This window comes from Prionailurus bengalensis, chromosome X (assembly GCF_016509475.1).
Source record: "Prionailurus bengalensis isolate Pbe53 chromosome X, Fcat_Pben_1.1_paternal_pri, whole genome shotgun sequence".
NCBI classification, from domain to species: Eukaryota; Metazoa; Chordata; class Mammalia; order Carnivora; family Felidae; genus Prionailurus; species Prionailurus bengalensis.
The window spans coordinates 112,751,324-112,895,119 of record NC_057361.1 but is presented as its reverse complement, the minus strand read 5'-3'; the positions used below and the strand labels follow the sequence as shown (position 1 = coordinate 112,895,119).

Sequence of the window (143,796 nt, the reverse complement as noted above, 5' to 3'; positions counted from 1 at the left end):
GCCTGTCAGACTCTGGAGACTGCACACCCAAACACTGTTCCATAGGACCTTCTGTGAATTCAGTAAACAATTTCTTGGGGAGGAGGGGCCAACGCAGCGGAGTAGGGGGAGCCGTACCTCCCGCATCTCTCAAACAAAGAAGGGCTGAAGCCAAAGGACTTTGAACCCCAAGAGTTGGGGAGGAAAAGAGACTGAGTCTACTGGGGAGAAACTGGGACAACCTGACATGCTATAGGTGGGTGATTGAGAGTGGGGGAGATAAAATAGCCCGCGTAGGCACGGAGGGGAGGGATCTCCTTCTGCGGGGAGACAAAGGGAAGAGAAAGAGGAGCTGGGAGGCGCAGGACTGTATCCGGACAAGAGAAAAACCTTGGATTGGGATGGAGTGGGATCCCATCTCTAACTGCCGGGCTTTCTCCCGACTGGGGTCGGCTGCCCTGTTTGTGCACCTGGGGAGGAGGGGAGCCACCTCCGGCTCTGGTGGTAGGTCAGGGGCGCAGTCTGCAGCAGGAGAAACGGGTCCCCTCCCCTTTAGTGCTGCTGCATGGGACAAAACCAGCATGGACCACATATCAGGCTGGCATCGAGAGGCACCCCCCCCCCCCCCAGTACTGGGGCGCACGGAGCGGGAATTTAAATCCCAGCCAAGCCCCCGGGGCACAGGAATCGGCGGAGCCAGACAGCATCGTCTGCTCCCACGGCACAGTGAGGACAGCTCCAAAGGAGTGATTTGGGACACCAGGTCGTGGAGAGAAGACTTGGGGGTCGCCATCTGTCTCCCCACCGCCAACGCCAAGCAGGGCCTCAGGGATGGGTCCCTGGGGCCCACAGTGGAGGCGGGACCAGCCTACACCAAGCCACGCCCCTCCATGCACTGGGTAACTGCGAGTCTCCTGGAGTGGCATAGACGCTGTGGAACCAGACGGACCCCTCCTCCAGATCAGCACCCTTGCATTGCCTGGATTAATTCTATATTATTCTCATACAGATATATTCTCGCTTCTATTTCTGCTTCTTATCTCTTCCCTCCTCTAGGCTGGTTACTCTGGTTATTGGTTTGTTTAAACAGGCATGTTTAATTCATTCTCTTGCTACATGTTCTACACCTCCTTCTGTACTTTCTTTTCTCTCTCTCTGGAATAATCAAGCAGTAGAGTTTCTTTGTCTGGGTAACTTTATCTTAGTTTCTTCTCCCCGCCCCCCCCCCCCCCCCCCCCCCCCCCCCCCCCCCACCTCCTTCTTTATTTTCCTTTCTCTCTCTTCTGGATTAAGCCTTTTAGTCTCTCTGCCTGGTCAATGTTTATCTTTTCTTCCCCCCCACCCCCCCCCACCCCCGCCCCTATCGTTTCTCTCTTTGTATGTGCTCTTCCATCGGCACCACCTCCACCCTGTTCTTTACTTACAGCTGGTGCTTCTGGTTTTTTGCTTTTGGATCGTTTTTTGCTTTTGTTTTTGTTTGTTTGCTTGTTTTATTTGTTTGCGTGTTTGTATGCTTTTGTTTCCTGTTTGTCCGTCTGTTTGTTTTCCTGTCCAGGGCTGCTTCAAAGAACGAATCAAGGCACACCTGGTGGAGGGTCCAAAACATCACTACAAGTAGGGAAATAAAATAACCAAAGTCTCAACAACGGAGAGCAAAAAACTCTGTCCAAAAAAGACCTCCTGAAGGGCCAGGCCCGGGACAGTGTATGACCCTCCCCCCTTAATATAGCAGTGCTCACAGGTGCAGAGCACGTAACAAGCTTTTACAACTCATAAGGGACATAAAACTAGCCAAAATGATGAAAAAGAAGAATTCCCCTGAAAAGAAATTCCAGAAAGAAGTGACAACTAAAGAATTGATCAAAACTGATACAAGCAACATAACTAAACAAGGTTTTAGAACGATAGTCATAAAATTAATTGCTGGGCTTGAAAAAAGCATAGAGGACAGCAGAGAATCTATTGATGCAGAGAACAAGGGACTAAGAAATAGTCATAAAGAGCTAAAAAAATGCTATAAATGAGGTGCGAAATAAAATGGAGGCAGCCACAGCATGGATTGAAGAGGCAGAGGGGAGAATAGGTGAATTAGAAGATAAAATTATGGAAAAAAGAGTAAGCCGAGAAAAAGAGAGATAAAAAAAATCCAGGATTACAAGGAGAGAATTAGAGAACTGAGTGATTCAATTAAATGGAACAATATCCTTATCATAGAAATTCCAGAAGAAGAAGAAGAGAGAGAAAGAGGCTGAAGGTGTACTTGAACAAATCATAGCTGAGAACTTCCCCAATCTGGGGAAGGAAACGCATTGAAATCCAAGAGGCACAGAGGACTCCCTTCAGACATAACTTGAATCGATCTTCTGCACGACATATCAGAGTGAAACTGGCAAAATACAAGGATAAAGAGAGAATTCTGAAAGCAGCTAGGGATAAATGGGCCTCAACATACAAAGGTAGACACATAAGGGTAGTAGCAGACTTATCTACTGAAACTTGGCAGACCAGAAAGGAATGGCTGAAATCTTCAATGTGATGAACAGGAAAAATATGCAGCCAAGAATCCTTTATCCAGCAAGCCTGTCATTTAGAATAGAAGGAGAGATCGAGGTTTTCCCAAACAAACGAAAACTGAGGGAATTCATCACCACTAAACCAGGCCTACAAGAAATCGTAGGGGGATTCTGTGAGTGAAATGTTGCAAGGACCACAAAGGACCAGAGACATCACTACAAGCATGAAGCCTACAGACATCACAATGACTCTAAACCCATATCTTTCTATAATAACACTGAATGTAAATGGACTAAATGCTCCAATCAAAAGACATAGGGTATCAGAATGGATAAGAACACAAGACCCATCTATTAGCTGTCTACAAGAGACTCATTTTAGACCTGAGGACACCTTCAGATTGAAAGTGAGGGGATGGAGAACTATCTATCATGCTACTGGAAGTCAAAAGAAAGCTGGAGTAGCCATACTTATATCAGACAAGCTGGACTTTAAATTAAAGGCTGTCACAAGAGATGAAGAAGGGCATTATATAATAATTACAGGGTCTATCCATCAGGAAGAGCTAACAATTATAAATGTCTGTGCACCGAAAACAGGAGCCCCCTAATATATAAAACAATTAATCACAAACATAACCAATCTTATTGATAAGAATGTGGTAATTGCAGGGGACTTTAATACTCCACTTACAACAATGGGTAGATCATCTAGACACATGGTCAATAAAGAAACAAGGGCCCTGAATGATACATTGGATCAGATGGACTTGACAGATATATTTAGAACTCTGCATCCCAAAGCAACAGAATATACTTTCTTCTCGAGTGCACATGGAACATTCTCCAAGACAGATCACATACTGGGTCACAAAACAGCTCTCAATAAATATAAAAGAACTGAGATCATACCATGCACACTTTCAGATCACAATGCTACAAAACTTGAAATCAACCACAGGAAAAAGTCTGGAAAACCTCCGAAAGCATGGAGGTTAAAGAACATCCTACTAAAGAATGAATGTGTCAACCAGGTAATTAGAGAAGAAATTAAAATATGTATGGGAACAAATTAAAATGAAAATACAACAATCCAAACCCTTTGGGATGCAGCAAAGGCAGGCCTAAGAGGAAAATACATTGCAATCCAGGCCTATCTCCAGAAACAAGAAAAATCCCCAATACAAAATCTAACGGCACACCTAAAGGAACTAGAAGCAAAAGAGCAAAGACACCCCAAACCCAGCAGATGAAGAGAAATAATAAATATCAGAGCAGAAATATACAATATAGAATCCAAAAAAACGGTAGAACAGATCAATGAAACTAAGAGCTGGTTTTTTGAAAAAATAAACAAAATTAATAAACCTCTAGCCAGGCTTCTCAAAAAGAAAAGGGAGATGACCCAAATAGATAAAATCATGAATGAAAATGGATTTATTACAACCTATCCCTCAGAAATACAAGCAACTATCAGGGAATACTATGAAAAATTATATGCCAACAAACTGGACAACCTGGAAGAAATGGACAAATTCCTAGACACCCACACACTACCAAAACTCAAATGGGAAGAAACAGAAAATTTGAACACACCCATAGATAGTGAAGAAATTGAATCAGTTATCAAAAGTCTCCCAACAAATAAGAGTCCTGGACCAGATGGCTTCCCTGGGGAATTCTACCAGAATTTAAAGCAGAGTTAATACCTATCCTTCTCAAGCTGTTCCAAAAAATAGAAAGGGAAGGAAAACTTCCGGACTCATTCTATGAGGCCAGCATTACTTTGATTCCCAAACCAGACAGAGACCCAGCAAAAAAAGCGAACTACAGCCCAATATCTCTGATGAATGTGGATGCAAAAATTCTCAACAAGATAATAGCAAATTGAATTTAACAGCACACAAAAAGAATTATTCACGATGACCAAGTGGGATTCATTCCTGGGCTCCACGGCTGGTTCAATATTCGTAAATCAATCAATGTGATACATCACATTAATAAAAGATAAGAACCATATGATCCTGTCAATAGATGCAGAAAAAGCATTTGACAAAATAGAGCATCCTTTCTTAATAAAAACCCTCGACAAGGTCGGGATAGAAGGAACATACTTAAACATCATAAAAGCCATTTATTAAAAGGCCACAGCTAATATCATCTTCAATGGGGAAAAACTTAGAGCTTTCTCCCTTATCAGGAACATGACAGGGTTGTCCACTCTCACCACTGTTGTTTAACATAGTGTTGGAAGTCCTAGCATCAGCAATCGGACAACAAAATGAAATAAAAGACATCAAAATTGGCCAAAATGAAGTCAAACTTTCATTTTTTGCAGACAACATAATACTCTACATAGAAAACCCAACAGACTCCACCAAAAGTCTTCTAGAACTGATGCATGAATTCAGCCAAGTTGTGGGGTACAAAATCAATGTACAGAAATCGGTTGCATTTTTATACACCAATAATGAAGCAACAGAAAGAGAAATAAAAAGACTGATCCCATTCATAATTGCACCAAGAACGATAAAATACCTAGGAATAAACCTAACCAACGATGTAAAAGATTGGTATGCTGAAAACTATAGAAAGCTTATGAAGGAAACTGAAGAAGACACAAAGAAATGGGAAAACATTCCACGCTCATGGACTGGAAGAATAAATATTGTTAAAATGTCAATACTACCCAAAGCAGTGTACACATTCAATGCAATCCCAATCAAAATTGCACAAGCATTCTTCTCAAAGCCAGAACAAACAATCCTAAAATTTGTATGGAACCACAAAAGACCCCGAGTAGCCTAAGTAATATTGAAGAAGAAAACCAAAGCAGAGGCATCACAATCCCAGACTTTAGCCTCTACTACAAAGCTGCAATCATCAAGACAGTATGGTATTGGCACAAAAACAGACACATAGACCAATGGAATAGAATAGAGACCCAGAATGGGACCCACAAATGTATGGCCAACTAGTCTTTGACAAAGCAGGAAAGAACATCCAATGGAAAAAAGACAATCTCTTTAACAAATGGTGCTGGGAGAAGTGGACAGCAACAGGCAGAAGAATAAAACTAGACCACTTTCTCACACCATTCACAAAAATAAACTCAAAATGGATAAAGGACCTGAATGTGAGACAGGAAACCATCACAACCCTATAGGAGAAAGCAGGGAAAAACCTCTTTGACCTTAGCCACAACAATTTCTTACCTGACACATCTCCAAAGGCAAGGGAATTAAAAGCAAAAATGAACTATTGGGACCTCATCAAAATAAAAACCTTCTGCCTTGCAAAGGAAACAATCAACAAAACTAAAAGGCAACGGACAGAATGGGAAAAGACATTTGCAAATGACAGATTGGACAAAGGGCCAGAATCCAAAGTATATAAAGAACTCACCAAACTCCACACCGGAAAAACAAATAATTCAGTGAGGAAACGGACAGAAGACATGAATAGACACTTTTCCAAAGAAGACATCCAGATGGCCAATAGACACATGAAAACATGCTCAACATCACTCATCATCAGGGAAATACAAATCAAAACTACAATGAGATATCACCTCACAATGGTCAGAGTGGCTAAAATGAACAAATCAGGAGACTATAGATGCTGGCGAGGATGTGGAGAAACGGGAACCCTCTTGCACTGTTGGTGGGAATGCAAACTGGTGCAGCCGCTCTGGAAAGCAGTGTGGAGGTTCCTCAAAAAATTAAAAATAGACCTACCGTATGACCCAGCAATAGCACTGCTAGGAATTTACCCAAGGGATACAGGAGTGCTGAGGCATAGGGGCACATGCACCCCAATGTTTATAGCAGCACTTTCAACAATAGCCAAATTATGGAAAGAGCCTAAATGTCCATCAACAGACGAATGGATAAAGAAATTGTGGTTTATATATACAATGGAATACTACTTGGCAATGAGAAAGAATGAAATCCTGCCATTTGCAGCAACATGGATGGAACTGGAGGGTATTATTCTAAGTGAAATAAGTGAATTAGGGAAAGACAGATATCATATGTTTTCACTCATATCTTGAGAAACTCAACAAAAGACCATGGGGGAGGGGAAAGGGAAAAAAGTTACAGAGAGGGAAGGAGGCAAACTATAAGAGTCACTTAAATACTGAGAACAGGGGCGCCTGGGTGGCGCAGTCGGTTAAGCATCCGACTTCAGCCAGGTCACGATCTCGCGGTCTGTGAGTTCGAGCCCCACGTCGGGCTCTGGGCTGATGGCTCAGAGCCTGGAGCCTGTTTCCGATTCTGTGTCTCCCTCTCTCTCTCTGCCCCTCCCCCGTTCATGCTCTGTCTCTCTCTGTCCCAAAAATAAATAAACGTTGAAAAAAAAATTAAAAAAAAAATACTGAGAACAAACTGAGGATTGATGGGGGTGGGAGAGAGGGGAAAGTGGGTGATGGGAATTGAGGAGGGCACTTGTTGGGATGAACACTGGATGTTGTATGGAAACCAACTTGACAATCAATTATATTTAAAACAAAAATAATTTTTAGTTTACAAATAGTGAAACTGATAGTACCCAGGATAACTTGCGTCTGCTTTAAATGTGCCTCCACTCATTCTGTTCTCTTGATTTTAAGTGGCCTCACCTGTCCACTAAAAATGAGCAAATCTAAGCCAGGACAGCCCCCACCCCCACCCCCCCAAAATTGTATACCAAGTGTCATGTATAAGGGTACTTTTCTGTGAGAAGAGTCAGTAGATACAGTTAAATTCTCAATGAGGTTAAAGTTCTCTGCATGATAAGAGGCCACCATAGAGCCTAGGTTCTTCCAAATGCAGAATAAGTCAGTTTGGGCGGTTGTTTTCTTTTTCTTTTCTCTTTTTTCTTTTTTTGAGTTGAGATTATTATACGAGGAAGGTCGGCCTATTCACAATCCTGGGTAGGAGGGCATAGGAATTGTTTTAGCCTTAGTAATTTGAGCCTGTAGCAATAAATGAGATAAAGAACGGCTATTCTAGATCCTAGAACATAGTGATGCAAGATACAAAATTTCAGATCATATCTCGTGAAGAGAAGCACATTTCCATGATCACTGTCCAAAGGACCATCCACTTCAGCTGAAATTGGTACAGAGTAAACTCCCTGCCACCTGGTAGCTGGCTGATCACTCTGGAGACTGGTGCCATATCAGGGGCTCCATGTTGGCCCTGCTTCTGGCCCTCAGAAGATGGGGCACTCAGCAGTGGCTGTGGTGAGGTCAGCCCTGGTGAGTGGAGGCCCATGGTGCTGAGCACAGCCTCCATCCCTGCCACTTGGCCACTTAGTTCTTGACCCCCCTGGGTTCTGACATGGCTGCTGGGGAAGAGCCTGATGGATATTTACCAAATGGGTATGCTAGCCATCAGAATATTAAACTTCTGCTCTGCTAAGGTTCTTCTTTACTGACCAATCTCCTGAGACACATTTATCTTTACATTCTATGCTCATCTGGACACATCTATCCCCCCCCCACCCCTTCCTCACACCCCTTTGTCACCATTCTCTCATTGTGTTCCTTCAAAGTTTCTGACCATGCAGCCAATCAACTGGGCATAAAATACACATCAATATAGACATATCTTTGGCCATCTCTCCCTTCAATAAAAATGAATGACCAGGAGGCCAGCTCGGCTTTCTGCCTTCTGGAAGGATTTCCTTGAACAAATTTCCTATAAAGTTGTCCCCTCTTGGCCTGTGTGGTAGGTGGGATTCTAAGTACGGCCCTTCAAGATTCCAGTCTTCTGGTTATTCAGTCTAACACTGATATGAGCACTGCTGTGGTGGGTTTTGCAGACATACAGAGGCAAAGTGTTGGAGCAAGCCAGGCAGTCTGGAAGTTAAAAGACCCTTATCAGACTGACAAGGGATACACTGTAAGAAAAACATGACATTGTGAAGTTTTCTTTTAATGTTTATGAAAAGGTTGACATTTCCTCAACTAGTCACGTTTTTACTAATTTACAAAGATTTAGCGTACACAAAGGTGATGACGTCGCATACACACATGTATGAATTTTTTATTTTCACAAGTTCATCAATGCTGGAGAACGTTCCAGTTATGACTTTCTTGTGATTTATTTAGTCCTTCCAGGACAAAAATTGTACCTTTTTCTTTCAAAATACTATCAAAGACTGGGGCACATGGGTGGCTCAGTTGGTTGGGTGTCCGACTTCCGTTCAGGTCATGATCTTACAGTCTGTGAGTTCAAGCCCCACATCGAGCTCTGCACTGACAGCGTAGAGCCTGGAGCCTACTTCAGATTCTGTCTCCCTCTCTCTCTGCCCCTCCCCTGCTTGCACTCTGGCTCTCTCTCAAAAATAAAATAAAAACACAAAAAAGTTTTTTGAATAAAAGAAGAAATACAATCGAAGATGAGAATGTAAGGATTTAAATCTGAAACATCCCTCAGCAACAAGGGTATTTGTTCATGTTTGGTTATGCAATTTAACAGCAAGGAAATTTCACATATGAAATTCCAAATAATCCCTACGTGCAAGCTATCCACACACGGGGGAAATCTAACTAACTCTAGTAGCAGGTGCTATAATGAGGCTTAATGAAAATAGGGGATAGATAGATAGATAGATAGATAGATTTCTTAAAGTCCTCATCATGGGTGGTTGTGCACAATCACATAGGCACCACGCATTAGTTTTCTTCCAGAGGAAAAGGACGTTGTGAATAATATAGTTTCATTTCTTGGGTTTATACTTAGATTGAAATGGAGTACGTAGGAAGAAGCACTTACAAAGTGGTAGAATAAAAACTTCTGAAAACCCACTGATGCAAAATGGCAATGAGAACACTGGTAAATGTTGTCAAGGTTTCAGCACTCTGGAATTAACCAACGGGGCTGCAAAACTCGGAACGATGTTTATGCAAGAAAACTGGCTAAATCGCGATACTGACAGCAGACTTTGTGGTGTTTTAAACTGCCCTCTTCCTGACCTCCTCTCTTCAGCTCCCCAGTAGCCTTGAAAATTGATTCCCAGCTCCCTTTGCTCTGCGAGGCGGCAACCTAGCAGCCGCACTGAAGGGGAAGAAAGAGATTTGGAGCTTCGCGGAAGCTATGAGAGGGAGAGAGAGAGAGAGAGAAAGGGCAGAGATAGAAAGAGAGAGAATTCCCAAACAGGTTCCACACCGTCAGCACTGAGCCCGACTCGGGGCTGGAACTCAGGAACCGCAAGATCATGACCTGAGCTAAACTCGGCCCTTAACAGACTGAGCCTCCCAGGCGCCCCAATGAGCCACATTTCTAACTCTCCCCCAAGAGTAATGTGCAAAGCAGATTGGTGCTGGCACTTTTATAGCAAGGGCTTTTAACTTTTTCTCACGAATATTTGCTGCATTTTATCACATGTGGTCTTCATCTATTAGGATGATCACATCATCCTCCTCTTTTACTGTTAATACGGTGTGCCAGCTTTTGATTTATTCCCTCTCCGCTCCAAATTCACACTGCTAGCCTGCTGGATTGAAAAATGTTCTGGTTCCTTTAAGTTTTCCTGTGGCGTCAGTGACCGAGGTCTGTCTGTAGGGGGCGCCTGACACATGCTGCGGGGGGGGGGGGGGCGTGGGGGGGTGGAAAGACGAGCTTCGTGGCGCTGGGGGGCTGGCACAGCAGGCTCCTGGGGACCCGAGGCTTCTCCAGGGCAGCGGGCCTGCAGCATCCGGGGTCTGCAGCTTGGCTTACACCCCCCGGGAAAGTAATAATGTATCAGTCCTCCTGCCACACACGTGCCTGTGCACACCGCTCCCAGAACCCTTAGAGGGCGCATTTCCAGCGACTCCCAGAGGGCACATTTCTAGAAAGTTCCACGTGAGAGGCACCACAGCCTCACTGCCATTTTGCAGGTTACTGCCAGGCTCCGGGAACAAGGTCAGGATTTTAACACTCGGAGCACGGATTCTTTTCCCTGGGAGCTCTCCCTGAACTCGGGAGGCGTGTCTCCCTTAGGTGCAGTATCTTGCTGGGTGATCGACCTCAGCTCCGTGGAAACCGTTCCTTGGCTTCTGGTCTCAGCCCGGGGGTGGGCGGCGTTTCCCTGGGCAGCGGGTGTCGGCCATTTTGATGGTCAGAGAGACAGAGTTCCGCGAGGGGCTTTCCTCGTGGAACCGTCTCAGTGCTGGGGAGGGGACTCTTGTCCGGGGGCTTAGGTCAGTCGAGAGTGGGGGTGGGGGTGTTTCCTGGCAGTGCACCCGAGCCGTGCGAGGGCAGCGTTTCCTCGGGCGCGTGGCCTCAGCCCCCAGATTCCTGCCCACGAGGGCCACTGCCTCAGCCTGTGGGAGCCTCTCCTCGGGGCTTGGCTCAGCCTGAGGGGGCACTTTGCCCTGGGTGCTCTGTCTCAGCCACGGTGGCGGTGGGCTCTGCTCGCGTCGGGCTGGTCCCCGGGCGGGGGGCACGCTCAGTGCTGGGGAGGCTTTCATGGGTGCTGTGTCACAGCCAGTGGGGGTGCTGTTCCTCGGGTGTTTGAGACTGGAGTGAAAGTCGCCCTCGGGGGCTCTGTGTGAGCCGTCGGGGAGACAGCTTGACGTTGGGTCCCTTCTCGGCGCTGGCGGCTCGGGCTCTTTCTTGGGGCTCCCTCTGCCGCCCTCTGGGGAGCCGAGACTGTTGTTGGAAAGGTCCGTCTGTGCACAGAAGGGGGATTCCGCCTTGAGCGCTCCGCCTCAGCCCTGGCTGAGGAGGTGTCCCTTCTGCAGTGGGGGGACTAGGCCCCGGCTGCTGTCTCAGCCGTGGCTGCGGAGCAGTGTGGGGCTCTGTCTCAGCCTTTGGGGGGAGGTCTTCGTTGGGTGCGCAAAGGCACTCTGCGGGGAGTTGTTCTTCCATGGATGCTGTGTTGCAGCCTTGGGCACGTAATTTTCCTTGAATTCTGGATCTAGTCTTGGGGGAGTTTCATCTCGCTTTTTAACTATCACCTGGGGCATCAAGCTGGGGACCTGGGTCCACAGTGTATGAGAGTTGGTTACGTTCCATACTCACAAACACTTGGTGTGCAGGCAGTCTTGAATCTCAGCCACCCTGCTGGGTGTGCAGGGGCCTCTCCTTAAGTCTAAATGTGCATTTTGTGCCGATTAGAGGTTGATTGGCCATCCGCGTGTGTGTTTTACGAGGTGCCTTTCCAGGTCTTTTAGCCACATTTCATTGAAATATTTGTATTTTGCTAAATTGATTTGTAGCCCTACATATATTTCTATTTCTGTGTATATTTAAATGTATCATTCTGAGTATCTTCTGCAGATCTGTTTTGCTTTGTCACCATCTCAATAGTGTCATTTTGATGAACAGATATTCTCAGTTCAATTAAGTATAATTGAACAATCTCTTCTTTCTGGTCAGTGCTCTTATTTTTTCAAAACCTTTCCTACCCTAAAGCCATGAAGGTAACGTCCTAGGTTTTAGTCCAGATGTCCTCTTCACCTGATATCAATGTGGTGTGGATGGGACTGAGGTCAGAGAGGAGGCCCATTTCCCCGCAGGGACCGGGTGGACTTACCGAAGGGACCACAGTGGTTCGCGGGCCCCAGTGTCAGCCGTCTAGCAGCTGTTATTTCCGGACTGATTTCTAGACTCTCTAGGGTCTTGCACGGGTGTATCCGCCCACCCTTGCTCCAATCCCACGTGCTTGCCATGCGCCTCCTTTCCAGGAAGTCCGCTAGCTGGCGTCTTACCTCTTCCAACCTTGTTCTTTCTCTGAAAGATTGTCTCAGCCCTTCCACTCTTTACTATCAGCTCACTAATTTCCCCAAAAGGAACAAGATGGAGTTTTGAAATTTGAAATAGAAAGTTATTTACATTTTAAATATGATTACAATAGTTCCTCCTGGCAGAAATGACAATAATGACTTAATGAGTCTTGCAATCCGTAAAAAAAAATGTATTTCTCTCCGTTGCCTTGAGGCCTGAAACATCTCTCAGTGGGGTTTTTGTGTTACGCATAGTTCTCTGGGACACCTGTCATTAGGTGTACTCCCTGGGTTTTGATGTTGTTGACATTGTTTGCGATGGTATTTTCATTTTCTTTTTCTAAATATTTTGGTTATTACAGAGAAGTAGATGTGGTTTTTTTTTTAAATTTTTTTTCAACGTTTATTTATTTTTGGGACAGAGAGATACAGAGCATGAACGGGGGAGGGGCAGAGAGAGAGGGAGACACAGAATCGGAAACAGGCTCCAGGCTCTGAGCCATCAGCCCAGAGCCTGACGCGGGGCTCGAACTCACGGACCGCGAGATCGTGACCTGGATGAAGTTGGACGCTCAACCAACTGCGCCACCCAGGCGCCCCAGATGTGGTTTTTGATTCTTCCTCCTGAATACAATAAATTGGCTGTTGTTCACATATCAACTCTAATTGTTTGTATCCTTTTGGATATTCCATGTACAGAAAAATGTCATCTGTGAATGACAGTTTTGCTTTTACCTTCGCACAATTTATACTTGTAATATTTTCTTGGCACTGTTGCAGTTTTTATGACCTCCATATATTTTTGAATAGATAGTAGACGTCCTTGTCTGGTTTACAAACTTAGGTAGAAAATGTTTGGTATATCGTCATTAAGTATTGTGTTTGCTATAGGATCTTGGGGGGTGAATACTCTCTATTAAGTTAAGGAAACTACCTTCTATTCTCAGTTGCTGATAATTTTTAAGCATCAGTAGCTTTTGAACTTGGAACCATCTATAAAATTAATAATGGAAACTTTCCTTGTTTGTTTTTCTAAATACAATTGGACTGATCACATTTTAAACCAATGTTGCCTTCATGAAATACACTACATCATAACATGATGCATATCTTTTATTTTTGTTTGCTAATCTTTTGTTTAGAATTTGTATATGTGTTTTCAGGAAAGGAATCTTGGCCAGTGGTTTTCCTTTCTTCTATGTCCTTGTTAGATGTTGGTGTCAGGTTTATACTTGCATCATAAAATGAGGTGGGAACTGGTCCAAGAGTTTATGTAACACTGATATTATTTCCCCCTAAATTCTTGGAGTACTCATCAGGGAAGCCTTCTGGATAGGAAGTTTTTGTTTATTTTTAGTTTTTTAATTTTTTTTAATTGGATAGGAGGTTTTTAAATTTTTTGTTAATAACTTTTACCAGATACAGGAGTTCTAAGATTTTGTCTTTCTTCTTTAGTAAAATTTTGGTAATCTTTATTTTTCCCTAAGTGTCTCTATTTTATCTCAGCTAATACAATGGAAGGTGCCAGGCAGGAGCCTTGAGAAAGCAAAGGACGGGTGGCCCCTGGGTTGGCTTGGAATCTGTGCTGCTCAACCCTCATATGGTCACTTTACTCCAGGCCCTGACTGTGAACATTTTGAGTTCAAATGCAATCAAAGGTTTATATTCAAAGTTAAATGCAGTTAACATCTTGCAGTTCGAATGGTACTAAAGTAGTTTTCAGGGGATGACAGTTCTCAGGGAAAGGGATTCACACTCACCGGCATCACAAGAGATCTGCTGATAAACAAGCATGTCAATGGCAGGGTGACAGATGTAGTCGGGGTGATGGAAGTCGTGCTCAGCAGACTGACACGCTCTTCCCTAGTCACTCCTGTTCCTGGATTTCTTGACTGTGCTCCAATGCAGCGCGTGAGGCCTCACAGCAGGGATTTCGGTGACCTTCAGTTCTTGTTCTGGCCACTCTTGATGTGGCCACCCCCCCCCCATCTCAACACGTTATTCTTTTTTAATTTTTTAATGTTTTTATTTATTTTTTAGACAGAGAGAGACAGAGCAGGAGCAGGGGAGGGGCAGAGAGAGAGAGAGAGAGAGAGGGAGACGCAGAATCCGAAGCAGGCTCCAGGCTCGGAGCTGTCGGCACGGAGCCTGATGCGGGGCTTGAACCCACCAACTGCGAGATCATGACCTGAGCCGAAGTCGGATGCTCAAACGACTGAGCCACCCAGGCGCCCCTCAACACTTTTATAAGATGGTCTGTGCCCAGCAAAGGGATTTTCATGACCAGACGAAACTGAAGGCTGCATGCTAGCAACCCCTGGAGAAGGCATCAGTACTACCAAACCCTCCCACTGCTCCTGGGACTCTCTGGGCTCCAGATCCCTTCTGACTCCCTCCACATCTTCTCTTCCTTACCTTGGCCCTGAGTTTTTGCCACAATTATAGCTCTGTGAAATACTGAATAAATTAGTACGAGTAGAGCATTTAGCAGAGTAGAGCATTTAGCTGGCTGGTATGAAATGCTCCATGAAAATAATTCTCCCCTTTTGTACTTCTCCTTAATGGGAACTGTCAATGATTCAGAAAAGGAATTTGTCCCCAGTTCGTTCCAATATGATGGGGCAAATTTGGGGGTTACCCTTAAATGAGAAGACCTTTCAGCTAGTCTGTCATACCAATACGTGCCAATTGATCTGTGAACAATATTGAGAAGTGCCCATCACAGGGCTCCTAGATGGACACATTGGACTCTGTGCCATTGGACACGCGTGGATTAAAGATTTCCACCTCCTGTCCCCTCACCCTCGACGAGGGGCATTCTGTAAAGACTCGGCCAATATCGATAATGTTGTATTTAAATCAAATATGGAAAGGAAACTGAATTATTTCCCCTGAAAGGGTTGACACAGAATGTTATTTACTTTGTCAGCGAGGTAATCATGTATTTATTTAATTCTGGCTGAGGGGTTCGCATCCTGCACGTGAGCTGATTCATCGTCTACAATGTTTGCCTTTGGACTACGCTTGTAGGATAGCTTCCTCCCAAGCTTCCTCCATTTTCTCCCTAGAGGAATGGAAAAGAGGCTGGGGCTCCTGAGAACGGAGTGTTTGTGGGGGCATGATAAACCTTGGCCCTTGAGAAAACTCACATTAACGATGGAGAGGCATGTTGTATACACATATGTACAATGCAGCGTCAGCATGTTTGCATTTTTTTAAGTTTATTTGTTTATTTTGAGAGAGAGAGAGAGAGAGAGAGAGAGAGAGAGAGAGAGAGAGAACCAGCAGGGGAGGGGCAGAGAGAATGAGAGGGAGAAACCCGAGCAGCCCTGTCTCAGGGCTCTGTCCCACGAACCGTGAGATCATGACCTGAGCTGATATCAAGGGTCTGAGCCACCCATGCACCCTAGTTTGGTTGCATTTTTGTCATTAATGGGCTATGTTTCTTGACGCTTCTCAGGAAATGATGACCGATAAAGCAGAGGAGTCTGCTGTTGGGCCCGAGAACCAAATGAAACGTCATGGAGAACCCATGACTTCTCCTCTGTGTAAGAGAAGACTGACCATGGCAATGCTGTCAGTGATGCCGGAAGGAGAGGGAGCATCCGAGGCCGGGGGCTCAGCCGTGTGTTTGGAAGATGGTGAGGATGCCTGTCCCCCACCCCCTTCCTGACCTGCCCCAGTGCAGCCTGGCCTCTGGCTCCTCCCTGCCAGGGAGCAGTTCCCTCAAGGTCACCGGCTTTGGGTGACGCTGCCCTTAATTTCTCATCCACATTAGGCACAGGTGTTCCCGCTCTCCTTCATGGAAACCTTCCTGGATTCCCAAGCTCCACGCTCAACTGCTTTCCTTCTCCTTATTGAATATTGCTTTTCTTTCATTCTTTTTTGAGTCTTCTGGCTCTCCTCTTAATATTGTACTCCTTCCTGGATGCCACCATCGGGATGTCCCTCTACCCACCGCCGCCTCACTCAGCAGGTCGCTGCACTAGCTTCTGACCTTACAGCCTGCTCTCCCACTTGACCCTCCTGACCCATCACCGCCCTGCAGCCCGGCTGACTCCGTGAGCACGGAAATCCGATCCTGCCACGTCCATCCCGAAACCCGCCACCAACTCCCCCGAGCACTCAGAACAGAATCGGAGCTCCCGACGCTGGTCTACACGCTCTGCAGGACCCGGGCCTGCCCTCCTCTCCTGCACGCGTCCTCTGGGTGTCCTCCTTGCTCTCTCTGCCTCTGTCCTTTGCTCCACGGCCCCGGCTCGTCCCCTCCTAGGGCCCTGCACTGGCCCTCAGGGCAGCCAGAAGTCCTCCTCACGTGCACAGGCCGCCCTGTCTCCTGCTCCACGGGTCACCTCCTCAGAGGGCCCTGCCCCACCGTGGATCCTGGAGGCACCCCCTCCTGCTCTCTGTCACATCCCTGATGTCTTCCTTCCTAACACGAGTTCAAACTGTATAACTCCCTTTACCCATTTTGCACATACCGTCTGACTTCCCCATGAGGATGTAAGTTCCACAAGGGTAGGGATTGTTTCTGTCTGTCTCGTTCACTGCCGATCTCCCAGCATTTGGCTCAGTGCCTGGCACAGAGGAGGCTGAGTAAATGAAGGAGAGGTGTCAACATGATGTAGAAAATAATTCATCTTCCGAGACAGAAAAGACAGATGAGGAAGATCATTAACTGACTGGGAGTGTTAGTGATGGAGTGCCAATGTCAGGCATGCTGACATCAAGTGGCACGATCAGCTTTTTACCTTGTAAACGGCATCAAAGGGGCATTAAACCATGAGTGCCAGGGCCCCGTGAATGTTTGTTTACTGGTTGTACTGTCCAACTACATTTCTGTATGCACGCAGAGTGCCAAGAATGTAAGAGGCTTCTTTGTTCTGTTATTTTTCCCGAAGTCCAATTTTCAGGTCTGATACATAGATCCGGTGTATCCTCCTGCTATGACCTAAGAACTTGAGAGACTGTGGAGCACGTGGATGTCCATGCGGGGTCGTTGAAATGCCTGCCATTGCAGCTCCGCACTACACTTGGTTTCCAGATGCACCTGTCGTTCACAATATCCACAGCAGGCGAGGGAAAAGTGGTCGATCCCTACTGATAGCTTCTTGTCAAAATCCGTTCACCCAGAGCCTGTGAATATGGCAGGAGATGGTATTCTACACCGACCAACTGGACTCTCTGCCTCGTGACTTAACCCGTCTCAGCAAAGGTGGGCCGAGTCACAAACCTGGTAGTAATGCACTGGCGGGAGGAATCATCACCATCCGTCTCTCTACAGATGATCCCAAGGTCACCGCAGTATCTGTGCTGGAAGAAGGGCCAGGGAAACTGCCAAAAACGATGGAAATCACTGCGGAAATGAAACATCAGTTGAAGAAGGAAATTCAAAGATTTGGACAACGTAAGTAGAATAGGAATTTTCCTAAGTGAAACCACAGGAAGTCTTTCTCATTCTATGAGCTCAAAGTTTTTTTAAGTTTACTTATTTTGAGAAGGGGGGGCAGAGAGAGGGAGAGAGAGAATCCCGCAGCCTCTGCACTGACAGTGCCTGGTTGGATCTCATGAACTGTGGGGATATGACCTGAGCTGAAATCAAGAGTTGGATGCTTAAGCGACTAAGCCACCTAGGCGCCCCTCTCATTCTGTGATTTAGACTGGATTCCACAGAGCTCTTACGGCTTATCCTTTCCCAGAATTGGGTTTTCACATAATTTAAGACAGTTCCCCTTTATTGTGACTAAAATGTCTCAGTACTTTGTTCTTTTTTGATCTCTTAATTGTTTATTATTCATAAGGGTTCCATGGGTAGCTATGGTTCGGTGTCCGGATAGAAGCGTGTAAAGCACAAGCACTATGTAACATTCTAGCCCTTGAACGATTGCTGAGGCAGCAGATACACCAAGATTGAGTTCTGCCTCTTCTTTCTACTTTAGAAATGGTGACAGTTTTTTTTTTCTAAATATATCCAGAATATGATAGAGTCTTCAAACTGCTTGAAAGAGTGCAAGAACCTCTGGAATTGCGGCAAAAATTTTGTTGCATTTTGCAGGAGGAAGGCAACAAGGTGGGTACAGAGAGAAACTCCAGTATGTTTCACAGCAGGGCCCAGGTTGGTGCTGGGCAAAGGGTGGGGACAGGACTGCCTGGCTTTCTTAAACCCTGGCCCTCATTCAGAGTTCATGCTGTCTCTGCAGTTATTTCGATTGATATTATCTGATCTGCCTCATTCTTCCAAGCTCAATAAGACTTCTATTCACAACAGAATTCCAGGTGGGTGTGGACCATCAACCGACCCTCTTTGTATTTCCTGCATTGTCTCTTACCATGAGGGTCCATTTTCTATTCCCATGTAGATTGGAAGCTTCTCTTTCTATTCTTCACAGAGTCTCCATAATTATGGGTTCTTGGATATCTTTTGGCTAGTGACTTGTTTCTTTGTTTTCAGATTTAAAAGACAAGACTTAATAAGCCACCTTGAGACAGTACTAGAAAAGTTGGAATCAGACCAAATTCTCAACGAAGATAATCCCCCCGCAAATTTATAATCCTACTAGTGAAATGATCAATAACAAACAAGAACAAGATGGCTGCCTTAGAATGGAACACGATATTGTTGATGCCTCCTCACGTGTATTAGTTAAGACAATTGTCTTCTTGAGGCTAAGAAAAAGAGTTGGAACGTAAATGTTATAAATTTCTGTTATTAAAAGCTGGGCATTTTCCCTAAGTATTTGGTTTGAACAGACGATTTATTGTGTGTGTGTGTGTGTGTGTGTGTCTGTGTTTGCCTTCCCCCTGAAATGGGGGACCCCGTGAAGTCATCAGGTTGCACTGAATCCTACTCCTCCGCGGGTCCCAGGCCTGTAGCTGGCGTTCATAACTGTCTTGTCCACTAGCCGTTTCTTCTTCGTTTTGCCTGAGAGCTGTCTCAGCCTGAGGGGTCAGTGGGCTCCTCCTGAGGGGATGACTCACACCTTAATTACAGATGGACCTGACCAGTGGATGTCCTCACTGAAGTGAGTTGTTGTAACTTCCTTTGACTGGAGTCAGCACCGTGAGAGCGCCGGGAGACACCCAAACCTCGCCGACATAGTCCTCCTCGGTGTCTTGGGTCGTTGCGAGCCAGTGTCCTTAACACTCGGGTTCCGTCTCCCCACCCTGTGCAGGCGCCCCGTGTTTGCCTGACGGTGGGGAGAGACGAGCATCCAGACTGACCGCCGGGCAGCGTCTGTTCCCATTTCAGTGGAGTCAGTGTAGGGGCTCTGGTGGAAAACAGTCCTCCTTTGGGAAAAGACCTCCGGTACGGGGACGCCTGAAGCTGTGGGGACAGGAAGCAAAATTTCGCTACTGGATGCGTGGGAGTGAGAGTGAGCGGAGCCCCTCACATTGCCATCCCTTCAGTAAGGAAGACGTGATCACGCCTCCGGGAGGGACAGCTCGCTCTCTTGGCAAATGAGGGAGAGCGTGACAGCCTCTAAACTATATTGTCCCAGCCCCTCTAAACTATATTGTCCCAGCCCCTCAAGGTACCGTCTCCAAGTTAGAACCAAAACTGAGGCTTTGAAAGATCATTCTACGATTTTTTTTTGAAACTTCTGCTTGGGGATGATGAGGCAGGTCATAACCCTAGTGAATTCCGTGAGCATGTGCCCCGAGAAGCAATATCCTTGTTTCTAAGTGATGCTGCCTGGAAATCCATGACAGGAGATGAGGCATTTTCTAAGTCCGCGAATGTTGGGTTTCTCAAAAATCGATGGGTGGGAAGGAAGATCCATCGGCAGAACAGAGGTGCAGCTACCTTTCCCTGAGGAAAGAGACCAAAAGAATCAACCTGCCACCTGGTAGCTGACGGACCATGTGGGGGAATGGCGTCATATCGGGAAAAAGTGAATACATTGTAGTAGAGTAAAATAAAATGATGGAAGTAAATAGAATTTGAAAAAAAAATACATAAAAGCAAAAAATATACTAAAAAATTTAAAGAAAAATATTTTAATAGAAATTGAAAGTAAAAATGAAGTTTTTCTCTTTCTGCATTCAAGAAAAAGAAAAGAAATGAAAAAGCATAAAAAGAAAGAGAAGGAAAAAAGGGGAAATCGTTTGAAAATTTGAAAAGGTGAATACACTGAAGTAGACTAAAATAAAATGATGGAAGTAAAATAGAATTTGAAAAAATTTACACAAAAGTAAAAAATATAGTAATAAAAATTAAAGAAAAACATTTTTATTTTTTTATATATATGAAATTTATTGACAAATTGGTTTCCATACAACACCCAGTGCTCATCCCAAAAGGTGCCCTCCTCAATACCCATCACCCACCCTCCCCTCCCTCCCACCCCCCATCAACCCTCAGTTTGTTCTCAGTTTTTAACAGGCTCTTATGCTTTGGCTCTCTCCCACTCTAACCTCTTTTTTTTTTTTCCTTCCCCTCTCCCATGGGTTCCTGTTAAGTTTCTCAGGATCCACATAAGAGTGAAACCATATGGTATCTGTCTTTCTCTGTATGGCTTATTTCACTTAGCATCACACTCTCCAGTTCCATCCACGTTGCTACAAAAGGCCATATTTCATTCTTTCTCATTGCCACGTAGAATTCCATTGTGTATATAAACCACAATTTCTTTATCCATTCATCAGTTGATGGACATTTAGGCTCTTTCCATCATTTGGCTATTGTTGAGAGTGCTGCTATGAACATTGGGGTACAAGTGCCCCTATGCATCAGTACTCTTGTATCCCTTGGGTAAATTCCTAGCAGTGCTATTGCTGGGTCATAGGGTAGGTCTATTTTTAATTTTCTGAGGAACCTCCACACTGCTTTCCAGAGCGGCTGCACCAATTTGCATTCCCACCAACAGTGCAAGAGGGTTCCCGTTTCTCCACATCCTCTCCAGCATCTATAGTCTCCTGATTTGTTCATTTTGGCCACTCTGACTGGCGTGAGGTGATACCTGAGTGTGGTTTTGATTTGTATTTCCCTGATAAGGAGCGACGCTGAACATCTTTTCATGTGCCTGTTGGCCATCCGGATGTCTTTTTTTTTTTTTTTTAATTTTTTTTCCAACGTTTATTTATTTTTGGGACAGAGAGAGACAGAGCATGAACGGGGGAGGGGCAGCGAGAGAGGGAGACACAGAATCGGAAACAGGCTCCAGGCTCTGAGCCATCAGCCCAGAGCCCGACGCGGGGCTCGAACTCCCGGACCGCGAGATCGTGACCTGGCTGAAGTCGGACGCTTAACCGACTGCGCCACCCAGGCGCCCCCGGATGTCTTCTTTAGAGAAGTGTCTATTCATGTTTTCTGCCCATTTCTTCACTGGGTTATTTGTTTTTCGGGTGTGGAGTTTGGTGAGCTCTTTATAGATTTTAGATACTAGCCCTTTGTTCGATATGTCATTTGCGAATATCTTTTCCCATTCCGTTGGTTGCCTTTTAGTTTTGTTGGTTGTTTCCTTTGCTGTGCAGAAGCTTTTTATCTTCATAAGGTCCCAGTAATTCACTTTTGCTTTTAATTCCCTTGCCTTTGGGGATGTGTCGAGTAAGAGATTGCTACGGCTGAGGTCAGAGACGTCTTTTCCTGCTTTCTCCTCTAAGGTTTTGATGGTTTCCTGTCTCACATTCAGGTCCTTTATCCATTTTGAGTTTATTTTTGTGAATGGTGTGAGAAAGTGGTCTAGTTTCAACCTTCTGCATGTTGCTGTCCAGTTCTCCCAGCACCATTTGTTAAAGAGGCTGTCTTTTTTCCATTGGATGTTCTTTCCTGCTTTGTCAAAGATGAGTTGGCCATACGTTTGTGGGTCTAGTTCTGGGGTTTCTATTCTATTCCATTGGTCTGTGTGTCTGTTTTGGTGCCAATACCATGCTGTCTTGATGATGACAGCTTTGTAGTAGAGGCTAAAGTCTGGGATTGTGATGCCTCCTGCTTTGGTCTTCTTCTTCAAAATTCCTTTGGCTATTCGGGGCCTTTTGTGGTTCCATATGAATTTTAGGATTGCTTGTTCTAGTTTCGAGAAGAATGCTGGTGCAATTTTGATTGGGATTGCATTGAATGTGTAGATAGCTTTGGGTAGTATTGACATTTTGACAATATTTATTTTTCCAATCCATGAGCAGGGAATGTCTTTCCATTTCTTTAAATCTTCAATTACCTTCATAAGCTTTCTATAGTTTTCAGCATACAGATCCTTTACATCTTTGGTTAGATTTATTCCTAGGTATTTTATGCTTCTTGGTGCAATTGTGAATGGGATCAGTTTCTTTATTTGTCTTTCTGTTGCTTCATTGTTAGTGTATAAGAATGCAACTGATTTCTGTACATTGATTTTGTATCCTGCAACTTTGCTGAATTCACGTATCAGTTCTAGCAGACTTTTGGTGGAGTCTATCGGATTTTCCATGTATAATATCATGTCATCTGCAAAAAGCGAAAGCTTGACTTCATCTTTGCCAATTTTGATGCCTTTGATTTCCTTTTGTTGTCTGATTGCTGATGCTAGAACTTCCAGCACTATGTTAAACAGCAGCGGTGAGAGTGGGCATCCCTGTCGTGTTCCTGATCGCAGGGAAAAAGCTCTCAGTTTTTCCCCGTTGAGGATGATGTTAGCTGTGGGCTTTTCATAAATGGCTTTTATGATCTTTAAGTATGTTCCTTCTATCCCGACTTTCTCAAGGGTTTTTATTAAGAAAGGGTGCTAAATTTTGTCAAAGGCCTTTTCTGCATCGATTGACAGGATCATATGGTTCTTCTCTTTTTTTTTGTTAATGTGATGTATCACGTTGATTGATTTGCGAATGTTGAACCAGCCCTGCATCCCAGGAATGAATCCCACTTTATCATGGTGAATAATTCTTTTTATATGCTGTTGAATTCGATTTGCTAGTATCTTATTGAGAATTTTTGCATCCATATTCATCAGGGATATTGGCCTGTAGTTCTCTTTTTTTACTGGGTCTCTGTCTGGTTTAGGAATCAAAGTAATACTGGCTTCATAGAATGAGTCTGGAAGTTTTCCTTCCCTTTCTATTTCTTGGAATAGCTTGAGAAGGATAGGTATTATCTCTGCTTTAAACGTCTGGTAGAACTCCCCTGGGAAGCCATCGGGTCCTGGACTCTTATTTGTTGGGAGATTTTTGATAACCGATTCACTTTCTTTGCTGGTTATGGGCCTGTTCAAGCTTTCTCTTTCCTCCTGATGAGTTTTGGAAGAGTGTGGGTGTTCAGGAATTTGTACATTTCTTCCAGGTTGTCCAATTTGTTGGCATATAATTTTTCATAGTATTCCCTGATAATTGTTTGTATCTCTGAGGGATTGGTTGTAATAATTCCATTTTCATTCATGATTTTATCTATTTGGGTCATCTCCCTTTTCTTTTTGAGAAGCCTGGCTAGAGGTTTGTCAATTTTGTTTATTTTTTCAAAAAACCAACTCTTGGTTTCGTTGATCTGCTCTACAGTTTTTTTAGATTCTATATTGTTTATTTCTGCTTTGATCTTTATTATTTCTCTTCTTCTGCTGGGTTTAGGCTGCCTTTGCTGTTCTGCTTCTATTTCCTTTAGGTGTGCTGTTAGATTTTGTATTTGCGATTTTTCTTGTTTCTTGAGATAGGCCTGGATGGCAATGTATTTTCCTCTCAGGACTGCCTTCGCTGCGTCCCAAAGCGTTTGGATTGTTGTATTTTCATTTTCATTTGTTTCCATATATTTTTTAATTTCTTCTCTAATTGCCCGGTTGACCCACTCATTCGTTAGTAGGGTGTTCTTTTACCTCCGTGCTTTTGGAGGTTTTCCAGACTTTTTTCTGTGGTTGATTTCAAGCTTCATAGCATTGTGGTCTGAAAGTATGCATGGTATAATTTCAATTCTTGTAAACTTATGAAGGGCTGTTTTGTGACCCAGTATATGATCTATCTTGGAGAATGTTCCATGTGCACTCGAGAAGAAAGTATATTCTGTTGCTTTGGGATGCAGAGTTCTAAATCTATCTGTCAAGTCCATCTGATCCAATGTGTCATTCAGGGCCCTTGTTTCTTTATTGACCGTGTGTCTAGATGATCTATCCATTTCTGTAAGTGGGGTGTTAAAGTCCCCTGCAATTACCACATTCTTATCAATAAGGTTGCTTATGTTTATGAGTAATTGTTTTATATATTTGGAGGCTCCGGTGTTCGGCGCATAGACATTTATAATTGTTAGCTCTTCCTGAGTGGATAGACCCTGTAACTATTATATAATGTCCTTCTTCATCTCTTGTTACAGCCTTTAATTTAAAGTCTAGTTTGTCTGATATAAGTATGGCTACTCCAGCTTTCTTTTGGCTTCCAGTAGCATGATAGATAGTTCTCCATCCCCTCACTCTCAATATAAAGGTGTCCTCAGGTCTAAAATGAGTCTCTTGTAGACAGCAAATAGATGGGTCTTGTTTTTTTATCCATTCTGATACCCTATGTCTTTTGGTTGGCGCATTTAATCCATTTACATTCAGTGTTATTATAGAAAGATACGGGTTTAGAGTCATTGTGATGTCTGTATGTTTTATGCTTGTAGTGATGTCTCTGGGACTTTGTCTCACAGGGTCCCCCTTAGGATCTCTTGTAGGGCTGGTTTAGTGGTGACAAATTCCTTCAGTTTTTGTTTGTTTGGGAAGACCTTTATCTCTCCTTCTATTCTAAATGACAGACTTGCTGGATAAAGGATTCTCGGCTGCATATTTTTTCTGTCTAGCACCCTGAAAATCTCGTGCCAATTCTTTCTGGCCTGCCAAGTTTCAAAAGAGAGATCAGTCACGAGTCTTATAGGTCTCCCTTTATATGTGAGGGCATGTTTACCCCTTGCTGCTTTCAGAATTTTCTCTTTATCCTTGTATTTTGCCAGTTTCACTATGATATGTCGTGCAGAAGATCGATTCAAGTTACGTCTGAAGGGGGTTCTCTGTGCCTCTTGGATTTCAATGCTTTTTTCCTTCCCCAGTTCAGGGAAGTTCTCAGCTATTATTTCTTCAAGTACCCCTTCAGCACCTTTCCCTCTCTCTTCCTCCTCTGGGATACCAATTATCCGTATATTATTTCTTTTTAGTGTATCCCTTAGTTCTCTAATTTTCCCCTCATACTCCTGGATTTTTTTATCTCTCTTTTTCTCAGCTTCCTCTTTTTCCATAACTTTATCTTCTAGTTCACCTATTCTCTCCTCTGCCTCTTCCATCCGAGCCGTGGTGGTTTCCATTTTGTTTTGCATTTCATTTAAAGCGTTTTTCAGCTCCTCGTGACTGTTCCTTAGTCCCTTGATCTCTGGAGCAAGAGATTCTCTGCTGTCCTGTATACTGTTTTCAAGCCCAGCAATTAATTTTATGACTATTATTCTAAATTCACTTTCTGTTATATTATTTAAGTCCTTTTTGATCAGCTCATTAGCTGTTGTTATTTCCTGGAGATTCTTCTGAGGGGAATTCTTCCGCTTGGTCATTTTGGATAGTCCCTGGCGTGGTGAGGACCTGCAGGGCACTTCCCCTGTGCTGTGGTGTATAACTGGAGTTGGTGGGCGGGGCCGCAGTCCGACCTGATGTCTGCCCCCAGCCCACCGCTGGGGCCACAGTCAGACTGGTGTGTGCCTTCTCTTCCCCTCTCCTAGGGGCGGGATTCACTGTGGGGTGGCGTGGCCAGTCTGGGCTACTTGCACCCTGCCAGGCCTGTGGTGCTGGGGATCTGGCGTATTAGCTGGGGTGGGTAGGCAAGGTGCACGGGGGCAGGAGGGGCAGGCTTAGCTCGCTTCTCCTTAGGTGATCCACTTCAGGAGGGGCCCTGTGGCAGTGGGAGGGAGTCAGATCCGCTGCCGGAGGTTTGGCTCCGCAGAAGCGCAGAGTTGGGTGTTTGCACGGAGCGAGCAGTTTCCCTGGCAGGAACCGGTTCCCTTTGGGATTTTGGCTGGGGGATGGGCGGGGGAGATGGCGCTGGCGAGCGCCTTTGTTCCCCACCAAACTGAGCTCTGTTGTCAGGGGGCTCAGCAGCTCTCCCTCCCTTTGTCCTCCAGCCTTCCCGCTTTCCGAGCAGAGCTGTTAACTTATGACCTCCCAGACGCTAAGACGCGCTTGTTGTGGGAACACAGTCCGTCAGGCCCCTCCGCTTTTGCAAGCCAGACTCGGGGGCTCTGCTTGGCCGGCGAGCCGCCCCTCCGCCCCGTCTCCCTCCCGCCAGTCCGTGGAGCGCGCACCGCCTCGCCGCCCTTCCTACCCTCTTCCGTGGGCCTCTCGTCTGCGCTTGGCTCCGGCGACTCCGTTCTGCTAATCCTCTGGCGGTTTTCTGGGTTATTTAGGCAGGTGTAGGTGGAATCTAAGTGATCAGCAGGACGCGCGGTGAGCCCAGCGTCCTCCTAAGCCGCCATCTTCCCTCCAATCAAGAAAAACATTTTTAATAAAAATTGAAAATAAAAATGAGTTCTTTCTCTTTCTGTATTCAAGAAAAAGAAGTGTAAAAGAGAAAAAAGAAAGAAAGAAAATTGAATAGATGGGCCTAGATGGACCTGCTAACAGATTGAAGTAGGAATGAAATTGCTTCGTTTTCCCCTAGAAGTTGGTCTACGTAGCACTTTATAGTCCATAAACAAAGCCGGCAGTGAGACTTGTGTTCTTGAAGAGCCAGGTTGGCCCAGGTGGGCGGGTCTCAGTGTAACGGCTCCGCTCTCCACTGGATGGCGCTGCTAGGCTACTGGGGTGGAGCATTGCCACGCTCGTAGGTGTGTATGCACATGCGCAGGAGCGGTGAAAATGGCGCCACCCAGATACCCAGTCTGTTCTCCCGGTTCAGCAATCACGCACCCGTCCTCTATCTTCAGCTCTCGTCGACTCCCTGCTTTTTCACTCTCCGTGACCAGGCCCCAGGCAGTGCCTCTCTCTGAAGTTTTGTCTCAGAAGCAGCTGTGTTCCCCGGCCCCTTACTTCCGAAGGACTTCGGCATTGACCCGTTCCACCCCTCTGCGGGAGGGTCTCACAGAGCAAAGGCCGAATGAGCAATGGCCGAATGTCGACTGCACCCAGGAACGCGGGCGGGACCCCGAGACTGCGGCCAGGTGCCAGCCCGCCCCAGAAAAAGTTCACGAGACAGTGTAGCAGCAGCGTTTCAGGGATTAAGGAAAATCACAACACACATCTGGCACCAGGCTTCACCCTTAATGACCTTGTTCCAGCACCAGCGAATGTGGCTGTTTTGCGGTGTCTGCTGGGACCGGGTGGCTTCAACAGTCTCTACCAAATGTCCTTCCAGCAGTGGACCGCTTCTCCCCGTGTGGCCCGAGAACCTCCTGGACCCACTCTGTTCCCGGGGATTCGCCCTTCCCACCAGAGCACCGCCAGGTAGGGAGCTGCAGAGTTGCAGCCTTTGCGCTCCCCTTGTTTACAGTCTTAATGGAATTTAAACCCTCTCCTTTCTCCCTTTTTAATTTAGTCCCTGGGGCAGTTTCCAATTTTCTGCTTTCTCTCCAGCTGCTTTGGGGAAGGGTGCTTTTCCCATATTCTCCCTCCCCCCCCCCAGTCTCCGTCCTCTCTTCGCTCACAAAAGCACCTCCCTTCCTGCACCTTCTCGCTCCCCAAGTTCACTTCTCCACGCCATGTACCTGCTGAATTCTGGGGTTCAGGTTGTGCAGGTGGTTGTGTTAATCCTGCAGTCCGTTTTCTAGATGTGTAGGATGGCTTAGTGTCGGTCTGGCTGTATTTCGTGGACACGAGACGCACAAAGAACTTCCATGCTATTCTGCTATCTTGGCTCCTCCTCCTCATTGATGGAATTTTACCTCAGTCCTGTCTCTCAGTGGTGTCAGGGCTTCCCCAAATCCATCCAGTGGTGATAGTGGCCCCATCAAGAATTTGAAAGCTTCATGGTGATGACTCTGAGCATGTCCCTTTCATCTCATCTATTTGGCCCGTGCAGAATTTTTACATCTTGGACAACGACAGCAAAATATCAAAAACTTGGCTGTTTATTCAATTATAGCTGCTATTTTCCTAGAAGCTCCATTCTTTAGCAATTAACACATTCCTGGGCATCTGGTAAGTGCATTTGAATGAGCAAATGCTTTCTTCTCTTTTAGAAAACCTAGCCAGAAAGAGTTTGCCTTCAGTTGGAAAGGGCACCCTCCCTTCCTGCCTCAGGCTTGTATCAACCCTCTGAGCTTATGGCATAAACGACTCCTCACAGGCCTTCACCACCTGTCCCTTACATCGGGCACTGCACTATTCCTTTACCTCCATGACGTTATTGTCATTGAGAAGGAAGGAGAAACTAATATAGACACATTGGCAACACACGTGAAAGACAGAACGTAGGAAAGAATTCTCACAAAACCAGAGGCTTTGCAATTTAGTGAAATGCTTAGCGATACAGTAGTCTGGGGGCATGTCACAATTATGCTTGTATGGCGAACAGCAAGTTGGTAAATCTGAACTTCTTACCATTCAAAAAGAGACATATAGCAAAGAGTTGGCCTATCAGATGCTGGTGATAACATGGTTTACGGTTTTGTGATTTTGTGGTTCTATGACCCACTGACATGTTACCTTAAAACGTGCTAGCTTGGAGTAGGGCCCAGAAGAAAGATGTTCTCTGAGGATCCACCATGGCCACATACATGGGAGGTCCCTGTGACCACTTGACGGGAAAAGAAACACATCATGTCTGATTTGCGGTTGTTACTTCCCAATATACAAGCATTTTGTACATATTATTTTTCTTTTATTTTTTAAATACAATTTATTGTCATTGGCTAACATACAGTGTATACAGTGTGCTCTTGGTTTTTGGGGTAGAATCCCATGGTTCATCACTTACATACAACTCCCAGTGATTATCTCAACAAGTGCCCTCCTCAGTGCCCATCACCCATTTTCCCCTCTTCCCCACTCCCCATAAACCCTGAAATGGTTCTCTGTATTTAAGAGTCCCTTATGGTTTGGCAAACTATAAGAGACCCATATTACTATTATAATTCTGCATAATAAATTTGTCCATATTTAGCGGTGTGAAATGACACGAATGTATTCTCAAGCAGTTTCATAGCTCAGAATTCCAGGCAGGTACTATGAGTTTCTCTGCTCAGGGGCTCATGGAGTTAAAGTCAAGTTGTTGACCATGCTGAGTCATTAACTGGAAACTCAAGAGAGAAAACCTGCTTCCAAGCCCTGTCAGGTCATTGTCAGGTCTAGTTTCTTCAGGTTGTAGGAGTGAGGTCCCCAATTCCTTTATGTCTCTCAGTTGAGGCCACTCTGAGCTCCCAGGACCACACCCATAGCTCCTTACAGGCACCCCTCTTCCTCCAAGTAGTAATGGGGCACCACGCATCAGGACTGATGTTGTTGTGTAGACACTGCTGACTTCTTTGTGCGCCAGTCACACAGACCCACACCGAGAACCCAATATGGCGCCATTCCCCCACATGGTCCGTCAGCTACCAGGTGGCAGGTTGATTCTTTTGGTCTCTTTCCTCAGGGAAAGGTAGCTGCACCTCTGTTCTGCCGATGGATCTTCCTTCCCACCCATCGATTTTTGAGAAACCCAACATTCGCGGACTTAGAAAATGCCTCATCTCCTGTCATGGATTTCCAGGCAGCATCACTTAGAAACAAGGATATTGCTTCTCGGGGCACATGCTCACGGAATTCACTAGGGTTATGACCTGCCTCATCATCCCCAAGCAGAAGTTTCAAAAAAAAAAAATCGTAGAATGATCTTTCAAAGCCTCAGTTTTGGTTCTAACTTGGAGACGGTACCTTGAGGGGCTGGGACAATATAGTTTAGAGGGGCTGGGACAATATAGTTTAGAGGCTGTCACGCTCTCCCTCATTTGCCAAGAGAGCGAGCTGTCCCTCCCGGAGGCGTGATCACGTCTTCCTTACTGAAGGGATGGCAATGTGAGGGGCTCCGCTCACTCTCACTCCCACGCATCCAGTAGCAAAATTTTGCTTCCTGTCCCCACAGCTTCAGGCGTCCCCGTACCGGAGGTCTTTTCCCAAAGGAGGACTGTTTTCCACCAGAGCCCCTACACTGACTCCACTGAAATGGGAACAGACGCTGCCCGGCGGTCAGTCTGGATGCTCGTCTCTCCCCACCGTCAGGCAAACACGGGGCGCCTGCACAGGGTGGGGAGACGGAACCCGAGTGTTAAGGACACTGGCTCGCAACGACCCAAGACACCGAGGAGGACTATGTCGGCGAGGTTTGGGTGTCTCCCGGCGCTCTCACGGTGCTGACTCCAGTCAAAGGAAGTTACAACAACTCACTTCAGGGAGGACATCCACTGGTCAGGTCCATCTGTAATTAAGGTGTGAGTCCTCCCCTCAGGAGGAGCCCACTGACCCCTCAGGCTGAGACGGCTCTCAGGCAAAACGAAGAAGAAACGGCTAGTGGACAAGACAGTTATGAACGCCAGCTACAGGCCTGGGACCCGCGGAGGAGTAGAATGGGGTGTATCCCGATGGCTTAAGGGGATTCCCTCAGTTTATTAAAAAAAAACTTTTTAATGTTTATTCATTTTTGAGAGACACACACACACACACACGCGCGCACACACACACACACACACACACACACAGAGTGCAAGTGGGGGAGGGGCATAGAGAGGGAGACACAGGAACCGAAACAGGCTCCTGGTTCTGAACTGTCAGTACAGAGCCGGATGTGGGGCTTGAACTCATGAACTGTGAGATCATGACCTGAGCCGAAGATGGTCCCTTAACCAACTGAGCCACTTGGATGCCCCATGGGGGTTCTTCCACTTTAGAGGGAAGACAAACACACACAAAAAATTTCCATTCAAACAAAACACTTAGGGCAAATGCCCAGCATTTACTAACAGAAACTTATTTATTAAAGTTCTAATGATTTTTCTTAGCCTCAAGAAAACAATTTTCATAACTGACACATATGAAGAGGCATCAACAATACCGGGATCCACTCTGCGGCAGAGAACTGCTTCTGGTTTCTCATGGATCATTTATCAATAGGATTATAAATTTGGGTTGGGATTGTCTTCGTTGAGGTGGTCAGATTCTAGTTTTTCCAGTATGTTCTTAAGGTGGCTTATTAAGTCTTGTTTTTTGTAGCTGAAAATAAAGAGATCATTCACCAAAAGATATCCAAGAACCCATAATTTTGGGGGCTTTGGGGGAATAGAAAGAGAAGAAAGAGAAGCTTCCAATCTACATAGGAATAGAAAATGAACCAACATGGTAAGGAAAATCCAGCAAATAAGACGAGTGTCAGTTCAGGGTCCACGCCCACCTGAAACTCTGTGTGAACAGAAGTCTCCCTGAGCTTGCAAGAATGAGTGAGACTCAGACGATATCAAAATAAATAACTGCAGACACAGCAGGACCTCTGAGTGAGGACCAGGGTTTGAGAAACGCCAGGCAGACCCCTCCCCACCCCTCCCCCAACGCCTCACTGGGCCCCAGGGTGAAACGTACTGGAGAGTTCTCCACACTCACCTCGCTGCTTCCTTCATGGCATATAAGACAAACTTTTTCTGCACTTTTGGAGGCCCTTGCACCTCTTGAAGCAATTTGAAGATTCTACCATATTCTGGAGATATTAAAAAAAAAAACCCTGTCAGTATTGCTGAAGTATAAAGAGTACATAGAAGTCAATCTTGGTGTATGTGCTGCCTCCGCCATCATTCAAGGCCTACAATGTGACAGGATACATGTGCTTTACATGCTTACATCCAGACACCGGAACATCTACCAATGGAACTCTGGCACACAACAACCAATGGAGCGATAGAAAAGAATCCCCCCGAAAAAGTTTTCCTGGGACATTTCAGTCCAGATAAAGAGGAACCATTGTAATTGGGAAAACCCAATTCTGGCAAGGGATGTACCTCAAGAGTTCTTTTGAATCGAGTTTAAATCATAGAATGAGTAAGACTTACTGTGGTTTCATGGTTAGAAATTCCTGTTCTACTTACTTCGTCCAAACTGTCGAATCTCTCTCTTCAACTGATCTCTTATTTCTATATTGATTTCCATTGGTATTGGTATTTTATCTGGCACTTCTCCCAGCACAGATATTGCTGTGACCTTGGGGTCATCTGTAGAGAGACAGCTGGGAATGATTCATCCCGCCAGTGAATTGCTACCAGGTTTGTGACTCAGCCCACCTTTGCTGAGATGGGTTAAGTCATGAGACAGAGAATCCAACTGGTTGGCGTGGAATACCATCTCCTGCCATATTCAAAGGTTCTGAGGGAACGGATTTTGACAAGGGGTCAAGAAGGGGAGGGAGACAGACATCCTCACCTTCTTCCAAGAACACGGCTGAGCCCCCAGCCTGGGATGCTCCCTCTTCCTCCGGTTTCGGTGACAGCAGCGCCATGGTCGGCCTTCTCTTAGATGGAGCAGGAGTCATGGGTTCTCCATGACGTTTCATTTGGTTCTCGGGTCCGAAAGCAGACTCCTCTGCTTTATCGGTCATCATTTCCTGACAAGTAGCAAGATACATGTTTCATTAATGACAAAAATGCAACCATTCCAAAACAGTATGGAGTTTCCTCAAAAAGTTAAAAATAGAACTTCCCTATGATCCAGCAACTGTAATACTAGGTATTTACCCAAAGGCTACAAAAACACTGATTCTAAGAGGTACATACAACTGAATGACTGTAGTAAGCACTATCAACAATAGCCATGTGGTAGGGTCCCTCCCTAAGGAAAGAATTAAAAAAACTCAAGGCAACCTGGCTATAAGTGTTTGTGACAACTTCCCTCATGACCTTGTAACATGAGGCCAGTTAATCAGACTGCGTGTTTGTGTGTTACCATATATGAGAGCCAAAGAGGTAAAAAATTTATGAGAAGCTACACCATGTGGCATTCGGGGCTCAGTGCTTTGGGTATGAACCCAACTGAGCAGTGCCGGCACAAAAAAAGTTTTTTCTGGGAATGAAAAGTCTTGGGTCACGACTCTCTGTGCGAGAATCTTGCTACATTATTTGGGGGCTCATGTCCGGGATTCAGAGGTGGTGCGTTTCCACCTCCTTTGCCGCAGGGGGTATGAACCGAACCTTGAGGTGTCGGGAGACAGCTCACCTGGAGCCAGTGGACCGCTTGATCTGCAGGAGACTAGCCCTCCAGGTGCACAGGGCGAGGACCCTGTGTGGGCCCATGGAACCCGTGAGGCCCAGGAGCCAGCTAAGGGAGCGCCCGTCAGACTGGTAAGAACCCGGGTTCGCTTTGGCAGATCTGTCCCTCCGAGGCAGAAGGGGAGCCTGATTACCTCCCAGAGTTGCCCTAGTGGTTCCACAAAGGGCAAGGAATGAAGCTGCCACTCTAAGGCCCTGAATGCAGGGCGGTGGGTTGGAGTCCTTGTGTGACTGTGTGGGGGGACTTGTCTCTCATTTACTTCCCGGGTCAATGACGGTGATAATTAGAGCCACGTGTCTCTGGTTAGCCCACCTCAGAACGGGGACTTTAAGGAATATTCCCAAGCAGCAGCTGAAACTCCCTTTGTTTCGGGAACATTCCCTGTATTCTCCAGACTGACATGGACTGCCTAATTCCACTAGTGGAAAACAAACCAAAAAAACAAAAGAAACCTAGGGTCGGGTCCTCTGTGTGAGTGGACAAGATTTAAAACTGGGAATTCTCTTTCCCTGCCTTCTGCGGGCACCTCTCCTCTTCTGCCTTCTCTCGCCCTCCCCCACTCCTGTTTCTGCACCACCTGGGGGGGGGGCAACCTGTATAACGGGCTCCTTGATGCCTCATCCACTAGCAGCTCCTCCTCCCACTCTAGATGTTGAGGAGGGGAAGACCACCTACGTCAGGTTTCCCCACCAAGGTTGCAGGTAAAAATTAACCAGGGGGAGCAAGTTGTCTTACATGGACCCAAATAAAACCGATTCAGCGTTTAAGCTAATTTAAGTTTGTTGGCTTGATGTAGACAACGTTTATCAACATTGGAAACAAATCTTTTGTTCTACCTAGATTTGTTGAAGGTCAAATAAGCTCACGTTATCTCTGTTCCAATTTGTTAACAAAAGGATGACTTAAAGCGATGGTTAACTTTGTCTCATAGTTTCCATGGGTAATTGTTAAGATGGTTTTCAAAGTCTTTGGCAACCTAAAATGTTAAAGTTTTGCTTGCATGATAAACTAAGGTTGAATTCGTTGGATATCTAATGAGATAAGCTAAAGCACTAATTACTAGAAGTAGGTGTGTGCTTTTGACTTGTTGCAAAAAAAAACAACTAAGGATATTTGGAACTGTTGACAAACATGCTTTGTGCTTCATGGATTCATAAGTTTGCCACCTAAAAAAAATTCTGATACAACATAGAGTTCGCAATTGGTTACTACTTAGTTTTCACTGGAGACTAAGGTTTCTAAGAGTTAAAATTCTGCTAAATATAGTTAAAACTGATAAAAAGAAAAAAACCTCTGCATGTAGAAAAGTAGTAGATATGAAAGAAAGATATCTATATATATAAAAGATATATATATAAAAGAAAATATATTTTTGTTAAAGTGATCCAAAAGCTGGGGAAATGATGTGTTGTTCCTGTTTAGCAGAGGACTGGATGCCTGTGCCATATGAGGGAGGGATGATATATGAAGGGCGTTTACTAAGATACATGGGAACCATTTTACTAAACTTAGTCCACTGTATGCCCAAAATGGATATCCACATGGCTGAAACATATTTATGTGGGCATTGTTGACAAAGGCAGGGGAATAGACCTTGACTTCGGCCCTTTAACCCCTTCCCTCAATGGCCAATGATCAATATGTAAGTTACTGTTAGGCCACAATAAAATTAGTGCATCCTACGACAACCAGGCAAGTCTTGCTTGGTCACAGTCCATATCCCCAAGGTCCTATAGGTGGGAAATGGAGGGGTAAGTTAAGAAAAACAAAACAAAACAAAACAGGAAAGACCAGGCCAGTGCTCAGAGGTAGAGTCAAGCCTGGGTAAGAATGACTACTCCCAGCACCTCACGAGACTGACAGGGCTTTTGGCTGCTAGTCACATAGCCAGCCAAAACACAGGGACGGGAGATGAGGTTTCTCCTGGCCAGCTACCGGAAATTGAGATAAGGGACATCTTTCTTCCTTTTTCCTATAGATGGGTAACTCCCCAACCAGGGCCATTACTCCTTTGGAATGCATCATGATTCATTTTCTTTTGCCCAAAGGCTTGGTCCCAATGGAAATTGGAAGAGGAACCTGGCCTCGAGAGGGAAATATCAATGACAATATTATCCTACAATTGGACTCGTTTTGCAAATGCGAAGGGAAATGGCCTTGAAGGGGAGGAGCTCTTACAGCTGCCAATTGGGTATATTACAAACAAAACAGAAAAGGAGGCTTAACAAAAAATCTGAGGCCTTAGTTGTGGCCTTAACGTACTATGTCAGACCAGACTACCCAAGGTCCTGGCACCAAGTGCCAGTTATATGGCCATTCAGAGCACTCAAATGAGAATGTCCTCAGAGGGGACAACCAAAATGAAAACCCCATGAGCCCTGCCTCTAATGTGGAGACAGTCACTGGAGATCTGAATGCCCTCAGGGACCTGTATCTGTGAGGGTTCGGATAACCAGTGTCCCTAGAAGGGACTAACTGGGGCCTGGGGCTCTTCGCGGTGAATCCCCGAAACCAACTGTCTATCGGAAACCCAGAACCTCGGGTAACTAAATTCAGAAGGAAAACCGGTTGATTTTCTTCTTAACACCAGAGATATCTTTTCTGCCTTCCTTTCCACTCCAGGCCAACTATACAAACAAGGCATGACGATTAGAGGCATCTCCGGAAAACTTCTGTTTCTCTCGGCCCCTGGGGTGTGTATGGGGGAACCTAATTTTTTCCCATTCTTCCCTGATAACTGCCAGAGAGCCTTACTCCCTTGCTAGAAAGGGACATTATAACTGTATTAGAGACTATGGTGCTACTTACTCCAGGACAGATAAACCATTACGTGTGATTTTGAAAATTACTGGATATTGTAGGCTATAGATACCAGGGTTCAGGAAAATAGTTTGCTGCTCTATCAATTATTAAAGGAAACTCAATCCCACCGACTCTCCCCCCTCCAAAAAAAATGAATACATAAACTGGGGTCTGACCGATAGGCACTTTCTCCAGCCCTTGGAATGGTTACAAACAAAGCAGGGCAATTACTATTACGAAGCTCACAGAACCAAAAGATCATTAAAACACAACATCAGCCCTTTCATTTAGAGAGGGACAAAACTTATCAAATGGCCCAAAGATGTTTACAGAAAAGAAAAAATTGTCAAGGACAATTCTGCAAGTTGTATCAGCCTGTGAAGTATGTCTTAGAAACAATCCTTTTGGGGTACCTGCATGGCTCAGTCGGTTGGGCGGCTGACTTCAGTTTGGGTCATGATTTCGAGGTCCGTGGGTTCGAGCCCCGCATCAGGCTCTGTGCTGACAACTCAGAGCCTGGAGCCCACTTCGGATTCTGTGTCTCCCTCTCTCTCTGTTCCTTCCCTGCTCGCACTCTGCCTCTCTCTCTCTCTCTCTCAAAAATAAAGATTAAAAAAATTAAAAAAAAAAAAGAAACAATCCTTTCAACCACAAACTTGCTGTCCCAGGCAATCAAGGAACTGGAAGCTGTCCAGAAAAGACTAGCAATTAGGTTTCACTCCTATGCCACGGTCAAAGAAATTCCAACGTCTGTTGGTATGGGTTAATACTTTTAGTAATTGGGTAAAGGCCTTCCCCTACAAGACAGAAAAGGCACAAAAAGTAATAAAAATTCTGCTTTATAAAATAATACCCAGGTTTGGCTTACCTATAAATTTAGAAAATAATGGTAAATGGCTGCCTTGATTCTTTCTCTCGTAGAACTCCTGGCTGTTGGGAAAGTTTTATACATCAAAATAAAACAAACTGTCTGCTTATACTCAGCAAAACAGTAAATAACACCTCCCAAGCATTAGGGGCTTTAAAATTTTTTTTTAATTAAATTAGGGCCACACTCTTGGAAACAGAGCCATCACTGATTATTTACTGCGCCTGCTTCTCCATCACTTGGGTTATGAGAGATCCCCTGACATGTTGTTTACAAAGTCAGGGTCTCTCCTAGATTATTTGGCAGGTTTGGAAAGTGTAGACATGATCTGAAGATGCCATCTTGTTGGTCAGTATAACCAACTTCACTTTGTGTTTTTTTTCTCTTGGTGTCTGCCAATGTTTATGCCGCCTCCTGCCTGCCAGCCTTCCTGTAGAAGCACAGTGTGGGCCACTCAACCAACCCGTGGGTGACTCTAACTGCTGTGCCCCCACACCGTCCCTTGTCAGCTTGAAGAAGCCAGAGCGGTCATCGTCCCTGTTCCCTTACGACAGTTTGGGGCCCTGTTCCAGGGGGAGGAATGAAGGGAAAGGGTTAACATGGGGCAGGGAGAGCTCAGGGACCTTCGGGGAGGCCGACTGCAGCTGCACGTGGGAGGCTGACGGAGCAGACGGGGTTCTCCCCTTAGGAAATCCTTTATGGGCACCCTCCCCCCATTATCAAGGGCATGAGGGGGAGGATCTAAATGACATAGGCAATCTAACCCTAAAACAACAGATGCGGGCCCTTGGCTTTACCCTAACCACTTTACCCCACCGGGTCAGGGAGCGATTACCTGTGAATCCGACCACAGGCACTCACCTAAAACCCGTCTGGAGGGGCCCATTCACTGTCATCTTGTCCACCCCTACTGCACTAAAGGTAGACGAAGCGCGTCCCTGGATTCACTCCGGCAGAGTGAAGGCAGCCTCTCGAAACTGGGAGTGCGTTCCTGATCCATCAACGCCGCGCAAGCTGACCATACGGAAGAAGCAATCTGCAACTCCAGCGGCTCTGGGAGACTGCAGCCCTGCCCTGGTCACTCTGGAAGCTGACTGATCCACGCACGGCAGAAGCTTGAGAAATCGGCGGTCCGGTAGAACAAATAGACTGTCCTCATTTTCTATATGTTTCCTTACTGTGACGCACGGTCACTCCTTGTTCCTCGCTAGTATTGTGATTCTTGCTCTACTCTTTGCCGTAGGATTCGTGGAGGCCGCCCTGGCCGGCTGGAAACGTGGTAAGAAGTTTCTGTTAACCTTCACCTTCCTCTTATGGCTAGGATACTTCGTTGGTACCAACGTGGGGAAACAATGGCCCTAAGAGCCTAGAAAATTAGATCCCCACAAACCTTAGAGTAAAACAAAATACCCCAGTCCTAATACTGGGGTTTGGCTTCTCAAAAGCTCAATTATTGGGAAAGGCTGTCTTTCCTGGTAGGGAAAAAGTTCATTGTCGTCTCTGTTAAAAATGTAGCATGCCTAGGCCGAAGGTTTTATAACTCAGTTGCCCAGAAAATCCAATGGTGGGGGTCCCCAGATCCCCTTGAGCCAGATCCCAACCCCTTGTCTAACTTCTCTCACCTCCGAGAGACCTGGGACAATGTCAACACAGTCATCACATGGCAGGCCCTGGGTGGACTATGCTAGATATGTGGAAGGACAGCCTACATAAACCTCTAAGCCCAGATGATGCTCTTTGACCCTAAATAGAGGGGTCCGAGCGTTAAAAGGGGGGACGTGGTAGGGTCCCCCCCCCCCCCAAGGAAAGAACAAAAACCTCAAGGCAACCTGGCTATACGTGTATGCCACAACGTCCCTCACGACCTTGTAACACGAGACCACTTAGTCAGACTGCATGTTTGTGTGTTACCATATATGGGGGACCGAGCACTTCCCCTGGCTCACACGCATGAAGTGTAACACACACATCCTGTGAGACGTCCCATTGTAAATTCCGGAAGATAATGGCTCTCCCAGGCCCGATGGCACTTGGAGTCCTCGGCGGCACAGCACACCGATCCTCCGTGAGAGTCGGGGCAATGGCTGCCTCCCGAGCCTTCCATACGTTTAGGACGCTAGGTGTCTCATCAGGGTCTCCAGTCTGCTGTGTGGGGTAACACACAGGCCCTACTAGTTGCTCATTCAAATGTATTAAGGCCTGGGACAGTACCTGAGTCCACCAGACCAAGGTGGTTTTACCTGTCGGCAGTTTAATCTGCTGCTTTAATATCCCAGTCTTCGTCTTGACCAAACTGCTGCCCACGGGCCACAGGGCAGCTAGAAACTCCATCCCAGGTCACGGTCCTTTGCCTAGTCTTGCATATCATGACCCTTAAAATGTGACCCCGGTCACCGTTTGACAAGGGCATCCGTACTCAGTCCTCGGCCTCTGCGATCCCCTAATCACGGTGGCCCGGTTTGCCCTACTGGGTAAGGCTCGCATTAGGCCAGATGTTTGATCACGCAACGCACGGCCACTGTTGATCCCTCACTGGGAGGGAGGGGGCCCATGTAGTCAACTTGCCAACCCCTCACCAGTTGGGAACTCGGGTGGAGGGCCCCAGATGCCTTTGGCAGTAGCCCTGGGTTTTGTTTAGAATACACAAGACATGCTGTTGCTGCCTTAACCTAGTCGCTGTATTTTCAAGCCCCCCCTTCCCATGCCCGAAATCTGCGAAGGGTCAGTTGCTAGGGCTCAGCTCGTGCTAGGGCATCAGCTTCCTGATTGCCAGCGGTGTCAGTGCCTTAAGAGCCAGAAAGTGGAAAACGGGAAAGACTGCCTCAGGCTCCTGCAGGCATCCCAGATGTCTGTCCACATACCCTGACCCCAGAAGGGCTTATTCATGATCGCCCACCCTAGCTTCCCATTGGCCATGCCTGGGGTTCATCCCTGGGGATCGGGCCAACTGTCGGCACAAAGGGTTCTGGGCCCTCAGTCAAGAATGCCATGACCCCGTATCCCACGGCCACACTAACCACACGTGGATGCCTGCCTGGGCTGGGTGGGCAGCTATGTCAGTGAGCTCGGCGGGCCTATGAGCTCTCGTCAAGCGTTTACCAACTGGGATTCCGCGACCCGGGCTGTGCTGCTGACTTTGATTTCCTTGGTATCAGGGGTCAGAGAGCACAGGGCACACATCCGTGTCCTCATGCATCACCAGCGTCTCCTCCTCCTCGCTCCCTGCACTTTCCCAGGGGGCTTCCCTCTCAGCGGTCTGTCAGCTTTGTCCCAATCTTCGGACCAGAATCTGCGGACGGCCCGTGCCTCCTAACTTTGCAAAACTGTGCCTAAACTCTCCAACAGGCCGTCCTGCTGTCCTGCCTTGTCTGCCGCCCCCAGGCCTCGGAGCAGTGCATCCGGGCAAGTCCTTCTCTACCCTCCGCTCTTCTGTCTCCCTTGTATCCAGGCTGTATGGAGCCTGTCGCCAGGCACGGGTGACCACCGATATGCCCACAGCAGAGGCTAGCCTGCCACGCGCTGTGGCGTATGTCCCTGTCATGGTGACCTGGTGCTGCTTCCCCCACGAGGACATCAGCCTGGCCGGTGCGGTCGGGGTGTCCCCATCCCCATGGGGGGGTCGCCAAGCACCTGATGGACGTTCACACCTCCCCACACAGAGGTCGATGGCCAACCCTGGGCTTCCCCAAGGATGCCTCCTTCTCCAGACCCATTTCTCTGGTCTCCTGGCCGGCTGGCCCCTTGTGAGCTCCTTCCAGAGCTTCTGGGTGAACTCGGACACTGGCCCCTTAAAGGGAGGACAAGGAGAGACCGGGAAGAGACAGGCCACTCCACGTGGGTCGTGGCAGGTTTAAGAAGCAAGGGATTACATACCAGGCGGCCCTACGACTGGATCTGTTCTGCCTTCCGAACCTTTACAGTTCCTATGGACGCCTTCAGGGATTTCACCCGGACAACAATGGCCAGATGGGCGGACCCCTGCTTGCCCTCAGGCTGTGACCTTGCAAAAGCTCCTAAGGTACAGGGAACTTACATTTCAAGCACAAGGGAGGGGGTGAGGGGGTGAGGGGGTGAGGGGCCTCCAATGGCCCAGGGCCAGCTTCAGGTCAACAGGAGGTCACGTTGTCTTAGGAATGCCTTCAACAAAGGCATAATTCTGGCAAAGACTAGGGACAAGGTAAGGCAGGGAAATGTAGGGGTCAAGAGGAATCAGCAAGCACAAGATTGCCTGGATGGGGGTGGGGGGTCGGGGGGTGGCCTGGCAGGACAGGGGCCTTACCCGGGTCCCTCCCATCAGCCTACAGTATCATCCATTCATCAAAATCCCTTTACTTGAGAGAGGACCGTCTTGTGAAAGCAACCAGGTGAGGAAGGGGCTGGTCAACGTTAAAAGTGGCCAGAACGAGAACTGAGAGTCACTGGAATCCGTGGCCGGAGGCCCCAACGTGCCTGTTCCACCAGGGTCACAAGGAACCTAGGAAACAGGAGTCCCGGGAAAGCATGGCCGTCAGCTTGTTACTATTTCCCGCACCCCGCAATTGATAGGCTTGTTTATCTGAGCGAATCTTGTGAAGGTGCTGAGTGTGAACCCGTCTTTCTGAGATCTCTCATTCCCGGGACACTCCCTTAGCGACATTGTAACTGCAAAATTGTTACTCCATTTCACTTTAAATGCTAAGCTGTAAGGGCAATTGAACCCGAAATGTTAAAGGTCACTGAAGACCGGGGCCTAGATTAATGTGACCCTGTGAGGGGTGAGCAGCGCTGGGGCCCACTGAGTCCTCACAGCTGAGTGCCCCACCCAGGGGCCGCCCCCTCCAGGTGCTCAGCGTTCCCGCCTGGCCTCCTCCATGGTGTCCACCCGCACAAGTGCAGAAAGGAGCCCTTCTTCCTCTCGGGGCTGCTCTGCAGTCTCTCACTTGTCACAGCAGAGTGGGGGCCCCCTGGGGGGACGCACTAAACAGAATCTTCACACGAAGCGCAAACTGTACTAAGAGCCCTGCCTTGTTCCGACAGGACCCCAGGCTGTGGTAATGCTGAATGTGCAAACTGCTTGTGGCCAAGTGGCAATTTCGGGTGATTTCCACCTGCACCCTGTGTTTTCTCTTTGACTTGCCGCTGTGAACGCTGTTTTGCAAAGGTTGCTTTCAGGCGCAGGAGCACAGAACTCCCCCGTTTGAGCTAACGTGAGACAAGGAGCCAACAGCTAAGTGGAGATTAGCATCAAGTGAGGCCAAGTCCTATATTAATAGTATGACCAAAGTCCTGGCCTCTTCCCCACGTTCTCTTCTGCTTTCTGGCAGCCATTTTCATCCCCGTTCCGGCTCCTCCTCATGATCGCAAAGTGGCTGTCAGGGCTCCGCAGTTGCGTGCTACTTAAGTCCCGTTTCCTGGGAGAATACGGTGGCATCTCGCCTGGCGTTCCCAGGAGGGGTCTAGGCTTTGCTTGATGGAATCCTTTCATGCGCCTGTCCACCTGCACCAGTTAGTTTGCTCAATGGGGCCTCAATCAGAATGTGCCAATTTGCTCACTTCAGGCTCCAAATAGCAAATGTATAGATTGAAAGATACCAGGAGACTTGATCATGGCCTCGCAACGAAACCTGTATTCAATAATCAGGATATTGTTTCTCTCAGGGCGTCTGGGTGGCTCAGTCAGTTGAGCAGCTGACAGTTGATTTCGGTGCAGGTCATGATCTCACGGTTTGTGAGACTGAGTCCCTGGATAGGGATCTGTGCTGACAGCCTGCAGCCTGCTTGAGATTCTTTCTCTCCCTCTCCCTCTTTCTCTTCTTCTCTCTCTGCACATCTACCTCTCGCACACTCTCAAAATGAATAAAAAACGTTTTTTAAATAGAGAGAAAAAGAGAAAAAAACAGTTTAAACACAGGTCTGTGTTGCCCCCTCTTGCCATCATAAGAAACTTTTGGTGGGAAGTGATAACTCTATTCCTCTTCTTAGGCTCCCTGACCATCACTTTTAGTGATTCCATGAATTGGATAATGAGCTGGTGGAAAGTCTACTGGAAGCAGAACATCAGGTATAATAAGCAGAGATCTGGGGCGCCTGGGAGGCTCCGTAGGTTGAGAGTCTGACTTCGGCTCAGGTCATGATCTCACAGTTCGTGAGTTCAAGCCCTGCATCTGGCTCGCTGCCATGAGCACGGAGCCCACACCGAACCCGCTTCAGATCTTCTGTCCCTCTCTCTCGCTGCTCATGCTCATGCTCTCTCTCATAAAAGTGAATGAACATTTATGTAAAAAATATAAGCAGAAACCTGCTGCACATCCAAGGGCACAATTACATGGGACCCTGGTTTTTGTTCATCTCACATGATCTACTTGTCATGTATTCGCTCTTTCCTGAATCATCAGGGTAGTTGTCATGGAAGGAGGGCAGGGAGATTAGCACCTGGGGTTAATTTCACCCCCCCCCCATCAAAGCTCCTAAAACCATTATCTGGCTCCAGCGTCCCTGCTGGTTGTCTGTCCCCAATCAGTAAGAGTTGGCTTTGCCACTTACTGAGAGAGCTGCCTCAGCTGTCCCCTCACCTGCCTTGGCCTGAATTTCCTCATAACAGCAGGAGTGAATAATCTCCACCACATGGATCCTAAGGAGGCGTGGAAGAAGTCAGATGTTCTCAGGGCGTTGAGTGCCTGGACACAGCGGCACCCAGAAATTTGTGGATTCATGATGAGGGTGATGACGAGGGGCAGCTGGGCTCCTTAGTGCTGGTGACCGCTACATGGAGACACACTCTGGGGAACCCAAAACACAAGGGAGACACTCTAAACGTGCAGAGAGCTAGGCCACAGGTCAGCATGCTCTTGGGGGGCAGGAACACCGTCCCAAGTGAGATGTCTGCTTTAGCTCAGCAGACTCTCCGCTGTCAATGTGAACTGGATTTCTGAGTCAGTCCCCTTGAAGGGACGTTGTTGTTCTAGGCGCAGGCTCTCAGAAGTTGGGCCATCCGTATCCCTTGACCCGCTCCGTGTTGCAGAAACTCAAGTGTCTGCCTAGGGGCACTCAGCCTTCTGTGCTGGTCTCTTGAACCGGGGAGGCCTCAGGCTGTACTTGAAGACGAAAGGGGGGACTTGCCTTGGACTTCTTGAAGTTTCATAAAGGGAAACTTCACTACGTTGGAGCCAAGAGACCAGAAGGGGGAGCTCTTGCTCCCTACCATCCGGGGCCAAGAGTGAATCCAACAAGAAGACAGGTACCTGGCAAAGCAACAGTTTCAGCCACTGTGTTACCATCCCAGCAGGAGGCAGAAAGATCTTCCTCCGCCCCCAGCAACAGCCCAGCCAATGAGAGACCGTCACAGCTCAGCCAATGAGAGACCTTCACAGCTGGGACCTGTGACTTTACTGCTGGGGACTCGCTGTTTACCGCTGTCCCTTCTCCTCTATAAGAGAGCCGGCCTCTGCTTTGTTCTCTGAATTCGCCTGTGGTTTGGCTGGAGCTTGCTTGGCCCGGATGGCAGTTCTCGGCTATTCCCAAATACGTGCATTTTGCTGGCGAAATAACTGACGGTTTTCTTTCGAAGGTCAGCAACTTCTTCACCCGGCGAGGCAAAGTCCACACGCTCTTTGGACTTTACATCTCAATTTAGTAAGGAATGGAGTTTCCCTTTTGTGAGGTCCGGGCCCAGAGCTGCACGGCTCTCAAGAGCGCACGCAGTGGAGGGAGGGACGCCCGGGTTGAACTCTGGCTTCAGCTCCCGACCAGCTGCCTGACCTTGAGCAAGGACGTGCTCCCTGGGGGCTCAGGTTCCTCGGGCGTTGAGGGGAAATCGCAGCCCCTGCCTCATGAGGTAGCTGTGGGGTTGAGGTGAGCGGGATGGGCAGAAGCCCCAGCCCGTCCTGGCACGATGTAGGTGCTCTGCAAATGTGCTGCTCGGGGTTGGTGCTGCCTATGGGAGACAGTCGTGGCCCAGAACCCAGGAGAGGCTACCAGCTCCGGGGCAGAGAGCAGTGCACGGTGGGTCATTCACTGATGGGCAGGGATCTCCTTTGGGGCACACACAGAGAGCAGACTCCCCTACGGGCCCGGCACTGGCTGAGGGACACAAGCTTAGGCCTGTGTGACAGGACAGGTGTCCCTGGGAGTCCTCAGCGCTGAAGGGCTGAGGCCGAGGCTGAGGCAGGTGAGAGCTAGGCCCTCCCTCCCCTGGGAGCTCCCATCAGGGAGGGAGAGTGAGCAGAGAATGTTCCAGATCCAGGGTCAGATGACAAATAGGGACCAGTGGGAGACTGTGGGCCAGGGGCAGCCAGAGGCTGTGGAGTCCAGGGGCAGCATCGGAGGCGTGGAAAGAACTTGGCTTCAAGGGAGACCCGGCTCCCAGTGGTTCCTCCAGGGACCCCCTCGTTTGCTCCTGAACGGGGGCTCCGTACCCAGAGTCTTTGATTCCGCATCCCCTTTGGTGAACTGAGGCTCCTGACACCATCCACCTCCCATACTTGTTGTGACGATTAAAAATAACTCATTCAATGTTTGTCAGAAACCATTTTAGCACCATCCGCTTCACTAGGTGTGAAAGAACCATGAACTAGACCCTCTTCTCACGGATCATCCGTGCCAGGTGGGAGATAAAGACACTAGATGAGCAGAAGAGCTGTCGGATAAGATTAGTGCAGTGCGGAAAAAAACGGTGAAATCATAGATGTGAATAAGTATTGTGGAGCGTGTCCGATTGTGAACAACAGTCTGTGACAACTATCCTTCCTACCATTACAAGGGACACAAAAGAGCAATGGGACTTGGTGGCTCCGGTGGTACCCTATTCCTCCTTGTGCTATTTTGAGCCATTTAGCAAGTAACCTGAAAGCCTGCTGGTTTTGAGTGGGGCCTGGTTCATGAGAAAGTCCTCTGCCCCTGCACCTCTGGCCTCCAGGGGAGTTTCTTATGAACGGGTGGCTGGAGAACGAAGCAAACCCCCTCAGGGGCGCCTGGGTGGCTCAGTTGGTTAAGCGTCTGACTCCGGCTCAGGTCATGGGATCGTAGTTCGTGAGTTCGAGCCCCACGTCGGGCTCCGTGCTGACGGCTCAGAGCCTGGAGCCTGCTTGGGATTCTGTGTCTCCCTCTCTCTGCTTCTCTCTCTCTGTCAAAAATAAACATTAAAAAAAAAATTTTAAAAAGTAACCCACCTCAGCCCTGGCTTACTGTCATTCCCTCACAGCAGGCATGCAACACAGTATTGATTTTATTTTGGCACATGACAAATCATCACAAGTGGGGCAGCTGAAAACACTATGCATTGATCGCCTCACTATTCTGCACATCAGAAAAACCCAGAAGGCTCATCTAGTATCTGCTGAATGACTCACAAGGCCAAGTGAAAGCATCAGCTAGGCTGGTGCTTACCTAGAAGCTCTGGGATCCTCCTCTTTGACTCATTCAGACCTAACCCTTGAAGGGTGGAGAGCAAGGTCCCCATTTCCTTGCAGCTGCCAACGAGGGGCTGCCTTCCCAGCCACCCCCCCCTGCCTTCTCAGGGGCACTGCTTTCTCCTCATAGTGGTCACTGCGTGTTGTGTGCTTCCTGTGCTCTGAGGCTCTCTGACTTCCTCTTCCCTTCCTCGGTAGGGAAAAGCTTTGAAAGGACTCCCTGAGTGGGTCAGGTCCACCCACATTCTTTCTGTATCTCAGGATCAACTGACTTGGGATCTTAATTACATCAGCAAAATGCCACCAGAACGGCACTCGTGCATTGTACTCGTATGTTCGATACGAGAAACGGGAATACGGGAGGCCATGATGAGAATCTTGCTGTCTTTGTCTGCTCGGGCGACTATAATAAAGTACCATAGCCTGGGTGGCTTCAACCACAGAAATCTATTTCTCACTGTCTGGGAGGCTGGGAAGTCCAAGATTAAGGTGCTGGCGGATGCAGTGTCAGGTGAGGGCTCTCTTTCTAGCTTGCAGGTTGCTGCTGCCGTTGTCTGAATGTGTGTGTCCGTGCCCCCAATGCATATGTTGAAATCCTGATTCTCAGTGTGATGGTACTTTGAGGTGTGGGCCTTTGGCAGATCTTCATGAATAGGCTGTGTGCCCTTGTAAAAGGGGCCCCGGAGAGTTCCCCCATCCCCTCAGCCACGCGAGAACACGACAAGAAGACAGCTGTCTGTGAACCAGGAAACAGGTTCTCCCCATACACTGAATCTGCCAGTGCCTTGATGAGGGCCTTCCCAGCCTCCAGAACTCCAAGAAATTCATTTCTGTTTTTTCAAGTCACCCAGTCTATGGTGTTTTGGTAGAGCTGCCCTAATAGACTAAGACAGCTGCCTTCTCGCTGTGTCCTCACAGGGTGGAGGGCGAGAGCAAGCTTTCTATTTTCTTCTTATAAGGGCACTAATCCCATCGTGGCTGTTCCACCTTCATGACCTCTCCCAAACCTATTTACCTCCCAAGGGGCCCACGTCCAAACACCATCACACTGGGGGTTAGGGCTTCAACACATGAATGTGGAGGGGGAGACACAGACATTTAGTGCATAGCACTTGCCTACCACACAAGCCAAAAGTGGACAGCTGCCGTACTACGGTCCCACCTGGGACAGCCCTGAAGGACAGTGAAGGGTAAGCCTCCCAAAGGGAAGATTTTGAGCAGAGGTACAAGTGTATGGCCATGCACAGGCTGTGTTCGAGTCATTGGCTGAATGGTCGGGGACTTTGAGGATACGTGGTTGAAAATGCGGGACAAGGAGGTCTGGAGAGGATGTATGTGGATATACACCCACCCAGACAGACATCCGATGTGAAGATACGTGTGTCTCATGAGGGTGATCAGCGAAGAATAACCTTACCGGTGCAGAAGTTTAGTGATCTAATGAATAAAGTATCCATTGTGTAGATCTCAATCAGCCTCTTCGACCACACTTGCATCCTCCCCAGTGGGCTCAAATGTAAAGTCGCCAATGTGGCAGGGGTGGAGATTATGCTAAAAGTAATAACTTCTTTTTTTAATTTTTAAAAATTTTAATTTCTTTAAATATTTGTTTATTTTTGAGAGAGAGAGAGAGAGAGAGAGCGAGAGCGAGAGCGAGCATGAGCAGGGGAGGGGCAGAGAGAGAGGGAGACACAGAATCCGAAGCGGACTCCAGGCTCCGAGCCGTCAGCACAGAGCCTGATGTGGGGCTTGAATTCACGAGTGGTGAGCTCATGACCTGAGCCACAGTGGGATGCTTAACTGACTAAGCCACCCAGGCGCCCCTAGAAGTAATAACTTCCAATAAGCAGAATTTGCTGTATATAAGCATCTGACATCATTTGTTTTTCCCTCCTGTAGTCAGGATTCACAGGCGTTGAAATCAAAGGGTGGAAATGGAAGTACCCTCCTGTCACTTTATCACTAAAACCTTCCCATGCCTCTTGCTTTAGGCTTTTCTGAGCCAGAGGTCTTCATCCCAAAGGGAGAAAAGCTTTCACTGAGGAACACAGTCGTGATTCCATGGAGAGGGCCAAAGAAGGGGGTCCCATACTGGCTGGGGTGATGAAAGCAGACAATCAAAGGGAATGGGTTCCTGCTACTCCAGGAGCTAAGAAAGAGTATGTCCAGTACGTCCAAAGAGCTTAACTACTCTCCCTTCATGTGATTCGATTGTGGAAAATTCCAACAACCCATTTAAGGCAGGACATCTTAGTGGCCCAGATGCTTCAGCAATTAAGTTTTGAGTCCTGCTACGAGGCAAAGAACCCTGACCATGACCTGAGATGCTACCTCAGGGGGAAGGGAATGAGAAATGGGTAGTGAAAGAAAGCAGGTTTAAATACCAGCTACAGCCATGGGACCTGCCACAGAAACCGGCACTGTAATAATATTCAGCTTGATGAGTTAATACATCCCTCTCCCCAGGTAAGAAAACAAAGAAACAAACAACAAACTATGCTTTCATAGGAAATTCTTAGGGCCATAGCCCAGCTTTTATTGATGGAGAACCATAAAATTGAAAGACTACGTTCCTTTTTATCTTGGCCTCTAGAAGGGAATTTTCTTGACTACAACGTTTTGGGGAGCTTCAACACTACCCTATTCCATCTTACAACATAGGCAATTCGCCTTTGCTTCTGAGTGGCCTTTGCAAGAACACAATTCTCTGCTTTCCTTGTGATTAACGTTCTTGAGATGGCAGCAGGATTCCAGGTTTTCTAGTACCTTCTCAAGCTGCTGAATCAAGACTGCTCTTTTAAACCTGAAAATAAAGACAAATTTAAGGAACCAGAAGATACCTAAAGCATCTATAATGTGCTAGTCATAGTAGTGGATACAAAATAGAGCCTACGATCTCCATGGGAATACAAAATGCATCCTCTCGGGAAAATGTAGTCTAGCAAAATACCAAGAGTGTTATCAGTTGAGGGCCCATACCCTCCCCTGCCCAGACTATGATGGCCAGGGCTTGGTTTTGCCCCTGTTCAGCATTGGGCACAACTGCTTTAAAAAAAAAATGAGGAGTTCTTTAAAAAAAAAAAAATGGAGAGTTCTTTTTTCCACCTACCTTGCAGCTTCCTTGACGGTAAATTCAACAAATTGTTTTTTGACTACAAGAGGCCCTTGAACCTCTTCAAACAAGGTGAAAATCCTTTCATACCCTGAAAATAATTTTTAAAATTCAGTATTTTTAAAAACACAAAGATGGCTTAGAACTCATTCTTAGTGCGTCCACTGCCTGAGCAATCATCCCTCATGGGCTAGAGGGCTGCCTAGTGTTTGTGTTTCGAATGCTTACTAAGGAAACTATTGTAAACACCAAGCAAGCCAAACAGACAATTTTAAGAGGTGTATCGGGAATTTCGAGACCAGTTAAAGAGAAACCATCCTAAATTCTGTAAAAACCCAATTCAGCCAAAGGATGAGTCCAAGAGGTGGGTTGGATCTATTCTAAATCATAGAATGAGACTTCCCATGGTTTTATTAAGAGCCATCCTGTCACTACTTACTTCGTCCAAACTTCCGAACTTCCTTCATTAATTGATGTTTTATATCACTATTAATTTTCTGTGCCAGAGCAGCACTCATTGGCACTTCCTTTGGCACAACTCCTGTCGAAGGCACCGCTGGGACTTTTGGGTCACCTACGGAGACACTGCTGTTTTTGGCTCCTCCTCCAGGTGAATTACTACCAGGTTTGTGAGACAGGCCGTCTTTAGCGAAGTCATCAGAGAGCGAATCCTGTTGGTTGAGTGGAATACCATTTCCTGCCACATTCGTAACTGCTGGTGCAGCAGCATTTGGCAAGAAGCCATCAGGTGGGGCTGGATTATTTTTCATCTTCTTGTCACGGACTTTGTGAGTGACAGTGGCTCCTGAAAACCAAATTAAGAGATTGAGCTGTGAGGCAGGTGCATTTCATCACCCCCAGGGGTACATCCCCGGGCTCTGCACTTTTGAGAAAATTCTTTGTTTCTTAAAGCGGAAGTAGATACCAAGTGGAAATATCAGATCCCACGAGTAGGTCTCCATAAAGATCATACCATAAGTCACTTTTTCTCTCTTGGCACTAGGAATACATACAGAAATGCAGTTTGACAGTACAACTAACAAACACTCACAGAGCTCTGACACTCGTGATTTAATGCCTCCTCGATGCCCTTCACAAGGTGGAAAGCAGAATATCTATCTTACTTGATGCCAAGATATCTGATATTGGCACTCCATCACCAAGAATCCCAGTCCGTATATGATCCTCCCCATTTGTCTTTTCTGTCTCAGAAAGGCGAATTTCCTTTTGTTCCGAGTCTGACACCCCTGCTTCATATACTCAGCCCCCTCTGTGCCAGACACTGCCGAGTGCTGGGCGATCGGCATCGAGACAATCCCTGCCCTTATGGAACTTAGATCCTCGTGGGGAGGTCAGGTGGTACAAGTAAAAAGGGGAAAGGAAATAATGAAGTGTGAATTCGTGTTGGGAAGGAAGACATTGGGGATGTGACAGAGAGTAGGAGAGGGAGCCTCCAGGACCCTGTGGTCAGGCAGGGCCCTCTGAGGAGGTGACCCCTGGGCAGAGTCTGGAACAGGAGACAGGGCGGCCTGTGCACGTGTGGAGGACTTCCGGCTGCCGTGAGGGCCAGTGCAGCGCCCTAGGAGGGGACGAGCCGGGGCCGTGGAGCAAAGGACAGAGGCAGAGAGAGCAAGGAGGACACCCAGAGGACGCGTGCAGGGGAGGAGGGCAGGCCCGGGTCCTGCAGAGCGTGTAGACCAGCGTCGGGAGCTCCGATTCTGTTCTGAGTGCTCGGGGGAGTTGGTGGCGGGTTTCGGGATGGACGTGGCAGGATCGGATTTCCGTGCGCACGGGGTCAGTCGGGCTGCAGGGCGGTGATGGGTCGGGAGGGTCAAGTGGGAGAGCGGGGAAATCAGATGAGAAGTTGTTGTAGCAGCTTGGGGACAGAGGGTGGCAGCACAGACTAGAGGGATAGAGACCAAGGGTGATCCAGGCAAGGGTGATACAAAGGGTGATACTGGGAGTTAAGCTGCCTGTACTTGTTAAGGGGTGGAGGTGAGAGATGAAGAACAGAATAACAAGAGGAGTCATGAGTGAATCTAAGTGTTTTGTCCTGAACCCCTGGAGGAAATAATAGTGCCAGGTGTGTGCAGGCTGTTAGGCAATCGCTCACAAGTGTCACAGATGTGGTCAATCTGTCCTGATTCTGGTTCAGTGACCCCAGGTTGGTAGCTTGAACTAGTCTATGGTGGGGCTATTTACACTATGGATATCTGCAAATCTAAGTATTGGAGCTTCTAGGCCTTCCGTGGCTCCCATAACGCTGGACAGCAGGTTGTTACACCTTTATAAATATTACACGGATGGGGTGCCTGGGCGGTTCAGTCGGTTCACCTTCTGACTTCGGCTCAGGTCAAGATCTCATGGTTTGTGAGTTCAAGCTAGAGCATTTTTGGAGAGGAAGAAGGTCAGAAGTTCAGGCAGAACCAATTGTATTTTAGGTATGTAGTAGACGCTGATTGGAGGGGTCATGTAAGCTGTTGTATTTGAGTCTGAAGTTCAGGAGAAAGTTGTAGTCTAGAGGTATAAAGGTGAGAGTTCTTGCAGTATGAATAATATTTAAAGTTCTAAGACTGTGTGGAATCACCTAAGGGGAGAGTGGGTTGAAGAGACAAGGGCCCAAGATCCAGCTTTGGGCCCCTGCAGAATTACAGGTGGGAAAGAAGAGGAAAAAATCAGAAAAGGGAGAAGGAAAAGGGGTCACTAGCCAGGGGATAAGGAATCCAGGAGAACATGGTGTCTGGGAACCAAGTAGGTTTCCATGGAGCCCAGAGTGAACAAATACATCACATGCTTCTGAGAAATGAATGCCAAAGTGTAGCAGCCACTGGTGAAATGGACGCTAACAGCTTCACTAGACTATGGTTAAGAAGCAGCCAGACTGTACTGGGTTAGAGCAGGAACACAACGTGAAGACAAGGAGAATATGAGCAGATCCATCCTGGTGGTGAGCCCATCATCTTTTTGTGTGTCCGGAACCTGCTTATTCTACAGCTTTTAAAAAAATGTTTATTTAGGGGTGCCTGGGTGGCGCAGTCGGTTAAGCGTCCGACTTCAGCCAGGTCACGATCTCGCGGTCCGTGAGTTCGAGCCCCGCGTCGGGCTCTGGGCTGATGGCTCAGAGCCTGGAGCCTGTTTCTGATTCTGTGTCTCCCTCTCTCTCTGCCCCTCCCCCATTCATGCTCTGTCTCTCTCTGTCCCAAAAATAAATAAACGTTGAAAAAAAAATTAAAAAAAAAAATAAAAAATGTTTATTTACTTGAGAGAGAGAAAGAGAGGGAGACGATCCAAAGTGGGCTCTGCTTTCAGCTGACAGCTGAAACCCCGGTGTGGGGCTCAAACTCGCAAACCGTGAGATCGTGACCCAAGCCAAAGTCAGACGCTTAGCCAAATGAGCCACCCAGGTGCCCTGGGAACCTGCTTGTTCTCTAACTCTTACACTGCCCAAATGGTTGGACCCAACGTACAGACCTGCCCCTCCGCTTGCAAACATGTTCGTACCTGTCCATCCCTCAAGGACATAACTATATATTTCCTTTGACCTGGCTGAGCCCTAGAGATGGGGTTCCCCTCTCTTTCCTGTTCGCTTAACCTTGGTGACGTACTTGGCCTTCTCTTGGATGATGGGCAGCTGCTGGGCTTCCTAGGACGTTTCATCTGTTTTTGTTGCTCTGCTTCAACCTGATATCCTTTGTCATTCTTTATTTGCTGAAAAACATCAGTGAACACATTCCATTAAAGGCAAAATCCAATCATTGCAAAATTGCACTCTTCATATGCACAGACAGCCATGCATTTATATTATTAATATAAGTTTGAATCATGGTCCAAAGATTTATATTCACTTAGCCCGCACCATGTTTTCAGAAAATGCGATCCAATTTTAGTATAACCTAAGTGAAATAGGGAGAAGGTAAAATACAAGGTTTTTGTACAAAACCAAACATGGGACAACCACGTTTGCTAAGATTGCTGGAGAATGAGTGGCTTTCATCAGTCACGCTTATAAACCCACAGTTATCTCTTCGGAGAAGCACACACCATTTTGCTTCAGCTTTTGTTGGGGAAAAAGGAAAATACCTTTTTTGTCCTTTTGTGCTTTAACTCTATTAACAAATACTGATGAACACTTTATTAAATGATACATGGAGACGGTAAAAGGTAGAATAGACTGAACGTGTAAATCTCCCCACCTCTAACCTTATCGAGATTTAAATATGTCATCCTTGGAGCTGGGTGGGTATAGGGAGTTCTTTTCAGTGTTGGCGGATAAAACAGGAAGTCAAGGGTGTAATAGGTTAGCTAAAAGCTGTTTTCATCAAAGGATAACTGCCTTGTCTGAATACAGTTGTGATAAAAAAAAATATTTTCCCAGCACGTTTGCGCTTCCCATAAAAGAGGAACCCAGAATGGTGAAAACATTTTCATTGAGCATTTAGTCTCCAATAGGTACTGTTCTAAATGCTCTACACTAACTCAATCCTCCACCAAGCCCTCTGACTTAGGTGTGATTATTATCTCTCTTGTGAAAAATGAGGAAACCAAGGCACAGGAAATTAAGAAAAACTCCAGTTAACTGAGGAGTTTGGGGTGAGGTGGCTAACTTTAAGTCTTGTGTTGTTACCGAAGAATTTGTTGCATGTTCCGTGCCTTTATGTCAATGATCTCTCCAACGAGAGCAGCTATGATCCTCTTTGCCCGCATGCTTCAATAGTCAAGTCAGTATGTGTCTCTCATGCACACTATACACATCTCCCATTAAGATGTCCATAGGACAATCCAACTATGGCAACATCAGCTAGTACTTCAATTTCAAGAGGAACACTTATTTTCTAGATAGAGCACTAATGACTTGAAAAATGGAAACAGAGAGTGTAAACTGTGATCTCAATATGAAGGGAGTTACTGGGGGGTGGGGTGGGAACAAATATAGACTCTGGAGCCAGAAAGATGTGGACTCAAATCCTGGCTCTATCTTTTGTCAACTGTGTCATTCAGAGCAACACGTTTGACCACTGTTAGCCTTGATTTCTTATTATGAAAGGGGGGATAGTCATACTCATCTACAAAACGGTGGTAAGTATTAAATGGGATCATTTAAAACACCAGCTTCTACTCCAATAAATGGCAACCACTCTTTCTGTTCAACTAACACACTCTTGGATAAGGAGGCTCCTACTTTCTGTTCACATGAGATTCCTTGTATCATACTTTGTCCCTTAAATAAATAGAAGTAGAGCACATGACTTACATTCATCGTTTGAAGAAGAAAATAATTATACAAAGAATACCACAATTTAGGCAGAAATAGTCATAGTTATCTTACCTTATTATCATCTTGAAGCAGATAGCTGAGAGTATAAAGTCTTTTAGGTTGTTCTGGATTAGTCTTTTGAGATGGAGAAGCTGTTGTCTTCAGATTCGTCTCATAGTTAGCTATTTGTTTGAGTAGAGCACTCCAATGGGAAAGTGGATAATCAGTGGAAAAGACTTTGATGCTATACAGCTTAAATGTACTATCCATTAGGGAGGACATGGCCACTGTTGGCGATGTGCGCCATGGCAACAGAGTTTAGAATCTCATATCTACGATCTCTATTATATTTTAGAATCTAGAATCATCACCCCTCAGCTAAGTCATTATTCAGTCCACCATCACTACTGCCTATAGGCTCACCACTAGGTCCAGAACAATTCCCTTTTGCTTCAAGCTAGGTTTAAGAGTGGGCTGACCTCCCTTATACCAGCATCCCAACTAAAGGACCATACTTGTTCTCCTTTTGGAAGAACCTAAGCTCCATGGAATTCTTTCACACTTAGTCCATAGAACCTTGAGTACTGGGCCTTAACCTCTTTGGGTGATTTGATTAAACCTACATTCTTCTCAGAAAGACCCCTTACAAACAAAACTCGATGTATAATTTCAAGGGTGTGCCCAGCCTAAGATCTGTTAAACTTAATGGACGGATGATCCCACTGGAAATCAACAAATGGGGCAAAGAAGCTTTATAGACTGACACAAATTATCCTGCATACTATCAGTTAAATTATTTTCATGTAAATAAGGAATTCTCTGCTGAACTCATAACTATAGGCAGTGTGATATAGTATTAGAGTGTGCAGTCTCTGGAATCTTATAGCTCCACATTCCGCCACTTTTCAATTGGCTAAACCTGGCAGAACCAGTTAAATTCTTATTCAAAATTTCTATTACCATAAAATAAGCGTAAAACAGTATCTACCTCATTGGGCTGCTTTAAGGATTACAAGAGATAAAGCATGAAGAGGATAGTGTATGTGATGCTCAACACACATCTCCCCTTATGCTTGAGAAAAATAAACGTGGACTGGGTAGATGTAGGGATTCAGTGAAAAAGGGTATTCTAAATATTAAAGTATTACAAAGTAACCTACTCATGCAATAAACATGCAAGCTAAACTTGATATTTTGATAATCCACAAATGTCCTAAACAAAATCTTGTCTGTCTTTGGCGGATCAATCACCTTCTAGTTAAGTAGTCTGACTACCACATGCAACATCATAAACATTTCCAGATGTCAAAACTTGCTACAAAGCTACAATAATTAAGACCATGTGGTACCGACGTAAGAATTGACATAGAGGCCAAAGGAACAAACCTGAGAGTCCAGAAATAAACCCTTAATCTATGATCCGTTGAAATTCGACACGGGTGCCAAGACTATTCAATGGGAAATGAAGTCTTTTCAACAAATGTTGCCAGGAGAACTGGACATCCATAAATAAAGGATGAAGTCAGACCCCTTCCTCACACCATAAACAAAAATGACCCAAAGTGGACCATAGACCTCAGTGTAAGCAAATAGTAAGTGCCAACCACAAAAGAGCTTTGTTAGCAGGAAAAAAAACAACAAGAGCATTCACTCATGTTTTAATTCATTGTCGAAAATCTAAATTCAAAAATTAAAAATAAAGAGAAAATAAGCATAAAGAAATACAAAGGGGGCTCCTGGGTGGCTCAGTCGGTTAAGTGCTGATTCTCGATCTCGGCTCAGGTCATGATCTCACAGTTTGTGAGTTGGAGCCCTGCGTTGGGTTCTGTGCTGACAGCGTGGAGCCTACTTGGGTTTCTCCTTCTGGTTCTCTACCCCTCCCCCACTCTCTCTCACTCTCAAAATAAATAAACTTAAAAAAAGAAATACAAAGTAAAAGCACAAATTAACTTGCTAAATACAGTCCAAATATTATCTGTAATTATAATAAATATAAATAGACTACACTTGCCAGTAAAGGTTGCCAGTAAGGATTTTTTTAATATAATTTATTGTCAAGTTGGCTAACATACAGTGTATATAGTGTGCTTTTGGTTTGGCGGGTAGATTCCCGTGATTCATCACTTACATACAACACCCAGTGTTCATCCCAACCAAGTGCCCTCTTCAATGCCCATCACCCATTTTCCCTTCTCCCCCACCCCCATCAACCCTCAGTTTGTCCTCAGTGTTTAAGAGTTTCTTACGGTTCACCTCCCTCTCTCTCTGTTTGTAACTATTTTTTCCCCTTCCCTTCCCCCATGGTCTTCTGTTAAGTTTCTCAAGGTCCATGTATGAGTGAAAACATATGATATCTGTTTTTCTCTGACTGACTTATTTCACTTAGCATAGCACCCTCCAGTTCCATCCACATTGCTGCAAATGGCAGGATTTCATTCTTTCTCATTGCCAAGCAGTATTCCATTGTATATACAAACCACGTCTTCTTTATCCATTCATCAGTTGATGCACATTTGGGCTCTTTCCATAATATGGTTATTGTTGAAAGTGCTGCTATCAACATTGGGGTACAAGTGCCCCTATGCACCAGCACTCCTGTATCCCTTGGGTAAATTCCTAGCAGTGCTATTGCTGGGTTGTAGGGTAGATCTATTTTTAATTTTTTGAGGAACCTCCACACTGTTTTCCAGAGCAGCTGCACCAGTTTGCATTCCCACCAGCAGTGCAAGAGGGTTCCCATTTCTCCACATCCTCTCCAGCATCTTTTGTTGCCTGAGTTGTTAATTTTAGCCACTCTGATTGGTGTGAGGTGGTGTCTCAATGTGCTTTTGATTTGTATTTCCCTGATGATAAGTGATGTTGAACATCTTTTCACGTGTCTGTTGGCCATCTGGAGGTCTTCTTTGGAAAAGACATGTCTATTCATGTCTTCTGCCCATTTCTTCACAGGATTATTTGTTTTTTGGGTGTTGAGATTGGTAAATTCTTTATAGATTTTGGATACTAGCCCTTTATCCCATGTGTAATTTGCAAACATCTTTTCCCATTCCAGTGGTTGCCTTTTAATTTTGATGATTGTTTCCTTTGCAGTGCAGAGACTTTTATCTTGATGAGGCCCCAATAGTTCATTTTTGCTTTTATTTCCCTTGCCTTTGGTGACATGTCGAGCAAGAAACTGCTTTGGCTGAAGTCAAAGAGGTTGTTGCCTGTATTCTCCTCTAGGGTTTTGATGGCTTCCTGTCTCACATTTAGGCCTTTCATCCATTTTGAGTTTATCTTTGTGTATGGTGTAAGCAAGTGATCCACTTTCATTCTTCTGCATGTTGCTGTCCAGTTCTCCCAGCACCATTTGTTGAAGAGACTGTCTTCTTTCCATTGGATACTCTTTCCTGCTTTGTCAAATATTAGTTGGCCATATGTTTGTGGGTCCATTTCTGGGTTCTCTGTTCTGTTCCATTGGTCTATGTGTGTGTTTTTGTGCCAACACCATACTGTCTTAATGATTACAGCTTTGTAGTAGAGGCTAAAGTCTGGGATTGTGATGCCTTCTACTTTTCTTTTCTTTTTCAGGATTGCTTTGGCTATTCGGGGTCTTTTGTGGTTCCATACAAATTTTAGGATTGTTTGCTCTACCTTTAAGAAGAATGCTAGTGCAATTTTGACTGGGATTGCATTGAACATGTAAACTGCTCTGAGTAGTCATGACATTTTAACAATATTTGTTTTTTGAATCCATGAGCATGGAATGTTTTTCCGTTTCTTTGTGTCTTCTTAAGTTTCCTTCATAAGTTTTCTATAGGTTTCATCATACAGATCTTTTACATCTTTGGTTAGGTTTATTCCTAGGTATTTTATGGTTCTTGGTGCAATTGTAAATGGGATTTATTTATTGATTTCTCTTTCTGTTGCTTCATTATTTGTGTATAGAAATGCAAATGATTTCTGTACATTGATTTTGTATCCTGTGACTTTCCTGAATTCATGTATCCTGCGACTTTGCTGAATTCATGTATCAGTTCTAGCAGCCTTTTGGTGGAGTCTTTCTTGAGGGTTTTTATTAAGAAATGATGCTGTATTTTGTCAAATGCTTTTTCTGCGTCTATTGACAGGATCATATGGTTCTTATCCTTTCTTCTATTAATGTGATGTATCACATTGATTGATTTGTGAATATTGAACCAGCCCTACAGCCCATGAATTAATCCCACTTGATCATGGTGAATAATTCTTTTAATATGCTGTTGAATTCAATTTGCTAGTAACTTGTTGAGAACTTTTGCATCCATGTTCATCAAGGATATTGGCCTGTAATTCTCCTTTTTGTGGGGTCTCTGTCTGGTTCAAGAATCAAGGTAATGCTGGCTTCATAGAATGAGTCTGGAAGCTTTCCTTCAGTTTCTATTTTTTGGAACAGCTTGAGAAGGATAGGTATTAACTCTGCTTTAAATGTCTGGTAGAATTCCCCTGGAAGCCATCTGGCTCAGGACTCTTATTTGGTAGGGGATTTTTATAACCGATTCAATTTCTTCACTAGGTATGGTTCTGTTCAATTTTCTACTTCTTCGCGTTTGAGTTTTGGTAGTGTGTTGGTGTCTAGGATTTGTCCATTTCTTCCAGGTGGTCCAGTTTGTTGGCATATAATTTTTCAGAGTATTCCCTGATAATTGCTTGTATTTCTGAGAAATCGGTTGTAATAAATCTATTTTCACTCGTGATTTTATCTATTTGGGTCCTCTCTCTTTTCTTTTTGCGAAATCTAGCTAGGGGTTTATCAATTTTGTTTATTTTTTTTCAAAAAACCAGCTCTTAGTTTCATTGATGTGTTCTACTGTTTTTATTTTGGATCCTATATTGTTTATTTCTGCTGTAATGATTTCTCTTCTGCTGCTGGCCTTGGGGTTTCTTTGCTGTTCTACTTCTAGTTCCTTTAGGTGTGCCATTAGATTTTTGTATTTGGGATTTTTCTTGTTTCTTGAGGTAGACCTGGATTGCAATGTATTTTCCTCTTAGTACTGCCTTTGCTGCATCCCAAAGTGTTTGGACTGTCATGTTTTCATTTTCATTTGCTTCCATACGTATTTTTTATTTCTTCTTTAATTGCATGGTTGACCCATTCATTCTTTAGCAGGATGTTCTTTAGCTTCCATGCATTTTGAGGTTTTCCAAACTTTTTCTTGTGGCTTATTTGAAATTTCATAGCAGTGTGATCTGAAAATATGCATGGTATGGTCTCAATTCTTTTATATTTATAGAGGGCTGTTTTGTGACCCTGTTTTGTGATCTATCTTGGAGAGAATGTTCCATGTGCACTTGAGAAGAATGTGTATTCTGCTGCTTTTGGATGAAACGTTATGAATATATCTGTCAAATCCATCTGGTCCAGTGTATCATTCAGGGTCATTGTTTCTTTATTGGTTTTCTGCCTAGATGATCTGTCCATTGCTGTTAAGTGGAGTATTAAAGTCCCCTGCAATTACAGTATTCTTATCAATAAGATTGCTTACGTTTGTGAATAATTTATTTATATATTTGGGTGTTCTAAATTGGGGGCATAAACGTTTATAATTGGTTAGCTCTTCTTGATGGATAGACCCCATTATTATGACGTAATGCCCTTCTTCATCTCTTGTTCCAGTCTTTAGTTTAAAATCTAGTTTGTCTGATATAAGTATCGCAACTCCAGCTTTCTTTTGACTTCAGTAGCACGATAGTTCTCCAGCCCCTCACTGTCAATCTGAAGGTGTCCTCAGGTCTAAAACAGGTCTTTTTTAGATAGCGTATAGATGGATCTTGTTTTTCATCCATTCCAATACCCTATGTCTTTTGACTGGAGCATTTAGTCCATTTGCATTCAGCATTATTATTGAAAGAGATGGATTTAGAGTCATTGTGCTATCTGTAGGTTTCATGCTTGTAGTGATGTCTCTGGTTCTTTGTAGTCTTTGCAGCATTCCACTCACAGAGTCTCCCTTAAGATCTCCTACAGGCTGGTTTAGTGGTCATGAACTCCTTCTGCTTTTGTTTGTCTGGGAAAGCCTTCATCTCTCCTATTCTTAATGACAGCCTTGCTGGATAAAGGATTCTTGGCTGCCTCTTTTTCCTATTCAGCACATTGAATATTTCCTGCCACTCCCTTCTGGCCTGCCAAGTTTCAGTGGCTAGGTCTGCCACTACCCTTATGTGTCTACCCTTATAGGTTGAGGCCCATTTGTCCCTAGCTGCCTTCAGAATTCTCTCTTTATCTTTGAATTTTGCCAGTTTCGCTATAATATATCGTTGAGAAGACCTATTCCCGTTACGTCTGAAGGAAGTTCTCTGTGCCTCCTGGATTTGGATGCCTGCTTCCTTCCCCATATTGGGGAAGTTCTCAGCTGTAATTTGTGCAAGTACACTTCTTCCCCTTTCTCTCTCTCTTCTTCTGGAACTCCTATGATATGGATATTATTACATTTCATTGAGTAACTTAGTTCTCTAATTGTCCCCTCATGGTCTAGTATTTTTTCTCTCTCTCTTTTTCTCAGCTTCATCATTTTCCATAATTTTATCTTCTATTTCACTTATTCTCCCCTCTGCCTCTTCCAGCCTCGCTGTCCCTGCATCTAGTTTATTTTGCACCTCATTTATAGCATTTCTTAATTCATCATGACTATTATTTAGTTCCTTGATCTCTGCAGCAATAGATTCTCTGCTTTCTTCTATGCGTTTTTCAAGTGGAGTGATTCATCTTCTATTATTCTAAATTCTTGATCAGATATATTGTTTATATCTGTTTTGAGAAATTCTTTAGCTGTCATTTCTTCCTGGAATTTCTTTTGAGGAGAATTCTTCTGTTTCATCATTTTGGCTAGTTTTCTGTCCCTTATGTGTTTTAAAAGCTTGTCAAGTGTCCTGCACCTGCAAGCACTACTATATTAAAGAGGGATCATACACTGTCCAGGCCCTGGCCCTTCAGGGAGTATTTTGGGAGTGTGTTACATGCTCTCTGCTGTTGTGACTCTGGTTGCTTTATCTTCCTACTCACAGTGGTGGTTTGGACCCTCCACCACGTGTGGTTTGATTTGTTAGTTGAAGTAACCCTGGGAAAAAATTTTTAAATTTTTTTTTCAACGTTTATTTATTTTTTTGGGACAGAGAGAGACAGAGCATGAACGGGGGAGGGGCAGAGAGAGAGGGAGACACAGAATCGGAAACAGGCTCCAGGCTCTGAGCCATCAGCCCAGAGCCTGACGCGGGGCTCGAACTCACGGACCGCGACATCGTGACCTGGCTGAAGTCGGGGGAAAAAATTTTTAAATGGGGGTGGTGGTGGTGGAATAAGCCTTATCCCATACAAAGAGACAAATGACAGGGGCAAGGAAAAAGAAGAGAAAAGAAAATTGACCAGGTAGAGAAACTATATGGCTTAATCCAGAGAGAAAGAGGAAAATAAAGAAGGAGATGCAGAACAAATGTAAAGAGAATAGCTTAAGTATGTCTGCTTAAACAAACTAACAACCAGAATAACCAGACTAGAGAAGGAGAGAAATAAGAGGAAGAAAAGGGAGAAAAAAAAAGATATATATATATAAATGTAATAAGAATTGCCCCCAGATTAAATCAGAAAATGCAAAACTGCTGGGTGTCTTGGAACCAGTGGCAGCACTGGTCTGGAGGAGGGGTTGTCTGGTTGGTCAGCATCAATCTTACATTTTAAAAAAGTTCATGTTTATTTATTTTTGAGAGGGAGAGAAAGAGAGAAAGAACAGGGAGACACAGAATCCAAAGCTGGTTCCAGGCTCTGAGCTGTCAGCACAGAGCCCGACAGGGGGCTCGAACCGGGGAGCCAGGAAATCCTGCCCTGAGCTGAGGTCAGATGCTCAACCAACTGAGCCACCCAAGCGCCCCAGGTCAGCAATGGTCTTGCTTGGGTAGACACGTAGTTACCAGGCACGGAGGGGCGTGGTTTGGTGTAAGCGGGCTCGCCTCCACCCTGGCCCCTGGCCCATTCCCTGAAGCCCCCCACCTTGCTGGTGATTGGGAGAAAACTGGCGACACTCCATTCTCTCCTCCCTGGACTGGGTGTCCCAAACCACCCTGTTCAGGGTGTCCTCACAGTGCTGTGTGGGCGTGAGCAGCCTTTTTTTTTTCACTCCACAGTCCCCCACGCCTCCCAGGTGCTCGGCTGGGACCTAAACCCCGATGTCTTAAAAGGTCCCACTCTGTGCTCCCTGGTACCAGGAAAGTGCCGCCCCGCCCGGCCAATAAATGGCCTCTGGCTGGCGGGCGCAGTCTTTGTCCTTTGAGTGGTTATATACTTGCTTCCCCCAGCACTCGAGGGAGGGGACTGCTTTCTCCCACTGCCAACTGCCCCTCTGAACCAGTTACCAGTTCCGGGGCTGGCTCCCTCCTCCCCAGGGGCGCCAACTGGGCAGCCGGCCCCAGTCGGGAACGAGCCCTGCAGTTAGAGATTGGATCTTTCTCCGTTTTTTTCCAGTCCCCGGTCCGTGGTCTTTCTCTTGTGTAAATACAATCCTACACCCCCACAGCCTCTCTTTCTCTTCCCTCTGTCTCTCTGCAGAAGGGGATCCCTCCCCTGCGTGCCTACGCCACCCATTTATCTCTCCCAGTTCGCAATCACACATCCGTGGCCCACCAAGTTGTCCCCGTGAGCCCCTGGAGACGTCTCTGTCACTCTTCAGCCCAGACTCTTGGAATTCCAAGTCCTCTGGCCTCAACACTGCTGTGTTTGAGGGACAAGGGCACTTCGGATCCCCCTACTTCCCCGCCAGGTTGATCACCTTCTCTAGTAAGGATTTTTTTTTTTAATTCTAGTTACATGTTTTTTAAAAGAGAAACATTTAAAATATGAGAACACAGAGTGATTATTAAAAAAATAACATTTTTTTACCAGGCAAATATTTTTTATGCCAGGCAAATATTAAGCAAAATAAAGCTGAGGTGATTATATTAATGTCAGATAAAAGAGACTTTAACAATGCATTATTACAGGAGCGCCTGGGTGGCTCAGTGGGCTGAGCATAGGACTTCGCCTCAGGTCATGATCTCACAGTTTGTGGGCCCGACCCCCTTGTCGGGCTCTGTGCTGACAGCTCAGAGCCTGGAGCCTGCTTTGGATTCTGTGTCTCCCTCTCTCTCTGCCCCTCGCCGGTTCACACTCTGTCTCTCTCTCAAAAATAAATAAACAATTGCAGACAAACACTGCATTATCACAGTGCAAAAGTCACTATAAAATAACTACATTTTATTTCACCAGAAATGTTTGACGACTGTCCACTCACATAAACCTAATAAAATAGCCTCCAAGACACATAAAGCAAGAACAAGTAGAGCTACTGAAGGAAGTTGAAAAATTCACCTTTATTGTGGAAGATTTTTTAACACAATTCTCTACATTATTGTGAGTTCAAATAGACAAAAGATAAGTAAATGCATAAATGTTAACAATGCAAGTAACAAGTTTGATCTGTGGCCGTTTATGGAAACTTATATACAACAGTAATAGTGTAAATTCTTCTCAAGCATATATATATATATATAAATGGGCCATGGTCTCAATGATGTTCAAATACATAGTTTCATGCACCCCATACTCTCTCAACAAAATGAAATTAAATTAGAAGTCAAGAACAGCAAAAGAATGTATTTTGAGATTTTAAAACCCTCTTCTAAACACATAGAAATGATTAAGGAAAATATTACATAACAAAACTTTTTGGATGCAGTGAAAGTGGACCTCAAAGGAACAGCCTTCCTTATGCTCTTTTGTTAAAAAAGAAAAAAAAGCCTGACAGTCGGTTATCTGTATCCAATGTTAGAAGTTGGAAGAAGAGTAGAATAAACCCAAAGAAAACAGAAAGAAGGGGCTAGTAAAGATAAAGCAGAAATTCATGAAATAGAAACTGTAATAAAGTCAACAAAATCAAAAGTTTGTCCTTTGAAAACAACAAAAACACAGACAAACCTTTAATGAGATTGACCAAGAGAAAGATAATCCACCAATAAATAATATTAGCAGTGAGAAAGGAAACATAACAATGGATCCAGCACGTATTTTTAAGAGGGCATGGTAGGGGCCCCTGGGTGGCTCAGTCGGTTAAGTATCTGGCTCTTGATTTTGGCTTAGGTCATGATCTCATGGTTCGTGGGTTCAAGCCTCGCATCAGGCTCTGTGCTGACAGCTCGGAGCCTAGAGCCTGCTTCAGATTCCACATCTCCTTTTCTCTCTGCCCCTCCCCTGCTCATGCTCTGTCTCTCAAAAGTAAACAAACATTAAAAAAAGAAGAGATGGTAAATACTGTGCGCTTTATATTAAATTTGAAAACTTAGGTGAAATAGACAAATTCACAGAAAAATATAACTGCATATCTGTGTGGAAATGATAATCTTTTTAGTGAGTCCACTAGATGACCATATGGTAAAAATGAACCTTGATCTTTAGATCATTCCATACATGAAAATTTATTTCAGATGCATCAGAAATCTAGAAGAAAGCTTGGGACTCCATGACTTTGGGATAGACATAGATTTTTAAACATGATCCAAAAAATAAATCTAAGATTGGTTAACTGGACCTAATTAAGAACTTCTTTTCATTAAAAGACACTATTAAGAGAGTGAAAAAGTAAACCAGAGGCTCATAGAAGGTCTTCATAATATCTACATCTGACAAAGGAGTTGAGTTTAGAACTCCTACAAACTGATAAGAAAAAGACAAGCCCCCAAAAATATGGACAAAAGGCCTGAAAAAGTACTTCATAAGAATATTCCCCAAATGGCCACTAAATATATTAATAAGTAGGGGCGCCTGGGTGGCGCAGTCGGTTAAGCGTCCGACTTCAGCCAGGTCACGATCTCACGGTCCATGAGTTCGAGCCCCGCGTCGGGCTCTGGGCTGATGGCTCAGAGCCTGGAGCCTGTTTCCGATTCTGTGTCTCCCTCTCTCTCTGCCCCTCGCCCGTTCATGCTCTGTATCTCTCTGTCCCAAAAATAAATAAACGTTGAAAAATAAAAATAAATAAAAATAAATAAAATATATATATATTAAGTATAGCTCATTAATCATCAGAGGCACATAAATTAAGGCCACAATGCAATGCCATTAAACACCCACCAGAATGGCTAAAATGTAAGACAGACAATGACCATATGTTTGTAAGAATTTGACATAACCAGAACTCTAATGCATTTTTGGAACCAGACTGATACACTGGTTCCCCAGTTCTCCAGCTGGCACTTTATCACAATCATCCATTGTGACAGTGTGACAAATTGTGAAGTTACAGCATGCCATGGATTACATTTATCCCATTTACCACTGGAAGGAAGCAGAGCACTGCACCCAAGCCCAAAGGCACAATCAAATAAACTCCAAAGTCTTATCTTAAGGGTCTACCTCAAGGACCATCCTACCCACGACACCAGCTCTGTTTCAGAATGCATCACATCAGTAGAGAGAAACCACAGAGTAATTTGAACAGTGAATGATTAATATAAAGAATTATGAACTATAATGGGGGAGAGGGGGAGTAACAAGAGACTGGCTAGTAAGAAGTAAGGAGAACTCTAGGAACACCTGGGTGGCTCAATCAGTTAAATGTTCGAGTCCCACGTTGGGATCTGTGCTGACTGCCCAGAGCCTGCTTGGGATTCTGTCTCCCTCTCTCTCTCTCTGCCCCTCCCTTGCTCTCTCTCTCTCGCTCTCTCTCTCAAAATAAATAACAATAAACTTTAAAAAAAGTAAGGAGACCTTTAAATATAGAAAGAGCAAATACAAGGAGCAGCTACTGTCCCCAAAACTGAAATAGAGCATCTATCTGCAATGGACTGAATGTTTGTGTCTCGCTCCCATAAATTCATATATTGAAATCTTCATCCCAATACCCAATGGTATTTGCAGGTGGGATCTTTGAGAAGTAACTACATTATAAGGGCTCCACTTTCATGGTAATTACATTACGAGGTCTCCTCCTTTACGGGAGTGGGATCAGTACCGGTGTAAGAACATTCTCTCTGCTACGTGAGGATGCAAGAAATCAGCTGTCTGCAAGCCAGAAGAAAGCTCGCACCAGAACCTGCCCCTGTTGGCACCCTGATCTTGAACTTCTAGCCTTCAGAACTATAAGAAATAAATTTCTGTTGTTTCTTAAGCCACCCAGTCTATGGTCATTTGTTATAGCACCCAAGATCGTCTATTCCCCTCCAACTTCCCCCTGCCATTGTGAAAATAGATCATTCAAGGAACTGCCCCTCCGCCCCCCTTATTCCTTGGCCAAGTTAAAGCACTCAGAGAGGAACCTCCCAAGAATTGAGTTTGATCCCACAAGGAAGACTCTCCTGCTCAGAGCTGAGGAGCACCCAGGAAGTATCCTGTCTAGGCTAAGATAGAGCATACAAGGCAAAGCCCATCTCACCAGAGGACTCTGATATATTATTATGGCCCTACGGAGGTGTAGGCGAAACTGCAGACTCCCAGAGTGTTGCGGGCACACTGCCCTGCAGCACCCCGCCCCGGAGAAGCTGCACGATGCAGAGCCTGGTGCTGGGGACACCCAGGGCCCCCAGGAGCCGGCTCTGCCGGCCATCCCGCTCCAGGATGCAAAGTGTCCCTTTCATTGTCTCTGGCGCCCTCTATAGACAAGCTTCGGTAACAACTGCTGCAAGAAAACATTTCAACGACGCAGAACATTTCCATAGAGCAAGACAAGAGTGAATTTGGAGCTTATAGACAATATAACCAGGCACTTTATTAACACATCGGAAGAGGCATGTCACACAGTCATCCAAAAGAATGCAAAAAAAAAAAAACCCACATGGAATAAAAAGCAATGACTATTCATGAAAAAAATGGTAAAGCATTTGTTTAGAAGGGTATACAAATCTACAGAAATCTACAGCAGACACTATTCCTAGGTGAAGAAATAGAAGTATTCCTTGTAAGATCAGAAACGAAGACGCCCACTGTTGTCCCTTCTATTGAACACTCCCTACAGGGGTCCTGCCTGGCACCTTAAGATGGAGAACAGGGCTGTACACAAAAAGCAAGCTGTCAGACTGTTCAATTATGGGACAAGCCCCAGGAGTGGTGCTTTTCAAGGAGTCACCAGGCACGTCAAACAGTGACAATTGTCTAGAAATAGAGATTGCTGGGGAGCTGCAACCAGTTCCGTCCCCTCCAGTGGCGGACAGCTTGCTGGCGTTCAGAGCTACCCTGGATGTGAGGTCGTGGGTTTCAAGGCCACCGTGGAGCTGGGGAGGGGGCGGGGGGAATCGTGGCGTTACCACAGCCCAAGGCTCGCTGTTCCTACTGGGATGTAGCCAGGTTTCAGGAGTAAACGCTCTTCTGGCCTGGCAAGCCTTGGGTGACTTTGCACAGTTGTGAGCCAGTTCATTTAGATACGATGCCTGTGTTCCTATTGCGTTCATGCTGGAGTGGATTTTCACAGGATCTCATTCTACTACCCCCCCAACCCCCCCCCCCCCCCCGCGCCTCTTCGTGTATGTTACATTTTGAACAAGTCTAAATCCAGTGTATCCGGTTGTAAATTACTTACACTGTTTGTCTTCTTGTTTTGGAAGAAACTAGAATGGGCAGTGCCTGCCTGTTAGGAAGAACTCCCCGATCCAGGCCTCATGCATCGCTTCTCCAGCCAACTGGTTTGCGTGAAATCCACATGGGCATATGTGAATCCCCTTTCGGAGCGGGTATTACTTTTTTTATTTTGTGTCGCAATTTGCCCCCAGTTTAGTGACTTCAAAGGTATACCAAACTCGGTGGATTGAAACAGTGTTTGTTATTTCTTCTCCCACAGTTCTGTAGCTTGAAGTCTGGATAGTTTTGACTCGGTTCTCTCCTTTGGGGCTTGAAAGGCCGAAGTCAGTATTTTAGCTGCGCTGGGTTCTCATCTGGAAGATCCGGGATGGAATGAGCTTCCAAATCCACTGGGATTGTTGGCCGAAGTCAAGTCCTTTGTCCCGTGAGACCGGTCCTGCATTTCTCACAGGCTGTTAGCTAGGGCTCAGTGTCACCTCTAGAGGCCACTGTCAGGCCCTTTTCAGGGGCTCTGTCCATCTCCAAGTGAGCAATGACACATCAGATTCTTCTCGAGCTTGCTAACTACCTCGGCTGCCTGCAATGCTACCAGCTGGAGGAAACTGCAGAAAAGGCTCAGGAGGGGGGCTCTGGCACTCCCAGGAATCCCACTCTAAAGGTCAGATGGGAGGACACCAATATGACGATGGGGGAACACCAGAGGGCAAAGGTCACGGGGAACATCTTCAAATTCTTCTCTTCTTTCCAAGAGAAAGATGTTAAGGTAGCAGGAGTCAGAGCCATGGGTTTTGGGCCCACTTCGTCGTGCAAAGCCCTTGTGGCTTCAGGACCTGCTTGAGTTGATCTTGTACAGCCTCTTGCATTGGAAAAGGGGTGCTTCTCTGCACACCCACTGCTGTGACTGGTGGGTCACCCAGGTTAGGACGGGCAGCTCAGGTGACCTGGGAACTCGGTGTCCCCTGGTCAAGCATTCGTTCCTGCTAAGTCCCAGTGGTAGGCCAAATGTTGTTCAAAAGGACCAGGATGACATTTAATGTGTCCAGAAAAGTAGTACCACTTTGGAGCTGGGGTCCTGTGATCTTGGATAAATCTGATTATTTCTTGTCCCCAGTGCACAGTCACACTGGTAAAGGGTTGCAGGCCCCTTTGGGTATGAATGGGAGAAAGATTAACGGTAGAAACTTTTTATTGTAGAAGGGTCTTCCTTCAAGAAGCCTCCCCTTTATACATGAGTTTTTGGATCTTTAACCAATCAAGGTTGGGCTTTGGTTGACTGAGGGACCCTTCGTTGTAAGGGGAGTAAGCAGGTGCACGTCTGTAATGCCAGAGATCCCTCAGGGCATCTCCTAATACTCCCATGTCCACTCATTACGGTCAATGCAAACTACACCAAGCTAATTCACTTAGGACTGCTAATGGCCATGAACCTCGGGAATGAAGGTTTAGGTCACCCCAGTACAAACAGGACCTCTCCGGGAAAGATGCTTGCCAAGGGCTAAGGGAATGTGGAACGGGTAATTAGAAAAGTAACAATACAACCATTTGCAGAATCAAGGACTGTAATGATTCTGAGTGTTACTTCTTTATTTTAATATGAATAAGTTTACATACATATTAACCAAATATTTGGGGGTTTTATCCCCTCTCATCCCCTTAGCTGCTAACATAAAATGTGGTAATGAGAGCTAACTTTATTCTCAATAAATAAGATGCAGGATATTAAAGGCAGGGGTGGTTTAGGTAGCAAAAGAATGATAAAGATCTAAAGGCAAAAGTTGAACACTGTATCCTCTTTAGGAAAAGCGTTAACATATCAGTTATAAGCAGGGAGTCTTGTAGCTTGTTGGCCAGGAATATGGTTTTGTTGCTGCCTTTATTTAAAGATTAAGTGTGGTTTAAAGAGTTGGTCACTTGGGGTGCCTGGGTGGCTCAGTCGGGTAAGCGTCTGACCTGGCTCAGGTCACGATCTCACGGTTTGTGAGTTCGAGCCCTGTGTAGGGCTCTCTCCTGACAGCTCAGAGCCTGGAGCCTGCTTAGGTTCTGTGTCTCCCTCTCTCTCTGCCCCTCTCCTGTTCACTCTCTGTCTCTCTGTCTCTCTCTCTTTCTCAAAAACAAACATTAAAAAAAATGCCATTATTGTATTTTTTTTTGCTGGTGCCTCTGCCTCTTTCTGTTTTTTAAATTTTATTTTTTTAATTTACATCCAAATTAGCGTATCGTGCAACAATGATTTCAGGAGTAGATTCCTTAATGCCCCTTACCCAGTTAGCCCATCTCCCCTCCCACAACCCCTCCAGTAACCCTCTGTTTGTTCTCCATATTTATGAGTCTTTTCTGTTTTGTCCCCCTCCCTGTTTGTATATTATTTTTGTTTCCCTTCCCTTGTGTTCATCTGTTTTGTCTCTTCAAGTCCTCATATGAGTGAAGTCATATGATTTTTGTCTTTCTCTGACTAATTTCACTTAGCATAATACCCTCCAGTTCCATCCACATAGTTACAAATGGCAAGATTTCATTCTTTTTGATTGCCCAGTAATACTCCGTTGTATATATATACCACATCTTCTTTATCCATTCATCCATTGATGAACATCTGGGCTCTTTCCATACTTTGGCTACAGTTGATAGTGCTACTATAAACACGGGTGTGTGTGTGTCTCTTCGAAACAGCACCCCTGTATCCCGTGGATAAATGCCTAGTCGTGCAGTTGCTGGGTTGGAGGGGAGTTCTATTTTTAGTTTTTTGAGGAACCTCCATATTGTTTTCCAGAGTGGCTGCACCAGCTTGCATTCCCACCAACAGTGCAAAAGAAATCCTCTTTCTCTGCATCCTGGCCAACATCTGTTGTTGCCTGAGTTGTTAATATTAGCCATTCTGACAGGTGTAAGGTGGTATCTCATTGTGGTTTTGATTTGTATTTCCCTGATGATGAGTGATGTGGAGCATTTTTTCATGTGTCGGTTCTCTAAAGAAGACATCCAGATGGCCAACAGACACATGAAAAAAAATACCATTATTGATTGGAAGTGTCTTAGTTCAGGCTGCTGCAACAGAATACCATAGACACAGTGGCTTAAAAACAACAGAAACTTCTTTCTCGCAGTTCTGGAGGGTGGAAGTCTGAGATCTAGGTGCCAGCATGACTGGATTCTCATGAGGGCCCTATTCCAGGCTGCAGACGGCTCACTTCTCATTGTGTCCTCATATGGCAGAAAGAGCACAAGAGAGGTCTCTGAGGTCTCTTTTATAAGGGCACTAATCCCATTGAAGAGGGCCCCACCACCATGACTTCTTCACCTTCCAAAGGCCCCACTTCCTAATACAATCACATTGGGGGCTACGATTTCAATTTGAATTTGGGGGTCACACAAATATTCAGTCCATTTTAGTAAGTAAATTTTTTAAACTTTGTATTTTTAGAGAAGTTCTAGGTTCACAGCAAAACTGAGCAGATACAGAGAGTTCTCAAGTATCCCCTGCCCCACAGATGCATAGCCTCTCCCCATCAGCATCCCTCCCAGAGGGATACATGTGTTACAACGGATGAACTTACTTTGATGCATCATAATCACCCAAAGTCTGTAGTTTACATTAGGGTTCAATCTTGGTGTGGCACATTCTACAGATTTGGGAAAATGTATAATGGCATGTATCCACCATTATAGTATCATGAAAAGTATTTTCACTACCTTAAAAATAGCTTCTGTGCTTGGCCCATTCATTTCTCCTCAATCTCTCCAACTCCCAGCAACCGCTGGCCTTTTGTTGTCTCCACAGTTTTGCCTTTTCTGGAATGACAGATAGTTGGAATCAGGCAGTAAACGGCCTTTTCATATTGGCTCCTGTCACTTATTAATATGCATTTAAGGTTTCTCTATGTCTTTCCATGGCTTGATAGTTCATTTCTTTTTAGCACTGAGTGACATCCTGTTGTCTGGAGGTACCAGTTTATTTATCCATTCACCTACTGAAGGACAATGGTTGCTTCCAAGTTTTGGCAATCAAGAGTAAAGCTGCAATAAACACTCATGTGCAGGTTTTTGTGTGGCCATAAGCTTTAAACTCCTTTGGATAAATACCAATGAGAGTGACTGCAAGGTGGTATGGCTAAAGTGTGTTTAGTTTTGTAGGAAACTGCCAAACTGTCTTCCAAAGTGGCCGTACCATTTCGTGTTCCCACCAGCAATGAATGAGAGTTCCTGTGGCCCCACATCCTTGTAAGCATTTGGTGGTGTCAGTGTTCTGGATTTTGGCCAATCTGTATGAGTGTAGTGGTATCTCATTGCTGCCTTATTTTGCAATTCCCCAATGACATATACTGCGGATCGTCTTTTCATATACTTATTTCCTATCTGTATGTCATCTTTGGTGAGATGTCTGTTATCTCCGGCCCATGTTTTTTTAGTTGGCTTGTTTTCTTATTGTGGGGTTTGAAGAGTTCTCCGAACATTTTGAAGACTAGCCCTTTATCACATATGTCTTTCGCAAATATTTTCTCCCAGTCTGTGGCTTGACTTCCCATTGTCTTGACATTGTCTTTCACAGGGCAGAGGCTCTTAATTTTAATGATGTCCAGCTTCTCAATTTTTCTTTTATTAGTTGTGCTTTTGGCGTTGTATCTAAAAAGTCATCATCATACCCAGAGTCCTCTAGGTTTTCTCCTGCGTGATCTTCCAGTAGTTTACTCCTTCTGTATTTTACATTTAAGTCTATGCTCCATTTTGTGTTAATTTCTGTCAAGGATGTAAGGTCTGTGTCTAAATTTGTGGTGTGTGTGTGTGTGTGTGTTTGCACGTGGATGTCTAGTTGTTCCAGCACCATTTGTTGAAGAGACACCTTTGCTCCGTTGTATTGCTTTTGCTCCTTTGTCAAAGATCAGTTGACTAGGAGGCGGAGTTAAGATGGTGGAGGAGTAGGGGGACCCTAAGCTTGCCTCATCCCTTGAGCACAGCTAGATAAATATCAAATCATTCTTAATGCCCAAGAAATCAACTGAGGACTGAGAGAACAAAACTGCAAGTCCACAGGTAGGATCATGGAAGGTAGGAGTTGCAGAGAGTTGATTTGGGGGAGATAAGAACTGCAGGTGCCGTGGGTGTTGTGGACGGCAGGGAGCCCTGCTTACGGAGACTACCACAAGGTATTATATGCAGCAGGACGCAAAATCTGAAGCGTTAGAAGTCCTCCACAGCCAGGGTCGTGCCTGGCGTAGTGGTGTTTCTGAGGGGAAGGAGGGAAGAGTCCCATGAGCAGACAGCATGGTCTGAGGATCCCCTGGGTCGCTAGGGGAGAAACAGGTTCTCTGCTTAAAGTGCATTTGGGAGTGGCAGCAAGGCTTCTCCAGGGACAGAATAGGTGGTGCCAGGTGCCACACTGTTCCCAGGCATAGGAGCAGGCATGCCGGCTGAGGGCATTGAGACTTGGTGCCAGCTTTCCGCTCCACTTTACCATAAACTCTGAGCCACTGCGTGGTTGTGGGACCACTTGCCTGGGACCATCCCGCAAATGGCAAAAGCGTGGGGAGACCCTCCCCCAGAGGATCCGCGCGGGGACCTGCTGCGCGAGTCCCTAAAATTTGGGGTTTAGAAACCCAGCTGTGTGCTGAGATAAAACAGCTTGGACACCAATAGGGGGTGAAGGCAGGGATCTGATGGAAGCTGGGGACACAGGAGGGGTGACTGCTCCTCTTTGAGGACTTCCTGAAGAGTGGCAGGTGCGAGCTTTCTGCTCTGGGGATGACAGAGCAGGGTGAGGCCAATTTGCCCCCTGGCCATCAGCCCTGACTGACCCCAGTGAGCTAAGCAGCACCACCGAGTGGAGACTGGAGCCTCTTACACCAAGCCCAGCCCTCCTGCACTCTGCGGGGGCATCTCCATAAGGGCAAGTAGGCGTGAGAATCAGGACAACGGGTGCATCCTCCAGAAGACCACCACAGACCCCTCACATGCACCAAGCCTACTGATCACAGAGTGCTGCAAAGCTTCATCTCTAGGGGAAAAGAGCATCTGGCTTCCTTTTTGCTTTTATTTTGCAATTTATCTTATTTTTGATTAAAACATTTTTTTTCTTATATGTGCTTTTACTTTTAATTTTTAGATCTAGCTTCTTTTAGCAAGCGGACCAAAACACACTTAGGATATCCCCCCCTTTTTTTTCTGGACAAAATGACAAGCTGGAGGAATTCACCCCAAGAGAAAGAACAGGAAGTAGAAGTAATGGCCAGAGATTGAATGAACACAGTAATCAGTCAGATTTCTGGACTAGAATTTAAAACAACAATTATAAGGATACTAGCTGCTTGGAAAAAGTAGAGAAGACCCCAGACAATCCCTTATTGCAGAGACAAAAGAGGTAAGATCTAGTCAGGCCAAAATTAAAAAGCTATAACCAAGATGCAAACCCGAATGGGTGGCCATAATGAGGATGAAAGAAGCAGAGGAATGAATCAGTGATGTATAAGATAAAATTATGGAAAATAATGAAGCCAAAAATAAGAGGGAAAGAAAGGTATTGGATCACAAAGGTATATGTAGGGAACTCAGCGACTTCTTAAAACATAATAATATTTATATCATAGGAGTCCCAGAAGATGAAGAGGGAGAAAGAGGGGAAGGAAGTTTATTTGAGCAAATTATAGCTAAAAAGTTCCAACTGGGGAAGGACACAGACATTGAAATTCAAGCACAGAGAACTCCATTACATTCAAAAAAGCCAGCCATCACCTAGACATATCATAGTCAACCTCACAAAATACACAGACAAGGAAAGAATCCTGAAAGCAGCAAGGAAAAAAAAGTTCTTAACCTACAAGGGAAGACCGATCAGGTTTGCAGATTTGTCCACAGAAACTTGGCAAGCTGGAAGGGAATGGCAGGATATAGTCAACGTGCTGAATGGGAAAAATATGCACCAAGAATCCTTTATCCAGCAAGGCCATCATTCAGAATGGAAGGAGAGATAAAGAGTTTCCCAGACAAAAAAAACCTAAAGGAATTTGTGACCACTACCCCAGTCCTGCAAGAAATATTAAAGGGGACTCTTTGCGGGGGGGGGGGGGGTGGGAGACAAAAAGCAACAAAGACTAGAAAGGAAGAGAGAACATCACCAGAAATACCAGATGCCATTAAACTCGTATCTTTCAATAACCACTCGGAATGTAAATGAACAAAATGCTCCAATCAAAAGACATAGGGTATCAGAATGGATTAAAAAAAAAACAATACCCATCTATATGCTGCCTACAAGAGACTCATTTTGACCTAAAAACACCTGCAGATTGAAAGGGAGGGGATGGAGAACCACCTATCATGCTACTGAATAATGTCTTTCAAAAGACAGACAGAAAAGCCATACTTATACCAGAAAAAACTAGATTTTAAAACAAAGACTATATAACGAGGGATAAAGAAGGGCATTATATCATAATTAAGGGATCTACCCATCAAGGAGGTCTAACAATTGTAAATATTTATGCCCCCAACTTGGACACATAGATCAATGGAACAGAACAGATCACCCAGAAATGGACTCACAACTATATGGTCAACTAATCTTGGACAAAGCGGGATAGAGTATCCAATGGCAAAAAGACAGTCTCTTCAACAAATGGTGCTGGGAAAACTGGACAGGAACATGCAGAAGAATGAAACTGGACCACTTTCTTATACCATACACAAAAATAAATTCAAAATGGATTAAAGACCTAACTGTGAGACAGGAAACCATCAAAACCCTAGAGGAGAATACAGGCAGCAACCTCTTTGACCTCAGCGGGAGCAACTTCTTCCTAGACATGTCGCCAGAGGCAAGGGAAAAGCAAAAATGAACTATTGGGACTTCATTAACATAAAAAGCTTCTGCACAGCGAAGGAAACAATCAACAAAACTAAAAGGCAGTCTACGGAATGGGAGAAGATATTTGCAAATGGCATAGCTAATAAAGGGTTAGTATCCAAAATCTATAAGGAACCTATCAAACTCAATAGCCCCCCCCCCAAAATATGCAGTTAAGGAATGGGTAGAAGACATGAATAGACATTTTCCAAAGAAGATATCCAGATGGCTAACAGACACATGAAAAGATGCTCAACATCATTCATCATCAGGGAAATGAAAATCAAAACCACAATATGACACCACCTCACAACTGTCAGAATGGCTACAATTAATAACACAAGAAACAACGAGTGTTGGTGAGGATATGGAAAAAGGAGAACCCTCTTGCCCTGTTGGTGGGAATGCAAACTGGTGCAGCCACTTTGGAAAATAGTATGGAGGTTCCTCAAAAAGTTAAAAATAGAACTCCACTAAGGTCCAGCAATTGCACTATCAGGTATTTACCCAAAGGATACAAAAGTACAGATTCGAAGGGGCACATGCACCCTAATGTTTATAGCAGCATTATCACCCATAACCAAACCAAAGAGACAGCCCAAATGTCCATCGACGGATGAATGGATAAAGAAGATGTGGTATATATGTGCAGTGGAATAGTACTCGGCCATCAAAAAGAATGAAATCTTGCTGTTTGCAATGACATGGATGGAGCTAGAGAGTATTCTGCTAAGTGAAATAAGTCAGTCAGAGAAAGACAAATACCATATGATTTCACTCATATGTGGAATTTAAGAAACAAAATGGATGAACATATGGAAGGGGGAAAAAAAGAAAAAGGCTAACAAACCATGAGAAACTCTTAAAGATAGAGAACAAACTGAGGGTTGATGGAGGGAGATGAGTGGAGGATGGGCTATATGGGTGGCAGGTATTAAGGAGGGCACCTGCTGTGATGAGCACTGGATGTTATAAGTGAGGAATCACTGAATTCTACTCCTGATACCTCTATGGCACTGTATGTTAACTAACCATAATTTAAACAAAAATTTGAAAAGATAAAGATCATTTGACTATTTTATGTGGGTCTATTTCCAAGTTCTCTATTATGTCCCACTGATTTGTCTATTCTTGCACCAATACCACCCTGTCTTGATTATTGCACCTTTATAGTGAGTCTTGAAGTTAGGTAGTGTTAGTCCTCCAACTTTCGTCTTTGTTTCTTATTGCGTTGCCTCTTCTGGATCTTTTGCTTCTCCATATAAATCTTAGAATCAGTTTCTCAATATCCAGAACATTTTGCTGGGATTTTGATTGGGATTGCATTGAATCTGTAGATCAAGTTGGGAAGAACTGACATCTTGACGATCAAAGACTGGAGTTGTTAACTCTCAGACTTGTGCACACTAAGCATCCAGAAATTTGTCAATCATAGTTCAGGTTTTTCAACCCCATTCTCATGGTGGTTTTCTATCATTAATCTCTGCTCCAGCAAGCCATGCCTCGCTGTTATTGACCTATGTCTCGCTAATCTTGGGGGTAGTGGTTTGCCCTGTGTCCTCCCCTCACTTATAGATCCAAGAAGAGTTGTTGATTTTTCAGTCTGTTCAGCCTTGTACTTGTTGGGAGGGAGTAGCAACTTCCAAGCCATGCGGGACCAGAAACCAGAAGTCAATGATTTTTTTTTTAAGTTATTACACTTCTTGGGGCGCCTGGGTGGCGCAGTCGGTTGGGCGTCCGGCTTCAGCCAGGTCACGATCTCGCAGTCTGTGAGTTCGAGCCCCGCGTCAGGCTCTGGGCTGATGGCTCAGAGCCTGGAGCCTGTTTCCGATTCTGTGTCTCCCTCTCTCTCTGCCCCTCCCCCATTCATGCTCTGTCTCTCTCTGTCCCAAAAATAAATAAACGTTGAAAAAAAAATTAAAAAAAAAATTACACTTCTCAAAAAATTTAAAATAAAATTATCATATGATCCAGTGATTCTATTACTATTCTAGACTATTACTCAAAGAAAACAAAAACACTAATTTAAAAAGATATATACTCCTATGTTTACTGCAGCATTATTTACAATAGCCAAGATATGGAAGCAACCCAAATGTCCATCGATAGATGAATGGATAAAGAAGATGGCTATGTGGGGGGCATGTGCATGCGTGTGTGTAATGGAATATTTTTCAGCCATAAAAAAGAATGAAGTCTTGCCATTTGTAACAACATGGATGGAGCTAGAGAGTATTGTGCTAAGGGAAATAAGCCAGTCAGAAAAAGACAAATATCATATAATTTCACTCATATGTGTAATTTAAGAAATAAAACAAATGAACAAAGGCAAAAATACAAACAAATAGCCACTCTTTTTTTGGTTTATTTATTTACTTTGAGAGATTAAGAGAGAGAGAGAGAGCAAGGAAGGGGCAGAGAGAGAGAGAGAGAAAACAGACTCTTAAATGTAGATAACAACCTGGTGGTTGCCAGAGGCAAGGTCAGAGGGGGATGTATAAAACAGGTAAAGGGGATTAAGAGTACACTTACCATGATGAGCACTGAGTAATGTATAGAATTGTTGAATCACAATATTGTACGTCTGAAATTAATGTAACACTGTGTGTTAATTACACTGGAATTAAAAAAAAACACATGACACTCCATAATTTTGCATGTCAGGAATTTGAGCAGGGCTGAGATGGCAACCATTCTGCTCCATATGGCATCACGTGGCATCAGATGGCACCTGGACTGCTCCAGAGCACTTTGTTGTTGCTGTTGGTGTTGTTGCAAATTACACGTAAAATGTACCACTTTAAAATTTCCCACTCGGGGCGCCTGGGTGGCGCAGTCGGTTAAGCGTCCGACTTCAGCCAGGTCACAATCTCGCGGTCCGGGAGTTCGAGCCCCGCGTCGGGCTCTGGGCTGATGGCTCGGAGCCTGGAGCCTGTTCCCGATTCTGTGTCTCCCTCTCTCTCTGCCCCTTCCCCGTTCATGCTCTGTCTCTCTCTGTCCCAAAAATAAATAAACGTTGAAAAAAAAAATTAAAAAAAAAAATTTCCCGCTCAATGGCATAAAGTTGTGCAACCCTTAAGGAACTCTCTGGTTCTAGAACTTTTTTACTCTCGCAAAAGGAAACTATACTGGCAGTCATTGCCCGTTTCTTCCTTTCCCCACGCTCTCAAAACCAGTCATCTATTTTGTGTCTCTATGCATATGTCAGTTCTTGATATTCCGCATAAGTGGAATCACACATATATGCCCTGTTTTGTCTGGCTTCTTTCACATTCTTTCTTCCACAATGCTTCCGATGTTCATCCATGCTGTGGCACGTGTCAGTACTTTATTCCCAGCGATGTATGAGGGCTCCAGTTACTCTATATCTTCAACGCACTTATTTCCTTTTTGACGATGACCATCTTGGTAGATGTGAAGTGTTCTCTTATTGTGGTTTGGATTTGCATGTCCCTGATTACACGTTGGCCATCTTTTCATGGGCGCGTTGGCCATTTACACTTCACGTGCTCCTTTGTGTGTGTTCTTTGGAGATGGGTTTTTTCGAAAGTTTTTTGGCCTATTTTTCCTTAGATTGTTTGTATCTTTGTTGTTGAGTGGAAAGAATGCTTTTTATATTATGGATACTGGACTCTTATTAGATGTATGTGTTACAAATATAAAATACTCCCATCTTATGGATCATCTTTTCACTCTCCTGATAGTCCTTTGAGGTACAAAAGCTTTTAATTTCTATTTGAGAGAGACAAAGACACTAAAAGAGGGGGTGGTGCAGAGAGAGAGGGGGAGAGAGAGAATCCTAAGCAGGCTCCGCGCTGACAGCCTCACCAAGTGTGAGATCATGACCTGAGCCAAAATCAAGAGTCGGACACTCAACCAACCGAGCCATCCAGGCGCCCCTAAAAGCTTTTAATTTTGATGAAGACAAATTATCTATACTTTTCTTTTGTCGCTTGTGCTTTTGGTGCCATATTCAAGAAACCATTGTCAAATGCAAGGTCATGAAGGTTAACTCCAAAGTTTCCTTCTGAGAGTTTTAGGGATTTAGCTCCTATTGATTTATTGTTCCTTGATTTTTGTGTCTGGTATGAGATAAGTATCCAACTTCTGTTATTGATTTCTAGTTTGATTCCCTTATGGCAAAGGAGCTACTTTGTATGATTTCCATCTTTTAAAATTCATTGAGACTTGTTTTATGGCTTAGTATACGGACAGTCCTGGAGAGTACTTTGTGAGCACTTGAGAATACGTACCCTGCTGTTGTTGGGCGGGCGCTCTACGGGTGTCTGTTAGACCTAATTGATGTATAGCATTGCTCAAGTGCGCTCTTTCCTTACTGATCCTCTGACTAGTCTATCCACTATGGTGCTGAGCCTAACGCTTCACCAGAGGTGAAATCTTATGGTCTTCTCAGGTCTTTTCGACTCTGAGCCCTGCCCCGGGCATGCACATGGTTTTCTAGATATCCAGGTACACACGCAGGAGCATTTCAAAAGCCCTCATTCTCCAAGGTAACTCATTCCCCAGTTTTTCCTTCCAACATTCATGGACTTAGAAAATGCCTCATCTCCTGTCATGGATTTCCAGGCAGCATCACCTAGAAACAAGGATATTGCTTCTCGGGGCACATGCTCACGGAATTCACTAGGGTTATGACCTGCCTCATCATCCCCAAGCAGAAGTTTCAAAAAAAAATCGTAGAATGATCTTTCAAAGCCTCAGTTTTGGTTCTAACTTGGAGACGGTACCTTGAGGGGCTGGGACAATATAGTTTAGAGGGGCTGGGACAATATAGTTTAGAGGCTGTCACGCTCTCCCTCATTTGCCAAGAGAGCGAGCTGTCCCTCCCGGAGGCGTGACACGCCAGACAGGTTCAAACAGACAAACATAATTTCTTGGGACTGAGGTCCACTCCCCTCCCTCCAGAAGCGAGAACCCACACATAGAACGTAAGCTGTCATCCTCAAGACTGGGGGGGGGGGGCAAGAATACGTTCAAATGCCACAAGACTCTCTTATCATGTTTCGCTGGCTTTTCTCCTGATTCAGTGTTCGCTTGGTTGCTATAAACCTTTGCTATCTTCCAGAGTCCTTCATTCTGACAGGTGTCTTTTTCAGTGTTTTCAGTGTTGCTGGAGAGGGACTGACCCCCAGAATACCCGCTCTGCCATTTCCCCCAACATCGCTGGGTTCTGTGAGTGATGTTTTGAAGTTTCGATCCTTATGTTAACATCTTCACTTTATAACGTGCACTCCGTTTTCTGAAAGGAGCAACAAGTCACAGGAAAGATCAAACTAGAAATGCCTCCAGCATCAACACACTTGTGAAAACCAATAAAATGCTTTATTTTATATATGCAAACTCAAAATCTCTTTGTACACTTAAATTTCTGCAAATTAATCCAGACAAAACAATACTGCTCCATATAAACCTTTGTATAAACCTGAAAGGAAATATATACATTATTTTTTTTTTCTTGTAGTGCTCCCAAAGCACAGAACGTACAAGTCTGCCCGAAGACTTTCGGTCATCACACGCGAGAACAAATGTCAGGGTTGGGGTAGCCTCAGGTGCACTTTGTAATGTCTCTAGACAAAATAGAAGAGAGTTGGAGGTAGATCATTTGTGACTCACCCTGCCCCCTCCCACAGAGAAATAAGTTACCCGAATAGCAGCTTTCTTACTCTTTGTTTCAAACTGTCCTGAATATTGCATGGTTTAAAAGGCACAACTAGGAATTGTTGAAAACTCTGTTCGGCACACACAAGATGGCCACCAAGCAGTGCTCCACGTTACAGGTGGCTCTTAGTCACTCTGGAAATGCCCAGAACAGCAAAGTTCATATGAGGAAACCCTTGTCACATCTAGAAGGGGCGACAGTGGGGCGCCTGGGTGGCTCAGTTGGTTGAGCGTCCGACTTCGGCTCAGGTCACGATCTCGCGGTTCGTGAGTTCGAGCCCCGCGTCGGGCTCTGTGCTGACAGCTCGGAGCCTGGAGCCTGCTTCGGATTCTGTGTCTCCGTCTCTCTCTGCCCCTCCCCTGCTCACATTCTGTCTCTCTCTCTCTCTCTCTCTCTCTCAAAAACAAATAAAGATTAGAAGGGGTGACAGTGCTTACTGAAGTTGACCTGCTGAATTAATAATATCGCCTTCCTCAACTGGGAAAAAAACCCAACAAAACAACAAATTAATACTTTCAGAAAAACCCTTAGCCAGCTTTTACTTCCAGAGAATCATAAAACAAAAAAAAAGCTCCATGGCTTTTTCTTAGCTTCGGGAAGGCAATTCCCTTGCCTAAAACATTCTAGGAAGCTTTGACAATATCATCTTCCATCGTACAGCATAGAAAACTTGCCCTTTTTTCTCCTTGGTCTTTGCATTAACATGATGATCTTCTGTTGATGTGATTAACGTTGTTGAGGTGGTGGTGGGAGTCGATCTTTTCTAGTACCTTCTCAAGGTACTGGATTAAGACTCGTCTTTTAAACCTAGAAATAAAGAGAAATTTTATTAACCAAAAGATACGCGAAGCCTTTCCAATGTGCAAGGCACTGTGCGGGGCACAAGGTGGAACTGGTGGTCTGCATGCGGCTTAGCAGGGGCGCCTGGGTGGCTCAGTCGGTGGAGCATCCGGACTTCGGCTCAGGTCATGATCTCGAGGCTCGTGAGCTTGAGCCCCGCGTCGGCTCTGTGCTGACAGCCTGGAGCCTGCTTCGGATTCCGTGTCTCCCTCTTTCTCTACCCCTCCCCCGCTCATGCTCTGTCTCTCTCTGTCTCAATAGACAGTCAAAAGAAATTTGCCAAAAACAAATAAAAAAAGATGCGGCTTAGCAAATACTGACAGTGCCAGCTTGAGGGCCTGAGCCCACCTCAGGCTGTGGTGAGCTTAGAAGATTCCACAGACGTGGATGAATGAGTTGGACTCCGATAACACCAATCTCAATGCCTCTGGAGACAGCCGTAACTACGAGAGCGAGCCAGGGTTTGAGAAAACCGAGGGACAGCTCATTCCACCCCCCGCCCCCTATTCTGCATTGGGCCCTACCGCTTAACGACAAGCGGAGACGAAGGTCTCCACTTTACACCCACCTTGCAGCTTCCTTGATGGTAAACTCAACAAATTGTTTCTTGACTGCAAGAGACCCTTGCACTTCTTCAAGCAGAATGAAAATCCTTTCATACTCTGAAGATATTTAAAAAAAAAAAAAACCCAAAACCTCAGTATTCTTAAAAAATACGAATAGGAAATAAATTTCAATCCTTACACATCCTCAGTAATCAATCCTCACAGGTGGAAAGTTATCATTTGTATTTTAAACACTCGAACCCAAACATCCGCGCATCAGCTACTAAGGAAACTCTTGTAAACACTGAACAAATGTGGCAGACTGAATAATGACCCCCAACGTTGTCCACATCTTACCTCCTGGAACCTGTGAATACGTTGCCGTATACGGCAAAAGGGACTTGACTTTGCAGATAGAATTGAGCTGTGGATCTTGAGATGGGGAGATTATCCAGGCTTATGCATCAGTGTAATCACAAATACCCAAATAATAGGAGGTGGGGAGTAGAATTGGAGCCAGAGAGAAAAGATGTAAGGATGGGAGCGCGGCTAGACGGGAGAGAAGGCCCTGACGTTACTGGCTCGAAGCTGAAGGAAGGGGCCAAGAGCTAAGGAGCACAGACAGCCTGTAGGAGCCGGAAAGGGCAAGGAGACAGATTCCCCCTAGAGTCTCCAGAAGGAACACCTTTCTGTTAGCCCAGTGAAAATAATTTCAGAATTCCGACTTGCATGACTGTAAGGGGAGTACAGTTTTGAGCCACGTGGCTTGTGGCAACTTGTTACGGCAGCAAAAGGAAACTATTACAATCAGTAAGGTGCAAAAAGAGAAAAGGTGTATTGGGTCCTTTTAGTTAAAGCAAGAGGAATCACTTTAAATTATGTGAAAACCCAGGGTGCTGGGTGGCTCAACTGGTTGAGCGTCCAGCTTTGGCTCAGGCCATGATCTCATGGGTTCATGAGTTTGAGCTTTGCGCTGATAGTGCGGAGCCTGCTTCATTCAGATTCTCTGTCTCCCTCTCTCTCTCTCTCTCTCTCTGCCCCTCCCCTGCTCGTGCTCTCTCTCAATCTCTCTCAAAAATAAACATTAAAAAAATAATAATAAATTATGTGAAAACCCAATACTTCCCCAATACCTCCAGAGATAGCATGAATCTATCCTGAATCATAGAATTATGAGGACCTCCCATTGTATTATTGATACTTGTGCTTTCATTACTTACTTCGTCCAAATTTTCGAACTTCCTTCATCAACTGATGTTTTATATCAGCATTGATTCCTTGCGCCATAGCAGGAGTTATTTGCAAGGTGTTTGGTACAGTTCCCAAAGTGGGTGTCACCGAGGCTTTGCGATCATCTACAGAGACACTGCAGTGTTTGCTTCCTCCTAGAAGTGCATGCGTACCAGGTTTGTGAATCAGGCCGTCTTTCCTTAGACTAGTGAAGTCGTCAGATAGAGAATCCAACTGGTGGTGGTGTGGAACACCATCTCCTGCCATATTCATAAGCTCTGGGGGAGCAGATTTTGACAAGAAGCCATCGGGTGGGATCTGACCATTTTCCCTCTTCTCCTCATGGACATCAGGAATGACAGTGACATCTGGAGGCCAAATCAAGAAGGTAAACTGTGAGGTGGGTGAGTTATATCAACCCCACAGGCAGATCTTCACGTTTGAGGAAATTGTTTTAAAAGCAAGAAGGTGTACAGATGGGAGGCTGAGACCCCTCAAACCGAGCCCAGGAAAATAATACAACAAAACCACCTTCTTTTCTTCACGGCACTCCCAATACATATGGAAACCGAGTCGGGCAAGACAACTACTGAGCGTTCTCAGGTCCCTGGCACCCGTGGTTTAGTGGCTGCTTGTGCTTTACAAGCTTAAAGGCAGCAAGTCTCACTTGATGTCATGATTTCTGTAATTTACATATAAAATGCCATGCTCAAGAAAATGCCAGGCTTCACCGAGCTTGGCACCAGACTACATGGGCCCCCTTCAATTTCTCTCCTATCTCAAAAGTTCTAAGAAAACAGAGGTGGCCGTTAGGCCTCGAGATTCTATGTGTAGTCCGTCACCAAAAATCTTTGTATGTGATTCTCATCATTCCCTTCTGTGACAAGGAAATGGGTTTCCTTTTACTCCAGGCCTGACACCTCTACTTCATATGCTCTGCCTCCTTCCTGCCAGGCACTGAGACAAAGCTGGAGGATCGGCAGTGAACGAGACAGACAAGAACAATCCCGATCCTTACGGAACTTACATCCTCACGGGGAAGTCAGATGGTATGTGTAATTTGGGCAAGGGGAATAATACAGTTTGAATTCTTGTTGGGAAGGAAGGTATCAGGGATGTGACAGAGAGCAGGAGGGGGAGTCTCCGTGACCCCGGGGTCGGGCAGGGCCCTCTGAGGAGGTGACCCGTGGAGCAGGAGACAGGGCGGCCTGTGCACGTGAGGAGGACTTCCGGCTGCCGTGAGGGCCAGTGCAGCGCCCTAGGAGGGGACGAGCCGGGGCCGTGGAGCAAAGGACAGAGGCAGAGAGAGCAAGGAGGACACCCAGAGGACGCGTGCAGGAGAGGAGGGCAGGCCCGGGTCCTGCAGAGCGTGTAGACCAGCGTCGGGAGCTCCGATTCTGTTCTGAGTGCTCGGGGGAGTTGGTGGCGGGTTTCGGGATGGACGTGGCAGGATCGGATTTCCGTGCGCACGGGGTCAGTCGGGCTGCAGGGCGGTGATGGGTCGGGAGGGTCAAGTGGGAGAGCAGGGAAATCAGATGAGAAGCTGTTGTAGCAGCTTGGGGACAGACGGTGGCAGCACAGACTAGAGGGATAGAGACACAGGGTGATCCAGGAATCGGACTGGGTGTCAAAGTGTCTGCACTTGCTAAGGGATGGAAGTGAGAGAAGAATAAAAGAGAAATCATGGTGACTCCGAGGATCTTCACTGAACCCCGGGGGAAATAATAGTGCCAGGAGTGTGCTCTTCCTGATCTGGCCCAGTGACCTCATGTTGATGGCCTGACAGCGATCACGTTGGCATCCTTTACACTGTGGAAACCTGCAAACATTATAATCCAGGGCTTCACCCCCCCGGCCCCCACACACTCGGACAGCTGGCTGTCGCACCTTTACCAGCATACTGCCGGATGGTGTCACTTAACATTAAGAGTCATGCCTGCGGCAGGCGGCAAGCAGAGCTGTTTTGGGGAGCGCGAAGGTTAGGAGTGCTGATGAAACACGTGAAACCGAATTTTATCGGTCTATGGGGCACCTAAGTGGAAATACCATGTCCACGGTTAAATTTAGGTCTGGAGTTTGAAGCAAGGTGTAAACACCCAAGTTGTTGACATGTAAATGTCCTGGAAAGCCCAAGACTGCATGGGATCACCTGGGGTGGGGGGGTGGTGTCTGGAATCCAGATTTGGGTCCCTACGCTATTTGCAGGTGGGAGAGAAGGGGAGAAACCAGAAAAAGAGGGTGAAGAGGAGTTGCCATCAAAGGGAGCAACACGCTCCTATCCCCATGTCTCCCCCTTGTGCTAGTTACTACATAAGTATGGATCTTCTCACCTCAGACAGTGAACAACTGTGACAAGTGACACGAAGAAGCAATGGCAACACGCAACAGACCCTGGGGGCCGTGATGACGCCTGTCTCAGTGCGGTGGGGAGGCAGAGCCAGACCGCACTGGGCTAGAGCGGGAGCAGGAGTTGAGGACACAGAGAGCCAGTGCAGACCCAGCCTCGTATTAAGCGGGTTCGCTCTTGCTGCGTCGAGAACCTGCTTCCTCGTTCTGACTCACGCAGCAACACGCTCCTATCCCCATGTCTCCCCCTTGTGCTAGTTACTACATAAGTATGGATCTTCTCACCTCAGACAGTGACTCTGCTCCCCACGGGGCCCTTTGTACCTACCACATTGATGATTTAATAATGGTTTACTTAACGAACAAAAAGCGGATACAAAGGAAATGAACACAAAGGAAAATAGGGCTGTTTAGTGTTAGTCTTCTAGGAGCCATAAGGAAATCACAACCACTACTCTATACCTGTATGTACAAGGGTGGGTTTTATGAGGTTTGGATAAGATGGGAACCACGAGGCTGAGGGTGGTCCCTTTCCGCCCACATGGTTAGTTACAGTGGGTGGTGTTTGTGGTTTCGCCAACAGCAGGGACATACTCCGCCTTCTCTTAGATGACAGAGGACTGTTGGGTTCTCCGGGGCGCTTCACTTTGTTCTGTGGCCCTGCCACGAATTCATCTGCTTCATCAATCATCATTCCCTAGAAAACACCAATGAACACTCTCCATTAAAGAGCACAGCGCCCGCACGCGGCACACGCACACTCAACCATACATCCCGTTACCAACACACATCTTCATCACGGGCCAGAGATTTACCGTGCCCCACCTAGACCCTGTTCACAGAAAGTGCTCCTCCAGTCCAATCTTGACCTAGTCTCGGTGGAACAAGGAGGAGATGAAAAGATGACGTGTTGCCAAGGTCAAACACAATACAATCATGATTAACCAGAAAGCTTGAGAAATGAGCAACTCGCATCAACCGAAGAGGTTACTTTTCGGAGGAAGTACAGACCATTCGGAAGCGACCCTTGGCAAGTGAACCAATTCCCTTTTGTGTGCTTTTGTGCTTTAAATGCATCATTAAGAAATATTGACTATCACTGTACAGAACGCTGCATGTGGACGGTAGAGAGCAGGTTGACAGAAAATGCCACTGCCCCAACAGCAACCTCACGGAGGTTCAAATATGTCCACCTTGGGGGCTTTTCATTCTTGGGGGTAGGTAAAGGATGACAGCCGGCAGTGCAGAGGGTTAGCTAAAAGCTGTTCCCATCCAAGGATAACCCGAGAATATGAAAATATTTTCACAAAATCATAAAAGACTCTTCCAAGGCATTTTCCAAAGCAACACGGTACAGAAAGGGGAAACCATACACCCTGAGCATTTACTGCATGTAGGTCATGTTTGAAATGGGTACATGCACTAACTCAATACTGCACAGGACTCTGGTAAGTGTAATCATTATCCCCAGGGGTTCAAGTGAGGAGCCCAAGGCACAGAAAGGTTAAGAGAAAGTCCAATTAATTGAGGATTGGGGTGGAGTGGAATATCTCTCATTCTAGTTTTGTTACCAGACAGATTATTATATGGTCTGCAGCTTAACACCAATAGTCTTCTCCATGTGTGCAAAGAGAATCCCCATTTGCCTTCATCCTTAGATGGTCAAATCGGCATCTCTCTCTCTCTCCCTCTCTCTCTCTCTCTGTCTCTCTCTCTCTCTCTCTCACACACACACACACACACACACACACACCTCACATTTAGATTTCTACTAGGACAATCCAAAGAAAGCAGCATCACGTAGTACTTCCTATTTCAAGATGAACACTTCATCACCGTCTGGCTAGAGCACTAGAGATCCGAGTAATGGAAACAGGAAATAACTGGTGATCTCAATATTAAAGGAATTAGCGTGCAGAGGTGGGAATGAATACAGACTCTGGAGCTGGAAAGACGCGGGTTCAAATCCTGGCCCTTCTCAGCTGTGCTACTCAGAGCACACCACTTGACCACTGTGAGCCTTGATTTCTTCTTATGAGAGGACAGATGGTAACACTCATCTGCAGAACCGTTGTGGCCATTCAATGTGATCGCGTAAAACAACAACTCCTACTAGGTACTCGGTAAATGTCACTTATTCCTTTCTTCAAGCAACACGCCTTTGTATCAGGAGGCTCCCACTTTCCATTTATGGAGAGCCCTGGGGTCCTATTTTATCTTGTCAACCAACAGAGGGAGAACCTCTGATTTATATTCACCTTGCCCAGAAGAAAGGAATGATAGCAAGACTATCACAACTTGGGCAGACTTAGAAATAGGTATCTTACCTTCTTATCTTGTTTGAATGGATTGCCAAAAGTATGTAGTCTTTTTGGTTGATCTGGATCAATCTCTCGAAGCGGAGAAGCCAGTGTCTTTAGATATTCCTGATAGTTACCCATTTGTGCGACTGGAACACTATGAAGGGAATCTGTAAAATCGCCGGCAAAGAAACAAATGGTACACGGCTGCAGTGTATGCCTCATGAGGACAAGGGGACACGATCAGGGGCTCAGTAGGTTGAGCATCCTATTCCTGATTTCGGCTCAGGTCATGATCTCACGGTTTGTGGGATCGAGCCCCGTGTCAGGCTCTGCGCTGACAGCATGGGGCCTGCTTGGGATTCTCTCTCCCTCTCTCTCTGCCCCGCCCCTGCTCACATGTGTGCATGTGTGCTAAATAAATAAATAAATAAAACTTTAAGAGGGCATGATCATAGTCTGGTTTGGCAACGTGTACCTTGGCATCCAATAGTCTAAAATCTCAACTTTTGGGGGCACCTGGGTGGCTCAGTGGATTAAGCATCTGACTTCAGCTCAGGTCATGATCTCACGGTTCATGGGTTGGAGCCCTGCGTCAGTGTCTGTGCTGACAGCTTGGAGCCTGGAGCCCGCTTCTGATTCTGTGTCTCCCTCTCTCTCTGCCCCTCCCCTGCTCGTGCACGCGCTCTCTCTCTCTCTCTCAAAAATAAATATAAACATTTAAAAGCATCTCGAATTCTAAGATTTAAAATTATCTCTCTTCATCCCACTCACTACTCAGGGTACCATCACTACTCCCTACAAGCTCAAATCACTAGGCCAAGTACAATGTCCTTAGGCCTCAAACCAGGTTTGAAAATGGGCTGACATCCCGTATGTCACCACCCAGCCTGAAACACCATATTTGTGCTGCATTTCAAAGAGCCTGGCCTCCATGGTTCTCTCTTATCATCCAGAGACCTTGGTTAGTAGGCCTTCCATTCTTGGGGAATGTGACTAAATCTATAGGCTCCCTTCCTAGAGAAGCTTCCCTCCTCTCCACAGAACTCAGTATATAATTTTAGGAGGTCGACCAGGCTAAGATTTAACTCCTTTTAATGGACAAATGACCCTGGTTCAAATGAACACAATGGAGTAAAGGGGGATTGTACACCATCACCAATTGTCCTACACACTACCAGCTTCATAATTTTCATGTAAATGAGGAATTCTGGACTGAATTCATCACGACAGGCTGGGTTGTGCCACTTCCAAAATCTGACAGACCTAGGTCCCGCCACTTTCCAGTTCACTAAACCTGGAGTGGCTATCAAAATGCTCGCCCTTGAGAGAGATGTACCAAGAAACAGACTCTTAATCATAGAGGACAAACCGATAGTTACCGGAGGGGAGGTGGGTGGGGGGAATGGGTGAAACAGGTGACGGGGATGAAGGAGGGCACTTGTCACGAGGAGCACCGGGTGAGGTAGGCAAGTGTTGAGTCACTGCATTATACACCTGAAACTAATATGACACCGTATGTTAACTGTACTGGAATTCAAATAAAAACTTTAAAAAATGCTCACTCTCAGTGAGCCAATTAATGCACACCTGCCCTACAACCTGAGAACAGGTGAAAATGAGCATTCTAAGCCTGAAAATATTACAAAATAACCTACCCGTTATGCAATAAGCACTTTCATGTAAGTCAGGCTTGATATTTTCCTAATCAACAAAAAATACTTCTTTGTTCATTTACCTTCATCTTGTCCAACAATAAACTTGTGTGTTTTCAGCAGATTGGATCTCATTCTGGTTAACTGGTCTAAAAGACCTCTACGTGGAATATCATAAGCATTTCTATATGTCTGAGGTTTCAAATCCTGTTTGAAATGGAACAAATAATTTCAGTTACTCCTGAGGCTTTTTAATATAGAAATGTAATTCTTAATGCTGCAGTGTATGTAAAATCGTAGTGAAGAGAGGGATATTCAATACAATAACTACCATAGAATTTTGCCAGTGGAAACCTCGCCTTTGCTGGCCTTGTTCCAAATTCTAATATAGCCACAACATGCTCAAACCACTGAGAATATCCTTTGCCAAGTATGTCAACTGGCCTGGCCACCTCTGCCCAACGTGGACCTCCTCTATGGGAAATCTTGGTGTTAGAGGTCCCTGCTGGGCTGGCCGAGACCTTCTCGAAGCTGCACTCCTGCCTGAGACCCTTCACACCCAATCTTCTTCCTCGTCCCCTCCTCTCACAGGTGCTAGATCAGCCGTGTGGCCTGAAGGTTCCCCCGCCAACTCCTGTTCTCTCTCCCCTTTATCCTTCACAGACATTACCCCCAAACATATCTTGCACATTTAATTCCATATTGGCGTCTGCGGGCAGGGCAATTACTAAACTAAACCGGTGATAAGTATGAAGTCCAAAACAGGATCGTAATTATTTCAAAACTAAAATACGACGGCATAAATGCATCGGACCAGCTCAAACAAATACAAAGTATTTATGTCCACAATTTACCTTGTTTAAGAGCCCTACTTGGAAGCCAGCAAATTCTTTGGTATTCAATTCTGTCAGTCTTGGTGCACTCTCCCCTATGATTTCTTTCAATAGTTTTCTAAAATTTTTACTGTGGGTAAAGGACACGCCACCTCCAGAATGATTTTTCACTTTGATTCCAATTTCCTGGGGAGGTTTCTTCCCCACGGATGCTAGTATCCGTTCTGACTCTAGTTTGGTCTAAAATGAAAGTACATAGTATGTTATGAAAAGATCTATGTTATCACTGTTGTTTTTACTACTTAAGAAAGGGAACACTTTAAGAACCCCACAGAACACTTTTCAATTGTAAATCACAGAAAAATGGGTAATTAAACATTTCCCTGTGCTTCTCTGCACTATCACAGCAAACAGGGAGGTGGGGGTGAGAAAAATAACTTACGACATTTTTTCTCTTGTCTAATGGCAAAATTATGATTGGATCATGGAGAGAATGGAAACCATGGATAAGAATTACATTCATAGACATTCATAGACATACAGCAACATTTGGTTGCTGTAAAATCTAGTCTAAGTCAGTATATTTATTTCAGACCCAGACATAAAGGTTTAAGACTCTGTATTTATAAATGTAAACTAGGGCTAAAATTCAGATTACACAGATTGGCATTACATCTGGAACTAATTCAGCTGTTTGTTTCTAATATCGGACCACCCCCCAAAAAAGTAATGCTTAAATTTAACAAACGTTACCACGCAAATGATTTGTAATATCTGCTCAGTAAGTTTCTAGCTAACTTACAAAAAAATCCTAATGGACGCTATTAAACCGCATTGATAAATAGTGCCTGACGGTGACTCGTAGCAATATATTGGGCATATCTGGTGATTCACATACATGGTTCAAGGAACACTGGTGACATAGTTGTTATTAAATTAGTAATTAAATTAGTGATTAGAGTGATTACAAATTAGTAATAATTTTTTTCTTTAAAAGAAGGGATTCCACCAGTGCCCAGTAAGCCCAAAAGGATTTTTCATTTCTCACGGTTAGGTCGGAGAGATTCATTAATTCTCACTATGATTGGAATTAAGTATGTTTCTTATCTTTGGCACAAAATTAAGTCATGAAATAAGGGAAAAGAGCAAATGAAGGGTGTGTTTCCAGAAATGGTCCCGAAATCTCATTTAGAAAACTACACAAGCAACGTGTTCCAGAAGGTCCCAGAACTTGCACGACTCAACTCTGCTCACTATTCTTCCTGGTGGCCATACCCTGCTGACACAGCCTTAAAGGCCTAAGGTAGACATCAAATAAAAAAATATGTGTAAATCAACAGGTCAATCAATCAATAAATAACCAAAACAAAACATTCACAACAACAACAAAAATCTATTGGCGGAGAGGAAAGGGGGTCACGGGGACGCTCGGTGGACCAGAAATCTAGGTCTGCCTGTGCTTTCTTTTGCATTCATGAGCACACTGGACCGGCAGGAGCTGGTAAACTCCAGACCATACTTCTGTTTGTGCCGGATCCTAGCAAGGTGTGTCAGCGTCCCCAACTGCGGAGCCATTTTGGTTCTTTAGTGAAATCTGACACTCTTTTGCTTACGGCTGTCCGTCTTCTAAAGGCCCAACTTCCAGACATATGTGACTTAAAGCCTGACTGCCACTCCAGACGCTACCACTGCCCCCTACCTGGGAGCACCCTTGTGCATAAGAGGAAAGTAAAAAGGCTGCATTAATTTGTCATGGAACGTAACACATTCGTATGGCAGTAACGCTCTACCGCAGTAGCTCTGAAACACTTCCATCCTGCAAGAATGGGCTAGGTAGAGGTGAGAAGTATGGTAAGTTAGGGTGAGTGGAGGATGAGGTACTAATAGAGGGGCAGGCAAGGGACAAGGTGAATAATGGTAAATGAGGTGGGGGTATAAAGGAACGGACGGAGGGCAAGAAGAGAGGAGGTTGAACTCCACTCTCTGGGTCCCCAAGGGGCCTATCACCCTCCAGCGTGAGGCACACTGGTCTCATCTCCTCCTCGCCAAGAACGAGCATGTGCATATGTTTATTGCCTAAGAACTAATTTCAGGCCAGACGTCGAGGCACACCATGCCTCAGTGTGCCGACCTACAGAAGGGGGATGCGCTAGCCCAGTGTGATTGGAGGAGAAACTAGGTTGAGGACAGACAACATGTGACCCATGAGATCATTTTCTTAAGCCTCTGCCCCTCTTAGGCCACAAGATGTCAACCAGCTCGTGGGTAGCACAAACTGGCAAGCAGGAGAAACGGCACAGCATCCAATGACACTGACAGACCCTTAGCTGCAGCTTAATGGTGAAGCTAGAAGCCATAGAGAATCACATTATCACTAATCCATAGAGTGGAGAGATATATACACATTTAATTTGAAAAATGACAATTACACTAAAGAATACGGAAATGCACTTCTGAGGGCAAAGGAGTTTTGTTTGTTTGTTTTTACCAATACTACCTGTTGGCTGAGTTTTTTAAGGTAAGAGATAACACTGTAACTAAGTCCACAATCTAAATTATCTGATATCAGATTTGGAGCTCCCATCATCCTTAGTGCTTTCTTTAATGGCTATAAGGAAACAAAATACACAACAGTAAGAATAGAATAAATCTTAAAATACTCAAAGTTCAGTTATAAGGGGCAAAGGGACATGATTCATTTCTTAGAAGTCAAGGTGCTGCACATAAAACCAAACATGGAACATTAAAAAGTGGCAATGAACATAGCAGAGGAGTAAGGAGCAGAAAGTAAAAAATAAAAAGTAAAAATAAATAAATAAATCAATAAATCAGAAGAGAGTGGGATAAGAAGATCAAGAAACAGCATATTCAAACAGGTAAATTGCTTTCAGTCTTAATTCCCAAGTCATAAAGTCATTTCATATTGCATTTTATCGTGCACCCCATTCCTGCCATGGTAAATACTAACGCACCCCAATTTCTCCTTCCAGTGACACCAACAGTACCATTTAAGATTCTGCCTTTTCACCTCTAGAAACTTGGCTTAAGGTTTGCTACATCCGCCTCTGAAACGATTTTGGTAATCTCGATTTCGATTACGTGACCAGTTCAAAAGCATCATGAAGATTTGTCTCAAGTTGTAAACACCCAAATGAGGCCAAGTAACTTTTGATTCTTTTCGGATTCCCCTGCCCCAACCAGCGGCCCTGCTTCCTGCTGTGTCTAGAACACATTTGACAGGCAATTGGCACATATGCCGCCTTCCAGAATTTCTTCTTTCAGAGGGAAACCCCACATTGAAAATTTCTAGAGTTAAAAAGGGAAGTTGACATTCATACACGACTCCAGACATATTTTTCGCAAATTCCAAAATTCCAATTTCACAAGGTTGCTTTTGCTAAGAGAAACAGAGATGTGTTTTTATAAAAATAACCATGGCAGTTAAAGGAAAGAAAATAAGCAATTCTCTTTTGTGCCACCATGACATCTCCAAGGTCTTACGCATAATTCGCGAAGACGGTGGCGATACAGATATTTAGAAATTTAAAAATCTGTCTCATTTCGGGGGTCAAGTTTTTGGCTCACTGACATTTCTTGCAACAAGAATCATCACTGATACAGTTAATGCACATATACGCAGAAATACATACTAATAAGTAGTATGGAGGCAGAGTTTTTAAGTAGCTGTCAAAAGCCTGTCGCCACTTCAGATTTGGCTTAAGCTTGTGAACTTTAAACAAGTCATCTGCAAGAGAAAACCAAACAAAATATTACGTTATTCCAATCCTAAATTCCAAGATCTAAATCAAGCACATCCGTTATAGCATTTCCTAGAAATCTCAGTGTAATTAAAACATTACATTAGACGAATCTTTCTTTGGAACTTATTTGATTGTCTTTTTTTTTTGGGGGGGTGCTCTTTGCCAACATTATATATAGCATTTTTCTAGCAAATAAAACAAATTCTCAAGTTACCTACGCCTCTTCCATGTGTGAAGCTACATAAAATCTAGTATTAAAGCACCACCTCTGAGCCACAGGAAATATTTTTCTGACCTCCTACATGCTGGTAACACTACTGTAGTTACGTGCACTGAGGGGGAATCCACGGACATTGGTTGATAAATGGAGGCTGTTAAGGTGCGCCTGGGTGGCTCAGGTAGTTAAGGGTCTGACTCTTGGTTTCGGCTCAGGTCATAATCTCACATGAGTTCAAGTCCCGCCTGGGGCTCAGCACGGAGCCTGCCCAATTCTCTGTCTCCCTCTCTCTCGGCCACCTCCCCCCGCCGGCTCTCTAAATAAATAAATAAATAAATAAATAAATAAATAAATAAAGGCTGTTAAAGCAACAACAACAAAAAGATTAAACTCACAGAGAACAGATTGGTGGTTGCCAGAGGCTGGGTGGGGGAGAAGGGGGCAGGCGAAATGGCTGAAAGTGGTCAAGTGATACAAACTTCCACTTACAAAATAAAGTCCTGGCGACTATAGTTAATAATACTGTGCATATTTGAAAGTTGCTCAGTGAGTAGATCTTCAAAGTTCTCATCACAAGAAATTTGTGACTCTGTGTGGTGATGGATGCTAACCAGTGTTCCCAGTGTTCTTTTCACAACAGGTATACAAATATTGAATCATTATGTTGTACATGGGAAACTAATATAATGTTACATGTCAGTTATATCTCAATAATGAATAGAGAAGTAAACAGTGAGTGTTACACTTTTGGCTGAAAGGTCAAGGTAAGAAGCTTTACAAAGTATATGAGAACAAAAGCAAAGCCTCTAACTTTCAGGCAGAGACCGCAAACTCCAAATTATGCTTTGGATCCTCTTTAATAAGTCTATACTTTGTATAGTCCCTCCCCCCCCCTTCTTCATTTCTTTCATTTCCAAACTTTGGGTCTGTCGAATGCTAGTTACCAATTGGGCCATGGCACTAGCAAAAGCTAGAGATGTTAGGTTGTAGTTCAAAACTCTGTACAACTAAATATATTCTCTTGAATATCCTGTGTGTTAATACCACTAAAGACACTGTCCTTAAGTAAGCAGATCTATCTTTTCACACTTAAATTTAATTGTTTTAATAATCTAAATGCATTCTCTACACTACAGGAAAATTTTCAAAATATGTCATTATTCCCTTCTCAGGGAAAGAAAAAATATATTTTATATAATAATTCAAAATCAATAGCCCCACACATCAACAGGAGCCTGCCACGCTTACTATAAATACCAGAGATATTTCAAATCCATCTTCTATTTTGTTTTTTCAGGTTTCATTGGCTCTTATCCAACAAAAATCCAAATGCTTTACTTCCAGGGACAAAAGCATCCCAACGCCACGTGCATAGTTTCTCTACGATTAGGGCTCTTCTTTGAAATTCTGAATTACTACAGTTAAGAAAAACAACTACACATTTTCTTCCTTTTACTGCCATAATAAATGATTCACCCCTGCCGAAACTAATTTAAATGAATTTACAAAGTCATAAAATGTAGGTCTTTTGTTCTTTTGGTGCGGGGTAGAAAGAACAAAGAAAACCGGATCTGAAGAGATTTCTGGCTCACTGTAACATGCAGGTCCTTTAAAGAAAGGAATGAGAAGAGTGTGGAAATATCCTGTTACACTTGGGTCTTTATGTGGAGTCTGTTGGGAATGAAGCAGAGTTTTGGAAACTGACACATGGAAAGACCACAAGACTGGGGAGACATCTAGATATAAACAGATTAGATAGTGAAACGGGAATCAAGAATACTCTTAACATTTCTAGCCATGCCGACTACAATGATTCCACCAATTAGTCTAATTATTTCTTGCCGGAGTTTTTGAAAGGGGGGAAAGAAGAGAGAGAATGTTCCACAATCTAGATTAAGGGTAGAGAGCCACTGGGGTAGCACCCTTTTAGTCACATTCTCCGCAGTTCAGTGAATGATTTCCATGGCATGAGGTCGCCATTCACACGGAGTCTCCACAATGGGACCCCGAAGACACCGTAAACAACCAAGTCGTCAACATTTGAAAGACGAGGAAACCAGAGGATAGGAAAGTGAAGTGATAACTGCTGACACCTCAAAGACTACTGACATTTTCTCTTCCATTCTTTTCTCCCCATTTCCGGCAGCAAAAAAAAAAAAAAAAAAAAAAAAAAAGGAGGTGGGGGGGAAGATGTGGGTTTGAGCTCCAGGCTCGGCCACACGCTTGGCAGAGTAAGCTTTGAGAAATCGCTTCCCTTTCTGGGCCTCCATTTCTTGTTCTCCTGATCATAACTGGTCTGAATCTGAATTGTATTTTTTGCACGAGTCCCAGTTCTTAAGTTAAAAGACAAAGCTACAACAAGTGTCTTCATTTCTGTAGTTGTTGGCCCTTGATAGAAAAAATAATTTCCTGGGGTGCCTGGGTGGCTTAGTTGGTTAACACGACTGACTTCGGCTCAAGTCGTGATCTCACGGTTCGTGAGTTCGAGCCCCGTGTCACAGGCCTTGTGCTGACAGCTCAGAGCCTGGAGCCTGCTTCAGATTCTGGGTCACCTTCTCTCTCTCTGCTCCTCTCCTGCTCCTTCTCTCTCTCAAAAATAAATAAAAAGATTTTAAAAAAAGAAAAGAAAAAATAATTTCCTTAGTGAGAGATAATCTTCTTGCCGACTGTGTTGTTCTGGTTGCCACCCTACTGACATGATTCCTGTGATAGCTCATTGACACAATTAAGCCTCACTTACCCATTCCAGGTTAAGTTTTAGTGCTTCGATAATTAAACCTCGATTAACTACTTCTGATGGAAATCTTGAATTAACACAGAAAAAAAACAAGGGTGACCTTAATGGACAGTTATGCAACTATGCAGTAATACAGTGATGTTCCTGGGCATTAGGAGGTATATGTGACTTAACTTGCTCTTTTCCTCAACGCCCTGTCCACCAAACTGCAAAAAAGCCCTATATCTTTATATAATGTCCTTAATATGGACTAGCAGTGCCTTTAAGAGCTATGAAGATAACATAGATATTAATTTATTTAATCCCAACTAAATGCCTTTGGGGTACCCCCCACTGTCATTACCCCCCATTTTACAGATGAAATGCCTAAGGCACAGAGAAGCTATGTATCTCATCCAAGATCACAAAGCGAGCAAACAGCAGAGCCAAGATCCATACCAGGGCAGCTATGCTCTGTAGTCCATACTCTTAACACTATGGGGCTGCACAACCCAGAAAGCGAAGTCATGGAGGAAATGCTGAGAGTGTCCATTTCAGAACTCCACATGAAACTCAAGTTTGGGGTTCGGGGGCACAAGGACCTCCAGCCTCAAATGGTGTGAAAAACCCTGTGCTCCTGGGAAGACACAGGTTACAGAAAAGCGTGGGAATGGATATTTATTTTTTAATGTTTATTTATTTATTTTGAGAGAGAGAGAGAGCAGAGAAGGGGCAGAGAGAGAGAGAGAGAGAGAGAAAGAGAGAGAGAGAGAATCTCAAGCAGGCTCCACGCTCAGCACAGAGCCCAACTCAGGGCTCAATGACCATGAGGTCATGACCTGAGCCGAAATCAAGAGTCAGATGCTTTACCGACAGAGCCACCCAGGCGTCCCTGAAAATGGATATTTAAAGCCAAAGGGCAGAATGGGAACTAAGTCAAGGATAGACTGACCTTCAGATGGATGTGTGGGGTTGGAGAAGGGGGAGGAATCAAAGGTGCCTCTGGGGATTCTGGTTTGAGATGTTTACCGAGGATGGTGACGCTCTAGGCAGGGTGGGATGCTCCGTGTCACAGCGTAAGGAGGACCAGGGACAAATGAGGCACGTGTATCTCTTGGGACAGAAGCGTTTCATGGAGAAAGGGAACTTGACACTTGGGGAAGAGAGTAACACAGCCTAACGGGGGACCAAGAACACAGTGCCAGGACCTCACGTAGTACTGGGGAGTGAGAGGGTGCAACATGCAGCAACTCAGGTGCGAGAGGTTTTAGACAAAGGAAGAACAACTCAACCGTTATCCCACGTCCACATCTGACCTCTGCTACCTGCAAGACCACCAAAGGCCAGGCCTAGAGGGAGGGGCGTCTTGTGAAGTGCAGCACATCTCAGTTTCTAATGGGAGACCAGCTACTCTAGTTAGGGGCACTTTCATATGATACTTTGGAAGGCAGGCTGAGCTTAGGCCAAAGATGAGGTCCTAAAGTTTGGCCCAGAATAGTTCTATAGAACTTTTCCACTGCCCTCCGGTGATAAGGCCACCCCCACCCCTGCGGTGTCCATGTAGACCACGTGGGGAGGAGTAACAAGGAATTCCTAATTCTTAAGGTACTGTTCTAGTGAGGATCCAGAACTCCCACCCCCCACAGCAATAACAAGGAGCCCCTCCCTTTGAATGTCAACAGAGGCCAAGTGGGGAACCTGGACTTCTACCCCCTCCTGGCACTGAGGAGAGTCAGTACCTACAATCTCTGCCAGGAGTGTGACAGGAAGCTAAACCAGAAGGCTTAAATAAGATAGAGACTCGTAACAGAATACTGAAAATGAACAGGATTCAACTGAAAATCACTCATCATACCAGGAACCAGAAAGATCTCAAATTCAAAAGACAATCAAGAGATGCCAATGCCGAAATGACAGACACATTAAAAATGTCCGATTAAGATTTAAAAGGAGCCATCATAAAAAATGTTTCAACGAGCAATTATAAGCAGGCTTGAAACAAATGAGAAAAACTGAAAGCCTCATCAAAGAAAGAGAAAGTGAAAAGCAGAAGATGTAAAGAAGAACCAAATGGAAATCTTAGAACTGAAAAATCCAATAACCAAAGTAAAAAGCTCAATGGAACAGCTCAAAAGCAGAATGGAGGGGGCAGAGGAAATGATCAGTAAACTGGGAAAGAGAACAGTAGAAAGTACCCAATCTGAATAACAGAAAACAGAAAACCTACCCCCCTCACGTACACACACACCAAAAAATGACCGGATACATGATTTGAAGAATTTCCCCCATTCCATAGCTTGCCTTTTCACTCTGCTGATTATGTCCTTTGATGCACAGAAGTTTTTAAGTTTGATGTAGCCCCACGTGTTTATTTTTGCTTCTGTTGCCTGTTGCTTTTGGTGTCATCTCTCTCTCAGTATTATTTTTTTATTGTAAGTTTTTATTTTAATTCCAGTTAGTTAGCATACAGTGTTATATTAGTTTCAGGTGTAGAATTCAGTGATTCAACACTTCCATACATCACCCGGTGCTCAGCACGAGTGCCCTCCTTAGTCCCCATCACCTACTTCACCCATCCCCCACCCACCTCCCCTCTGGTAACCGTCAGTTTGTTCTCTATGGCTAAGAGTCTTTTTTGGGGGGGGGGGAGGGGCGCCTGGGTGGCTCAGTTGGTTAAACATCCGACTTCGGTTCAGGTCATGATCTTGCGATTCGTGAGTTCGAGCCCCACATGGAGCTCTGTGACGACAGCTCAGGGCCTGGAGCCTGCTTCAGAGTCTACGTCTCCCTCTCTGTCTGCCCCTCCCCTGCTCACATTCTGTCTGTCTCTCTCTCAAAAATAAATAAACATTATAAAATTTTTAAAAAGAGTCTGTTTCTTGGTTGGTCTCTCTCTTTTTATTTCCTTTTGCTCATTTCTCTTGTTTCTCAAATTCCACATGTGAGTGAAATCATTTGTCTTTCTCTGACTTACTTCGCTTAGTATTATACTCTCTAGATCCATCCAGGTTGCAACAAATGGCAAGATTTCATTTTTATGGCTCAGTAATATTCCATTGTGTATATATACTACATCTTCTTTATCCATTCATTGATCGATGGATACTTGGGCTGTTTCCATATGTTGGGTATTAAAAATAATGCTGCTATAAACATCTAGTGGCATGTATCTCTTTGAATTAGTGTTCTTGTATTCTTTGGGTATGTATCCAGTAGTGTGATTATGGATCATATGGTAGTTCTATTTTTAACTTTTTGAGGACCCTCCATACTGTTTTCCACAGTGACTGCACCGGTTTTCTCTTATTATTTCTTTTTAAATTTTTTTTTAACGTTTATTTATTTTTGAGACACAGAGAGACAGAGCATGAACAGGGGAGGGGCAGAGAGAGAGGGAGACACAGAATCTGGAACAGGCTCCAGGCTCTGAGCTGTCAGCACAGAGCCCGACGCAGGGCTCGAACTCACGGACCGCGAGATCGTGACCTGGCTGAAGTCGGACGCTTAACCGACTGCACCACCCAGGCGCCCCTTCTCTTATTATTTCTTACAATTGCATGTGAATCTACAATTATCTCAAAATAAGATATAGTCTTAAAAGTAGAAAAATAGGAGCGTCTGGGTGGCTCAGTCAGTTGAGAATCCGACTTTGGCTCAGGTCATAATCTCGAGGTTCACGGGTTTGAGCCCCACCTGGGGCTCTGTGCTGACAGCTCAGATTCTGGAGCCTGCTTCCGATTCTGTGTCTCCCTCTCTCTCTGCCCCTCCCCCACTCTCGCTTTGTCTTTCTCTCTCAAAAATAATTAAAGTTTAAAAAATAGAAAAATAATACCATAAAACAGTCTACGTGAAGATTATCTAGTCTAATCCTTCCCTTTATAGTTGTGAAAACTGAAGTCATAAAGGATGAGGTTGTGACATGGATAGTTTTCTGCTAAGTGAAATCAGTCAGACTGAGAAAGACAAATACCATGTGATTTTGCTCATATGTGGAATCTAAAAACACAAAACAAATGAACAAACAAAAAGGAGCATCAGACCTATAAATACAGAGAGCAAACCATGGTTGGGGGGGGGGGGATGGGCAAAATGGGTGAAGGGGAGAGGGAGGTGCGGGCTTCCAGTTATGGAATGAATAAGTCACGGGACTAAAAGGCACGGCATAAGGAATGTAATCAATGGTATTGTAATAGCGTTGTATGGAGACAGATGGTAGCTACCCTTGTGATGAGCACAGTGCAACATACGGACTTACCCCATCACTATGTTGTACGCCTGAAACTAACATACCGTTGTGTGTCGACTACACTCGTTTTTAAAAAATATTTTTAAGGAAATAAGTCACTAATAAATAATAAACTTATTTATGAATTTATACATGTTTGAATTTATATTTGTTATATGTATACTTGTATGAATTTATATTTGTTTATAATTTAAACAAATCCACAAAATATAGGTACTTTTTATTGGTACCCTTATTAATATCAAAGACATAACCTATATTTTATAGCAATGACAATCACCTTTCAAACTTTTTTTAATGTTCATTTAATTTTGAGAGAGACAGAGACAGAGCAGGAGTGGGGGAGGGGCCAAGAGAGAGGGAGATACAGAATCTGGAGCAGGGTCCAGGCTCTGAGCTGTCAGCACAGAGCCCGATGCAGGGCTTGAACCCATAAACTGTGAGATCATGACCTGAGCCGAGGTCAGAAGCTTAACCGAGTCAGTCCCCCAGGCGCCCCAATGACAATCACCTTTTAGAGGATATTTTTAGATTAGACTAAGAAGTGAAGTAGACTATGTACAAAACAACCATGCTAATACACTTACGATGGCCTGTTCCTAACCTGCAACATTTAAAAGAATTGCTTTTTTCAGTACATTTAGTACAAATAGAGTTCACCGCACTAAAAATCTTATGCTTTTAATGACTAGGTTAAACTTAAAGGCTGATGCTTTTTGCAAAAACCCCACCAAATAAATATGTTCGCAATCCATAGCTAGGAGGACACCACGTGGTACTCTATTACGCTCAACAGATGCGGCTCTTTCAATGAGAAAAAAAAATCTCTACTCACATTTTCAGTGATGTCTCAGTAACAGCTGCCGAAGCTGTTCCTTGTAGAATTGTACCATGGAAACTGCAGCTTCTACAACTACAGTCATTACAGAATTGACCCTTGTACCTGCTTCCTTAACTTGCCTGAAACAGATGCCTCCAGAGCATTTAAGACTCGTTTGTGGAGGAACGAGTGGGAGCCAAAACCCGCACAGAAGGCCTACTTCCTGGAGAGGTTCTTGGAGCATTAAGCCCAATCAATGGAATTTTGTGTCCCAAATTAGTCTACGAAAAAGCCAAGCGCACTTTAAGCCGGGGGCGCAGAGGGGGGCATGGGGAACGGCAGTTGGAGCTAAGCGTCCCTTCTGTCTGATGTGAAAAAAAAAAAAAACAAAAAAACCCAGCAAGAAAATGAACAGAACAGAAAACAGTGTGTAAATGCTATCCTTCCAAAGCAGTTTTCAAACTTTTCTGTATCCTGCTATCGCTCTTGGACTACATTTACAATGCTTAGGCCATTATCCTATTTTTCATTTCTGTTGTATTTTAAAGATGATAACGTGGGAGCGCCTGGGTGGCTCAGTCAGCCGAGCATCCGACTTCGGCTCAGGTCATGATCTCACGGTTGGTGAGTTCGAGCCCCGCGTCGGGCGCTGTGCTGACAGCTCGGAGCCTGGAGCCTGCTTCGGAGTTCTGTGTCTCCTTCTCTCTGCCCCTCCCGCCTTCTCTCAAAAATAAAAGAAAACATTAAAAAAGAGTTTAAAGATGATAAAGTGGCACATACTTTACTTACCTAAAAGAGGGAGTAAAACTGGGTAGTTGTACGGCATCACAAAGAGGTTTACACAAGTTAAAGTCGTACTGGCTTTTAAATAACCAAATGGATAACCAAGTTCATTGTATTTTCCACTGCTGGTAACAAATACCTAAAAACATGAAGTAATATATAGTTATGACAGTAAGGATTTTATGCGAAACCAAACTCCCAGCAACATCTAAGGCACAGCTAATTTATGTAATTTAAAAATGGCAATAGTGCTTCTAGCCTATGGTTATGCCCAAATATGTCATACTAAATCACATCGCAATTCCTGTATACATTATATTAAGAAATGAGGGGCACCTGGGTGGCTCAGTCGGTTGAGCATTCAACTCTTGGTTTCAGTTCAGGTCCTGATCCCAGGGTTGTGGGATTGAGCCCCATGTCGGGCTCCGCACTGAGCATGGAGCTTGGTTGGGATTCTCTCTCTCTCTCTCTCTCCCCCTCCCTCCCTCTTCCCCTCTTCCTCGCTTGGGCACTCTTTCTCTCTCTCTCTCAAATAAATAAAATGAAAAAAAAATTTTTTAAGAAAAAGAAATGACACCGTACTGTGCAATAACCACTCGGAGACCACAACGTCCAAATATTTACTTGGTTAGCACAATGGCAAACAAGGCTGAAATAGTGCTAAGTGATAACCAGCCATTAAAACAAACTGACTTCTCAAAAGAACAAGTGGTGACTGGAGTGGAGGCTTTAGAAAAATGGAATATGGCCCCATGCCTAAAGCATGCGATTACAAAAGCAAAGCCCGTTTAAAGTAGTATGCTAACACTCCTCACGTGTACGATTATCAGTCTTGCTCTACTTCCTTTTGGTACCCCCATTCCCCTATCCATTTATTCATTTTTCATCCAATAATTTTTTTAATGTTTATTTACTTTTGAGAGAGAGAGAGAGCGTGAGAGGGGCAGGGCAGAGAGGGAGGGAGACACAGAATCCGAAGCAGGCTCCGGGCTCCGAGCTGTCAGTGCAGAGCCCGACGCGGGGCTTGAACTCATGAACCGTGAGATTATGACCTGAGCTGACATCGGATGCTCAACCGACTGAGCCACCCAGGTGCCTCTCATCCAATAAACATTTATCAAGTAGCCTATTATAAGCCAGGCACTGGTGCTAATTCTTTTGAGGCAGCAAGGAGATGCTTTGGTTCAGTCTGGAAGGCATTTTTGTCTTATAAATTATGCTGGTAGAGCAAACATTCACTAAAGATCAAAACATTAATCTTTATTCCGTGTGACTCCATCTTCTCCTTTATTGATATTCCTGATTTGCTATATATTATATTGTCAGTTCCCACACACTCGCTGTGCTGTGCTGAAGTCCTCTGGCTACCATGCCTTCTCAGTGTTCCGTGTTTGCTCTTTGGCCCAAATCAGGGCACCAACATATACTTTTAGGGACCTAGACTTTTGTCTTTTCCAAAGTCCTTCAGCAGGATCATTTAAGACAAAAGTCAAACCCTGGTGGTAAAGAAAATCCATCTACCTTGCTAATTGCTGGTACCAGCAATATCATCTACCAGTTGAGTAAATTCTTGCTATGTTTAGTCATAGCTAAGAATAAATCTTTCCTATGCCATGTATGACCCCACATACAATGAGTTGAGCTGTAAAACAGGACTCGTCTAGACTTTGTGTCATAATCTGAACCTTAATAGAAACAAATACCTGTAATAACACATGGTACGTTTTGCCCTATTTCCTAAGTGTGTATAACAGAAGAGGAAAAAATCATCATAAAGGATCAAAAGCATTACACACACTGTCAAGGGTCAGACCTATGATTCCCATGAAGGGAGAAACACTGTTTTGTTTCTCTCTCTCTCTCTCTCTCTCTCTCTCTCTCCCTTTTTCCCCTCCTTCCTTTCCTTCCTCCCTTCCTTCCTTCTCATAAGCCCTTCGAGTTCTTCCAAATTCCTTATCACTTGCAGATTCAAAGAACTTGGGGGTTCAAAGGGATCATTAGAGACTGTCTAGAGAAAGTAGGTATCTGGCCCAAGACCACATCAACTGGTGGCAGAGTTAAGGGTTGGAATCCAGTCTCCATTAGGAATTAGCCAAATTTCCTGGCTCCTGGTTCCTCTTATTCTTGTTCATCCCCACTAATTCATTGCATTAAAACTACTCTAAATCAAAGTAACATAAGGTACAGGAGATAGGCATGTGGCATAGTTAAGGGGTGGTGCAGGAAGCCAGGGCAGGATTTAAGTTTCTTTGGATAAGATTTACAAGAAGTGTGCCATTTGGAAAAGAGGGCTTATGTTAGGGGAAAGCTATAATTTGTATTTGCTTTTATTGCGAAATTTTTGTCAACCCATGAAGTCAAACCTCCTATCTTGATTTTAACATTCTACAATCCATAGCTCTACATTTCTAGAACATTTCCAGTGCACTTAACCGAAATATAAACATACATTCAGAAATGTGCATGAATCATAAGCATACAGCTCAATGGGGGCTCCTGGGTGGCTCAGTCGGTTGAGCGTCCGACTTCAGCTCAGGTCATGATCTCGCGGTTCGTGAGTTCGAGCCCCGCGTCAGGCTCTGTGCTGGCAGCTCGGAGCCCAGAGCCTCCTTCGGATTCTGTGTCTCCCTCTCTCTCTGCCCCTTCCCTACTCATGCTCTGTCTCTCTCTGTCTCTCAAAAATAAAAAGAAAACATTAAAAAAAAAGTATACAGCTCAATGAATGTTCACGAGGTGACTGAACATGTGTAACTGGCACCCAGACCAAGAAATAGAACGATGACCAGAAACCCCCTCATGTCCTTTGCTGGTCACAACTCTGCACCCACAAGAAAAACCACTATTCTGGCTTCTGACAGAGTAAGCCAACTGTACCTTTTTTTGAATGTAGACAAAATAGAATCATAGGACACGGGATCTTTTATGTCTGGCTTCTTTTGCTATTATATTTATGAGATTGTTCTGTTTCTTGCACTCTTATATGCTTGCTTTAAGCTTGCTCCTTTTTTCCTAACCAGTTTTAGCATCTTTGGAGAATTTAAGTGGCTTAAAGACAGCTAGTAGCAATAATCGCACATTTTAGGATGAAACAGACGGCAGTCTAAAAGTGTTTCTTGTGTAAATAGAACCTAACAATCACTGATTTGCTATATGGTGCTGTAGTCTAGAAATAGAACAAACATACTTCCAGCGCGGGGCCTCCTTATTATATCCAAATAAAAAGGCTGTGACTGCCGTGTCTGGATTTTTACAAACTAATATCCAAAGGTGAATCTATTAACGAATCAGCAAGCCCTTCTGGCTGGAGTATAACACCTGGAAGAGCCAGCATATGTGCATTTGCCTCGTCCAAGTAAAATCCACATTACACACGCCAATGTGCTCGGTACAGGAAGAGAAGTTTGGTTACATTACACTAATCCAAAAAGTAGTTTCAGGGCTTAAGGTTTGTGTGTGTGTCTGTGTCAAACATATTTTGTACACATGAAACTAATATTACCCTGTTATGTTAACTAACTGGAATTTAAAGAAAAGCTTAAAAAAATAGATCTCGTGGGGCGCCCTAGTGGCTCAGTTGGTTAAATGTCCGGCTTCGGCTCAGGTCAGGAGCTCGCAGTTCATGGGTTCGAGCACCGCTCGGGCTGTGTGGTGACGGCTCAGAGCCTGGAGCCCGCTTTGGGTTCTGTGTCTTCCTCTCTCTCTGCCCCTCCCCCACTCATGCTGTCTCTCTCAAAAATGAATAAACGTTAAAATTTTTTTTTAAAAAAAATAGATCTTGTACTTCCAATCTGTCAAGTTCACGCTAAGGTTCAGCTGCAGAAGCCACAGCTAAATAGAAGGACATCCTTTAGGTTAGGGATGCTTAACCTGGGGTCCCTGAATAGGCTTCAAGGGGTCCGCCAAATCCTCAAATACACAGGTGTCATCAGATTCCACTCCCTTACATGGCAATGTCAGGAGGCTAATGATTCCTATCACACTGAAAGGATTTGCTTGGCCCTGTTGCTTATTTGATAGGATTTGTCAGAAAAGTTATTAACAGATTCAGTCTAATTATTCCTAGATTAACCTTTGCAACTTCTCAAAACAATTCCCCGATCCCAGAGTGGTTACAGATATTGGGCCAACAGGTAAGGGGAAGTACCTGCCAGCAGGTATGGGGAGACTTTCGTTCCAGGATGTACTGAGTTAAGGGTGAAGGTTCAAGTTCATATTTGTCAAAAGGAAGTTTGTCTATTACCATTGGCTCACAATCTACACAGGAGAACCTCACAACAGGATGAGATGTTCGTGGAGGCTAAAAAACAAGAGGGGAAAATACGGTCCGTTAGCAAGTGAGCTTATATTTCTGACAAATCTGCAACCCCTTTCGCGTTTTTATTAAACCATCGCTGAGATAAAACCAGCGCTTTGAAAAAGAGGGCATCACCAACGGCTTCCATCCGGGAAGGGCCCACAGATTCTTTATTTCTTCCATGTACTTGGCACTGGGAGGAGGAAAGGTAAATTCAAACACTTGTAACTACCATTTCAGCGAAGTGAAAACTACAACTGCTTTGAATACGGTTAGGAAGTCACCGATGATCCACTGGATGAACCCTGATTTTCAGATCCACTGTTGCAACCTCCAAGCACGACCCGCCCTTCATTCCTTTGTACCCAAAAGGTTACGGATGGGCCAGACGTGGCTAGCAAAGAAGAAATCCATGAAGATTTCTGATGAGTTGATGACAGACCTAGAGCCACTAACAAGCAAAATGAAAAACTGTAAAGGGCAAGGCTGGTGCCCCCAAATGAGCCAGTCACAACACCCAGGACTAGTGGAAATTTTTTTTTTTCAACTGAATTCTTTATAGCACTCCTCACACCCACACGCTTGCCTTGAACAGCTAGGGCTGGGTATGCTTTGGACTGGGCTGCAAAGGCCTCTGTGCCTGGGGTAGCAGAGCAGATTGGTGGGGCAGCCGTTCCGTTAACAGGTTTAGCTTGTGGGGATAGAGAGCGCCCGGGAGAGACATGGCGGCAGCAAGAGAAATCCCAAGAGATGAGAAGACAGGACCGAGTCCCGGGGACAAGGGTGAGATGTGGCTGCACCTGTTCTTGCCGAGAGCTCTCTAAGCCGAGCGTGAATGTGACAAACCATCTCTGTTTCCCCCTTTAAAAGGGAAAAACCATGCTCCTCTGCCTTTATGGTTTACACACCTACAAGATGTGTTGGGAGTCGAAACGAACAGCCATCAGATGTGCTTTCAGAGCTGGAGGGATGGTAGGTAACACGGGTGATGCGGGAGTGAGCCGGAATTTCTTCCATTCCAGTTTTTTCCTGATTTTCATTTCAATTAGACTTGAGAAATATTTCTGGCTTTTTACATTTAAACCGATTTAAAAAAAAAAAAAAAAAAAAAAGGCCGTAAAGACCCAAGTGAAGCCCCGTCACTGGCGACAACGAAGTAAATTCGTGACCAAAACATTCACCCTCTCGGGTTTGGAGCTGGGAGCAACTGGGCACCGGGATCTGACCAGTGTGTCACCTTGGAGCCCTGAGGGAAGGTGGAGGAGATGTACCCTCACTCCCAGCCGGGGCGGAAGTGGCCCTTCAGTCCTATAGTCTCACGGCCTCTCCTGAAAACAGGAGCCTAAAAGGAGTAAGCCAGGAGAAAATGCAGTTCACGTCAGAAATTTCTAAAACGTACACAGAACAGAGACGGGCTGAAGCAGTAAGGGGCTAAACTGAAGGCTCGGTGATTGTTTTGTGCCCACAGAAGGAGGATTGCTCTGGCCTTCTTACAGAGGCTGCGGGGAGGAAGAAGGGGGAGTGGGTTTCGTGCGCTTTCCCGTGTTAGCAGATACCTGTCTCCCACAAAAGTCCACTTCATCTGGGACTAAAAAGGAGCAACTACAATATCAAACCCTCCTCTCCTGAATGCAGTGAAGAAAAAGGAAAGTCCTCATTGAGAGATAATTTTTAAAAGATCGCTTAGTTACGGCGCTTGGGTGGCTCAGTTGCTGAAGCGTCTGACTCTAGATTTTGGCTCAGGTCATGATCTCAGGATGATGAGATCGAGCTCACCGTGTGCCAGGCATGGAGCCTGCTTGAGATTCTTTCTCTCTCTCTCTCTCTCTCTCTCTGCCTCCTCTCGAAATATATATATATTGCTTACCTACCCATCATTGGGAGGTACATTGCCAAGGAACCCAAGCCCATTGACTACAAAAAGATGAAAACCAGGTCCACAAAGTTCCACTAGGTGTCTAGTGACTCCCTAGAAAGATGTAGAAGAGCTTCTGTTTTGAATATGTTTCTAGAACCTACACAAGGTGCAAGCTAAATTGTAATTCCCTGAGGATGTACATGAAAATCAATGCTAGCACTCTTCAGACATTGCGTCTGCCATGTAAATCAAGTCAGCCACTCTGAAATAAGAGCCAAGCCACCGATCGCAACACCATCAAAAATAGCCATGCCTTAACATCCAAAGTGGGCAGCTCGAGTGGCAAGAGCCACTGAAAGGAAGAATGCCAGAATAGCACGAAGTCCTCTCTTGCTTTTTGGTACAAACTTAGACTCCCGGCAAGAGATAGAAAGCACGGCTTAAAATCCTCAAAGTAATTTACAAGGGTCACTGTAATCAGGAAACGGAAAACCCAAATGATGTTTACCATTTTGTTTTATGCTACTTACTAGTGAAGGTAAATTCTGATCTGGCCAAAAAGATTCTGGAATTGGCCAATGTCCAACAGGAACACCAGTTTTAGAGTTAGGCCGTACATAAATCAGCTTATGGCAACTATGCCAGGGTTGAGCAGCAAATGAATTGCTTGGCCTGGATGAATCCGTAAGTCCATCTACAAGTTAAACAAAGGCAGACACTAAGGCATACAGTTCTTTTTCCAGCTGCTGATCTTCTTGTACAAAATTTTCAGCTAAAAGCAAAGTACAAAACAAACCAAAACACCCCGATCCTTAACTATGCCCCAAATGCATAGTTACATCGAAAACCATTATAAAATTAATTTTCAATTTGCTGAGATTTGGACACATAAATTAAACACAGCACGCCAACTAGAGTTATTCTTCCAAATCAGGCAAATGAAATCGCTCATCCCCTGGTATAGTTTTTACATTTGTGGAATCTGACAAAATAGGTCATAAATTCCATTTGCCTTTTCTTTCTAGTCCCCATTAAGTGGCAAAAATATGCTTGGCTAAACCCACCCAATGACTACAAAAGCAAAATGAAAACGATCCAGATTCACTCCAAGGTAGAAGGAATGTAGGGGCGCCCGGGTGGCTCAGTCGGTTAAGCGTCCGACTTCGGCTCAGGTCATGATCTCACGGTTCATGGGTTCGAGCCCTGCGTCGGGCTCTGTGCTGACAGCTCGGAGCCCAGAGCCTGCTTCGGATTCTGTGTCTCCCTTTCTCTCTGTTCCTCCCTACTTGCACTCTCTCTCTTTCTCTCTCTCAAAAATAAACAAAGATTAAAAAAATTTTAACATGGAAAAAATTAAAAAAAAAAAAAGAACCGTAGACAAAGGAGAAATGGAGCTAGAAAGAAAAATCTGAGCTATTTACATGACGCCAAATCCAATAGGCTTCCAGTATGACCATCCCCAGTTCACATTAAGGTAACTGAACACAAAAGTATGGATGAAGCAGTGAATCGTTAGCAATACATAACATGTCCTTCCTTTACAATTACATTAATGAATTTAAAACAGACTGTGAGGCCTCAGTCTTCTGTGGTGGGTGTTCTTAAACTGGAGTCCAAGAAACTCTAGAATTAAATACAAAATTGTGTTTGTGTGGCCTATGTCCGTTCTTCTAGGGAGAGAGGTCTCTATTTTTCCAACAGCTTCTCAAAGGGTTCAAGGCACTAAACATCAGAAAGGTCAGGAGCCACAGGATCCATGGCTTCCGACAGAGACGTATGTCTTTCTGAGCAGCTATGACCGATTGTGGCCACACAATTAAAACTCATGGATCAGGAGAGCCTCGCTGAGTCAGTCGATAGAACATGCGACTCTACGTCTCAGGACTGTGAGTTCAAGCCCCACACTGGGCATGGAGCCTACTTAAAAACAAAAAAAAATGTATGGATCAGGTCAGACAGTCACGGTGGTAATGATGTGTGCGAGAGCACAGGATGGAGGTGAAGCGCACAGTGCTCCAGGGCTTGCGGCGCAGGGATGATTTGAAGGAGAAGACCCTTCCCCTGTACAAAAGGACCTCTGCTATCATCCACTGCCATAATCTGTCTGTTTTGAGATGTGGAACGTTCTGTGAGATGTCATTTGAAGAGAAAAGGTTCTGCAGTTAAACAGTGGCCAGGAAAATACTGGTGTAGGATCTTATAGGATATCAGCGGTTTCCGGATAAAGGTTCACGATCTCTTGCTGACATACGGTACCGAACACAGATTTCATAAAGATAGCGTGGCCCGTTTGGCACTCGCAAGACCAAAACCAGATTGCTGGTTAAGTGGCACTCCTCCACGATTCTCCAGGTACTTCGTTCATAGAAAGGTGAATAATGCAGGGTATCCCAAGACTGGGACCAGGGAAGATGAAATGGGTAAGAAAAAGGAAGAATTTTCTTAAGAGGTTTGCCACTGGATTAAAGTTGTTAGCATCAGACCAACTGACACGTGAACGCATGGCCATTGTTTGGATGGATGTTTGCAACCACATGAACGTGTGTGGATAGTACAGGCTGTGTCTATTATCAGTTTACTGTCGTCCCAACCTCGGATCATTCTCTGGGGCGCAAAAAAAACCACAAAAAAGTCACGTACTGTACCTTCTCCAACAGGAAGTGGATCTGGTCCCGTTTTTTCAAAGTTAATAACTACACCACTCTGAATTTTCTGAACTAGAGATTCTAAACACTGATTCAACATTCTTTGTGTTCTAACACAGTAGGAGCGACCTATACCAGAAGGAAAAGCAAATAGTGTCAGTTTGAGCAAATAAAATACTACTTAACAATGTAAGCATCTGAAATCGTAGAGTATATCTTGAACCAATCATAACTATGTTGGCTGCAAACATCACACTCAGGATGAGCTTAAGCAGGAGAGCTGAAAGATTCTGAAGGAAAACAAGACAAGACAGGATACGGCATTTAAGCAAAACCATACTCTGCTGCTCTGAATTCTTCCTCTAGAAATATGAAATATTGCCAATACCTCCTGTGACTTCACACATCTGTGTGATGGCAGACTCATCAGTTGGTACACTCCCTAGATGCTCTGGTTCCGTAGAAGCCAGTCCAGGCAAACGCAACACCAGGGCAAATAACCTTTGATCCCAACGAAAAGGTTCTTTGGTTAGTTCACTTCCAGGCAGAGGAGAATTCAAAGGAAGATGAAGCTGATAAGGCAAAAGTTGAAAAGTTTCATCATAACAACCCATACAAAACTGAAGAGAGAGTCAAAAGGGGTCGGTCATTTTTCTTTCATGTACTCGGTAATCTTTCAAGGATTGTGAAGACGGAAGGTCTGATCAAGCTTATTCTTAACTGGAAACGTATGCCTCCCACAGAAATAGCTGCATGTTCTCCGCCATTTAAACGAAATTTACAAAAAAACATGAAATCTCACCTCTTCCTGAACACCAGCAGTACTTGTTAACTTGTTTCCATCTGTGATGGTAATTAAAATAGATGGTTCTAAAAAAAATGGATTTCTCCCCTAAAATACATTTAAAAAGTATTAGAGCCATGTAAAGTAATAAAATGGTATTTAAACTTTTACATCTGCCTGGCCAGTGATCTCTCAAGTGTGTGATAAAATTTGCCTGGATAAACAAGAAGGAAAAGATTAGGGATTGAAACGGGTGGGAAATCCAAGTAACAATCCCTGCAGAGGTAACATTCAGAATGGACTGAGGGATTCTTATCAGTCGGGAACTCCCCCAACTCGCATATCCAAAAACTCCTCTCCCTCTGCGGTCTAAGTAATCATAAAAGAAAGAGACTGGCAAATTCCTGGTACAGGTAGGGGGACATTAGTGACTCATGCTCTGCAATCTGGACTCTACTCTGGTTACTGTGAGCAGAGTTTCTCGGGCAGGAAAGGACACCACTATTTCTTCATCCATTTATCCATCAATGGACACTTCTAGAACTTTTTCAATTGAATTGGGAGAGGCGAGAGGGAGCTAAGGACACTGAGAATTTCTCTTCAAATACCTTGTTCCAACACTTGTCAGCAATTTATTCATCCCATTCTCAGACACCTGATGACCTGAGGGGGAGGCAATTGGCACTACACATTTTATGATCAAGCCACATACAAGACCCCCCAAAAGGGGGACATTTTTTTAAAGTATGTGTTTAAAAGATACGGACTTCCTTTGGGCAGTTGTGAAAAGTAGCAGAAAACTTGGTAACCACGCCCAGTTTTAAATTCTTACCCCAAGTCACCAAAATAAATTAGCTGTACTCACTCAAAAGTTTTTTTACCTGTCCATAATTGTCTATTCCAGATATTAATCTATTGAGATTTAACAAATCAAATGAGGATCTTAGAGCCTGACCAAGAGTAGTCAGTCCAGAAGCCTGAAGATTTTTTAGTTCACTCATGAATGTTGCGTGATTTTCCTTCCAACCAGCCTGAAAACCAAACATTTACAAAGAAATTCCCGATTACACAATGAACAATATATAAAGTGCAAACAACCACTACACAGCAAGTATCCAACCTCTAACAGATTCACTAGTCCCTCGATCTAATTCTAGTCTAGATCTTGGCTGATCGGAAAGATCTGTCGGCGTTAACGACCAAGAGCAAAGAGGCAAACGGTGCATTCGTCCATTACGGCTGGAAGGCTCTGGCTCAGGAAGTCCAATCTTCTATTCAGGTCCAATCAAACCTACCCAAACACCTCAGTATTTACCTTAGTTTGACACTGATGATGAGCATGAAGAAAGGAGGGGAGGAGGGGCTATTTTTAAGTGCGCTGTCCTTGATGGAGACAATTCGCTACTGAGGGGCTGAACTGCATGAACTTTTCTAACCAAGATTCTTCCCCCCAAACAATATGTTCACTTTAAATAAGAGTCAAGGGGGAATTCTAGGAACAGAGCCACCACTATTCGGAGACAACCTTTCTGGCATCTTCAAACATTCAGAAAGCCCCACGTCTAGAAAAGGGGGAGAAAGAAAAGAAATTTAAAAAGTTTTGGCAAAGAAGCAGCCCCCAGGCACTCCCAGCAGCTATGAGCAGCAGCAAAGAACCAAAGACCCCAGGCCAGCAGCCAACATGCTGTGATCGAATGGTTTGGAGACCAGGAGGAAAAGATCACGTTGACTGGGGGCCAGTAATGGCTATAAAAACAAAGCAGCACCAAATGCAAAGAAGAGAAGCCAAAAGAAGAACTGGCAGTTAACAGCAGGTCACAGAGGAGAAGGCCAGCAAAGGAGAGAGCAAACAGCACAGCTTGGCAACTGGGTGGGACAAACAGCCACCTTAGTGTTGGTGACACTGAGGGCAGCAGCGTGATAGGTTGAATGCTGAAGTCATGCCAACCAGGCCGATACAGCTGGAGGTGGAAGGCGAGAGCAAACAATAAGAGATCAACCAAATCATTTCAATTTCATGTCTGGCCGAAGGCACACTGGCCATTATCCATACAACTACAGCAAACGTTCTCTCTTCTAGTTTCATAGTCTCCAGAAGCAGTTTGGGTCAGAATGACTGAGATATCTGCATGACCCTGAGCGAGCCTGTTGGCCCCAGGGACCGAGATGGTATTCTCTGGAATTGGAGAGGATTAGGCAAGCAGGGACACTGTGCGAGGCTGTGGGTAATATAAGCAGCGGAAGGAGTCATTCACATTGGAATCCGACAGAATGGCGCCCCCTTCGGCTGAACCGTCCAGAACCCGCATAACCATACAGGGTGAAGGTCCTGGTTAATATCCATTCCAGTCCAATAGTCTGAAATTCTGTGAAATTAAAGATGTGCTTAGCCGTTGGTTTTTTGTTTTTTTGGTTTTTTTTTTATATTCCTGACATATCCTACAGATCGAAGGGTCTAAAGGTAAAACCTTTCCACGTGTCCCTTTGGCCAGATTGTATACATGACTTATAGTACCTAGGGAAAGCAGAGCATGAGAATTCCTTGTGGCCTAAGGAAAATCTTAGGCCACGAGCAATTATGGCCTTTTCACTAAAAGCGTAGTTACAAAGAAAGCTTGTGTGGAAATTGTCCTCCTCAAATACCTAGAACTATCAGCACGTTGCAAATCACACTGAATTAAAAAATGAGCTTTCTTCTTTGTGGTGGAAGAGAAAGGTATGCATTTGGGAAGGATACTAGCAATTCTTTCCTTTCTTCAACAAATTTGCACGGGCCAACTATGCCGTACTGGACAGAACACTACACGCTGGAGATCTAGAAAGGGATCAGCCCTTGAGGAGTTCCTGTCACAGAGGCGTGAGACATGTATTTATGGGCACTAAAAGGACAAGTGACCAGACGGTTAGGGAAGGCTCCTCACGGAAGATGGGGCATTGGAAGAGGAGCAAAGGACATCCTGCACTGATGGCAGGCGTGGAGGGGCAGGCCAAGGAAGAGAACGAGAGTCCACAGAAGGGATGGGCGAAGGACCCAGGTCATCCATTAGGTCGAGCTCTGTGGCCTGGGCAAACCTGAGAATGGTGGGCCCTTCCCTCACAATCCACTTTATAAAGTTGACTGCTTTCTCGGAGTTACTTCACGTAGCAATCTTACTTTCACATTGTAAATTCCGCATTAGACCCACAGCGAGCACTGAACTCCTGGGAGCCGCAAAGCAGTGCGCGGCATGACTAAAGAAAAATGAGCAGACAGCTTGGTTTGGTAAAGGGCTGGGGTAAGATGCGGGTACCACTTAGGCAAGCACCCTGTAACTCCTCCATATTGAAAATACCGTGTCCCAATTGTTCAGAGTCTTGCTAATGAATCTGTCGGAATAATTGCTCTTTCGATTTCTCTTTAGCCTATGGATTGGAAGGAAGCATTTTACAAATCATTCCTGCACTTGAATCGCTGGCAGTCTGTTACCAGGTCAATCCCAATTGTTTGCAATGAACTGAACAACGCAAGAACGAAAAGCCCCTAAACGCATTCCTCACCATGCTGAAGGGGAAAGGGCCTATGGATTAATCTCACTATCTTGAGGACTTGATTCATGTGACAAATTTCTTCCCAAAAGATAATCATGAAGAGCTGGTGGCAGAAAGTCTGTGTTTCTATTTCTCGCTCATTGTTTGGAGTTGATTTTTTTTTTTTTTATAGAAATGAATTCGGGACAGCCCGTTTCCTAACACAGTCTTCTTAACACAGTCTTTTCTTCCAATTTACTCCACAGGTCAGTAAAATCTTGACTCACGATAATGAGTTCCATACATTCTTATGGAAGCTTTACAGCTTACCAAGTACTTTCACATTTCACATTTGGTTAGGACAACCCTATAAAATAGGCATCGTATTACCGTCGCTATTTTGTTTGCCGAAACCAGGAAGAAGTAAGACTTAAGTCGGTCTTGTTTGTGGGGGTGACAGTGGCAGGATTGGGGATCGAGCCTCGCATGGGCTCCACACTGAGAGCAGAGCCTGTTTGGGATTCTCTCTCTCTCCCTCTGCCCCTTCCCTGCCCTCTAAAAAACAAAAACAAAAACAAAAACAAAAACAAAAACAAAACCCCCAAAACACGGCTAGTCTGACTTGAGATGTGAGGTAAGTGTAAAATCCATGCGGCGTTTGGAGGACTTAGAAGAAAAATAAGAATGACACTATCTCAGTATCTACTTTTATATTGGTTATGTGCCGAAGTGATAGTGTTTTAAATTTTCGCAGTTGAATAAAATGTATTACTAAAAGTTCCACCTGTTTCTTTTTACTTCTTAACGTGGCTACTAGACGAGGTTACAATTTGTGTATGGCTGGCATTATATGTCTGTTGGATACAGATGTGCTAAAGGACCTGGAGGTCAGGCAAGGGAGCTCGGCCTGGCTTCGGCAGACAATAGACTCATTACAGATTCCAGGGGAGGGGGAAACAGGATCAAAGCAGTGTCTCAGGAAGGTCAGTCTGGCAGTGACACATAGGACAGATTGGGGAAGGAAGGCAGGCTACAGATTTCTGGCCATAGCCAGGAAAAAGCAGCTAGGAGCCTTGACTAGTAATCCCAGCCTGAGGGAATCAGGACCTGAGTTAGCCTGGGAATGAACAGGAAGGCAGAAACATTTTAAACCAACAAGATAGGACTTGGTGACAGACCGACCATGAGCGTGAAGGAGACAGCGCAAAGGTGGTTACAAAACTTCTAGCCCGGGAGACCAGAGGGACAGAGGTTTGGGATGAAGGAGCAACCTGAGATGAGTGAACTCCTGAACTAAGGGTTTACTGTTTTAGGTCAAGTTGTAAAAGTCTCCCTGGAGTAAAGTCACAACGATGATGAAGACGGTAATGGTGGTCAGTAATAATCACAGGTAATGTGCATCTGTGCTTATGTGTCAGGACCTCACTTAGGCTCAGCATACCATTCTATCTGTAGCCTCATCTGGGCACCTTCACCACCCCACGAAGTAGGTGCTGTTATGACTTCCATTTTATAGATGAGCACACTGAGGCTCAGAGAGGATAAGCAACTTGTCCAGGGCGAACAACTAGGAAATGACACGGCTGGGATCTGAACGCAGGTAGCCTAATTCTAGAGCCCACCAATTTAAAATTTTTTTTTCAACGTTTATTTATTTTGGGGACAGAGAGAGACAGAGCATGAACAGGGGAGGGGCAGAGAGAGAGGGAGACACAGAATCGGAAACAGGCTCCAGGCTCCGAGCCATCGGCCCAGAGCCTGACGCGGGGCTCGAACTCACGGACCGCGAGATCGTGACCTGGCTGAAGTCGGACGCTTAACCGACTGCGCCACCCAGGCGCCCCTAGAGCCCACCAATTTAAACCACTATACTCGAGAATCGTCTAGGTAGTCCACATCCTCACCTTGTAGACAAGTCTTGTTATAGCTCCAAAGTCATACACTTAATGGAACTTCCGAATTTCCTTTCAGTGAAACTTCCTTTCCCTCATGTCTAAATGCAGACCAGTTGCGTGTGGGGGGCAGTGACCTAGGACTTGGAAGACCCTGGTCCATTCGTGGCTATAGCCAACTAGCAAAGCAACTGGTCCAGAGTAAGTCGTTTATCCCTTACTGGGGCTGTTGTCTCATCTAAGCAACGAAAAGGTTGAAAAACCAACTGGAAGGTCCCTTTGGGTTTTTGTATCTTGTAATTCCATACCTTTATATAAATCTGACTTACAGAGAGAAAACAACTCACATCTGAATCAGTACGTTAGTTCGGGCCTGGTTGAAATGTGTACTGGCAACTGAAAACGTCTTTGAATGCCAACAGAAGAAGTATGGGCTTTTCAGTCTACCAGTGCCTTGGGTTCTGTCCCAGCTCCAGACTAGCGACTAGCCATTTATCGTCCACTCACATCACCACAGAAAGGAGAGAATCTGCACTCCTTTCCTTGGAACGGCAAAGCCTAAAAGAAATATGTCCTACTATCCTCTGCAACCTTATTAAGGCCCTGCTCCCATCGCTAGAGGTCACTTGTAATCCAATTCCAAAATACAAATGACCTTGTTAGGCTTAGCGTCATGTGCAAATCTAAGGAACACGCTACGAATCTCCTCATCTAAGGTAACGGAGGAACATATTTAGGGCAGCTACATCTAACTTTCCACAAGAGAAGTGCCCCTTAAAAATGACATGAATGGAATAACTTGCAAATCGAGAAATAAATGAAGGGGTGCCTGGGTGGCTCAGTCGGTTAAGCATCCAACTCTTGATCTCAGCTCAGGTCTTGATCTCAGGGTCGCGAGTTCGAGCCCTGCGTTGGGCTCTGTGCTGGGTGTGAAAGGGAATTACAGTGAATCTTTTCAAAGAGCACAAATAGTCCTTCTATATTATAGGTTGTCACATGCCAGGCTCTCTCTCTGTCCCTCTGACTCGGTGCTGAGCCACCGCACTGACCCATTCTGGGCACACACGCCCGAAAGCCCATTTGGATGCTCCCCTGAAAAGCTCCGCCCAAGTCTTCCTGGGATCCAGGGAGAGAAAATACAAGTTGCTTCCCTCTCCTTGACAAGACTTGTTTAAAAAAATCTTTTATTCAAGGAAATGAAATCAGGCTGGCAACATTTGCCCTTCAGAGTCCCATACAGAGGGGACTATCCTGGACCTTGGGCTCTTCTTCGAGGTGATTACAAACTAGATGATTAACGGATTTGAGTATTTTCCCAGATGTCGCAAGTTAAAGCCAAAGAGTTTAAATTTAGCAGGGCCACCATTTCTCTTGTTGAAAGATAAACTATTTTCCTTTTTCCATCTGTTCTCCACAAGTTGGGGATGGGGGCGGGGAACTGGTTCTGCAACAACTCAGACAACCTGACTAAATCGACCTCAACAGCATTTTTCAACCAACTCACTTTCTTCTGCAACCCGACATTCTATCGACTTTGTCACGGCATATCGTCCTTGCATTGGTAACCGGACCAGCGAGACAGAATGACATGGGAAGGAAGAAGCCCTGCTTTTCCAATCAAGTCCGCCTCCCAAGGAGACACATGACTTTTCCCTCGAGCCTTATACGGAATATCCGTGTGAGTTAACGCTTGAAAAGCTTCTGGAGTTTTCTCCTCACGACTGAAACAGACCCTAATTCGGACAGAGAGGAGACACGGTTTACTTGGCCTCCCACGTAAACAGAACACTGTGACAGCTGAATCATCTTAAAATGTTCAAGCATCTTTCTCAATTGTGCTTACCTGCAGCACACCTACAAAGGAGGGTGCTAACACGATGAACGCACACATTAGGAAGACGCTGTATCGGTGAAAGAACAGAACTGTCTTGCTTCTCCTATCTCTTTTAAAACTTCCTTCCGGCATTGCATTTTCTGACCCTGACACAACGGTTTTCCCCCTTAAAACTCCAGCAATGGGGCGCCTGGGTGGCGCAGTCGGTTGGCGTCCGACTTAAGCCAGGTCACGATCTCGCGGTCCGTGAGTTCGAGCCCCGCGTCGGGCTCTGGGCTGGCGGCTCGGAGCCTGGAGCCTGCTTCCGATTCTGTGTCTCCCTCTCTCTCTGCCCCTCCCCCGTTCATGCTCTCTCTGTCTCAAAAATAAATAAAACATTAAAAAAAAAAAAAAAAAACTCCAGCAATTTGGACTGCTAGCACTTTTTTGTGGTTTTTCTCCCTTGGCTCAAGGTACCGATACGCTTCCAGGTTCGACAGGGGCTATCTAGGATTCTGTGTTTGATGTGCACGGACACAGCTTCTTCTTATAAAATTACTTAAGACCATCCAGTTCTCTTGGATTCCTTCTTGTCTAAGCTACTTCCCCAGGGGCGCTTGGTGTCCTGAACTTGCTAAAAGCCTCAAAGTCCATTTGATTTGATTGCATCAATTCTCTCCCGGAGACAACTGAAATAATACCAGTCAAGACCATGCAAAAGAATTCTAGCTTACTTGAATCTCCTAGTTTTTAAGAGACACTCTTAAGAAATTGACTCCCTAGCATTATGCTAAGCAAAATTAGTCAGAGAAAGACAAATATCATATGACTTCACTCATATGAGGCCTTTAAGACACAGAACAGATGAACACAAGGAAAGGGAAGCAAAAATAATATACAAACAGGGAGGGGGACAGCACAGAAGAGGCTCATAAATATGGAGAACAAACAGAGGGTCGCTGGAGGGGCTGTGGGAGGGGGGATGGGCTAAATGGGTGAGGGGCATTAAGGAATCTACTCCTAAAATCATTGTTGCACTATATGCCAACTAACTTGGATGAAAATTTTAAAAACAAATTAAAAAAAGAACATTAAAAAACAAAGAAATAGACCCCCATACTACACTGCAGAAATGTATTTGACAGTCTATGGCCTGCAGGATTGTTTTTCCAGCAGATGGCTAAAGGCCCACATCATGAGCACCTATTTTTAAGTAAACTGGGCAAAGAAATGATCCACAGTTTGAGTCTACTGACACAGAGTTCACGATTTTGCATCATGGGTCTCTAGAATACCTAGTATGAGGGATTTTTTAAGGGGATAAACAATCCTAGAGGTAAGTCTAAAATATATGCAAAATGCATTTTTGAGTTTTCAAAATTTCTCTTGCCCCAGAGAATCAGGAAGAAATTATGAGATAGAAGCCACATTTTAGAAACTTTTCTCCTTTGTCCAAGAGTCAATTATATTGTTAGTGAAAGAAGAATATCTTAGAGTAGCAAAGACTTGGCCAAACTCGGTCAGATACAGTGTTAAATGTTTCCTCTCTCACTCTCAGACCATTTCAACTGTGGCTATTGACCTATTATCAGGAAAAAAAAAAAGCTATTGTGCAGATCACATGCTCAATTGTTGAGACTTTGGGTTCGGATAGGAGACATTTTATTTTTATTTATTTAAAAAAAATTTTTTAATGTTTATTTTTGAGAAAGAGAGACAGAGTGCAAGTGGGGGAGGACAGAGAGAGAGAGGGGGACATAGAATCTGAAGCAGGCTCCAGGACCTGAGCTGTCAGCACAGAGCTTGAACTCACGGACCTCGTGATCATGACCTGAGCTGAAGTCGGACGCTTCACCGACTGAGCCACCTAGGCGCCCCCAGATAGGAGACATTTTTATGAACACATACACAAAATAAAAATGAGCAAAGATGGCCTTGGAACAACGCAAGGACAGGAGTGAGAGCCACCCAAACACTGCAGAAAGAACTGAACAGAGGAGGCCGCAGAAGGGCCATTCATTACTTTCCAAAGTATTACATGGCATCTCTTTCTTCCAATTTTTAAAAATTATTTTCTCAAAAAAATTTATGACCATTTTAAAATTTTGTTTTATTTTTATTTTTTTAATGTTTATTTTTGAGAGAGAGAGAGAGAGACAGAGCGTGAGCAGGGGAGGGGGGCAGAGAGAGAGGGAGACACAGAATCCGAAGCAGGCTCCAGGCTCTGAGCTGTCAGCATAGAGCCTAACGCAGGGCTTGAACCCATGGAGGTTGAGATCATGACCTAAGCTGAAGTCAGTCGCTCAACTGACTGAGCCACCCAAGCGCCCCATGAGCAGTTTTTTAAATGTTTATTTTTGAAAGAGAGCATGAGTGGGGGAGGAGCAGAGAGAGGGGGGAACCAAGGATCTGAAGCAGGCTCTGCACTTACAGCAGAGAGCCTGATGTGGGACTCGAACTCACAAACCATGAATGAGATCATGATCTGAGCTGAAGTCGGCTGCTCAACCAACTGAGCCACCCAAGTGTCCCTATGAGCAGTTTTTTACATTATGCAAGTAACATACATTCAATGTTAAAAATTCCAACAGAAATAGGAGGCCAGTCAATACCTTCCCCAAACTCCCAGGGCCACCCTCTTGAGAGGTAACCATTGCCAGGAATCTGTCTTGATCATTGAACTGTTATCAGCAAACAGAAATGACACCAATGAGATGGAGTCCCGTTTACCAACGAAAACGGAGTGACATTCATCAACATAATGAGTAAGTGTCCAAGAAAGCACAGTAAGCATGGCCAGGAACCGTTTTCTAAAATTTAAAAAGCAAGTTTGAAATCGCCCTGAAACCCATACCTCAATTATTCGCCTTCCTGCCTTTCAGTTATACCGTTCTCGCCTATACTTTTTTTGGAAAGAACACTGGAAATAACCTAATCTAATCCCTTCATTTTATAGATAAGAAAATGGACCACATAAAAGGTAAGCGACTTACTTGCCCAGGGTCATGTATCTATCTAATCAGTGGCAGACTGTGGCTAAGAGTTGAAGTGACACCCCTTGGCACACGTACACGACAGTGCGTGGGGTGATCTACCAGACAGGATGTACCATGACCATTTTTTAAAACCTGATTTTTGTAAAAGTACCTAGATTTAAACAGACTTCTAACACACAGCTTGAAAACATCACTATGAAATGGAGGTTACAAGTAAGCTTTCAAGAAACATGGACAGCTTTGCCCCGCACATCTTCAGCATTCTTCCATAAGAAATAAAACAGGAGGGCCCCCCACTTCCCAATGCCATGGCTGTATGAAAGCCTAGCTTTTTTCCCCTGGAACCTGCAGTCTACTGTCTAGTTATGCGGGCTCCCTTTGGCACAGACAAATGCAAAGAGAGATGGGGCTCCAGATTAAACCGTGCCTCCGGGCAACTTCAGGCCAATTTAAATCACAACCTATTGGTCTAGTTCAGACTAATCAACCTCTAAAGGTCATACTCCAGCCTCTTCCCTCTTCCTTTTGCAACTTTTCTTCATTATAATAAAGCACCTTTGGTCACATCCTCCCCCTCAAGTCACACCCTCACTGGAATGCTGCCAGTTCACTCCTCCCTCCCCGCCTCCCCCCCTTCACCTCTCTGTATCTCCCTCCTTCTTTTGGTTCACTGATGCTCTAAGGGAGACCAACTCAGGGGGTGGAAGAGACAGGTCTGGCTGATGCAGGGAACTCCCGTGGGCAGATGACGGGGAATAAGTTTCTATGCACTCATGGAGCAGATTGCAGAGGGCTCAGGATGGCATCCATAGGCCTAGGGAGTCTTTGGAGGCTTGGTTGCGGGGACAGGGGTCGACACCATCTTTTTTAGAAACTTGGCGGTTGGTGTGGGAAGAGTAGGAATTTGGGGGGTACTTTGGAGAACCAAGTCGAAGGTTGTTAACAGTGGTCAAAGAACCAAATTTCAGGATCTGGACTCAGGTGATGGCAGCAGAAATTGTGATGAAGGAACGTATGTAAGAAGCATTTCCCAGGGATGATGGACAGATCTCAGAAGAAATGGAAGGACAGGGTCAAAGGTAAATAATGCCTTGCTTTCAACCCTGGGTGACTAAAAGCTGGGAAATATGGAAAAGGGGATAGGTTTAGAACCACAGGGTCTTCTTGACATGGTCACTATGAGCTGATGGCAGGACAGACAGCCAAGTGGAGATGCCCTGTAGTCAGCTACAGGTGCCTGGGTAAGAAACTGAAGATGGGGAGCCATCGGTGTGGAAGGAATACTTGAGACCACGAACAAGGCAGTCAAGGGCAAAGAGAATAAACATTAGTAACTCAGCCCTTTCTTATTCATACTGTTCCTTTCTTGCACAAACATAAATGCGTTCTGCCTTTGGTTCACTCGCATTCAAGTCCAAAATGTGGCTCTTGGTACTAAGTTTACTGAACTATTTGACCTATGGGGCAGGATATAAATAACAACAACAACAACAACAACAAAACAAAACAAAAAAAACCAACTGCCATTAACGACTCATAATCAGGAGCACATGGTTTAAGCAACAGAACCCCCACTTTTTCTCCCAACATCTGGCACATCAGTACAAAAGCCTTCATGTACCTTTTCTCTGGTTAGGACCCCAGTGGCTGAGTGGGCGGCATCGCTGTTCCTTCTCGGAAATCCACCCTTCCCAGCTTAACTAAGCAGGAAGGAGAAATAGGTATCTGGCTCCGGAAGGGGTCGGGGACTTGGGGAGACTGGGAGATGTGGAGCCAATGAGAATGGTACCATCGGGTAAAGGCACAGGCCGATACATAAAACTCCGTAAAGGTGCTTATGGTGCCTTCCAGCCTTTTCCAAGCCGCTCTGCCTCCCCACAGGTTGTGGCTTGGAAGAAAGCAACGGTTACTGTGAAGTATCCCGAATGTCTTTCTTTTCCTTACCAGAAACACATTTGTCAGGAGATTGATAAAGTCAAAGTGGCCAAATCAGATCCTGGCAGCCACTCGAAGGCCAAAGACTACCCTGCTGCTTTTTCAAGCCTACTGCTTCTCCTATAGGGTCTACTCAGCCCAGGCGAACCGTCCTCAAACTCCACCCCTGACATGGACACACTAACCAGTCTCAATCCCCACCAACTCCACACGCTGCCAGGGTAGGGGCAGAACTGTGGCCCATCAAAAGCCAAACTGTTTCACAAACGAATGCACTGTGATACTCGCCTAGAAATCGTCAGAAAAAAATAGAACTAGTGACTCTGGCAGTAATAATGTTCAGTCAGTGAGGGCTTGCTATCGTGCCAAGCACTGCTATACCAAAAACAACCGTAAGTTAAGAGCATGACAGTTCTGTCTAAATAACACGGCTCCAGGACATATATCATGACGAGAAAATCCAAGCGAGAAGTTATTAAAAGGAATGTTCTCCCGTGACTGATAGGAAAAGTAAAGCGGCTCATTACCGAAGCCTCTGGAATAGAGACAGACCCGGGTCACTATTTGGCTGTGTTACTTAACCTCTCTGGGCCCCGGTTTCCTTATCCGTTAAATGGGGATAATAACAGTACCTCTGACTTAGGCTGGTTGGGAAGATAAATAAAATAAGTACCTTATATTCACTGGCACATTGCCCGGTGCATAAGCATTACTCAATAAATGTCAGCTGCTGTTATTAGAAAGCTTTTGTATTCTTGTTCATTATTACAAGAAAGTAGTTATATGTCCAATCCTATCTGTAAAAGTCGGATAACACCTTCGACTACAAGGGAGGGTTTTAGAAGGACCCCAAACCATCTATGAACTGTTACATGCAAAATACGTGCCATTCAGTACTTTTGTCCAGACTCAGGATTAAACATTGCTTTTTCTTCCTTAAGTGGAAGTCATCACACTCACAAAAAATAACGTGGTCACTTCTGTAACCCCCATTAGGAGGAGTGAGGTTAGAGAAAGTAATAATCATGGGAGTTCTCCCATCGTGTGAACCTGGACCCACCCCCACCCCCCCTTTCAATGCTACTGATGACATCCCATGATATAAGACAAGGGCTTGCTAGGGAACATCCAGAAAGTCTTCAATAAGAGCAGTGATACAAACCTCCCTTTGTTTCTTAGGTTTTGTACTATGCCAAGCTAGAGAATTTATCCTTTATCCTACTTTTATTGATGAATACTGTTCCTAAGAATTCTTGGGCCAAGGAGCTCTCTAAGTCAAATGAGGGCTATGTCACATATTTCTAATAACACTAAAAGCATGGAACATTTCGAGCCACTGGCGAGCACACATTACCAACAGAATTCTGAATTCCCGCATTTACGTTAGGAGTTCACACATATATTCTATTGTACTTAGCCTAGGAAAACACTTCTAACCCAACCAGTTAGATCACCAAACTGGCTTTCAATACAAACAAGAATGGGATGCTTTCATATTTTGCCCCAGGGCCAAGGGTTATCAACCCATCAACTCTGAACTGTATGATAACCTTTCATACACAAATGAGTCCATTATGGTGTTAATTTTAAACAGAACTTGAAGAGAAAGGAACTTCCTTGGCAAGTAATTTCTAGGATGCGAAAGTCAGAAATATCTTAAGAAAGAATAGAAACTAACACCGCTGTCCAACGGAAGCATAGTGCATGCCACATATGTCATTTTGTATTTTTAAGTAGCCACATTTTTAAAAACTGAGGTAGGTGAAATTGATAGTATATTTCATTTAACCCAATATATAAAAAGTATGGTTGCTTAAATTTGTAATTGATCTAAAAGTGGTTAATGAGATGTTTTATACATTTTTGTACCGAGTTTTCAAAATCAAGTGTTTAAATTACATTTAGAGCACATCTTTTTTTTTTTTTTTTCATTTTTAATGTTTATTTTTGAGAGAGAGGGAGAGAGAGAGAGAGACAGAGCGCGAGCTGGGGAGGGGCAGAGAGAGAGAGGGAGACACAGAATCCGAAGCAGGCTCCAGGCTCCGAGCTGCCAGCACAGAGCCCCACGCGGGGCTCCGATTCAGGTACCGTGAGATCGTGACCTGAGCCGAAGTGGACGCTTCATTGACTGAGTCACCCAGGCGTCCCACAGTTACAGCACATCTCGATTCAGACAAGTCACCTTTCAAGTGCTCAAAAACCACATGTGGCCAGTGGGTACTGTTCTTAACAGGGTAAATATAGCCAATCTAAAACATGAATGGTATATTTGAAGAGCTGTGCCTACTCTCACCAACACCTCAGCCCTTCACCCTCATCGCTGGAGCCTTTATAATGTCGCCCCCCGCCCCCACCATCCCTGGGTTGTGAGAAAGGAGGGGGAAGGATGTGTTTTTCACAAATCGCCTTGGAAACCCAAATCCATTTCCCCCGTGGAAACAATAACAAACACAATAGTTCTCTGGCTAACTGACATTAAGGGTTAAGAAGGCTTTCCTGGGGAGGAAGGTCTGGGAACCTAATCACCATTTAGAACATCGTATCCAGGAGATAGCGTGGTCCAGCTCACAGAAAGCACTCACACGAAGGGACTGCCTGGATCTCTCATTTACACTCTCGGTGAAAGGGAACCAGAGGCCACGTTTACAACGAATTCTTCATTTAAGAACTTAAGCCAGTGGGGTCCCGCCTTCATACCTGTCGCTCCCCCCCTACAGAGGGTCCTTCGACCCTGCCTTTCTCTGGGAAGCGCATCTCTCCCTGAGTCGTGGGAACCGTAGCCATGTTTGACCACTCCGTGCACCTACGAACCCTGTCTCATGAGCCGTTCTGATTATCTTCTCGAAGCACAGGCAAACGGAGGACAGTATCTGCCCTGGCCTGACATGCGCCCTGCCCTTCTGCCATCCCGTCCACCCTGATCCCAACCTCCAGCCCAAAAGCTCTCACGCGATCAGCACTGATGCAAAACGAGGCAATTGCAACTCCATTTTGGGGGTCGCCTCCCCCTTTCCTTCTGCCCACTCCCTAGCCCACCTCAACGCAGGCCACTGCGAATAAGCAAACAAATGTACAGACAGCAAGCTCTTCATCCCAGGAAAAACGTACAAACTCTAGCTCAGAGGTTTCAAAGCCCTTTTGTGGTCTCGTCTCGGCTAGTTACAATCCTGACTGGATGAACTGAATTCACACTGCTGTGTCCTGCCCACCCTCCTCCCTCACTTCCAGTGTGTTGGTTAAGAGCCCACCGTTCTTCGGGCGCCTGGGTGGCACAGACAGTTAAGCGTCTGACTCCTGATCTCAGCTCAGGTCAGGATGTCACAGTTCAAGAGTCCGAGCCCCACATCGGGCTCTGCGTTGACGGTGTGGAGCCTGCTTGGGATTCTCTCTCTCCTTCTCTCTGACCCTCCCCCGCTTGTGCTCTGTCTCTCTCTTTCAAAATAAATAAGCAAACTTAAAAAAAAAAAAAGAGTCCACTGTTCTTCACACACCCCATACCCGAATCCACTTTTTCCAGTCACCTTTTTCCAATGTCCATTCTCAAGAACTTTGATGACTAGGACTGCGTCTTTTACTCTGCTGGTCTCTCCCTGGGCCAGGACTTTCTGGCCTATGTCATAGGCCCCTGTAACAGACCTGGTCCAGAGAGGGTGCTCAGTGAACCTATGGCAAATGAACAGCTAGACCGCTACAGTAGCAATCCACTGGCAGACTTCTCTTCAGGAAACACCATTTTGATCATATCACCACAGTGGTGACAAAGGTCAGACCAACAGTTACCTGCAGGAAGGAAGGGATCACAGGAAGAAGCATTTTCTGAGTTGACGGAAACGTTCTGTATCTTGGTCTGGGGTGGAGGTTACATGAACGTATGAAGGTGTAAAAATGCATTGAGTTGTTAAGATTGCTGTGTTTCAGTATATCAGTTATACTTCAACAAAGAAAGGGGATGCATATACATCGGTCCTGTAAAAAATACAATTCTGCTACATTACTTTTTGTCTATTTACTGAGCACCTGCTAAAATCTAGGCACTCCCTTAAGTGCTCAGGGTTCAGATAGAAGTTCAAGTATGTGCCCTTGAAAGAACTCACATTAGGGAGGCCAACATGAACGCCGGGAATCACCACATGACACGCTAATTGCTATAGTGAAGGTCTGGACAGTGTCAGGGGATCACAGTGGGAGTGGTCACACTGCTGGGAGTATGGGTGGGGCAGAGGGGCAGAATGACTTTTGAGAATGTAGGACCAAGAGTTGAGGCGCGTCAGGTCAACAAGTGTGTCCCCGGCACAGGGAACAACATATGCGATGGCACAGAAGCAAGAGGCATAGTAAGTCTGGGGAAGACAGCCTTCTCGCTGTGGCCAGAGGCTGAGGTCCAGGAGAAGGGAAAGGAGTGGAAAGACACAGTTGAGAAGGTGAGCTAGGGTCATGGAAGCCTTGGAGGAGTCTGGCTTTTACTCTGAAATGTACTGGGGGAACCACTGAAGGATTTTAGGAGGGGGGTGACTTTATTTTACTTTTAAGAATGACCGATTTAGGGGCACCTGGATGGCTCAGTTGGCTGAGCATCTGCCTCTTGATTTCAGCTCAGGTCATGAGCTCAGGGTCCGTGAGTTTGAGCCCGGAGTTCGCCTCTGTACTGACATCATGGAGCCTGCCTGGGGTTCTCTCTCTCTCTCTCTCTCTCTCTCTCTCTCTCTCTCTCTCTGCCCCTCTCGCGCTCTCTCTCTCTCAAAATGAAATAAACTTAAAGAAAAAATAACGACCAATCTGGTGGCAATGAGGGGGAGGAATCAGTGAGGGGCAAGACCAGATCAGAAGCAGGGAAACCAGCGGAGTGGCTGTTGCAAAAGCAGTCCAGGTGAGGAAGGACCAAGAGTGAAACAAGGGAGAAGCAGGTAAGAATGAACGGCTAGAGGAGAGATTTGGGGGTACAGAACACACAGGACTCTGCAATTCTGCCAGAACTCCCCGTCACCTGGCAGCGGGTGCCCAGTCTGGAGACAGCACTTACTCCCCTGGCCAGAGATCTAGTCTTTTATCGAAAACTTTGCTTGGTTTTTTTTTTTTTTTTTTTTTTGAAGAAATATTTTATTCACTGCAAAACAACCAGCAGAGGTTCGGATCGAGTGACATATATGAGTGATGAAGGGTTATTTGTATAGGCTCTTCACTAAAGTTCTAATTCCTGGCCTAAGGGAAAAAAGTGCTACCACTCAACGGTACCTCACTCTTCAAATTCTTTCTGGTAAACTACATTTAAATCATAGGTTGGACGAAAGTCGGTAAGCATTGACTTCGTAGGTATGTGTGTATAAGTGACATATTGCTATATTAGTTTCACGTATACAACATACGGATGTGGTATTTGTATATATTGCGGGACGATCACCACATTAAGCCTGGTTAACATCCACCGCCATGTGCAGCCACAAAACGGTTTTCTTTGTTTCCTATGATGAGAACTTTTAAGATTTGCTCCCTTAGCAACTTTCAAATATGCAACCCAGTATTTTAACTATCACCGCCATGCCATACATTACCAAAAAAAAATCCCCATGACTTATTTATTTTATAACTGGAAGGTTGTACCTTTTGGGCCCCTCAGTCAATTCTGCCCACCTCCCACTTCCCGCCTCTGGCAACCGCCGATCTGTTTTCTGTACCTGTGAGCTTGTGTGTCGTTTTCGTCTTTTGTTTAGATCCCACATATAAGGGAGATCAGATAGTATTTGTCTTCCTCTGTCTGACTTACGTCACTTAGCACGATCCATGGTTTGCAAATGGCAAGATCTGCTTCTTTTGTGCAGCTGGATAATATAGGTATCACTATTTCTTCATCCATTTATCCATCAATGGACACTGATGTTGTTTCCATATCTTAGCTATTGTAAATAATGCTGCGATAAACCCAGGGGCCCGGGGGTGCAGGTATCTTTTTGAATCAGTGTTTTTATTTTGAGATAAATACCCAGAAGCAGAATTGCTGGAGCATAGGGTAGTTCTATTTTTAATTTTTTGAGGACCCTCCACACTCTTCCAGAGTGGCTGCACCAGTTTGCATTCCCACCCATAGCACACAAGGGTGCCCTTTTTTCCACATCCTGCTATCTCTTATCTTTTTGAAGACAGTCATTCTAACTCGCATGAGGTGAGACCTCATTGTGGTCTCGATTTGCATTTCCTCGACGCTTAATGACCTTGAGCATCTTTTCATGCACCTGTTGGCCATCTCTAGGTCTTCTTGGGAAAAAACGTCTATTCAGATCCTCTGCCCATCTGTGAACCAGATTGGTATTTTGCTACTGCGTTGGAGGAGTTCTTTACAGATTTTGGATATTGACCTCTATCAGGTACATACGTGATGGGCAAATATTTTCTCCCATTCAGTAGGTTGCCTTTTCATTTTGTTAATGGTTCTCCTCCCTTTTCTAATGTCAAAATAACGATCATCGCATGCTTTGAGGGGCCAGCGAGGAAGGTGAAAAGGAAGCTAGGTCAGGGGAGACACAATTCATCACAAAAGTCAATGCACCGCCTTTGTGGCATTTTGCGTGTAGAGTGCACCCTCTACTCTCATAGGCCGTGTGGCTACTGTTTCACCCAAAAGCACTTCCTTAGCTTCCAACCACAGTGAAAGGCTCCCCTAAAGGTCACTCTTCTGTCCAAATAAGGCCCATAAAATACACTTGTGGGCATATGAAAAAGTTATGCGTTCGTTAAAATACCAATAAATGCTGGGAACACAGGTCATTTAAAAAGCCCAAGTTTAGGGGCGCCTGGGTGGCTCAGTCGGTTAAGCGTCCGACTTCGGCTCAGGTCATGATCTCACGGTTCATGGGTTCGAGCCCCACGTCGGGCTCTGTGATGACAGCTCAGAGCCTGGAGCCTGCTTCGGATTCTGTGTCTCCCTCTCTCTCTGCCCCTCCCCTGCTCGCACTCTGTCTCTCTCTGTCTCTCAAAAATAAATAAATGTAAAAGAAAAATTGTTTAAAAAGCCCAAGTTTACTTCCTAAATCTGTAAGCCCAAATACTGCCTTTGCTGATACATGTTGATAAAGGCATACAGATACCAGTAAACACAACTAGCTACAGGATGTGAAAAAAAGCAACACTCAAGGGAAAGTTTCACTTTTTCAAATGCTCTATGTTTTCAAATTACAGACTTGGGCTAGTTCTTTGAAACATCTCTTCCTATTTATATGTTAAAAAAAAAAAACACTTCTGCCCACTATTTATACATGTGTTTCAGCTATTTCTAGAAAAGTGACTCAGGTTTATATTAAAAAAGCATTTCCTTCAATAAAAAAGATATCATTTTAAGAAAGTCACTTCAAACTATTTTGAATATTTATTATGTTCCCCAGTCTCATGGTTCACTTTCTTCTTGGTGCCCTCAATTTGCTGGGAGCTGGTAGTACCCACAGGCTTACCTCAGCTATCTTTCACTGAATAAAAGGAAATTGTGATTCATGGCAAAACAACACACACAAGGCAGCGGAACCTCAGCCAAAACTATTAGGAACTAGTATGCAAAACAAAGCCCACTTTAAAAAAATTTTTTTTACTGTTTATTTATTTTTTTTGAGAGAGAGAGACAGGGAGTGGGTGGAGGAGGGGCAGAGACAGAGGGGAAACACAGAATCCGAAGCGGGCTCCAGGCTCTGAGCTGTCAGCACAGAGCCCGACACGGGGCTCGAACCCACGAACCCAGAGATCACGACCTGAGCTGAAGTCAGACCCTTAACCAACTAAGCCACCCAGATGCCCCTAAAGCCCACTTTTTTAAATCATGTATTAGTCTTATATGGATATACTCGAAATTTTAAACTATTAAACAGGGTTTCATCCCAGCTGTGTAGATACCGTTGTATGAAAGTAGTGTTAAGCTTTGTGACACTATGTATAAAACCTGTCTACAAAGCAAAGCTTGAAACAGATGTAGCACAAAATGCTTGCATTCCACATGCTTTCTATACGGTCCCCAAATCAAACCGAATTCCATCCACGCCAGACTGCAAGTAACAGGTATGACGAATTTTAAAAGAGCACATAGCCATCCCTAAGTGCAGTAAGAATCCACTAAGCCCTACGTGAAATACTATATTCATGTACACAACAGTATACATCAGAGAAAAATTCCAGTCACTGTAACTTTTGACAAGATTTATTGTCAGAGCCTGTAAGTGGATATACTGGGAAGAGTTCCACGCCTATTAGAAAAAAAAAACAAAAAACCCTCCCAAATGCACAACTCATGCCTGTTTACACCACCAACAGCCCTGAATCTTCCAGTAGCGCACACACACACACACACACACACACACACACACACACACAATTCGTTCGGCAGTGTTTGGAGCTGGATATAACCAAGACCTGAGAAATAAGTAGTTATTTTGAGAAGAGATAAACAATGACCCTCCAACTGGAGAGCAATTGAGAAATACAGTTCACACTATTCTGCAGACAAATAAGCTACCGGCAAAGCCCTATGTAACATCACTTGGCTGAAGGGACCCAGACTCTTAACGGAGAGTGAAGTTTTGAGTAGGGACCAAGATGCCTGCTGACAATCAAAGAAAGACCAATTTGATAATCGGTGTGACAGAAAACAGACCTTTCTGGCTCCCAGCTATTAGCTAATGAAAGACTCAACTAACTTTTAAGAAAAAGTCACCAGATGTTCTAAAATTTCAGGCCTTCCCAAATGCCTAGATCCTAAAAGCCAAAGAACAAATAGTTACCACATGCTGAGGGGCGGGGTGGGGGAGGCAGAGGACTGGCTGAGGAGACCCAGAAAAAGAAAATGCTACCAAAGATGTACATCGTTAGTGATTCAGGTACGGACAGCAACATGACGAGGACATCATTAAGATAACTAACCAGTAACCATTTTCTAGCGCATGTAAGTATCATGTGAGATTAAAATGAAAAACCTGAGCAAACCTTTGAAAAGCATCAAGGCTAAATCATAAGCTAACTAATGATCGTTAATTAAAAGTATTACACAGGGTGCCTTCTCCTATCCCATCTACAGAAGAAAAGAAAGATCAAATTCAACTTGGAAGGATGCTTTTTTTCTAAAGGGGAAAAAATGTGATATATAACATGGCAGGATTAAGAGAGCTGAGAGATGAAATTTCCACTAAAAACAAAGTCCAACTTTCCCCCTCTGTTCATAGAACTATCTGGAGCCTCTAAAATACCATGGATAAGTTACACAGCCACTAAAAATTTTAAGTATGAAGACTATGTGGCAACCCAGAATAATTCATGGGACAAAACAGGCGGGAAAAGCAGGACATAAAGTAACATGTATATACCATGATAAAGATGCTAGGTAAAAAGATGTCACCATGGTTGTTGGGGGGGGGAGGGGGGCGCTGTGGGATGGGGTGGGAAGGTGAGACTTTCTTTTTCCTTTCCAAAGATTCTGTAAATATTGCCACGAAATGTTTCTAGACCAAAAACAACAACAACAACACTTTTAAATGGCAAGTCTTGGCATTTCAGAAAAATGTTAAGTAAGTTATCCTTTACAGAAAAAAAAGCCACACGGCTTTGTGGCTTATCCTTTTTCCTCGTTCAAATTAAGGAGAATTTCAAATGGCCACCCTACAAATGGTGGGTTCTTATCTGTATTAGTACTCAAAGGGTGTAGACTTTCAGACTTAGGACGTACAAACATCTGCTTTTCTATGTGGAAAAAAAATGGTCACACCCTTTTGGGAAACTGACATTTTTTAAAAGCTTGTGGCATTTTGGAAGCGGTCTACTTGCTGCAGTTTTTAACACAGATAAATCACAAACTGAAAACAAAGCCCCCAAACCAGAACACTTTGAAGGGGAACCTAATAATCAAACTGTGAACCCAAGCTACGAGTTACAAATTTAAAGCCTCCCTTTGGCCTTATTTCTGAAGGCACGCTCTCTCTGGCCAACTCTTCAGTTTGGTAGGTTCCATTCTTTTAAACACGTCCCTCGGCTGAAACGGATTACAACATGTCCCGACTGCAGCTCCCCAGCACAATTAAGGTAATTCTGAGAAAAAGAAGGCGTCTAGCAAAAGACGTCAAGGATTATGGTAATATATTTTTGAAATTTCAACATGCAAGCAGGACTCTCATGCAGGTTGACTTAACAGTCTGAGTTCTAGTTTATCGGGCCACTGCAGGCAAGGCAGTTCTTTATCTCCTCACCATTAGGAACAGGAATTAACTACCCCACGGAGGTTAAATCCTCCCTACTTTTCGCCTGTAGGTCAGAATCCCGTGGATCGAATCATCGAATTGGACTACCGCAGCCTCGCGCAGTCGAGTCCTCCCCCTTCCTTCCTTTCTTCTCCCCGGACAAATCCCTGCGTGGCTAACAGCAACCTAATTTAGGATGTAAATAGGTAGGCCAGGTCCTTAAAAAGCTCGGGCCCCCAGTGAGTTCCGATCCGCACGTCCCCGCCCCAGCCCGTCGCGGCTTCGGCGGAGTCTGCAAGGAAACACTAACAGTCGCTAAGGTGCCCGAGAGCGGGCTGGAGCGGACCGATCCAGGGGGAGAAATGAGAAGTTTCTCCGGGTCTAGGGTGGGGGAGGCTAGCTCCGCGGGCTGATCTGCCATCGGGTGGGGCGGGGTAGAGACCACAGACGTGCACGGGCTCCGGCTCCACTCCGAAGGCCGGCGGCTGGCTCTGCCACGCTCTCAGCAGGAAGGGGAGGGGAGCGGGAGGAAGAAGGGGGAGGCGCGGGGGGGGGGGAGGGGAGGGGCGGGCAGAGGAGGGGGGAGGGGGAGGAGGCTGGGCCCGGAGGAGGAGGAGCCGGCGCCGGGAGAGCCCGCGCGCCGGGCCCGCAGCACCTCGGGGCGGAGTCGCCCAGCCCGCTCGGCCCCGGGGCCGCCGCCGCCGCTCCCGGTGCGCCCCGAGGGGGCGGGCCCATCCCGCAACCTCCCTCCCGGTGTCGGGTCTTCCTTCCCCTCCCCTCCCTCCCCTCCCTCCTTTCCATCTCAGCAGCGCCCTCAGTCTCCCTCTCTGGCTCATACAAAAGCAAAATGTCCGCCATGTTCCGAGGCCGCTGCGGTCGGCGCCGCCGCCGGCTCGGCCTCCGCGCCGTTCGTCCCGGGGCCGCCCCTCCGGCGTCCCCCGGCCCCGGCCCCGGGCGCCGCCGCCGCTCCGCCCGCCTTCCGCGCGCCCCCCCCCCTCCCCGCCCGCCGGGCCCGCGCGCCCCGCCGGGCGCCGCAGCACCGCCTCGGGCGGGGGCAGGGGCGGCAGCCCCGGGGAGCCTGGCTCCCACTTCCCGCCCGCCCACTCCCTCGGTGGCCCCTTTACCTTGATGCAGTACGGGGGTTCGTCGTAGGTGACCAGCATGTACCTGTCTCCGCGGCTGGCCGGGTCCCGGGCGCGCAGCTGCGGGACGAGGGATGACGGAGGGGGCCGCGAAGGGAAGGAGGGAGGAGGGGGGCGATACAGACGTTACAGAAGCACCTAGATCCACCACCACCCCCATCCCTCGGGAGCTCTCCCCAGCTCTCCCCTCCCCTCCCTTTACCTTCAAGAATAACTCCACAGCGCCTTTGGCAATGTCCAAATAGGAGGTGCCCAGGTCAGTGCGCTGGTTCATAGAGGCGGACGTGTCTATGAGGAACAGCAGGATGGGCATCTTCCCCCGCACCCCTGGCTCCGCTGCCCACTCTCCTGGCCCTCTTGCCCTCACTGCCGCGGACTGCCACCCGAACCCTCAACTCTCGCAGACGCAGGGTGCAAGGAGCAAGAGGAAAAGGGGGAGACGGGACGGGACGGATGGAACTGCTCCTGGCCTCCTCTTTCTGCAGCCCCACCTCCTCTCCCTCCAAGGGAACTTGAAAGTGGGAGCGTGTGTAGCCCTCGGGGCCCTCCCCCTTTCCCCTCCCCTGCCACCACTACTGCCGCCGCCGCCGCCGCCGCCGCAGGGACTACTGCCCAAGCATCCGTCCACGCTCACTCAAGCGCTCGCCCCAGACTGAGAGCTGTCTCTGTTCACCGACACACAACTTCTGTCCGCTCACCTACCATGGGCACCATGTGACCAGAAACCACGCCATTGGCTGCCAATTATGTGGTATTTGCATATTCATTAGATGACAGGGCAAGGGGCGGGACTTGGGCGAACCCTGGGAGTTGAAGTTTGAACCCAAGCGGGGGGTAAGTGAGGGGAGATGTTAAGGACCCTCCTTTAAATGACTTGGAAGCCGTTAGGGTACTTAGGGTGGTTTGGATGGATATTCTCTTGCTCTTCAAACACGATGGCTCGAAAGGAAGAGTGAATTTGAGCAACAGTTGCGCAGCACTACAGAAGCAGATGCTTGGACAGGCTGCACAGAAAACGCTCTGCTAACTGCAATCGATCAATCCTGCCAGTGGCTAAGACCAAAACATTTCAGAAGCAGCAAACTTCTTTCCTGGCAAGACCTACTCGCATTCCTTTCGATGCCTCCCCACTCTTGATCAGTATTTGTAAGGCGGTTGCTGGCCTTGCATTCCACATATATCTACTTAGAAAGAAAACCAAAGCTTGGAACAAACACGGTTACCTAAACTGGCCTTTTGTATCTACAAGCTTCTTCAGTTTCATTGAGCTTTTCAAGTATTGGCCTGACTGTGATAATTCTACCCATGGTTGTGCCTGCTACAGCCTTTACACATGGGAGGTTTCCCACCCTAGGTTCTGATTCAACTCTCACTTATTGAGCACCTACGATGTGCCGGGCACCCACGTTGGATTTATTTAATCTTTGAAATAATTGGGCTAGATGGCATTATATTTGACTTCCAGTAAAGGAAAGTGCAGCTTGCTAGAATTAGGGTAACACTGAGGGATATTCTCAAGTCTGCTTCCATGGAGAGGCTCAGTGGAGGGCCAACCGTGCTCGGCTGACTACTTGGTGTAACAACTTTTAAATATGGAGGTGTGATCCCAGCAGTATGCTATGCATAACATGGAGTCCTGAGCTTCAATGAGCTTACAATTCATATGTGCTTTGTAATGTGATACATATATACGCACACACGCACACGTATACATATATAGTACATGCATACACATTCAATAACATTTTCAGAAAAAAATAAGATTTCAGAAGAGGCGCCATGGCAGCATTTGAACCAGAGACAAACAAGCAATGCAAATAAAGAGGGCAATGAAAGCAATGGTCTAGTGGTCTGGAAGTTCGGAAGGTTTCATGGAAGGGGCACAGAGGCAGAAGGGAGGGATTCTGGGTTGGAAGGAATAGGGTGAACAAAAATTCAAACCAGTAACAGTTATATGCATGGGGCGTTCCAGGCCAGTCTGGTGCGATACACCTGGTGGGAATTAATGAGGAAATCAGGATGAAAAAGGCACTAGAAGCTTCCATTTCCATTCTGATACAAATATGGTTAGAGAAGGGCAAGGTTCACATGGGCCAACGAGCTGAAAGTGCAGGCCTGGTTGGGGCACTGGTGTGTTAGTTTTCTACTGCTGTGTAACAAATTACCACAGAGTCAGCAGCTCAAAACGACATGCATATTTATTACCTCACTGTTGCCATGAATCAGGGGTCTGGGCATGGAGCGGCTAGGTTCTCTGCTCAGTCTCAAAGGCTGCAATCAGGACGTCGGCCAGGCTGTGTTTTCATCCGGAGACTCGACTGGGAAGGAATCAGCTTCCAAGGTCAGTCAGCGTGTTGGCAGAATTCACTTCCTTGTGGCTGTCTTTTTGCTGATGGCCACCTTCAGGTCTCCCTGCACTTGCAGTTTCCTGCCATGTGACCCTCTCCGGAGGCTGTCCACAGCATGGCTATCTGCTTGCTCAGGGCCATCAGGGAAACTGCTTGCTCCCATCTGCTGAGATGGAGCCTTATATGACGTAACTTAATCTTGAGTGACACCCATTGCCTTTGCCGTATTCGATTGACTAGAGGGAAGTCACAGGTCTCATCCACACTTAAGGACAGAAGATTATACAGGAAGTAACATCGGGGGGTGGACATCATGGGAGTCATCTTAAGACTTCTGCCTAACATTAGGTGGGGGTGGGATTATTACCTAGAAACAAACTTTCCCTGGCTCACAGCTTTTGCTAAAGTCAACTCCAAGTAATAATATGCCACTTTCATTCCATGAGATCAATGCATGGGGATGATTGGTTGATTTGGTTGAAGATGTACAAGATTTCCTATCAGGAGTTTATATCATATATATATATATATATGTGTATATATATATGATCATAATATATATAGGAAATATATATATATGATATATATATTATATCAAGATTTCCTATTAGGAGTGTATATAATATTATATATATTATATAATAATATATAATATATATAATTTAATAATATGTAATAATTTAATATATGTCATATAATATACATAAAAATACCATTTGTGAATTGAGGCAGATCACACTCCCTATTTATGCATTTATATCTATATAAAATACTTATTTATAGTAATAAATATAATAAATATTTAATTATAAACATTTGTATTATATTATATTATATTATAGATGGTAGGTAGGTAGATAGAGGTATGCCCCAGTTCACAAATGGCATTTTGAGATGACATAAAAAAAATCTTTATACTTTCCTCCCAACTTTTCTACAATGAGTGCCCTACTTTTATAATCAGAAAAGAGATTATGTTACAAAATTGCATACAAAGTATTCAAAACAATCCCTCCAAGGTGAATACTATTGAAACAGTTTTCAAAACGGCTTCAGCAGTATTCCAGAAGCACACATGGTTTCAGTCAGGCAGTGCTCCCTGTGTTGAGGGCAGGCGGGCCCCTCAGGACCATCCTTAGGATGTGCTCCCCATGCAGGTAAATGCCTTTTCATGGTTTTTTTCCCCCCTAACAGGGCATGTTATTGATCTTTCTCGGCATACGGACAAATGGAATTGAAATGATATAAATATAGAATCTGAAATATATCTGTGTCTCATTATAAAACTATAAAAGTGACGATATATAAAAAAATAGCCATCTAGTGGATTTATTGACTTCTTCAGATCGCACCAAACCCCAAGCCCACAGCATACAACCTCTCTCTTTCACTTCCTGGAGGAAAGTAAACCTTGTATTGTGCTTGAGTGTGCATATATACCTCTTTATTGCATTTCTCTGGCACACATCAACACTGAACCCCTCAGAGCACTTCCTTTTTACATCTTTTTCCACTCTGGACCACCAGTCCCCTCTGTTATAGGTTAAGTTGTGCTTTGGCTTTGCCTCCTATAGGAAGGTACTCTCCTGGAGAGCAGGTAGAGCCTATAACCAGTGCCTGGTGCAAAGAGCCTGGTCAGCAAATGGTTGTTGAAAGAAATTGCTCGCGGCACTATTTTTCATTGTCTTCCTGGGTGCTGCTTTCCTTGGGTTCCCAGCCTGCCTTGTTGGCCCCTGCCTGCCACCCCCCCCCACCCCCGCTTAAGCAGGATGGCTCCCTGTCTCTTTGGGGTTTGAGCACCACTGGGCTTCTTCAGGCCGAGCCCCCTGAGCTGATGATCCCCACCACGCCCCACAAAAACAAAATAAAACAAAACAAAAACAAAACCCTGCTGCTTCCCTGTGGTTCTACTCATGCTTCCTTCCAAAATGACTCTTCTTTGGGCCACTGCTCACTGTTTACCGCCCCCCCCCCCCCAGCCAAACCCTGTGCCTGACTGCTTTCCCATTTCAGGCCCATTTTCACTGCCAGGCCTCTGGCCAGGTAACAGGATTCTTTGTTCTTTGCAGCTCTATGCCCTGCACTGACCGTCCTGTCTTCTTTCTGGTTTCCTCATGCTTTTTGAACTCGTGAGCTCTTGAAAATAGTTTCCTCTTTCCTCTTCATGTCTCTGCCCTTTATCTGCTTTTCTTTCACCGGTAGCTTCTAAATCAATTTGCTTTAATACTTCACCATACTCCCCGATTCCAGATCTGTCTACCTTATGGCTGGGGTTAGCAGACATCTCTCAGGAAAAAGTTCCTACCAAGCACTGCCCTTCTGGCCTTCATTCCCTTCACAACAGATGTTAGCATGCTTTGTCCCACGTTTACACTCCCTGGCATTGGCCGTGGTGGGGTATTTTGGTGACAGCTGGTTTGACTTCTCACTTCCCAAAAATGTGTGACCCCCTGCCTTTAAGTGGACCCCGATCACTGCATGTTAACAAGACCTGACTTAACCTGATTGTTCCCCCTCCCGGAGTCGCCTGTCGTGGCTCGGAGGGGAGTAAAATTTGTCTGGCTTCTGCAGCACCTACTGCCTCCTCAGCCTTGCAGTCTGGCTTCTCTTCCCAGCACTCTTTGGAAACTGCTCCGATGTCCCCCAGGGCCACCTCCTGGCCAGATCCCATGGTCTGGTCTAGATTTCCTTTGTTGAAGGCAGAGCTATCTGTCACTGGCCATTCTGAGCTCTCCCTCCCCGGCCACCTTTTCTTTCATCACCTGCCACTTCTCTGGGCGTCTTCCTTACTGTTTGGACTATTTGCTTTCGACTCCTCTGACTCCTAAACTTACATTCTGTCTCAGTGTGTGGCTACCTCTGTTCCCTCTCCTACTGTTCCACAAGAGACTTTGCCATTCCCATGGTCAGTATCCATTTAGTCATTCTTTTTTTTTTCTCCAAATATTTCTTGGGTGCACCTGCTATGTGACAGGCAATATCTTGGTGAGGGGCGCCTGGGTGGCTCAGTGGGTTAAGCATCCGACTCTTGATTTTGGCTCCGGTCATGATCTCACCGTTTGTGAGTTCAAGCCCCGCGTTGGGCTCTGTGCTGTCGGGGCGGAGCCTGCTTTGGATTCTCTCTCTCCCTCTGTTTCTCTCTGCCCCTGCCCCACTCACAAGCGCACGTGCCGTCTCTCAAAATAAATAAATAAACTTAAAAAATAAAGGGAGAGAGAATACTTTAGTGAACAAGGGAACTGGTGTATTATAATGGTTGAGAGCTTGGATTTGGGGGTACAAATCCCAGCTCTGCCCATGACTAGCTCTATGACCTTGGGCAAGTTCCTTGACCCCTCTCTGCCTCAGCTACCTTGCCTGTATGATGGTAATAACAGTATTGCCTCATAGGACTGTTATGAGGATCAAAGGAATTAATATTTGTAAAGAGTTTCTAGAGGTGCTTAGCACAGAGTCAGCTCTATGTCAGGGTTAAACCAAAGCAAGAGCAGATATCGTCCGTGGCCATGGAGATTATATTCTATTGGGGAAAATAATTAAAAGAGTAGATGCAGTGGGAGAAGTGCTGTGAGAGAGGCAATGCATTGTGTTATGGGGACGCTGGGAAGGAGCATATGTTCTGCAGGGTGTGGAGAGGTCAAGGGGACACACAGAGAAGGTCTCCTGAGGAGATGACTTTGAAGCTGTCACTCAAGAGGCACGAAGGGAGTAGCCTGGTGAAGGAGGGCTGGTGCAGGTGAGGCATGGCTCAAGGAGACGAGGGACAGTGTTCTAGACAGGGAATGGTGAGGTGGGCAAGATTCTGAGAGACATTAAAAGAGACCTAGTAGATGAGCACTGGGTGTTGTATGGAAACCAATTTGACAATAAATTATATTTAAAAAGAGAGAGAGAGAGAGAGAGAGAGAGAGAGAGACACCTAGTAGAGGGGCACCTGGGTGGCTCAGTCAGTTAAGCGTCTGACTCTTGACTTCAGCTCAGCTCATGGTCTTGTGGTTCGTGGGTTCGAGCCCCATATCAGGTTCTGTGCTGATAGCGTGGAGCCTGCTTGGGATTCTCTCTCTCTCTCTCTCTCTCTCTCTCTCTCTCACCCTCCTCCACCAGATAAATAAATAAATAAACTTAAAAAGAAAAAGGAGACCCCAGTAGAAAAAGGAAATTTCTGTATTAAAGGGGAGGGAGGGCAGAGGAGCAGGATGGGCACAGAGGTGAGCAGGGGCCACACCATGAGCGCCTAGTAGGCCCTGCTAGGGAGGGACTTTTATTCTGGGGGCAGTAAAGGACCA

General features: G+C 45.1%; 3 protein-coding genes across 13 annotated transcripts; 1 reads left to right on the top strand and 2 right to left on the bottom strand.

The window, feature by feature from the left end:
* Window positions 1–10,254: 10,254 nt before the first annotated feature.
* Window positions 10,255–18,928, top strand: LOC122477444 (integrator complex subunit 6-like). The gene is made up of 5 exons (XM_043570428.1): window positions 10,255–10,387; window positions 15,653–15,833; window positions 17,477–17,599; window positions 18,168–18,262; window positions 18,644–18,928. Exons 2-5 carry the CDS (start codon window positions 15,656–15,658, stop codon window positions 18,647–18,649), a joined length of 402 nt encoding a protein of 133 aa, XP_043426363.1. The 5' UTR covers window positions 10,255–10,387; window positions 15,653–15,655; the 3' UTR covers window positions 18,650–18,928.
* A 29,943-nt stretch (window positions 18,929–48,871) lies between these two features.
* LOC122477338 (integrator complex subunit 6-like) lies at window positions 48,872–55,041 on the bottom strand. Its single transcript, XM_043570259.1, has 5 exons — window positions 54,815–55,041; window positions 53,094–53,196; window positions 49,928–50,293; window positions 49,486–49,579; window positions 48,872–49,179 (listed from the first exon to the last, which is right to left on the bottom strand). Exons 1-5 carry the CDS (start codon window positions 55,022–55,024, stop codon window positions 49,017–49,019), a joined length of 936 nt encoding a protein of 311 aa, XP_043426194.1. The 5' UTR covers window positions 55,025–55,041; the 3' UTR covers window positions 48,872–49,016.
* Window positions 55,042–81,449: 26,408 nt separating this feature from the next.
* On the bottom strand, window positions 81,450–137,878 carry INTS6L (integrator complex subunit 6 like). 11 transcript variants are annotated; one of them, XM_043571073.1, is made up of 19 exons: window positions 137,797–137,845; window positions 137,365–137,450; window positions 137,145–137,222; window positions 114,560–114,709; window positions 113,697–113,786; window positions 113,283–113,466; window positions 112,895–113,023; window positions 110,780–110,943; window positions 108,242–108,394; window positions 104,104–104,236; window positions 95,205–95,299; window positions 94,052–94,162; window positions 91,576–91,794; window positions 90,805–90,928; window positions 89,094–89,236; window positions 87,229–87,463; window positions 84,411–84,788; window positions 83,214–83,307; window positions 81,450–82,612 (listed from the first exon to the last, which is right to left on the bottom strand). In XM_043571073.1, exons 2-19 carry the CDS (start codon window positions 137,434–137,436, stop codon window positions 82,504–82,506), a joined length of 2,661 nt encoding a protein of 886 aa, XP_043427008.1. In that variant the 5' UTR covers window positions 137,437–137,450; window positions 137,797–137,845; the 3' UTR covers window positions 81,450–82,503. The 11 variants fall into 11 exon arrangements, with proteins under 11 accessions (XP_043427008.1, XP_043427007.1, XP_043427006.1 ...); XM_043571072.1 differs by lacking the exon at window positions 137,797–137,845 and having other exon boundaries at window positions 81,450–82,282; window positions 82,480–82,612; window positions 137,365–137,728; XM_043571071.1 differs by having other exon boundaries at window positions 137,365–137,865.
* Window positions 137,879–143,796: the final 5,918 nt, after the last annotated feature.

Excerpts from the sequence above, each read along its gene's own strand:
- LOC122477444 (XM_043570428.1), top strand. The coding sequence starts at position 15,656 with ATGATGACCGATAAAGCAGAGGAGTCTGCTGTTGGGCCCGAGAACCAA. Across the intron at positions 15,834-17,476 it reads AGCCGTGTGTTTGGAAGATG|ATGATCCCAAGGTCACCGCA; the intron begins GTGAGGATGCCT and ends GTCTCTCTACAG. Across the intron at positions 17,600-18,167 it reads AATTCAAAGATTTGGACAAC|AATATGATAGAGTCTTCAAA; the intron begins GTAAGTAGAATA and ends AAATATATCCAG.
- LOC122477338 (XM_043570259.1), bottom strand. The coding sequence starts at position 55,024 with ATGTCCTCCCTAATGGATAGTACATTTAAGCTGTATAGCATCAAAGTC. Across the intron at positions 50,294-53,093 it reads ATCATCCAAGAGAAGGCCAA|GAGCCACTGTCACTCACAAA; the intron begins GTACGTCACCAA and ends TTTGGTTTTCAG. Across the intron at positions 49,580-49,927 it reads AGTTCGGAAGTTTGGACGAA|GGTATGAAAGGATTTTCACC; the intron begins GTAAGTAGTGAC and ends AATTATTTTCAG.
- INTS6L (XM_043571071.1), bottom strand. The coding sequence starts at position 137,475 with ATGCCCATCCTGCTGTTCCTCATAGACACGTCCGCCTCTATGAACCAG. Across the intron at positions 114,710-137,144 it reads AACCCCCGTACTGCATCAAG|GCTGGTTGGAAGGAAAATCA; the intron begins GTAAAGGGGCCA and ends TTTGGTTTTCAG. Across the intron at positions 90,929-91,575 it reads AAGTAGGGCTCTTAAACAAG|GATTTGAAACCTCAGACATA; the intron begins GTAAATTGTGGA and ends CATTTCAAACAG.